Source organism: Cnephaeus nilssonii (assembly GCF_951640355.1).
Source record: "Cnephaeus nilssonii genome assembly, chromosome: 19".
Taxonomy (NCBI): domain Eukaryota; kingdom Metazoa; phylum Chordata; class Mammalia; order Chiroptera; family Vespertilionidae; genus Cnephaeus; species Cnephaeus nilssonii.
Genome location: NC_137090.1, coordinates 11,223,292 through 11,330,152, shown reverse-complemented (window position 1 = coordinate 11,330,152; position 106,861 = coordinate 11,223,292). Strand labels below are relative to the sequence as shown.

General features: G+C 43.0%; 1 protein-coding gene across 4 annotated transcripts; it reads left to right on the top strand.

Annotated features, from left to right (window-relative positions):
- The first annotated feature begins 14,215 nt into the window (after positions 1 to 14,215).
- On the top strand, positions 14,216 to 90,837 carry SPOP (speckle type BTB/POZ protein). 4 transcript variants are annotated; one of them, XM_079798799.1, is made up of 12 exons: positions 14,216 to 14,476; positions 47,807 to 47,914; positions 52,754 to 52,805; positions 68,486 to 68,629; positions 69,452 to 69,573; positions 71,382 to 71,533; positions 71,656 to 71,783; positions 80,505 to 80,682; positions 83,422 to 83,477; positions 83,954 to 84,076; positions 87,896 to 88,038; positions 89,585 to 90,837. In XM_079798799.1, the coding sequence occupies exons 4-12, from the start codon at positions 68,552 to 68,554 to the stop codon at positions 89,727 to 89,729; spliced, it is 1,125 nt and encodes a 374-aa protein (XP_079654925.1). In that variant the 5' UTR covers positions 14,216 to 14,476; positions 47,807 to 47,914; positions 52,754 to 52,805; positions 68,486 to 68,551; the 3' UTR covers positions 89,730 to 90,837. The 4 variants fall into 4 exon arrangements, with proteins under 4 accessions (XP_079654925.1, XP_079654924.1, XP_079654923.1 ...); XM_079798798.1 differs by lacking the exon at positions 47,807 to 47,914 and adding an exon at positions 42,875 to 42,933; XM_079798797.1 differs by lacking the exon at positions 47,807 to 47,914.
- Positions 90,838 to 106,861: the final 16,024 nt, after the last annotated feature.

Here is a 106,861-nt window from a genome sequence, read left to right as displayed (position 1 = left end):
TTAATCTTCCTAAGTAAGAACATTTAAAACTAATATCACCATTATGGCTTAGAAAAGGACATTTTAACTCTTAAAATTATAGCCCTGGCCCATGTGGCTCAGTTCAGTGTCATCCTGTGCACCAAAAGGTTGCTGGTTTGATTCCTGGTCAGGGCACGTACCCAGGTTGTGGGTTTGATCCCCAGTCGGGTTGCATGTAGATCGATGTTTCTCTCCCTCTCCTCTCTAAAATAAAAACATATATGTATTTTTAAATTAGGAAAAGCTACCCATATCAGAATAACAGACCTTTCCTCCAAAGAAACGATGGTTGGAAATCATACCACCATATAGAAAAAAAGATGAATTAATTTTTTAATTGCAGAAAATGTTCACCATAAAGCATCCTAGGGTAATACATGGTTGGGCATTTCATTATGATTGATACAATTAGGTCAATTTGGGTCTGTATTCCACAATTCAGTTCACTGGAACTGGAATGTCCCATAAGCATGCTGACAAAGATGGAAGCAACCTGCAAAGAGGTTTTACATCCTTTAGCACACACTGACAGAGTGAAAACAGCACCCCCTGACCTAGGCCACTCCTGCCTTCCCTCTATAGGGCCAGGAGCAGGCTGTGGGGGCCAAGGGGCTTCCAGGTTAGGGCTGCGAGAGGGAGACTCGGATCCTCTGCTCCAAAATCTACCCCCGCCCCCCCCCCCCCAGCCCCCAGCCGAATGTTCAGGCCATTGTTTTGCTCACCCAGCTGAGAGTATCCAGAACTTATTCTGGAAGGTTTCACCCATTAGTGAAAGCCAATCTGACAGACACAGCCCTCAGACTGGGAACCAGTGGGCTATGCCTGCCATGGCAAGAAGGATGGGAAGGGAAACCAAGAGAGTCTTGGAATGACAGGTTATTTCATTCAGGGCCTTCCACCTGGCTGAGGCCAAGTCCATGAGGGCTGGTGGGCTTTCTGTCCCAATATGCCTGCCCTGTTAGTTCTGGGAGAGGTGGGAGAGGGAGGAGGTTCAAGGCCTTTACCCAGGACAGAAATGGACTCTTTCTTCTGTGTTTCATCATGGTATGTGGGTGGCCTGAGCTATAGAAGCTCCATGTTTCAGCTTAGGTTCTGACGAGCACCATTTCCTCCTCTGGATCTAGAACTGCCACATTCATACCACATCCCTGGAAGGAATGCATCCCTTTTACATGAAGGCTGGGAGCTCCCTGAAATTTCATGTAAAAGTGTGTGTGTATGAGCAATGGCACAAGTGCTCACACATGTTTTGAGCTGAAGGTTCATTTCTCTGTAAAAAAAGAATCCATGGCTCTCTTCAGATTCTCAAATATACAGGGTCCCGTACTAATGGGACTCATTTCATTAAAAGTTATTTCCCAAATAGAGGTGAATAACTGGGCACCACTGCAAAATATACTAGTAAGAAAGCATCATCTCCCGCACTGCTTATATGGAGGGGTGGGGTTGAGGTTGCAGAGGTATCCAACGAGAGGAATGCATCCAATTTCATTTCTGCTTGTCTCCCAGCTCCTACACACATTTTATCTAGGATTGTCAGTGTTAGTGAATAAAAATAAAGGATGCCCAGCTAAATTTAAATTTTAGATAAACACAATTTGTTAGACATACTTACACTACAAATGGTTTGTGCATTATTTGAGACGTACTTATACCAAACGTTTTTGTGTTGTTTATCTGAAAATTCAAATTTAGTCAGCATTCTGTATTTATCTGGCAAGACTGCTTGTGGCATTAGCCATTGTCACATACATTCTCATGGGCCTCTCTTTTCCTAGGAGAAGGAGGCCCTCTAGATACATCACGACTCGCAATTCTGTGCGCAGGGCTTCCAGATGCTGTTTTTCAGGGCCGAGCATAATTTCCCTTTTGGTCCCGGGAGGCGCAAGCCCAGACTTAGTCAGCAGGGGGCACCATTTTCTTAAAATAGATCCCAGTGGAGTGTAGGGGCCTTAGAAAGGTAATGGGGAGCTTAGACTTGAATTCTATTTGCAGCTTCTGTCTTTCTCTGGAGCTCACGTCTCCCCACCCACCACTCTGCCAGAGTTATCTCTGTGAACCAAGAATCGGATCCTGTCACTTCACTCCTTAAATCACTTCCCAGGTTCCCTGGGTACCTTCTTACTGCGGCACCCAAAGTGCTTCAGGATCCCACTGGTGTTTATTTCCTCTGCTCAGCTGCTGCTGCTTCTACCCTTCATGATCCCACCCACCTCACACTTCCGGCACCTCCATTCACATGAACTATTTGCAGTTTCCCTGTGCACTATTTACTATCATGCCTTTGTGCCCACAGTTCTCTCTGCTTGGAATTGCCTTTTCCACCTGGTGCTTCTCGTGACTCCATTCATTCAACACATCTCACAAGTATGCATTGAGACCAACTGTGTACCAGGCTCTGCTGCTCGCTGGGGATACTGTGGAGAAGATCACCTTCCCTTATGCCTCTCACAAGGGGCGGGGGGAAACAACAACTAATTAAATCAATGAAGTATTTGGACCTAATTCAAGGGTTAACTCATCTGACTTCCTGAAGCAGAGATAATGGTTCTCTACTTTGGACCCTTTGATGTCTTTTCATTTTAAGGGCCCCATGTTCTCACACCTGCACAATCATTGCAGGGAACATGAATGGATGAAGAGCCAGTTGAATTAATGGTGAAGAGTGTGGGTGGGAGATGGGATTGTGTAGCCTGTGGCAAACTGAGAATGCCTTTCCCATCTAAAGGGGACACTTTCACATCCTTCTAGTTGTTGCTAGATTTTTTGTGTGTTTTTTAAAATACATTTTTATTGATTTCAGAGAAGAAGGGATAGGGAGAGAGAGATAGAAACATCAATGATGAGAGAGAATCATTGATTGGCTGCCTCCTGCATGCCCTACACTGGGCATCGAGCCCACAACCAGGGCATGTACCCTGACCGTGACCTCTTGGTTCATAGGTCGATGCTCAATCACTGAGCCACGGTGGCCAGGCCCAGATTTGTTATTTCAAAAGAAAATGGAAATACTGGTTTCCACGTGAACTTTTCCAATTTTTAAAAATTCCTTGCCAGCTACACTAAACATGCCTACAGGTCAGATTTGGCCTGTGGCCACCATCATGTAACACTCTATTATTGTCTTGCATCTGATTAGTATATTCATACATACTTTCTCCCCCGAGACTGTGTCTTTAGCTCCTAACACAATGGCTGGCACATGGTAGGTGCCAGTCAAACATCAATACATGTCGGGGGAAGGGCTGAGAGAAGGGAGGAAGGAAGGAGACAAACTGGGAACAACAGTTTCATTGATGGGAGTTTTTATTACAACTGCTTTGGGTGTGGGGCACATGGAACAAGAAAACTCGAAACTATTTCTGAGTGTGCGTGTGTGCCTGAGTGTGAGTCCCCATGTGAGCAGGTGTGACAGCTGAAAATGTGTCTAAGAACCACTAGCTCCTTTCTTGATGGGCTTCCAAGCCATCCCTCCCCATTCTTGGCGGATGAGGGGGTGGAGAAGAATTCAGGCTCTTGGTGGCCTCCTGGCTTCCGTCCAGGGCCTGTAGTCACTGGCACAGAGATCAGAAAGAGCTTATATGGGCTTTTGGCACCAACTGAGACATCCTTGGGGGAAGGTGTCTGGCAGCTGTTGCCACCCACTGCCTACCCGCTAGAGTGCCCACTGCATAGCAAGCAGTTGTGGGGATCAAAGTAAAATGCTTTCTCTTCTCACTGGTCCAAAGTGAGATTGTCGAAATGACCCTTCACCCTGCAGTGGGGATCAAAACTCCCAGATTAAAGGGAAGCTGGGGTGGCTTAGACGGCCCATCACAGCCCCAGACAGAGCAGGGGCTTGGCCTCTGGAGCAGTCTGCTGATTGTTGGTAATAGTATGCTGTCCATTTTTTGTTTGTTCTTTAATTCCTCACCCAAGGACATTTTTTTTTTTTTTGCATTGATTCCAGGAAGAGAGAGAGAAAGAGAGAAAAAAATCAATCTATTGCCTCATGCAGGTATCCTGACCCCCACCCAGGATCGAACCCACAACCTGGGTATGTGTCCTGACTGGAAATTAATTGAACCCGAGACCCTCCAGTGCACGGGATGATGATCTAAACACTGAGCCTCACTGGCCAGGGCTGGCCTTGTGTGTGTGTGTGTGTGTGTGTGTGTGTGTGTGTGTGTGTGTGTGTCAAGAGAGGATGCTGCCTTGAGCACACACAGATAATCCTGTATGTATTCTTGCTACCCCAATGAATATGGACATATCTTTGGAAAATAGACACCTGAGATTTAGAAAGTATACTTTGTCTAATTTTCAGGAGAAGTAACTAGGTTGTTTAGGAATCAGAGCCTGCATCTTGGCTCCGAACTCTCATGTGAGGCCTGGAAAATGCAATTTTCTGAATCGGAGAGGATGGAGGGTATTGGCCAGCTTGAAGTACATTGGAAGCACTCATTAAGCTAGACTATGGAAATTTCTATCCCATGATGCTCTCTCTGGTGGGAGGTATCTTGAAAGCTAACGCTGCCTCCAGCCTCCAGCGTGCCTCTTGCTTCCCACCAGCACTTGGCCAGCCAGAGAAGCTTTGAAGCAAGACTTTCCAGGAAGAGTCTCTCCTATGGGCACTGCTGACTCAGCCCAGACTCCGAGCTCTAAGCCTGGTCCCTGTCCCAGAGTAGCAGGAAGAGGCAGTGGCACATAGCGGGCTGTGACGCGGGCTGTGTGTGTGCTGCTGGGAAAAGGTGCGGGGGCAGAGAGAAATGGGGCATGGACCCTGAATTGTTTAGGCCTTTGCTAAGGGCAAGGGGAGGGAGACTCAATAGTAGCTTGAGCCCTGGCTGATGTAGCTCCATTGGAGCATCAGCCTGAGAACCGAAGGGTCTCAGGTTCATTTCTGGTCAAGGGCACATACCTGGGTTGCAGGTTCCCCTCCCCGGTTGGGGCTAGTGTGGGAGGCAACTGATTGATGTGTCTCTCTCACATCGATGAGTCTCTCCCACATCGATCTCTCTCTCTCTCTCTCTCTCTCTCTCTCTCTCTCTCTCTCTCTCTCCTCTCTCCCCCTCCCTGCTTCCTTCCACTCTCTCTAAAATCAATGGAACGAATGTCCTCCAGTGCGGATTAACAAAAACAAAAACAAACATACACAAAAAAACAAACAGTGGCTTGAATCCAGCACCCTTGGACGAAATCTATCTTTCCTGAATTCCCAGAGGCAGGGATGGTAGCAAATTCAGTACCTTGAATCTGGGAGTGAGAACATTCTTTGATCTAGTCCCTGGCTCTCATTTCTAATCTGCTGCGGGGGGGGGGGGGGGGGGGGGAGGGTAGAGATGACTATCTCTCTGGGGCCTCCATCTGACTCTCCAACCTCCTCTTTCCCCAAAGGACTCCACTCGGATTAAAGGGAATTCATGCTCCCTCTCTTTGCTTTCTCCACAAACTACCTGATTCCTTCCATCTGCACTGCTGCTTCCTGCTTCCCTCCTGCCTTCCCTTCCTTCCTTCTAACCTTCACTGACATTTTCTTTTCTCCACAATTTCTCTCCCCTTCCCTCATCCCCTCCAATTCTGATGGTGAATTCTTTCCCTGGCACAGCCCTCCACTTGTTCGCCAACCCTGCTGGGTTGCTTTCCTCATTTCTGTAGCTTCTGTCCAATTATTTCTTTAGCCAGGCTCATTGGGAGCCCTCTCCTCTGGCTACCCTGCCTCCTTCCTTCCTGCTGCTAGCAATGCTATCACCCAGGATTCAGATCCATTTGGGGAAGGGGGTGGAAAGCTGGTTTGACTAAACTGGGGGATGTTTGGCAATTTGTTCTGCATTCTGCTCTGCCCAGCAGAGTTAAGAGAATCTTAGGGAAGACGACACCATTTCATAGACCATTAAGGGCTGCAGGACCTAGTGTTCACGAAGAACGTGGGATCAAAAGGCGTTTTACAGTCAGCCAGTCCTTAAAAACAAGGGCTCAGTGACGGGAAGGAATGGAGGCCCTTGCCATGGAAAACAAAGCTGTGACTCAAAGGCATCGTGTAGATGCTTCCTCGCTCATCCACGTTCCTGAGTTTAATGTCTTTGGCTTGGGAATTAACTTTGAAACTTTTCCAACAGAGATAAAAATAGAGCTCATAAATGCCATCATAGGCACTTTTCAATAAGGTGGCCTTTTAAGGGAAGACTGGGCTCCCAGCACTGGGTGTGAGTCAAGGAGCCTCTTGAGCCAGCGTCCTCACAGGGTGCTGACCAGGCTGCTGACCAGCCTGTGGCCAAACAGGGGATGCAGGAAGAGGAAGCCGCTGGAGGTTTCTGTGCCTGAAACTCCAGCAACCAAGTTCCTGAAAGGAATGTTTATTTTACTCATTCATCCATTTATTCATCACACAAGCATTTCTCTGAATATTTATTATGTGCCAGGAATGCTGCTTGGTGCTGGAAATACCATAGACAAACAGAAAAAGGAATTCAGGACTCCAAGGAACTCACTGTCTAGTGAAGGACACAGAGAGGGTATCAGGCAACCAAGAATCAGGAGGTATTGCCATGGGAGGAGAAATATGGGGACACATAGCTCAGAGTTAGGGGACACGCACAGCTTCCTGGGGGAACAGATGGATACATCAAAGCCTGGAGAATCAGGAGAGAATTAACCTGGGGGAGGTGGGGGCAGGGGAAGGTATGGAGATGCCTGTTCCGGGAAGAAGTAACAGCATGTGCAAAAATGGAGAACTTGGTTTACTCGAGGAATTGAAAGTAGCTCTGTGTATGACTGGAAACCATATTTTTTAAAATATATATTTTATTGATTTTTTACAGAGAGGAAGGGAGAGGGATAGAGAGTTAGAAACATTGATGAGATAGAAACATTGATCAGCTGCCTCCTGCACACCCCCTACCCCCTACTGGGGATGTGCCCGAAACCAAGGTACATGCCCTTGACAAGAATCGAACCTGGGACCCTTCAGTCCACAGGCCGATGTTCTATCCACTGAGCCAAACCGGTCAGGGCTGACTGGAAACCATATTGCTAAGCAGCGTTGGGAGGGTAAGAGAGCCCCTAGAGACAAAGGCATGGCCACTGGTAAAGAGCCTTTCACTCCTGTTAAGGAGTGTGGACTTCATCTGGAGGGCAATGGGAGCCAGTGAAGGGTTGTATGCAAAGAAGTGACTTGGCCAGATTGGCATTTTAGCTGCAGAGCAGAGAATGAGCTAGAAGGGGGAAGGCAGGTGAGGAGGCTTCTGTGATCCAAGGAAGAATTGAAGACGTGTCAGGAAGATGGAAGGAAGTAGACAGAACTGGGAGATAACTAAAGTATAGAATTGTCTGAACTTGGTGTTGAATTAGAAGTGGGCTTGAGAAGTCAGGAATAATTCCCAGTTCCCAGGCTGGAGCTACTTGGTGAGACAGAGAGCACGGGAGGAGAAACCAGTTTTAGATCTGCTGACTCTTTGTGTCTATGGGATATCGGACTGAAGATATCAGGTTGGTAGTTGGGTGTGTAAATCTAGAGCTCTAGAGAAAGACCTGGCTCAAGATAGATTTGGAATATTCTTCAGCAGATGGATGGCAGTGGAGCTGTGAGCGTGAATGAGCGATCTCGAGGCAAGTGAGGACAGTGCGAAGAGGAGAGGAAATGAACAGAGTCCAAGGAAAGCCGATATTCAAAGGATGGCCAAAGGAAGCAGCCAAAGAGGCAGAAGGAAAACCAGGAGCAATGGTCTTCTGTTGTTGGCCTCCAGCATTCATGTCCCCCTTTTTCTGCCAAGAGCGCTCTGACCTTCCTTTGGGGAATTCACTCCTCCCACATTCTCGATCCTGTGGTTTGGATCCTAGGGGAGAGACGCTGGCTGGTTCTGCCTGACCCTCCTAACTCACTTCCTACAGCCTCCCACTTGTTCTCTATTCCAACCGCATTAATATTCCTTGAGTTTTTAAAAAACCATGCCCTCTGACCTTAGAATCTTTATCTCTCTGGACTGCTTTCTTTCCTCATTCCCCTTCTCTACACCCTTTGTCTATTAACCTTCCCTCAGGGTTCATACCTCTGCTCAAGCCTTTTCTAACATTCCAGATAAGACCAGGACATTCATTCATGCATTCGTTTGTTCGTTTATTCATTCATTCATCTGTACTACTAGTAAGCACCTCTGTCCATGTGTTAGCACTGTGCTGAATGCTGGGACATTATGGAGAACAAAATAGACAAGGTCCCTATGAGGCTGACAAATGAGTAAGGGAGACCAATAATAAACAAGTAAATACTCAAAACAATTACAAATTGTTGTTAGTTTTGTAAAGGAAGTAAACAGAGCACCTTGATAGAAAATAACAGAAGGTCCTCATCTTGGATTGGGTGGATGGTCAGAGAAGGCTCTCTGCAGATGTGAAAATTAAACTGAGATCTGAGAGCAAAGGCAGAACCAGCCATGTGAAGAGCTAGGGAGAGTGTTTCAGGAAAAGGGAACAGTGAATACGAAGGCCGATGGAGGGAAAGAGCTTGATGGGTTCTAGCAGTTCTAGAAATTGATAGATGCCTAGCGCGGCTAAAGTGAAGATGAAGGAAGTGACACAAGACGTGGTTGAGGGTGGGGGCTTGTGTGGGGAGGGGTGTGGGATGGGAATGGGGGGATGAGGACAAATATGTGATACCTTAATCAATAAAGAAATTAAAAAAAAAAGACGTGGTTGAATATGAGAATCTTGTGGGCAGTGGTACAAAGTTTGGATTTTATTCTTGTTACAATGAGAAGACATTCAAAGGTCTTAAGCAGGGGGGGGGGGGGGGCAGCATGATGTGACTTAAGTTTTAGTTAGATTGGCCTGGGTGCTGAGTAAAGAAGAGATTGAGGGTTAAACAAAGAATTAGGAAGACTAATTAGGACCCTCTCATTGTGGTTCAGGCGAAAAAGGATCATGGCTAGAAGTTGGATAGGACTGGGGAGATGGAAAAAGTGGGTGGATTTAAAACTAGAATATATGGGAACACCTAATGGATTAGATATGAGGTATCAGGGGAAAAGAGGAGGCAAGGATGCCTAATTTCTGGCCTGAATGAGTGTAAAGAGAACCAGACTGGCTCGGCTTGATCTGCCCCAGCCCCATTTGACCCCCGTTGGAGACCATGGGACAAATCTACAGTAGCCCAGAGCTTGAGAAGCAAGAATCATTCGAAAACCATTGGGATGGGGAATCTTTATGGTTCCTTCCAGTTTTGAATTTTGTTTTTTATTTGAAACTGAAAACTCTCTGTGAATAGGGATAATATTTCTATTTCTTTTGACTTCTGTAGTTACCTAGGTAGAGCTCTGTATCCAGGGAGCATTCAGTAAGTGCTAGTTGACTGTTCACTTTGGCACCGACCTTCTATAATTGAATTTTAGATTAAATTTCCTTTTTAAAATAGGATTCTAACGTAGAGTAAACTTTCAATTGAAATCAATTCACTTTGATAAAGTAAAGCCATGGCAAAGATAATCCAAACTGTAAAATGTAAAGTAATTTCTATTTGAGTTGAGTCAGAGAAAAAAAAATGTGTTTGTGCTAAACTAATTGTCTACACTTAGGTAAAGGTTATTTTAGGGCAAATGCCAACAGGTGGTGGATCAAACCCACTCAGAACAAGACCAAAAAACCCACTGAAAAGAATTCATAACAGTGAATATAATCTATATTTTTTGTAATATATTCTTTGTTGAAAACAGATATTAATCCACTAAAGATTTATTTTGAAGCAATGACTTCAGGCAATTTTTAGACCTGTTTTAAAGATGAATGAGACAGAGATGGAGCTGTGTTGTCAGTCCAAGACCAAAAATCAAAGAAAAGCTAAATTCAAGCTTAACCATTTTCTCTTCGCTCTTTCCCACTGCTGTTTCTTTGCCCGGCACTCCACTCTTCAGTATCATGTTTCTTAGCCATCTTTCCAGGTTGAAAACTCAGAATGTCATTATCTCTAAGCACACTGATCAAATCCTCAGCTAACTACACCATTCCAAGCCTTTTGTTTTATTAAAGAGGGAAGTAAAGCAACAGAATGCCTTTTATATGCCAAGCACTTTTGGACAAATGTCATGCCGTCTCATGCTGTCCCATGCTGCTTACGACCCTGTAATGAATGTCCCATTTCACAGATGAGAATGGGAGGATTGGCAGTCCAGCATCTGACCCACTTCCTGTTTGGGATGAATCTGCTGCTGTACTTAGTGTCCGTATTACTCCGTGGCCACCGGGGCAGCGAGACCTTTCTTTGTTGCCCAACATGGTGATCAGGTCTGGGCCAACAGGGTTCTGGGTTTGCAACGTGGGGCACAAAGATGGCAGGAAAATTAGACATCCTTTCTAGTGGCAGAAGTTGTGGCCATGAGTCTGGCGGTGGCACTTTGGGGCAGTGCCCAGCAGTTGAAATTCCTGGCCAGAATGTCCTGCTAAAGATTGTTCTTCCTCTACTAGACTTTGGTTTTCAGTCGAATTTCCAAGTCTGACTCTTCAGCTCCTGTCAATTCTGGAAGCCAGAAAGATTTGTTCAGTAAATTCCAGTTTGGGTTGGTATAGCCAGAGTTGGTGCGATTCTTACAACCAGAAACCCTGACTGATCTGTGAGGAAACAGACTCCTCCGTCAAGGAGCTTGTTCAGGAAGCCGGCTAGCAAGAGGCAGTGCTCTGGCTGAGTAGTCCATGTTGTTTCCTTGATTTCATGTTTCGCACAGAGAAAAGGAATGAGCATGGTGCACAGATTAAAGGGGGGCTTGAAGACCAGAAGGTACTTTATGAACACTTACCCTAAAAAAAACCACACACCACATTCAGTAACATATCTATAATTAAGTGGGGTCTACTCTTTACCAGGGACTGTGCTATGTTCAAATAGTATCTCAGTTAATCTTCACAACAATATGATACGTTGGGCATTGTTTTCTCCATTGTTTTGATGGAAAAACGGAGGCTCAGAGACATTTGTCCAAGTTTATATTATAGTAAGTGCCAGTGCTGGGTTTGAACTTATGTCTCCAGATAAGGAGGCTGGATCTCATTCATGAAGCCACACCTGCCTCACTATGAAATTTAATCAATCAATCAATATTTTTCCACTGCTAATTTCTATTAACCCCATGGTGGTCCCAGAACAGCCTCATCAGTGTGTTCTTGTTGTCATGTTTCCTGGTGTGTGGTCTTACACCTGGGTCCCAGGGTGTGTCATCTGTCTTTGTTTCTTTAGACCGGAGACCCCCAGAGCACAGGACCATGCCTCTGCTAAAGATCTTCCTGTATATCCATCTCTAATGTCCACGCGGGGCTCCGCCATGGCAGGCCACTGGGCTGGGCGTTCAGTGACCGGTCAACTGAATAAGTACAGAGAGGAGAGGACTTCATTTTCCAACAGTGCTTACAACCAAAATGGGAGTTTGTACTCATCTTCTGTTCCATCCTGTCTCCACCTCCCCTTTGCCTCCAGCATGCTTTTGCTTACTGGACTGTAAAATGGAGCCAAAGGTCCTGGTTGGCAGAGTAAATATCAGACTTCTCAGGGTCATTTGGGACACAGTCCTTGCCCAGACCTGGCTCCTGATAGCCCATGAACACTTTGTCTTTTGTGTTTTGGAATTAAGAAAACGAGTTCTGCGTGTTTCCTACCATCACAAGGAGCAGTGCATTGAATTGGTGCCATTGTAAGCTTGATTGTTGTTGCATAGATAAAAGCCTCATTAAGTCCCTCCTGAGGAGAGAAGAATCTTATTCTGAGGACAGAGTTTTGAGGGGGGTGGAGGTAAGGGGCTTCTTGCTTGTCATGGTTGCAACAACAAAACAGTAAATGGAGGAAATAATTAAATACCTGCACTCCCCCCCCCCACCCGCCCCTCCCCCCACCCCGAAAAACTCGTCAAGAGGCTGGGTGAGTTTTTAATTAATGCTGCATTTTCAATAAATCCGTATCTGTACGTGGTGCCGATTTTCCCTGGATAAGGAAAGATAATAATGAGAATCCTATTTTTTCAGTCCCACACTAAAGGGATGCCTAGTATATTTAATCATGCTGTAGAAATCCTGGCAGCTTTCTCTGAGCCCAGCCTCTGCTCTAATTACATTTCTAGATTTTAGTAAATTGAAAGAGAAAATGTAGGAACAAAATAATTAAAACCGAAGAGGAAGTGCATATTAAAAAGGAGAAGCTGTTTAAAATTCTTCCACACAGTGCTTCCAAGGACATCCACAGTCATTTAATCAGATCCACACCAAATCAAAGTCCTTTGTACAGAGGCTGGTGGTAGCACATCGCAGGCGGGGGCGGCAGGTCCCCCCAGTAGCATGGGAGCCTCGTCGCACCAGGCTACAGATGGGGATAGGACTCTTAGGTCCTTCCGGATCTCTGGGGATTCAGAACCGGCCTGGACAAGCTGCTGGCAGACTCCCTAGCACCGAGCAGCCCCCTCCCAGGCCCCAGGCAGAATATAACGAAACTGTAATGATTAGCCCAAGTTGGGAGTACATTGTCCTTGGCTCCAAGTTTCCTCTTTTTGCAGCTCCTCCCTCCAAGGAATGAGTCCTCCTTTTCTTTCTTTTCTGCCGCCCTGTGACATCTCAAGTCAAGAACTGAACAGCCTCAGGACTGCAGGAGTCAGTCCCCAAGAGCGGATTCCTGGGCTACCCGTGGGGCGCTGTGAACTTTCACAAGGACCGAAACCCTTGCTGGCTTCAGCTACAGGAATGAATGCTGGTGATGATGTTGAGTGAGATCTCATGGAAAAGTTTCCCAGCACCAGCCTGATAGGTGACAAACGCTCTTTTTGGGTCACGAGGGGCCGGCACGGTCACTACCACACCGTTGTCCAATGGAGGATCTCCACTTCTTGACCAGGGTCACTGAAATCGGGCTGGGCAAGCTCTGGGAGTCCGGCGTGCTGTGTCCATGGCTCCTAGAACCGTGGTCGGCAAACTGCGGCTCGCGAGCCACATGCGGCTCTTTGGCCCCTTGGGTGTGGCTCTGCCACAAAATACCACGGCCTGGGCGAGTCTATGTTGAAGAAGTGGCGTTAGAAGAAGTTTAAGTTTAAAAAATGTGGCTCTCAAAAGAAATTTCAATCGTTGTCCTGTGGATATTTGGCTCTGTTGACTAATGAGTTTGCCGACCACTGTCCTAGAACATGCTCAGCGGTGGGATGACAGGGCCTGCGTGCATTATGGGAAAGTGGACGGCAGCCTGGTGCTGTCAGGGGTTTCTTTCCAAACCATGGTGGCTTTGCTCAGGACACCCGCCACCCGGCGCCAGCACGCATGTGGCAGGAGACGGGGAGCCCAGTCCCCCAGCAGCCGGGCTCCCGGAAGCTGCTCCCGAGGCGGGGCCCACACGCCGTCACCCCAGGATCCACAGGCTCATTTGTTTGTCCTTTTGAGCCCGGAGCCTCCTCAGGCATCTGTGCGTGTCCACATAATGATCTTATCTGAGTATTATGTAAAAGAGACAGTGCCTGCCCTGCATTATTTGGCTTGATTCAGTAAGAATAACTTTTAAAGTTTAAACTAAAGAAAAGAATTGTAGCAATGATGAACATCCCATCACTGACGATAGGACTGTAACCGGGAGATGACTTTTTTTTTTTTCCTTTGCAGGACCAAGACACTCTGAGACTTTTTTCTTTCACCAAACGCAGGAATCATTGATGATCCTGGGGAGCTAGGACATGAGGCCAACTGGGCACCCCGGTGCCCGAGACAGCAAATTGTCACCCAATCAGCTTCCTTTCGGGTAAGCCACTTAGAGGCTCCCCCGCCCTCCCCAAAAGTGGTCCTTCTTATTTTTGTTCCCACCAAATGCTCAAGTTTCAGTTACTTAAAAGCGTCTCTAGCATTGTCCTAAAGTCTGAAAAAAACAGGCTGACAGTTGGTTAGGAAAAAATCAGACAATGCACGTAAAAGCCATTGGTAATTCATAAATTACTTGCAAATCTAAGATGCTGCTGTGAAGTGCCTTTATTGTTACGCTGCCCACCCCGCCCTCCCCTCAGGGCGCCTCTAGCTGGTCCTCGCACCTCGGCGTGGCCCGCGGGGGCCCTGCACGCGACCCCCTTGGAGTTCCCGCCTCTTTCTTCCGAGACTCCCACTTCTCTTCCTACCTCCGGCCGGTGAGACCCCCGGGACGCATGCGCGTAGGGGTAAGTAGGCGGAGCCTGAGGGAGAGGGCGGAGGGACGGGAGAACCCCGGGAGGGGAGTAGAATGGAGAGGCCCCGCGGGGTGGGGCTCGGCGGGTGCGCGCTCGCTGCGTTGACGTGCTGACGCCACGACGCCCCGGCCGGTGTGTGTCCGGGTGTGTGTGTGTGTGTATGTGTGTGTGTGTGTGTGTATGTGTGTGTGAGTGTGCGCGTTCCGAGTGTGTGTGTATTTGTGTATCGGCGGTCCCGCAGGTCCCGGATGTTGCGGACAGTATGAGGCGAGCGCAGGGGGACGGGGACCAGCAGCTGCCGCCGCCGCTCTGAGGTGAGTGGGGGGGAGGAGAGTCGAGGGAGAGGGTTGTCCTGTCGGAGTGGGGGGCGCCTCCCTTAAGAGGTGACTGACCCCTACTCCCCGCCCGCCCCCCACCCCCCTCCCGCCACACATATACTCTTCTCTGCCCCATATCTCACATCCCGGGTTACGTGGCTTGTAAATGCCAGAGCCTCATCAACCGTTCCTTCTCCCAATTCGAAGCATTCAGGAGACACAAACGCGCCCCCTGCCTTCAGCCCCCCCACATAATTTTCCCAGTCCCATCCCCCTTGCCAAATAGAGAGCTGTCGCCTGCGGCGAGATGGGTGACCGCGCATGCGCGAGTGTGAAGGAGCTTGGGGTGCTTGTTCGCTGCCCTCCGGGCGCATGCGCACCACTGTGTTGCAGGGACCTGCGGGATAAAAGAGCCCCTTGACCACGCGCCCGCCTTCTTCCCAGCCAGTGGGCTAGGCTTACTGCCGGATAGCGAGCCTGTTGCTCCTGTCCCAGAGGGAGAATTGACGTTGTTTGAGGGGCTTATTGACAAAGCACTGTTTGCATCCGGGGTTGCCTAAGAGACTCACAGGCTACAGACGCTTCCCAGAGCCAGCGTGCCCCAAGCTGACCCTTCTTTTGAAACTGGCACTACAACTTCTAGTTCTAGCATTACTTTTCTTTACTCCCATGCTGTCCCTTGAACGCAGACATCCCCTAAATTTTGGAGTGAGTAGGTGCCCAAACCCATTCAATTACTATGGCAGGGGATTTTGGAAGGCTTTCTGGGGAGGACTAAGGGTCATAAAAAAGAAAGTAAAGAGGGGGGTTTCCTTTTAGCAAAATTCTTAGTTATCTGCACAGAACTAGTTAAGGTATAGATCAAGAACACACAATACAAGGCTTAGAGTAGTAGTTGTAAATCAAGACATCAATGTTCTCTCATCCCCAGCCCTCTTTATTTGTGTGACCTATTTACCTCTTTCTGTGTAAAAGAAGATCTTCCTTAGCACTTTCGTTTTAGCTGTACATTATTGATGCTCCGTGAACGTCACATGAAAACAACAGCAATCTGAAACTACTGGTGGATGGTATCTTACCCAGTGCAGGTTTTAACTCTTAAGTAACGAGAGTGCAAGTAACAAACAGCAATTTAAAACCAGGAACTTGAAAGTACAGTAATATTTTAGTGATCTAGGCCCTGGGTTTTCAGTTGGCCGATTATCCATGGTCCTTTAATTTCCTCCCGTGTTGCCACTCTTTTGCATACTTTGCTGTTTCTTACCTCTTGTCATCAGAACAGGGTGTGGGAATGATAAACTTAAAAATGGAAGGTGTGCTGAAAAGCACTGAAATGAATAAATTGTTGGGCTTGGGGGAGGGGGGCGTATTTTTTGTGTTTTTCAGTTTGCCAACCATGTCATCTATGTGAATAATTGGGAAAGGGATATATTAGTAAGCCTTATTTTCTGTCCTTTTTCCTTTGCGTCCTTTCTTTGGTATTCTTTGCTCAAGGCTTTCTCGGCTGCCATTTTTAAATGTAGGACCTTATGTTCTTGGGCTTTGAAGTATATATTCTTTTTTCACTTCCTCATTTAACTCAGGCCTTTGCATGGTTCAGCTGTCTTTTGTGCTGTTTTCTGTTGCCATGTGGTTGCAGTGGAACCAAGAGATGGCACAGAGGAAGCATAGGAATTTGGGGGCAGATGTTATCCTGGCCCTGGGAAAGAGGTGGAAACTCATCTTTTCCCCCCCTTATGTAAATATGAGGAGTGCTACATTATTGTGACAACCCCCACTTAGGGTGGGGGTGGTTGGTGTCCATTTGGTACTTTAGTGACTTCTCCTTTTAGAGCTCTTCATCATGGTTAGTTTGGTACTTGAAGATGATTAATGCTGTCTATGTCCAGACTTTGATCAGGTTCTGGGCTAAAATGTTGAAGTGAAACTATTGAGGTAACCAATGTCCATTTCTTTTCTCTGTAGGCTTCTGTCCTTTAGAATGCCTTGTTTTTATCTGGAAACATTTCGTCTGGTTCAATTTGAAGCCTCATTTAAAATTGTTATACGAAGGCATAATATGCTTTTAGGATTAAGATGAGTATCATTAGATAATTCTTACTGGTGCAGAGCCATGTTTAAAAAAATAACTCTTTCAAGTGGGTAACACATGTATATACTTATAAAACAAAATTTAAAAGGTACACAGAGAGAATGAAACATCTTTTTTGTACTATCCTCCTTTCATCCATCTAGTTACCCTCCCCAAAGGAAATAGTTGTAACCTGTATCTTATTTACCCTTTCAGAGATAGTCAGTGCTTTTACAAGCATATACAGCTACATATTCTTTGGTGCTTTTGTTAATTGTTGTTTTATGCACATGGTAAGAAACTATATCCATTATTCTGTACTTTGCTTTTCTCATTTAATATATCTTGGCCATCAGTTAATATAGTACATAGAGTATCTCTTTTTGAAAGCTGGTAGGTATTCCATTGTATAGATGTACCATAATTCATCCAGCTGTTTTTATTGGATACTTAGGTTATTTCCAGAGCTGCAATTCCTTACATGTAGTTTTTATGTACATGGTGTCTTGGGTAAATTCATAGTGGAAGTGCTTTCCATAAAGATTGTATGAATTTATATTCTTGCTAGCAGAGTATGAGTCTGCCTCTTTCCTCACCAACACTTTATTGTCAAATTTTTTTTATCTAGCCTTGGCCATGTGGCTCAGTTGGTTGGAGTGTCGTCCTGTACTTGGAAAGGTTGTGGGTTTGATTCCCTGTCAGGGTACATACCTAGGTTGTGGGTCCAACCCCTGTTGGGGCGCCTGCAGGAAGGCAACCTATTGATGTTTCTCATATCAATATTTCTCTCTCTCTCTCTCAAATCAATAAGCATGTGTTCGGGTGAGGATTTAAAATTGTTTGTAAAAATCTATGTGCAGTCTTTTATTTAAGATTTTAAAGTTAATTATATAGCTTGTTAAGCTTCATTACATCCAGGAGTTGAGGATAAATACTGTCTTTGCTTTGCAGATGCGGGTGGTGGTGGTAGTATATTATTCAACTGAAGAATAATGTCATGGGAATCAAGTCGTATGCCTGGATAACACAGCAAACCATGACAGAGTTAGGAAGACATGTAAAACCTGTATTCTAGTTTCTTTAACTTTTAGATGCCAGTTTTTCTATGTGAAGTTCTATAAGCCCATAAGTGAGGTTTTATAATCTGTTGATAGCTGTGATTCAAAAACAGTTTACACAAGTGAATTGCCATTCTGTTGAGGAATTGAAAATGCTAACTCACTTGAGGTGCTTTTTACTGAGCTCCTATGCAGAATATTGGCACTAGTACTTTTTAAAAGTCTGCTGATTGCAGAATACTTCACTATGAGCTGTGAGGAAATAGAAAAGAATTAAAAGGTCTGTTCCTGAAGGAGCTTACAGTCTTGTTGGAAAACTAAATCTATTGAACATATGAAATAATAAGGGAACATTAATACACTGCGTTTTATGCTGAGAGGACTTTGTAAATAAGGGAGTAAGGGTTTATGAAGAATTTATTTGGGGTGCCTTCCTGGAAGAAGTACATTTTGAGTCCCTACCCCCTGCCTTTTTACACCTGTTTAAGTGAAAAATTTAAACATACAGAAAAATTGAAAGACTAGTACAGTTATCCCCTAGGTTCAACAGTTGTTCACCTTTTGCTGTATTTGCTTTATATATATGCATGTATATATATATATATATATATACACATTGTTATCTTGCAGACATCATAACACCTTAACCCTTTGCACTCGCTTGCTTTTTTCTCTATTCCTTTATTCTACTCGGGATTTAATTTTTTAAATACCCCAGATTTTACAAAGCGCAGCAGTAGAATAAAAAACTGGAGTTTCTTTTCATACAAACTTATTTATTTGGATTTTTTTATATTTCAAATTATTGATACATTCAATAACCATCACACTCGACATCCGAGTGCAAAAGGTTAATACTTTAATACTTTATGTGAGATGCTTCTTAAAATATATTGTTTTACTTAATTGTTCTTATAATACATTGCCAATTGCCACAGTTTAGGCAATTAATGGTAATTTCCTAATACCATCTAATATTCAGTTCATATTCAGATTTTTCCAGTTGTCTTGAAGATGAACCTTTTAGCTACTTGTATTTTTTTTCTTGCAAACATGTCTTTAGTCTCTTCTAAAATCTAGAACAGTTTATATACAGGGTGTCCCCCAAAAATATATACACACTTTAACATACCATCATGTTCAGTTTTGAAAATGAAATGTACTCTGCCTTTATAATTATTCAAAGTATGTATACATTTGTTTGGGACATCCTATAGAAGCCACATGATAAGAATTACTTCATAGGTGTTGCTCTGTACTTCATATTGCATCACAATAAGAGAAGCGTAATGTTGTAATGTCCCACTAGAGTAATGATGCTGAGTTTGTTTGATCATTTTTAAAGATGATAAATACCATCTGTCTCCATTGTAAAGACTTTTTTTTTCTTGGTAATTAGCAAGTAATCTGTAGAGTGGTGACACTTTGGCACCATATTATTATATTTCTCCAGCAACCTTTCATCTAATGATGATGATCCTTGCCAGTTATTTCTTTGGTTGTTGCAAAATGATAATTTTCTAATTCTCATTCCCCCAATATTTTGTAAGTTTCCTTCATCAGTTAGGAATAGTTTATAATTTCTACCAAAAAGTCCAGGTAAATTCTTAATTTTCCCTTTAACATTTTTTTTTTTTAGTAAGGAGATGATATAATAATCACCGCTAATGGTGGCATATTACTTCTTTTTTTTTGCTTTTTGTTTTAGTATTATTATAAACTTACGAATTTTAATTTACTCTATGCTTTACCAAAAATCACTTTTCTTTGATGTTCAAGATGTCCCATATTTGGCCAGTGGGATCCCTTTAAGCTTGGTTTATGAGCACTTCCTTGCATTCTAGTGTAAGAAGTTACTGGCTCACTCTGTATTTTCCTGTCCCAGATGTGGAACCCTTGCATGTGTGTGTGTGTGTGTGTGTGTATGTATATTTCACATTTTCTTTCCCTTTAGTAAATTATGTTGTTCATCTCCCTATGGAGCTTCTGGAACCAAATTCTAAAAAATAAAGATGTCTTTATTTTAATGCACTTAGTGTTTGACTCATTTCAGAGCCACTGGCCTTGCTGGATTCTGGATCTTAGACCTCACAGATTCCTTGTCTTGAATACTCTTTGAAAGACAGGTAGTATCTCCAGCAGAACAGAGCATTGCCTGCTTACACTCCTCCCGCTCCCCCACTCCCTGTGGCCTTTCCCCCCTCCCCACACCTCTCTCCTCCCCCCCCCCCCCCCCCCCCCGCCCTTAATATAAGCCTAGCTGTAGAAGAGACTGGGGAATTTCTTCTCTCATGAGCAGCGTTGCTTTTTTTCTGAGATGAAACGTACACAAAATGAAATTTAGAGGCTGAAATTGTGTTTATAAGCTTTCTGAGAGATGTGGAAGTTTGATTGTTATATAAAAACATCTTTGTGTGTGTGTATGTGTGTGCACAAGTATGTATTTGTCTTTCCTCTCTTTTCTTTGTTTACGTGCATTTCTCCACACAGTTGGAGTGTTATGTATGATTATGCTGTAGTAGCATATTTTTTTCATTATTACTATATTTTCATAATAAAAAAGGAGCGAGACAAATTGTTCTTAATTAGGGTAAATTTTCAGATAGGCCATGAACTATATCTAATATCTAGCTGTCTTAACTCAGGGTCTGGAACAGTGCTGAATCCTATGGATTTCTACTGTGTACTGTAGACTCAGGAGAAATGTTGGTGCATTCACAGTGTTTTCTGGAACTCCATCACACTAATGAAGGTTAATACAAATGAAAGATAGAGTGAACTGCATTCTAAAGCTGGTTTTAAGGGCTGGACTAATTCCTGCCTTAGCAGAAAATGTTTTATTGGACTCTTATGATGTAGTGGTATTTTGAGCAATCTTATTTGAGTAAACTGATTTCAAATTACTCAAATGACAGTAACAGTATTCTGATATTTATCTGAAATTTATTTTTCTTTTCACCATCTTGTCATATTTACTTTCAGACTTTGTAAGGTTATTCTCAACCTGGTTTCATAAGACAATACTGGCCCCATATTAAATTTTGGTTGTGTATTCAGGGAAGCACACCTGTTTCTTGTGTTGGTTTTCAGGCATGGAGAAGCACTCTGAAAGGCTATACTGACACATTTGCTAAGATCCAGTAGCTTCTTTCACTTTCGTTTTCAGTAAGCTCACATTATAGGTAAAAATATTCTAGAGTATAGCCTCTTTAGGAAATGCTTAGGCCTTCATTCCTACAGCTGTGGTCATGTTTTAATAGAGCGGGAGTTGCCTATGTGCTCTGTGTGGCAAAGCTGGTCATGCCACTTTGAGAGAGCTAGATGCAGAACTCAGAGTGGGGATTAAACATTCAGTCATTAGCCCTTATTTAACCATGAAGACCTTTTTTCTTGTCTGTTTCTTTCTAAGAAGCTCTTGTCATTAAATCTTGCTGTGGTACCAGCTACATCAAAGAAGGACTTGCAGTAGTTTTCTGAAAGCCTCTAATTCCTTCTGTCTGTCTATTTATTTGTAAGAAAAAATGTATATGTAATCATTCATCTCCTTGATTTGAGATTTATGTAATTCTTAATTGGTATTTAGGAACAGGTACTACTTTCTGTTTCTGTGATTTTGACTACTTTAGTTAGGTCATATGAGTGGAATCGTGCAGTATTTGCCCGATTGTATGTGGCCTCTTTCACTTAGCATAATGTCCATGTTGTAGCATGTGTTAGAATTTCCTTCCTTTTTAAAGCTGAATAATATTTCATTGTATGTGTATACCACATTTTGTTTATTCATATGTCAATGGACACTTGGGTTGCTTTCACCTTTTGGCTGTTGTGAATAATAAAGGTGTAAACATATCTCTTTGAGACTCTGCTTTCAATTTCTTTCAATTACTCAGAAGTGGAAGTGCTGAATCATATGGTAATTCTCTTTTTTTAAATTTTTTTGAGGAACTGCCATACTGTTTAATGTAGTGGCTGCTCTATTTCACATTCCTACCAATAATACACAAGGATTCCAATTTCTCTACATCCTCCCCAACATGTTATTTTCTGTGTTGTTGTTTTTTAATAGTGGTCATCCTAATGGGTGTGTTTTAATTTTTTTTTTAAATTTCTTTATTGATTAAGGTATTACATATGTGTCCTTATTTCCCCATTACCCCCCACCTCCCATTCATGCCCCCACCCCCCTGTTGTCTGTGTCCATTGATTAGGCTTATATGCATGCATATAAGTCCTTTGGTTGATCTCTCCCCGTTTTAATTTTTTTAAACTTTATTCTTTGAATGAAACTAAACTTTAATCTTTAACAAAGTCAGATTTATTATGTTTTTCTTTTTTTAAGATATATTTTATTGATTTTTTACAGAGAGGAAGGGAGAGGGATAGAGAGGTAGAAACATCGATGAGAGAGAAACATCGGGTCAGCTGCCTCCTGCACATCCCCCACTGGGGATGTGCCCGCAACCAAGGTACATGCCCTTGACTGGAATTGAACCCGGGACCTTTCATTCTGCAGGCCGACACTCTATCCACTGAACCAAACCGGCTAGGACTCTATCCACTGAGCCAAACCGGCTAGGGCTATTATGTTTTTCTTTTGTAGTTTTTTTTTTTGTCTGAATGAAGGACTCCTCCTCTATACTGAGGTAATAGTTACATACCATATTTTCTTCTAAAAGCTATAAAGTTTTGCTTCTCACATTTAGGTCTCTATTCCACCTAGAATTTATTTTGATATTTTGTGTGAAATAGGGATCTAATTTTCCCCCCATAAGAATAAGCCTTGCCCTGACTGGTTTGGCTCAGTGGATAGAGTGTTGGCCTTCGGACTGAGAGGTCCCAGGTTCAATTCTGGTCAAGGGCATATACCTTGGTTGCAGGCATATCCCCAGTAGGAGGTGTGCAGGAGGCAGCTGGTCGATGTTTCTCTCTCATCAATGTTTCTAACTCTCTATCCCTCTCCCTTCCTCTCTGTAAAAAATCAATAAAATAAGTATATTTAAAAAAAATAATAAAATAAAAAAGAATAAGCCTGAAGTTGGAATTTAGTTTTCTTTCCATAAGGATAACCTGCTGCCCCAGCATCATTAATTAAATATTCATGTCTGTCCCTTATCATTTTATGTTTCCATAAAACAGGAGTTTTTGTACCTGTATTCTCTACCCTGTACCATGAGTCTGTTTGCATGTCCTAATTATCATAGCTTTGTAATAATTGTTCCTATTGGGTAGGACAAGTCTCACTAACCTTGTTCTTTTTCTGTTTATCAACCTCCCTGAAAAACCCTGTCAGATTGGTATATTTTAATGAAGCCATATGCTGTCTAAGGTATCATGATATATAGAATGGCTTTCTTCAATAAAGAAAAGAAATCAAGCCTCCCTCATCTAGCAGCTGATCATTAAGTTCGTCTCTTGTTGTGAATGAGCCTACAAATTCCATTTAATTTTTAGGTTTTTTGGGGGGAATGATTTTCATTTGAGGGGATCTGATCTTTCAAATGGAGGAAAAGAAACTTATTTAAAATAGCTCATATAAAAGATTTATCAAAAGGAACTAGCTGTCATAGAATTTAAGGAAAAGCTGAACAACCAGGCTTCAGCAAGGGCTGGAACAAAAACAATTCCGTGGACTTTAGCAGTCTAGTGTTCCACCATAAATAGATTTCAGTATCCGTGAGGCTTAATTCAGATTCCTGAGTGATATCTGATTTGGTCAGTGTAAGGCTTGATTTCCCTTGGGCCAGATATCTTTCCCAGGTTCAACTGTGGTTGAGGATGGGGGAAGGGAGATTTGGTATAAACAGCAATATTGGGAGTGGCTTGAATAAGAGGCAGATTATTTTAGAGCAGTGGTTCTCAATTTTTTTGATCTCAGGACTCTTTATACTCTTAAAATTACTGAGGACCCCAAAGAACTTTTTTTTTGTATAGTGTTGATATTGACCAAATTAGAAATCAAAATGGGAAAACATTTTAAGAAATATTGATTACTTTAAAAAACACACCTATATCATGTTAACATAAATAATATATTTTTATAAAGTAACTTTAAAACAGTTAGTGAGAAGAGTAGCATTTTTTTTACATTTTTGCAAATCTAAATATCCACTTAATAGAAGACAACTAAGTTCTCATATCTACTTATATATTCAATCTGATATAATAGATTGTTTTGGTTAAAGTATATGAAGAAAATATGGCCTCAAAAGATGTAGTTGGACCCTGGCTGGGTGGCTCTGTTGGTTGGAGCGTCATTACATACATCAAAGGGTTGTGGGTTGGATTCCTAGTCAGGGCCCATACCTACATTGCGGGTTTGATCCCCAGTTCGGTAGCTTATGGGAGGCAATGGATCGATGTTTCTCACATCCATATTTTTCTCTCTCTTTCTCTCCCTGCTCTTCCCTCCCTCTCTCCCTGTCCCTCCCCCGCTTCCCCATCCTCTCTCTTTATTAATAAAAATATATATTCGGGTGAGGATTAAAAAAAAAGCCCTGGCCAGTTTTGCTCAATGATTAGAGTGTCAGCCTGTGGATGGAAGGGTAGTGGGTTTGATTCCCAGTCAGGGACAGTACTTCAGTTGCAGGTTGGATCCCCAGCCCTGGCCCTCCCTGGCCCCTGGGGAGCATTCGGGAGGCAACCAATCAATGAGGCTTTCTCTTTCTCTGCCCCGCCTCCCTCCAGCTCCACTCTCTCTAAAAATCAGTGGGAAAAATATCCTTGGGTGAGGGTTAAAAAAAGAATGAAAGAGGTAGTTGGAAAAAGGAGGAGTATTTTTAGACAATTGTGCATATTCTATGGTACTACACCAAATCTTGACAATTGGTAGTTTCTTAAACGTTGTAGTGTGGAATCTGAACTAATATTGATGTTACTGTTACATTAAAATCCATTGGTCTGTCTTGCACTTTGAATGGATCTTTTACCTATACATGATTTTATATTATCATGCATTGGTTGTTTGGGAAATACTGGTCCATTGAGTTAAGCAGATCTTTCAAATGACACATTTTATAGTGCCATATTAAAAAACACGTTAGTTAATATTATCAACCTTCTCATGAGAAGTTATTGGAATCTGTCAAGCAGCTACACGATTTCCAAAATTCTAATTCTTGATTAAAAGTTCTGATTTTACCATTGGCAACAAGTACTGTCAGTTTTTTTTGAAGTGACAGACTTGCTTCATTTTCAAGAAAATGTCTGCTACATAGTCATGTCTGAATAACCACAGTTTGTGCTTTGTTCCAAGTAAAAGTAGTGTCTGTGAAAAAAGCAGTTCAACTTAAAACTCAAATAGAGTCACAAGTGCTTTTCCTTGAGACAACCATTATACTTGAGTATCCTGTAGAAGTGCTTTTTGCATACTCATTTCATCACAGAATTTTTAAAGACCTATACTCAAGGTTTTAGAATTATAAAATAAATAATTTTTATTGCTTCATCAGGAACATTCTTAAGTGAAATAGACTTTTTATTTTTTGTTAAATATATTTTAATTGATTTCAGAGAGGAAGGGAGAGGGAGATAGAAACATCAATGATGAGAATCATTAATGGGCTGCTTCCTGCACCCCCCCTACTGGAGATCGAGCCCGCAGCCTGGGCATGCGCCCCCAACTGGAATCGAACCCAGGACCCTTCAGTCCGCAGGCGACGCTCTATCCACTGAGCCAAACCAGCTAGGGCTGAAATTGACATTTTTTTAAAATTAATTTTTTTCTTTATTGATTAAGGGATTACATATGTGTCCTTATCCCCCCATTGCTCCCCCTCCCCCCCACTTATGCCCTCAGCCCCCTGGTGTCTGTGTCCATTGGTTAGGCTTATATGCATGCATACAAGTCCTTTGGTTGATCTCTCCCTGAAATTGACTTTTTAAAATCATCGATAAGTAGTGGTAAAAGACACATGATTTTAGTACAGTTTGATGCCATTACCTTGATTTATGCTAAGGCATCAGCAGTTTTACTCATTATTGATTTTATACCACCAGTGGAAATGTCAACATAATGAAAAGGCAAGCAATGTCTTAGTATTATGAAAATAGTTTCAACTTCACCGACTCCTTGAAAGGGACCTCCATCCAGGGATATGGGGACTACACTTTAGGAACTACAACCTTATGGTGGGTGTGGGTAGAGAAACAAAAATCTGTTACTTGAGGTATAACAAGTGTTTCATGGTAGAATTCTACTGGGTTAATAGGATGTTACTGAACGTCACTTAACATGATGTATAAATTAATGGGATTTTTAAAAATACCATAAAATGTTGCAGATTTCTTATTGAACAGATATGTTCTTCTAGTAATTATCGTTTTCAGACAGCAGAGTTTAAGGTATTCAGTTTTTCAGCCAGCTGTTCTTTCAAGTATGTGATAATCTTAGGGTAACCATTTTAATATAGCTTATGAAATTTATGTCATCATAGTAGCACATGGCAGCTTAACATTTTTTTAAAGCAGTTGAAATCTGAGCTCCAAAAATTGCATTTGAAAAGATTTTGCCTTTTCAGAAAAGGCATAGGAGGGACGGCCATTCCAGCTTTGTATCTTTTAGACATTATAGAACCCTCCTTCCTAATTTAAATATGTTTTATGACAGAGACGGGAGTAATGATGTTATCTGACTTCATTTCAACAAGAATCTATTAAGTGACTATAAAGAAAAGATTTTGTGAAGGTGGGGAGAGTATGTTCCGAAAAGAGTAGGGGGTTTAAACCAGTATTATATATTTTGGTGTTTAGAAGAGGAAGAGATAATTGAGTTGGGAAAGTTGGGGTGGGAGTCAGGACTGTCTTTGTGAAGGTTGCATTTGAGCTGTGTTTTGAAGGATAGGTATTTTGAAAGCTGGAATTTTATTGGCAGAGACTGGGAGGGAATTCAGGCAGAAGGAATGTCCTGAACAAAAATGTGGAGGTGGGAAATGCAGTGTTTGTTAGTATTGGGTGTGTACCAGAAATAATGAACAGGGTAGAATAGCTGAAGCAAAAGACACATGGAATAATGGGAAATAAGGCAAGAAAGTAAATTGGCCCAGAACATGGAAGGTTTTCTACCAAGATAAGTGATGGAGAGACTTTGAAAGTTTTTGATTGAAAAAAATTACATGATCAGATGTGCTTTCAGAAAATGTGTTGGACCTCATTAATTAATTCATTGACTACTTTTAAAAAATATTTTTATTGATTTCAGAGAGGAAGGGAGAGGGAGAGAGAGAAACATTAATGATAAGAGAGAATCATTGATTGACTGCCTCCTATACACCCCTTACTGGGGATTGGGCCCTCAACCCAGGCATGTGCCCTTGAGTGGAATCGAACCCAGGACCCTTCAGTCCTCAGGCCGATGCTCTATCCACTGAGCAAGACCAGCTAGGGCCATTGATTACTTTTTAAAATAGTTACTCTGTGCCACGTAATCATAAGGAATGCTGTATACATATAATGGTGAACCAAACAGAATATCCTTATTCTCATAGAATTTACAGGCTAGGAAAGGAGCTTCAACAAATAAACATAATTACAAATTACTGTAAATGTTATGAAGGAAAGGAATAAATTAGTATTAGGGGAATAATAGGGAAATTAAATTTAGTTGGGGGAATCTGAGAAGGCCTTGCTGTGGAGTTAAATATTAATTATCTACCTTATGTCAGATGCTATTCTGGGTGCTAGGGATATAGTTAAGGATCAAAACATAAAAATCCCTGCTCTCATGAAGTATATAAACAAGATAAATAAAGTATATGGTATGTTAAAAAGTGGTAAGTCCCAAGGAGAAAAATAAAGCCGGAGAAAGAGAATGTTGGGATGATGATGGGGTTGCAGTTTTAGATACAACAGCCAGGGACCATCTCACTAAATCAGTGTAATATTTGAGTAAATATCTATAGGAGGTGAAGGAGTGAATCAGAACTCCATACAGAGGGCATAGCAAGGGCAAAGGCCATGAGGAATGTCGGTATGTGCCTTGCAAGTTCAAGAGACCAGCAAGGAGGGCCAGTGTGGCTGGAGAAAGTGGTAGAAATTAGGTCAGAAAGGTTAGTGGGAGTCCAGAACCTATAGAGCAATGGTTCTCACCCTTAACTGCATGTTAAAATCACCTGGGGAGCTTTGAAAATTTTTGATGCCTGGGCTGCTCCTCCTATCACTTAAATAAGAATCTGTGCAGCCCCAGCTGGTTTGGCTCAGTGGATAGAGTGTCAGCCTGCAGACTGAAGGGTCCCAGGTTCAATTCTGGGCAGGGGCACATGCCGGGGTTGTGGGCTCGATCCCCAGTGGTGGGCATGCAGGAGGCAGCCAATCAATGATTCTCTCTCATCATTGACATTTCTATGTCTCTCTCCCTCTCCCTTCCTCTCCAAAATCAACAAAAATATATTTAGAAGAAAAAAAAAAGAAAGAATCTGTGCAGGTGGGATTCAGTGGCAGAGGTGATGGAGAAAAGTAGATGGATTTGAAAAGTGTGTTAAAGAAATAATTCATTTAATTATAGATTGAATGTGGGAGTTGAGGGAGAAGAAGGTGTCAAGGATGATTCCCAGGTTTCTGGCTCAAGCAATTGGATGGGTAGAGGTGCCACTTACTAAGATGGGAATGGGGATAGAGGAAAAGAGTAGGTGTGGGATTTGGAGGGAAGATCGGAAATTAGGAGTTCAATTTTAGACATGTTAAATTTCAGATGTGGATGAAGCTGAGTATAAATATGTTAAGTATGATATGAATGGAGCTTGAAGTCAGAACTAGAGTTAATAAATTTATATATTACCTGCTTATTGGTGGTCTTAAAAGTATCTAAATGACACCATATAGGGTAAATTTGATGGGGAAAGAACTGGTTAGCCTATTTCAGTAATTTAAACATGAATTGGTGATAGTGTGAACAAGGATAGTGGCAAAGGGCCTAAAATAGAAAAGGGTAGATTGGAGATTTGAGGACCCGTGGAGCCCATATCTAGTGGCAGTGGACATTAGGAAGTAATGAAAGTTAGCTTTGAGATATCAAGTCTGAATGAATGATCAGTCTGTTAGCAGATATAAAATAGGTAGGAGGAGCTGGTTTTGGAAAAAAGATAGTGTTAGACTTTGCATGTATTGACACTTATGAGAGGCTGGCTAGCAGGCAGGCAGTTGAATCTATTGCACTGGGTTTTGGAAGAGCTAATGAGGTTTGAAACATAGATTTAGGTTTCATTTATATAAAATTTATTCACCACAGGAATGACAAATTTTTGAAAATAACAACGTCCAAAATCTTTATCATGACCTGTTAGATCCTCTGAAATATATATGATCCTTGCCTGTTTCTTGTACAGTGTTTTCTTTGTTCACCATATTAAAGCTGCAATGGATTTCCTTCTGTTCTTCCAGTATACTCAACTAGGTCCTCTTTCTGGGCTTTTGCACTTGGTGTTTTCTCATCTTAACTCTTCCCTTCTTCCCTTCCTCTTGGTAGAAGGAATAGGAGTTCAGAAGGGAAAATTCAGAAGTTGATATCTGGAAAGTAGAGAAAATTCCAAGAGATCCTTGCTAAGGTATGAGTGTGGATGAGTATCTGAAGTGGAATGTCTGTGGGAGCATTGAAGTTGAAATCCTGTCAACACAAAGACACGGTGCCTTAGTGTTAGACTTTGCATGTATTGACACTTAGTTTACCCCAGTACTCAAATCTGTTGACCAGAGATATTAAATCGACCAGTGGTAGTTCCTGTCTACCTTGGTGGCCTGATGATGTGGTGGTGGTGGTTGACCTTTGAAATATGACTTGACTCATTGCCATCTGTTACCACCTTGGAAACCTATTCTGTATAGACTAGAGACTCGGTGCATGACATTCATGCACTTGGGGGATCCCTCAGCCCAGCTTGCGCCCTTTTGCAGTCTGAGAGCCCTCGGGGGATGTCTGACTGACGGCTTAGGGAGCGGGCCTAAGCTGTCAGTCAGACATCCTTAGTGCTGCCACGGAGGTGGGCCACTGCGCTTGCCAGCCATCAGCCCGGCTTCTGGCTGAGCGGCGATCCTCCTGTGGGAGCGCACAGCGTCTGCCCCCTGGTGGTCAGTGCACATCATAGCGACTGGTCGTTCCACCATTCGGTCGATTTGCATATTACCCTTTTATTATATAGGATGAGAAACTTCCTTCAGTGAAAACCATTTGTCAGTTATTTCAGAAACTTCTTGCTTGAAGAAACAGCATGAAAACAGCATGGAAGTTAATTGCATGTATACTTCGATACTTTGTTAGGGACTACTGCTCTTCATGAGCTAGTGTGTCACTTCTTAAGTGGTGGTGATAATAGTAAATGTGAGTAATGCACAATACACACAAATTCTTAAAAAGAGTTGTGTGTAATTTCAAAATCTACAATTTTTTTCAGAATAAAAGATTGTTTTTATTCTGTAATGAAAAAATAGAAGAAAATAAAGAAAAAAAATCCTATATAATAAAAGCCTAATAGGTAAATTGAGGTAACGGCAATGTTTCCCATGACCTGTCGCTATGACGCACACTGACCACCAGGGGCAGATGCTCAATGCAGGAGCTGCTCCCAGCCCGCAGGCCCCAGGCCAGCCAAGGGACCTAACAGAGCAGCCCAGATCGCCAGCCAGGCCTAGGGACCCTACCCTTGCACGAATTTCATGCATCAGGCCTCTAGTTAAAATATAAAAAGCTTTCATGTTACTAAAAAAATAATGTTTTAAAGTAACGATGTAGAATTCTGTTGTATAGATGCATCATATTTTATTTGGCCAGTTCCCTACTAATGAACTTCCTTTTTCTCCAGTTTTGCGTATAAATTATGCTATGATGAACTTCCTTATATATAAGTTCTTATATACTGATCAGGAATTTCTTTGTTAAAGGGTATGCAATGTTCTATGTTTTCCCAACTTTAAGTATTTTTTTAGTTAAAAGGAAATTTAAACAGCATTAAAGGACATTTTAATAAAGGGAAAAAGAAATTTTATTCTTCTATCAGCTGTTTTGTTTTGGTTTTTAAGTACCTATTCCTAGGTCTCATTAGACCTACCAAAAGAAAATTTGGGGCATAGACAAAAACATATACACTGGGCATCCTATGTTAATTATCAGGTAAGGTATTCTAAGTAACATTATTAACTGCCAAGAAAGTAACAAGTACTATAGGAATTCAGAGTGAACTGGGGTGATTAGGAAAAGCTTCAAGGCAATGTGGAACTTGACCTGGATCCCAAAGGGTGATATTCAAATAGGAGGTAGGAAACATTTCTGGCTTTAGGAATGGTATGAACAAATTTGAGGAAGACACATGGAAAAAATAAAAGACACATGGTTGTACATATGAGCTCACAAATAGTAGACCAATGCGAAAGGATGATGGTTGTTATGGTGTAGTGGAGAGAATGTACAGGATTAAAGTGATATCCCAGAGGACCAATTTTATTATTCAGACATTTGAAGTTGTACAGTATGGATCTATAAAATAAAGCAGATATATAGATATGGCCCAGTCTAATTAAACTGAATACATTAAAGTCTCTATTTACACGAAATATAGATGGTTATTTATGTAAGTGAATTATTTAAATAATGAACTTCCTGTAGCCCTTAAAATTTCTCATCACAAGGAAAAAATGGATTTTTTTTATAACTATGTGTGGTAATGGATGTTAACTAAACCTATTGTGGTAATTATTTTGCAATTTACATACATATATCAAATCATATGTTGTACACGTAAAACTAATAAGTGTTATATGTCAGTTATATGAACTTCCCAATACTTAAATATTTATTTTAATTTGTAGTTTGACAGACATGTTGCAACTTTTGTGGATCTCAGTTTTTTCTATAAAATCAAAGGGTATTAGGTGATCACCGAAATACTTTCTGGCACTGAAATTGTTACATAACCTTTAAAGAATACCTTGATTTTATGAAATAAATTGGCCTGTAGTTAGGCTGATACTCACTTCTGGCTCTTTAGGTGCAATAATGCATCTCCACATTTGTGGGAGCAAAAATCCTCAAGTGGATGATTCTCTCATGGCTTCCCAGGTCTAGATTGATTCACCTTTAAAAACTCAGTTCTCATCATTTATTTCTAAGTGACATTTAGAGATTTTTGTTTGAAAGAATTTCATAGCTAAGATTGAGCCTCAAGAGGATGCTGTGAGGTTGAGAGGAATTATATAATAATACTCAGTTTTAAATTATCATCATGTAAATTATCTGTAGGAATTTATCTCATGCTGGCTTCCTTCTTTTGTGTTTAATTCACTCCCATGATGTTTTCAATGTATGACCAAGCTATGTAAATACATTTTATTATTAGTTCAGCCCAGATACAATTTGAATTATGCCATTTTTCACCTCCTTTAGTGTGGATAATTGAGAGCTGACTAGTAGTTTTTGAAACTCGGAGACTTTCTCTTTAAAGTACACAATCATATTCAAAGCTAATTAGTGGCATACTTTAAGTATTTCCCTTGTAACATCATATTCTTTTCACTAAATTGTACTATATTTGACCAAATGTTGCCTTTTAGAGAAAACATTAGGTAAGGTGTCATAGGTGACCAGCTAGCTCTTCTTACAAGCCCTCTCAGGATGCTGTCAACTTGATGAATGTGGTCTTCAAGATTCAGGATCCATTCCATTGCCACCAGAGTTGATTGGTCTTGTGGAAAGGTAGCTAACCAAACTGCAAGGGGCTGACAGATAAACCAGACTATCACTTTATTCATGTACGTTGAGGGATGGTCTTTCCCATGACCAAGAAAACATGTGTCTGCTCAGTCCATTCCCCTCCTAGCACTGTGTATTATTAAAAAACTAATAACAATAGGTAATGTTCACTGAGCACTTACTGCTCTAAGCATTTTACATGTATTTAACTCATTTACTCTTCACAGTAACCTTATGGGGGAGGTATTCTTACATGTATTTTACAGGTAACGAGTTTGAGGCACAAGAGGTTTTTAGTAACTTGCCTGCTATTATGCAATTACTGTGTTGGACTAAGCCAGTGGTCGGCAAACTCATTAGTCAACAGAGCCAAATATCAACAGGACAACGATTGAAATTTCTTTTGAGAGCCAAATTTTTTAAACTTAAACTTCTTCTAACGCCACTTCTTCAAAATAGACTCGCCCAGGCCATGGTATTTTGTGGAAGAGCCACACTCAAGGGGCCAAAGAGCTGCATGTGGCTCGCGAGCCGCAGTTTGCTGACCACGGAACTAAGCAAAAGATCACTTGATAAGCATAGAATCTTAGCAAAAGGAAATCATTTTATCTGGGTCATGATATATACACTTACTCATTTTTTACACATTTATTAAGTATCTACTATTTGCTGGACAATGCCTAGACACCAGGCTTACAAGGTGAATATAACACAGTTAAGTGCTCTCCTGGGACACTCAGTCTGGTAGAAAAGAGAATAATTACAAAAGCAAGAGATTTACACATTGAGAGTGATGCGGAAGCATTTAATTTTACTTGTAGTGATTAGAGTAGATGTTTACAAAGATGAAAAAAAGGCATTCTGGGCAGAGGAAAAACTATATGCAAAGATGCTGAGGTGAAAAAAAACAACAGCTTACTCTGCAGGAATGAAACAAGAAAGTTTTGCATTAATTAAGGTAATACTGCAGTATACTAATGTCCTGAACTGATTAAGCTGGTTGTTGGTTGTGGGGATCAAGAGGAATGGTTTATTGGGATGTATTTCTGAGGTGAAATTGACAAGACATGATGATTGACTAAATTGGGGGGTAGGAAGTGGAGGTGTGGTGGTAGTGAGGGGGCGTGGGGAGTTAAGGCTAACTCTAAGGTTTCTAGTTTGAGTACTTGGTTGAACGGTAGTATTATGGAAGACAAGTTTTGGGGGTGGGGAGAGATGGCTTCCATTTTGGACTTGATGAGTTTGAGAGGCCTTTGAGATAGCCATGAGATGTCTCGTGGTAGGAAGTTAGTCTGTGGTACAGAAGAGAGACGCTTGCACATAGTAACTAATGCCATGGGAGTTAAAGAAATGGGGATGATTGTAGTTATTTGGATTGGCTAGAAGGGAGGAGTTAAAGTAGAGGCCAGTATTCCTCTATTTTCAATAAATCCTTGTTTAAATTTTTAGGTCCTGTTTTATCTGCTTGTACTTGGTAGAAATCTTTTAATGTAAGTTATTTATTTATTTATTTACCTAAAATCCTCACTAGAGGATATTTTTTCCCATTGATTTTTATTTATTTATTTATTTATTTATTTTTAAATTTCTTTATTGATTAAGGTGTCATATATTTGTCCTCATCCCCCCATTCCCATCCCACCCCCCTCCCCATGGATGCCCCAACCCTCTGTTGAACTTAAGCATTGGTTAGGCTCATATGCATGCACACAAGACCTTTGGTTGATCTCTCCCCCCTCCCCCCACCCTCCCCTATCCTCCCTCTGAGGCCCGATAGTCCGATCGATGCCTCCTTGTTTCTGGTTCTGTTCTTGTTCATCAGTCTATGTTGTTCATCATTTCCCCTAGATGAGCGAAATCATGTGTCACTAGAGATATACTTATAAGAATTGAATGTGCGACGAGCAATAATAGTTATGCTGACAGGCAAATGAATCAGTCTGTAGTGAGTTTCTTTCTGGTCCAACAGTTCTTTTGAGACCCAATATCAATGTCCACCAGTTCCTTATGAGTACATGTCGGCACTGACCCCTCAGCTCTGGATGGTGGACAAATGGTGGTAATGCAGGTCCGACTCCCTCTGGTTTGGTCTCGGCCGGATCCAGGGGCACGGCTTCACCCGGATCCAGGGGCCCACGGCCTCACCCAGACCCGGGATCCAGTCTCACTCGGATCTAGGGGCACACAGCCTCGCCCAGACCCAGGATTCAGCTTCATCCGGACCCAGGGGCGCATGGCCTCACCCGGACCCAGGGGCGCGTGGCCTCTCCCAGACCCAGGGTCGCGTGGCCTCACCCGGATCCAGGGGCCCACGGCCTCACCCGGACCAGGGACCCAGGCTCACCCGGATCCAGGGGCCCAAGGCCTCACCCGGACCCGGGGCCAGGCTCACCCGGATCCAGGGGCCCAGGGCCTCGCCCGGACCCGGGGCCAGGCTCACCCGGATCCAGGGGCCCAGGGCCTCGCCCGGACCCGGGGCCCAGGCTCACCCGGATCCAGGGGCCCAGGGCCTCGCCCGGACCCGGGGCCCAGGCTCACCCGGATCCAGGGGCCCAGGGCCTCGCCCGGACCCGGGGCCCAGGCTCACCCGGATCCAGGGGCCCAGGGCCTCGCCCGGACCCGGGACCCAGGCTCACCCGGATCCAGGGGCCCAGGGCCTCGCCCGGACCCAGGGCCAGGCTCACCCGGATCCAGGGGCCCAGGGCCTCCCCCGGACCCGGGACCCAGGCTCACCCGGATCCAGGGGCCCAGGGCCTCCCCCGGACCCGGGGCCAGGCTCACCCGGATCCAGGGGCCCAGGGCCTCGCCCGGACCCGGGGGCCAGGCTCACCCGGATCCAGGGGCCCAGGGCCTCCCCCGGACCCGGGGCCAGGCTCACCCGGATCCAGGGGCCCAGGGCCTCCCCCGGACCCGGGGCCCAGGCTCACCCGGATCCAGGGGCCCAGGGCCTCGCCCGGACCCGGGGCCAGGCTCACCCGGATCCAGGGGCCCAGGGCCTCGCCCGGACCCGGGGCCCAGGCTACCCGGATCCAGGGGCCCAGGGCCTCGCCCGGACCCAGGGCCAGGCTCACCCGGATCCAGGGGCCCAGGGCCTCCCCCGGACCCGGGGCCCAGGCTCACCCGGATCCAGGGGCCCAGGGCCTCCCCCGGACCCGGGGCCAGGCTCACCCGGATCCAGGGGCCCAGGGCCTCCCCCGGACCCGGGGCCAGGCTCACCCGGATCCAGGGGCCCAGGGCCTCCCCCGGACCCGGGGCCCAGGCTCACCCGGATCCAGGGGCTCAGGGCCTCGCCCGGACCCGGGACTCCCATTGATTTTTAGAGAGAGTGAAAAGGAAGGAGGAGAGGAGAGAGAGACACATCAATGTGAGAGAGACACATCGACTGGTAGCCTCCTACACTGGCACTGACCCGGGGCAGAAGCAAACTTGCAGCTGAGGTTATGTGCCCTTGATCGGGAATTGAACCTGAGACCCTTCAGTCTTGGGCCAACATTCTAACCACTGAGCAAACAGGCCAGGGCTTGATGTAAGCCCTGTAGATAACTCTTATTTGTGGTCCTAAAATTAACACAAAAACTTTATTATTATTATTATTATATTTTTAATATATTTTATTGATTTTTTACAGAGAGGAAGGGAGAGGGATAGAGAGCTAGAAACATCGATGAGAGGGAAACTTCGATCAGCTGCCTCCTGCACACCCCCCACGGGGGATGTGCCCGCAACCAAGGTACATGCCCTTGACCGGAATCGAACCTGGGACCCTTCAGTCCGCAGGCCGACGCTCTATCCACTGAGCCAAACCGGTTAGGGCAACTTTTATTATTTTGATTGTGGTGGTGGTTACATGTGAATTTTGTCAAAATTCACACTCTAATTTTATACAAAAGCAATTTTACAGTACATAAAAATTGTTTAAAAAATGCATTCCGAGTTTATCTGGGAGTTTTGTGGGTGCTCTTCTCCTATAGTCTTTTAACATTATGATTAAAACTTTTCATAATGCTAAAACCTCATTTTAAGAAATTCTTCTCAACTTTATCACCAATTCTTTGACCAAGCTTACAAATAAGAGAATGGATGGGCTTAACTTTATTCTCTTTCTACTTGGTAATCACTATTTGAAGACAGAGAGGCAACATAGGATCTGAAGAATCTACAAATTGGATGGTGAGCACTATGTTGATTCTAGTCTTTTTCCCTGCAATAAATTGTGAATGACCTCACTGTAGATATCTACAGTATTTTAAAATTTTCTTTTTAAATAAGTTTTCATCTTCAATTATGGTAGGAATTGAAATAAAGATCATGCTTTCATTATAGAATAAGGAGGATAACTATCATCTTTATTGCCAACATAATATAAAGATACTAGAGGCCCAGCGCGCAAAATTGTGCAAGACCCAGAGTCCCCCTGGCGCTATGGGACCCGGAGCAGAGTCTCGCTGCCGGCGCCGCAGGACCCATCAATGCACCTCCTGGTGATTCCGGTCGTTGGGCGTTATGGCAACAGGCCTTTTATAGTATAGATTTTTAATTAGCTAAATTAACATCAGTTATGAAAGTCAAAGTTTATAGGTGTGCAATATTTATAGAAGTAATTGGGTTAATTATAAATTATTTGGAACTGTCAAGGACATTGGACATTAAGTTTTAGTAGTTTTATGCAGCATTAGAATAAGAAACATCCATTCCTCTGGACTGTGCCTTGACTACTGTGTCTTGTATGGAGTACATGCTCATTAAAAACTCATACCAAAAAACCCCACAAAACTCATACAATGGAAAAAAACCCCAAAGTACTTATTTTTGGAAGTTATTTGCATTACATCATTGGATTGGGTAAACTGTTGTGGCAGGTATGGGCTGTAAACCATAAATATGCATCTTGGTTACCAGACTGTCTACAGCCAATCATGAACCATTATTTTCTTTTATGTCATAGTAGTTTGCCATGTAACATGGGAACCCAACCAAATACTCCTTTAGTTTGTTTTTGACTTCTGTGCTAGCTCAGTGTTAAATTGGATGTTTTTAGATTTGATTTTTGGATTAATTTCAAGTAGTCGTTTATTTTCTCCTTCATCCATTGCCACTTAATACCAATGTCAAGTCCAAGAAACAGATTGTATGTCTTGTAAACAGTGGATGGTACTGAAGGACGGAATTATTTCATTTTAGTCTGAGGCCTGCCTCTTTACGTGATTGGAATATTTGTTTTTCTTTGATGTATAATTTTGTTTGAAAACTCCTAACCTAAAATTTTTATCTACAAATCTGTGGAATTCAGTCTGGTAGACAGGACATTGAACTCCATTCAGTAGAATTTGCTAGTCTTAGACGACTTTTTCTTCAGCTGCAATCAATCAATCTTAAAGGGCCTATTCAAATCATATTCCTACAGGTAAGGGTTTCTTCATTAATATTAGAATTTAGGGACCTCCCACATGACTTTTTGATAATGTCATAGGCTGGACCCTTGCCAAGTAACCCCCCTTTTTTTTTTTTTTTTTGTAAAGTGTATTTCTTTATTGATTTCAGAGAGGAAGGGAGGAGAAGAGAGAGAGAGAGAGAGAGAGAGAGAGAGAGAGAGAGAGAGAGAGAGAGAAACATCAATGATGATAGAATCATCAATCGGCTGCCTCCTGTACGCCCCCTAGGGATCGAGCCCGCAACCCAGGCATGTGCAATTGGCCGGAATCGAACCCAGGATCCTTCAGTCCACAGACCAATGCTCACTGAGCCAAGCCGGCCAGGGCGCCAAGTAACCCTTTTATCTGACTTTGTGTCCCATTTAGTTCAATTCCCCACTCCCTTTCCCAGTTGATGCCTTATTGGAATTATGTGCTCTGAGTACAGTGTTTGGCATTGGGTCCCATTGATCATTTGTGATGTAATCAGAACAAGAGTTGAGAAGACCACTTCATTTTTTTTTTTTTTAAATTTTAAATATATTTTTATTGATTTTAGAGAGGAAGGGAGAGGGAGAAAGATAGAAACATCAGTGATGAAAGAGAATCATTGAATGGCTGCCTCCTGCATGCCCCTACTGGGGATGGAGTCCACAACCCGGGCATGTGCCCTTGACCGGAATTGAACCCGGGACCCTTCAGTCCACAGGCCTACACTCTATCCACTGAGCCAAGGCTAGGGCAAGGCCAATTCATTTTAAAAGAGATGTTTCTGGCCCTGGCCAGTAGCTAAGTTGGTTAGAGCATCATCCCAGTACACCAAGGTTGTGGGTATGATCTCCAGTCAGGGCACATACAAGAGTCAATGAATGCATAAATAAATGGGACAAAAAATCAGTGTTTCTATCCCAATTTCTATCTCTATCTCTATCTCTGACTCTGTCTCTGTCTCCGTCTCCGTCTCCATCTCCATCTCCATCTCCATCTGCATCTCCATCTGCATCTCCATCTGCATCTCCATCTCCATCTCCATCTCTATCTCTATCTCTCTATCTAAAAAAAATCAATAAAAGAGATGCTCCTGGCCCTCAACATAGGACTCTCTGTGGTTGGTTAGTTTTATGTGTCAGTATACATAAGGATTGCCTTGATTCTGAGTGCTTCCTATAGATGCTTAAAATTGTGAGTTTTTTAAATTGATCCTCTGATAATAGAAGAAATTGGGGGCAGTTTTCTTAAGAGAATTAGTGCTGGGTATGGTTGGTTGGTTTACTTGGGTGAGGAGAAGATATAATGTATTAGGAATAATCTCATATTGAGTGTTCCTAAATTGTATTTCCCCACTTTTCTTATAAAATTAGATGAAGCTTTTGCTGGAAACAAACATACTGCATTAAATATACTGCATTTCCCTGATTATAAATTAATTTTTTTTGTCACATTTTAGAGAAAGACCAAAGTATAATTTGGACTCCAAACACAAAAAGTATAATTTGGACTCTCCCTCCAAAACATGATAACATACTACAACTGAAGATATAATAAATACTTATACAATTGACCATTGAACAATGTGGCGTTAGAGGTACTGATCCCCACACAGTCAAAAATCCATATATAAGTTTGACTCCCCAAAAACTTAACTACATTCATCCCTCAGTATCTGTGGGGGATTGGTTTCAGGACCCTCGTGGGTAGAAACCAAAATCTTAGGCTGCTCAAGTTCCTTATATAAAATGGTGTAGAGCAATGGATAGACTTGGCTTTCCGTATCCACAGAATCTGGGGATGTGAAACCTGGGGATACAGAGGGCCAACTGTATAGTTATTGAAAACATTCTGCTTATAAGTAGACCCATGAGATTCAAAGCCATGTTGTGCAAGGGTCAGCTGGAATAGCAAATTATAGGACAGTAAAATGAGAATGTTTGTCTATATTTATTTTATTTTTAGAAACTTAATGTATTCTCCCATACATACACACATACATACTCAAGTTCATACACATACAGAAACATATATTCCTAGAGTTGCCTGACGTTCACATGGTCCTTTGGAAATAGTTACTGTTAAATGAAGATAGTAATTTTCAAAGTGGATAGTGTGAATAACTTAACAGTTACTTAGTACAGCATGCTAGGCATTATTCCAATTGTTAAATAAAAAACATTTTTAAAATATAGCAAGAGTTGCTTCCTATGTGCTTTATTAACACTTTTATGACCTCTGGAATCATGCACTATTCCAATTAATTTTAGGGTAAAGGCTGAATAGGAATCCTTTGCCAGTGATAAAGATAAGGAATTAAGTTGACTTTTTACTGTGCTGATAATCATCTCTGGATAAAAGTGGCCAGGTTATATGTAGAGGAATTTATTCATACATGTTATTAATCCATATCATGATCTAAGACAGAACTGAGTCTCCTTGGAATTATAAAATCTGCAATACAAGTTGCTCACCTACTCTCCTTGTGTTTCCTCTCCACACCCCCAAAATTTATTTTCTATCAATATCTTCTTTTACAAACATCTGAAGGAAACAGCCACACATAAATCTTATACACAGACAAGTACCACATATTATTTCTGGTATATTTTTGACTGGAGTTTTCCCACTTAATTAATGAAAGACTAATTTCTGGCCTTTTTTCTTTTTTTGGGGGGTCTAGTCTCACTGGCTCTTCTGCCTAAAGGTTTGTTTATGTCTCTCTGTCTCTAATCATACTGGATGAAAAGTGTGTATTAAGATGGTAGGTGCTCAAAAGTGTGGGGAATCAGGCACTTATGTGGGGAATATGTGTCATTGGAACAACATTTTGTAGGGCATTTTGGTAATATCTATCAAAATAAACAATGCACAGGTTCTTGGTCTTGCTTGCACTTATATTTAGATATACCTGTTTGCTACATTACTTGCAGTAGGAAAATCCTGAAAACCACACATTAGTGTACACTAAAATTCTTTGCAAACTTTAGAAAAAATAAGGTGTATGTGTGCCTACAAGGGAATATAAGAGAGAGAGAGAGTTAGTTAGTTTGCTGGTACATGCCCCTTTTTTGGTTTTGTGTGGTTTTTGTATGTTTCTGAGAATAGAAAATAGTGGTTATCTTTAGGCTTTGGAAAAGGGATTTGTTGTCTGGATTTGGGTGTCTATAATTTTGAATTATGTATGCTATATGTATTGTTTTTAGTTTTTAAAAAGCATACATGAAGAGAGGCAGGTATAATTTTAACAGTATTTCCAAAGGGACATAAAACTCTAGTTCTGGAAGGGACCTTAGAGATTCTTGGACAGTTTCCCTCAATTTAAAGATGAGAAAACTCAGCCTGGCCAGGTTGCTCAGTTGGTTGGAGCGTCATCCTGTGCACCAAAATGTTTCGGGTTTGATTCCCAGTTAGGGCACATACCTAGGTCGATCCTGTATAGCTGGGGCGTGTACAGGAGGCAGGGGATTGATGTTTCTCTCTGACATCAATGTTTCTCTCTCCCTTCCTCTCTCTCTAAAGATTAATAAATATATATCCTCAGGTGAGGAAAGAAAGGAAGGGAGGAATGGAAGGAAAGCAATAAGGCAAGCTCAGATTTCAGAAAGTATCTACAAAGCTTGTGCTAGAGTTCAGGTCCTGAGGACTACAAAAGCTTAAGAATATATTGATTTATTCTATTCTTAGTCTAACAGTTTATTTAAATGATGTCCTCTTCTTATTGCAAAGAATTGATTTTGGAAGACCCAATAAAATGTTGACCTTTCTAAGTTGGTTTTTTTTTTTTTTTTAACATTTCTTCAAGTCACTATCTTCTCTGGCAATAAAGATAAAGTGGTAGTGGTAACTCTTACCCACATATTGGAACTTTGAAGACTCGATCCCCTAACAGTGAATTTATTTTTGAGTTCTGTAAGTATTTAGTATTTGAAGTGAATTTGTGTTTAGAGTCCAAAGCTTCCCTTTTTTGTTTGAATACCTGACTATTCTAGATTTGTAAAATTGGCTTTACTGAGTTTTTGTTCATCTAATATTCATCTAATTTTTGTGACTTCAAAGTGACTTGCTATTTAAAAGCAAAACTTATTTCCTATCAATATCTTCTGTAAAAGATGGTAGTATATTTTTTAAAGGAGGAAAATTTATATATTGAGAATTTCTCAGTTCTTGGAAATATGAGCAGTTTTTCTTTTAATTATAAGTCTTTTCCTGGCTCTTTAAGGCCAGAAACATTTTCTCTTTATTCAAATCAACTGATTGGAAAGTCATTCTAAAGAAATCTGTAGTAATGAGGCTGGTAGTTCAACATGGGACTGGACATCCAAATTGCATTTAAAGAATATTTTTTATGGTTGATTGACTTTAGGGCTCAAGCAATAGAAACATTAATGTTAAGATTAGTTAGTTGTTGGACTTAGGATAAAAATCTATCTTTGCTTGCCCTGGCTGGTGTGGCTTGGTTGGAGCATTGTCCTATATACCAGAAGGTGGTGGGTTTAATTCCTGGTCAGGGCACATACCCAGGTACAGGTTCGATCCTTGGTCAGGGTGCATATAGCAAGCATCTCACATCGATGTTTTTCTCTTTCTTTCAAATCAATTTTTTTTAAAGTTTAAAAAATTATCTTTGCTTGTGAGTCTACTATTTTATAGGTGGGGAATTTAATCTATAGGCCTTTCTCAAAATGGATACTTTATAATAATAAAAGCATAATATGCTAATTAGACTGCACAGCCTAATGACCTTCTGGACGACTTTCCAGACGAGCTTCTGGACGAAGCCAGGGCTGCGAGGGCCGAGCCCTTTGCATGAATTTCGTGCATTCGGCCTCTAGTTTGATAATAATTTGATTAGGCTGATAAGATGAATCTTTGTTTTTTTGAAGGAAAGGGTTTTTAGGAAATAAAGAGACCTTTTCCCATCTTAAGGATCAGAGTAAATCATGTCTGTGCAGTTTTAATCAGTAAATTTTTGATTGAATTGAAAGGAAGAAAAGGTTATAGAGGGCCAAGAACAAATAGAGTTGCAAATTTGTGTTTGTAACCCTGTGTACTTAGGGATGAATTCAGTTTGTATAACCACTTTACTTCTGTTGGAATTAGTTAGTTTGACAGTTGACTTAATTTGGTTAGGTAAGACTTTAAAGCTAGGTTGGAGGATGTCAGTGTTACATGTGTTTTCTGGTTTGTTTTCAGTATCCTTTCTGATAATGGAGAGAAGAATTTGGTTGGTCCATTTGGACTCTTCAAATTGGGTAACTATTGTGCCTCATCAAGTTCTTTTTTTTTTTTTTTTTACATTTCAAATCATTATTGAACTCAAATGTCCTTAATTACAGTTTGACTATTTTTCACTAATGCGTTACCTTTCATTTACCCACATTGAAATTCTTGAGCCCAGCACCTGCATTTTCAGTGTAACTATAGGGAGATAGTAGAATAGCTGGGGTTTTGGTCTAAGCTCTGCTCTTGGCCTCCTGTGTATACTATATTACATTGGGCAAGCCACTGAGCTGCTTTGGGGTTCATTTTCCTAATCTGTAGAACAAAATCACTTGGGTGTTCATTAAGTCCTTTTATATCTCTAGAATTATTTTACTAATTTCTTTATTCGCCAGATGTTTATGAACACCTTGTATGTGCCAGGCACAACACAGGATGCTCTAGGTGCAAGTCCCTTGCCCTTAAAGAGTATTCAGACTAATAGCAAAGAACTCCCTTCACTTTATTCATATCACTTCAGTCTTTTACTTTTGAAAAATTAAATAGTATTAGCAAGTTTTCTTGATTTTTTTTTAATCACTCAATAAGGCATTTGTTAAAATTGTTGGTATTATTTACATCTCCATCTCCAAAAATGCCCTTATATCTATCTTTATTTTTCTATTTGTAAGCCAATTTCTTATCTTGGAAAACAGGTCCTGGATCCCCAGTCCCATTATGATTAGATGTTTTCTTTAATTGATAGACAGTAAGTCATGCATTATAGAGTAAGGCTTGGTGGTCAGGAAAACTGGTGATTTCTTTAAGGCAAATAAAAAATAATGACAGAGTCTAGAGGCTTGATATTGTTTTTTAAAATAGAAGCATAAATGGATATAATAGAAAATTTTCCAAAAAGATTAACAATGGTTTTGTTTAAAAATTGTTATACCTAAAAGAAAAAGAAAATTTCTGTTGGATGCTAAAAAGAAAAAGATCATTGTGCAGCTTCTGACTTTGAACTGAGTATTATATTTACAGAACCCCCCACTGCCTACATCCTGGTTTTCAACTTTCCAGGACCAGAATGTCAGTATTATAAATGCACTCAGAAGAGATGATCAGGCTCTAGACTGTAAACAGTGTAGCGGATTAATTTACATAAAAATTCACATAAAACAAATTAATAGAAGGTGTGGGTAGAACTGCTACTTTTGACTGTAGTCAGAGTAAACTAGGTGACTTTTGAGCTAAGACCAAAATAACAAGAAGCAAGCAATGTGAGTATCTAGAAGGGTTTTCTAGGCTGAGGGAAAACAATACAAAGACCCTGTGATGGAAACAGGCATGGCTTATTTATAGAAAGAAGGCCAGTGTGTTTGGAGTGAAGATAGTGATGTAGAAGGGTAGGAGGTGAATTTGGTATAGTAGGCCAGCACTTACAGGGTCAGGTAAAGATATTGAATTTTATTCTAAGTGTGGTTAAATGGAAGAGAGACATGATCTGATTTACTTTTTAAAAGTTCATTGTGGCTGCTGTGTGGAGAATAGACTGTGCTATAGAGGAAGCTGGGAGATCAATTAGGAAACAGTTAACACTGGTTCAGGTGAGAGCAAAGGGACAGAAATGGATAAAACTAAAATGGGTAGATGTGTGGAATATATTAGGGAGCAGGACAGCTGAGAGGACTTGCTGATAGATTGGATATGAAAAGATAGGTTTTGGGCCCTGGCTGGGGGCTCAGTTAGTTGGAGCTTTGTCCCATACACCATCCCCGCTTCCTTTCTCTCTTAAAAAAAAAAATCAATAAAAAATCATATCCTCGGATGAGGATTTTAAATAAAAAAGGTTTTGGGTTGAGCAAATGGATAGAAGATGGTGTCACTCAGTATTTTAGTCATGTTAGAGATCTGACATGAGTATAGTTAAATAATGATAGAAATTGTATTTTTAAATTCTGTAATCTTATGGCAAAAGAGAGAGATCTCTAGAGAGAAAAAAAGACACTGGATTCTCAGAAACTCAGACTAGAAAATTACTCTGGCATGTAAGAACCAGTAGACATTTTATTTTTTAAAATTAATGTTGATTAGGGACTAAAACATGGAAAGGCATTCTAAAAGTATGAGGACCTATGATTTGTGCCCAGGGCCCAGTCTTGAAAGCAGATAGGCATGAGCCTATCAACAGTTTGCCCAGGTCTTCATTAATAATGGTGCATAGAATTCATTAGAACAAAGAGCATACTTTTCGACAGAATTGCCACTTGAAAATGAAATTGGAATTGGAAGCTGGGGTGTATGAATGTCTTCGTATCAGATATTTTTCAAATTCTGTATGTTGATAAAGACTATCTGATCTAAGAATCACCTAGTCACATGAATTATAAAGTATTGGATTAGGAGTTGAAAGATTTAAGTTCTGAATTCAAACCCTTTAATAGCTGTGTGACCATGACAGATTGTAACCTCTGAGCTTCTGTTTCCTTATTTGTAAAATACTTGCCCTGCATGCCTCACAGAGCTGTTTAAAATCCCAAATAAGATCATGAATGTCAAAGTACTTTGAAGGGTGTGAAGCGCTGAACACCGCTTGCTTGTGAGAGAATGCTTATATAGCTTAAAGCTTTTAACAAAAAGGACCTTGGACTTTTTTTTTTTTTTTTAAGAAGATCAGGAGGATGTGATGGGAGTGTATGGGTTGTACCTCTACTGTGACTCTTGAGGTTATCTTTCTACTAGGCTATAGTACTCAACTGTATATACCTATTCTAAGTGGCTTTATTATTCTTAACCCAAGTGCCTTGTGCAACAGAGGACTCCAGATACATTTAAATGCTATAAAGATGATAAAATGTGCAAGCAAGTTTGGTTTTGCTCTTCCATTAGGTAGTTAGAACTTTATCCCTCGCCAAAATGTCAAAATGAAAGGCAGGAAAATATGGTTAGTATTTTTTACTTTAGTTTTTCCCCCTTTACTTGACCTTTGGGCTGTGGAGTGGAATTTTGTTTGGTTTACTTGGGAATATCTTTTCCTTAAGAAGTGAAATTTATCCACATGCCAGAGGCTTGCTAGCAGTTGAAGGCAACTGTTGGTCAGCAAGAGAATGGAAGGGGAAAAACAGGTTGGGGTTGAAAAAGTAAAGGAATAGGGAGGAAAAACATATTTGAAAGAAGAGAAAAAGCTTAAATCATTTCAGAAAGTCTCAAGTTTTTTTTAAAATAGGTATTAAAATTTGAGGTGATTAAAGAAGTAGGGATTGGTCCTTAAAGAGGGGCATAAGTAAAATGAGGGAAAGATGGAGGACAAGTCTACAGGAGGTTAGAAGGGAGAACAGAACAGAGGTCCTACAGAGGTTAGAAGGCTAGAAAGTAAAGAAGGCACTTCGTGGAAACACGGTTCCTTGTGAGGATTTACAGCCTCTCGAAGATATGCTGGGATATATGGTAGTATTATTTTTATTTAAAATGTACTTTTTTACTGCAGTGCATGAAGTCAGTCTGTTTACTCTCTCCCTTTTAAAATAACCCTAGTGCTATGTAATTCCCATCAACCAGGAAAAATATTTTACCAACAAAAGCTGGACTTTTCATTATTGAGAAGATAAGGGCTGAATTCGTTGGCTTTTTTTGTTTGATGCTGATTGCAGTATTGTCTGTTTGAAATATTGCTGTGATGTCGATTTTTCAAAGCTTTTCTAATTTACTTTTTCCTCTGAATTCATTGTTTTTGAAAAGTTTTTTCAAAAAACCAAACAAGTAGAGAGATTGTGACAAACACCTTCAGCTGAAGCCCCCCTTTTTTTTTCACTTTCTCAGTTCTTTTTCCCACCCTAGCTCCCCAGAGACAACCTGTTACCATAAATTCCGTGTGCATTCCTCCAGCGCAGTGTGTGTGAAATACATAAATGTGTGTATAAATATATAAATAAATTCTATGGAAGTCATTTTTTCCCCTTTATTCTTGTTTTTCAACATCTATTCATCTGAATATATATAGATCGAGGTCCCTCATTTTAGCTGTTTTATTTTTATTTCACTGTATGACTGTTTCACAGTTTCCCCAAATCCCTTTGATGGATATATAAATTGTTTTCATTTTTTTGCCATTAAAAACAAAACTCTAGTGAACAAAAACCTTATACATATCCCTTATGGTTTTCTCCTCCACTCCCTCCTCCTCCTTCTCCTTCTTTTGGTTGTTATTGCTTTGGTGTTTTGATTCTGTTCTAAGTATTTTTTTATTTGAATTCTTCCACTTGGTCTAGCACTTTGAGGAGAAGGAGGGATCATTTGAGGGAGAGGGAGTAATGAGGAGAATCTTCCACAACTTGGAATGCAAATCTTTTTTACAAATTAAATTTATTGGGTGACATGGTTAATAGGATCATATAGGTTTCAGGTGTGGATTTCTATGTTAGAAGATCTGCATAGGGCCAGAGGCTCTGGAAATTTCTTTTCCTATGGATTCCTTTTGGAATATGATAAATTTGGCAACCCTTGCATGTTAATATTTTGTGATTTTATTGTCTCATATACAATAGCTGTTTTTCATAGATGTCTGTAATTACTCACCGTTTCCCCTTCTCCCCTCTGTTTTCTTTTACTACTTTTTTTAACTCCTACAGTATTCCCTGCCCATTAAATGTAGGCCTAGCTCCAATCCAGTTCATCCAGTTCTTTTCTTTTCTTTTTTTTTTTTTAATATATTTTATTGATTTTTTACAGAGAGGAATAGAGAGTTAGAAACATCGATCAGCTGCCTCTTGCACACCCCCTACTGGGGATGTGCCCGCAACCAAGGTACATGCCCTTGACCGGAATTGAACCTGGGACCCTTGAGTCCGCAGGCCAACGCTCTATCCACTGAGCCAAACCGGTTTCAGCCAGTTCTTTTCTTAAAAAATATATTTTTATTGATTTCAGAGAGGAAGGAAGAGGGAGAGAGAGCCATAGAAACATCCATGAGAAGAGAGAATCATTGATTGGCTGCCTCCTGCATGCCCCCTACTGGAAATTGAGATCGCAACCCAGGTATGTGCCCTTGACTGGAATTGAACCTGGGACCCTTCAGTCTTCAGGCCGACGCTCCACTTATCCAAACCAGCTAGGGCAAGTTCATGCAATTCTTGTGTCACCTTATAAATTCAGCATAATCCAAACATAGTCGATATTTATGAAGAGTTCTTGGAGCGTTCTTAGCCAAATTAAGCATTTAAAAAATATAAAATTTCACCTTAGATTAGAATTATTACAGGTAAATTTTAATCTGGGACCATATGTTTCAATGACCAGTGTTTTTCATTTATAATTTTTTTCTGGAGTCTTTAATCCACTATGCTTTTATTCATTATTGTGAGGCTGAGTATATTTTTAATTTTTATATTCCATATTTCCCCTCCCACTTAAAGGTGGATTCTATTCAGAGCTTTGAGCAGTTGGAATGCTGAAGTGTTACAAATGAAAACTGTTACTCTTCTCTAATAATACAGTCTGCCAGCTGCAAGTATTTGAATAGGAATTCCTTAACTAGTTTGGGCAGCCACCTCATATATGAATGTATATTAATGGTAGAGTCACCTCATGAATATATCAACAATGTTAAGAATTTGAGAAGAATTTATGTGCTACATATTTTTTAAAAAAATTGATAAAACTTAAAATGGAAATCTTAGTAATAAATATAATTGTACAACATGAGATGGCTATGTATTTTTTTTCTAAGATTTATTATGCCTTAAGAGATGGTTCAGGTCACAAGTTATTCTGGTTGGAAAGTAACCTTTGGATCTAGGCTTACTCCGACTTTAACTTGTCACCCCGTAGACTTTCTTTAGTGAATTGTCCTCCTTATGCCATTGTAATCACTAAGTTTGAATGGAGTTCCTTACCTGCACTTTATCACATCAGTCCCACATTTTATGCTGTGTAGAAATGTTCCTATTTTAAATATTTCTTTAGAAAAAAATCATATTCTTGTATGGAATGCTAACACCATGGAGTTTTGTTTTCCCTTCTACTCTGGAAACTCCATAAAAATTTAGTGCCTAACTCAAAAATAATTTTTTTTCTAACTATAGTTTCCTTCTTGGGCTATTTCATCTAGATATACAACAGGAGCCTTTATTGTTTCTGTGTTAGTAAAAATATAATGTAAAGAACTTCTTGAAATTATATTTTATTTGCAAAAATTTTAAAACACCTGTTTTTCTGATTATAAAAGTAAAACATGCTTTTTTTTTTTTTTAAGAACTGAAAAATAACAAAAAGTATAGGTAAAAGAAGCAATCACTCAGTCTTCATGCTGTATCTTATCAGGCAGTTCCCACAGTGATTGTGCCATTGTGTACCTGCACCAGCACTTCAGGGGAGTCCTTGTGTCTCTGGGCTCTCCCAACATTGCTGTTAAAACAGGCACTGCACATTGGTTAGGGGAAATATAATTTCATTTATATCAACTTTATATAAATCTTACCTGTGACTCGTTAATATTAATAAGAACACAAACCTGAAACTTGTTAGTAAAACAAACTTTATTAATTTTGACATAAGAAAGAGGAAACTTTGTTTTTTGGAGTGTATGGAGTTATTGTTTAATCTTTCAAGGATAGAAATCCAAAAGAAAAGGAAATTAATTCAATCATTTATTAAATAAGTATTTATTTCTGGCCTCCCATGTGCCAGGCACTGACGGTGCAGCAGCAAAATAGACAAGAGTCTCCCTTCTTACATTCCAACTACAATAAGGTAGATGACTTTAAGTGCTATAGAAAAAAGTAATGGAGGAGTACCTATTGGGGCTATAGGGGTGGGGATTACATTTTTTAGTGTGTCAGGGTAGGCCTCACAGAGATGGTGACCATTACGGAAAGACCCAATAATGGGGAGGGTGTGTATCAAGAGAATATCTCAGGGAAGAGTCGTAGAGAAAGGCCAAGTACAAACCCTGAGACAGGAACGAGCCTATTCTGTTTGAGGAACGAGAGCAAAGAAGGGCAGTGTGGCTGAAACATAGTGAGCTCAGGAGAATGTAATTGGAGATGAGGCAGGAGAGGTTAATGACATCCAGATTGGGCTGGGCCTTTAAGCCATTGTCAGGATTTTGGCTTTTACTCGGAGTGAGATGGGAAGTCATTGGAGGTTTCATCAGAGGCCACAAACTAAAACGGTAATACCAAAATATACTTGTGTCCTGGCTTGGCTTTTTCAGAAGCTTTTGTTTATTTCTTACAATACTTTGGGTATTCAGTAATGGCTCCTGACGGGTAGTCATACATACATAGATTTAAATGTTTGTGTCTGTATTGAAAATGTTCTTGAAATACAGATCTTAAGTGTTATTGCATATAAACTCAAAGAAAGCAAGTATAGTAAGAAAGCCTGTCTGTAGGTATTAATTTCTGAGTATTCCTACTCTTTTACCCAGTTCTCATCCTAAATTGTCTTGGGGGGGAAGGGTATATTGTGCAAGACATTTATTTACTCTTAGACATTGGAAGAAATAAATAGATATTATTTATAATAAGTATTAAATAAATATATTTAGTAAGTAAATATGTAAATAAAATTTAAACACACACATAGTTGACCCTTAAACAATGCAGGGTTTACGGGCACCAATTCTCCCATGCAGTTGAAAATCCATGTATAACTTTGACTCCCCCCAAATTGAACTAATAGGCTACTGTTGACAGGAAGCCTTACCGATAACCGTCAGTGGATACATATTTTGTATGTTATGTGTGTATATACTGTATTCTTACACTATAGTAAGCAAGAGAAAAAATGTTAAGAAAATCACAGAGGGAAAAAATACTGTAGTATTTTTGAAAAAAAATCTGTTCATAAGTGGACCCAAAAAGCATGTTTTACTTTTATAGTCAGAAACATGCGATTCAAAACTGTGTTGTTCAAGGGTCAACTGTATGTACACTCTTAGATTATTTTAACATATGTTTTGAAGATTTTAATTATGAAACATAACAGAAATACACAAAACATAATTGTATAAAGATTAATTATAAAAAACAAGTACCTATATAACCACCAATAGGACCTAGAAATATATCATTGCTACATCCTGAAGAAGCTTGCTGTGTGCCTCTCCTAGCTTATAAACCACACTTTTGCTCAGAGGTATGACTAGTCTGACATTTATGATAATTATATCCTTACTTTGTGATGTTACTATCTAGGTTTCATTGCAAACCATATAGCTTAATTTTGTCTGCTTTTGAACTTTATATACATGGAATAATACTGTAAGTGTTCTTTTGTGTCTTCTTTCAGACCTAAATAGTATGTTTGTAACTTTCATCCTCCATGTTATTATATAGAACTGTAGTTTAATTTCATTGCATATAGCATCATATTATTTGAATATATGTAGCCATTCTAGGGTTGATGATGTTTTTGGCCGTTATGAATACTACTGCTATGAACTTTTTTTTTTATGTGTGTGCTGATTGAAATGTGCAGGAGGAGTTTCTATGGGCCATATTTGAGAGTGAAATTGCTGGATCTTTAGTTTTATTAGTTAATGAACGGTTTTTCCAAAGTGGTTGTACTAATTTGTCCTACCAGGAGTGTGAGAGTATCCCTGTTCCTCCTAATCCTTACCAGTATTGTCAGACTCTAAATTTTGCTAATCCTTTGGGTCTAAAAATGTTCATTCTAGCAAATTAACTGAGAAACCAAAACCTTAAACTTGAGAGAGAGAGAGAGAGAGAGAGAGAGAGAGAGAGAGAGAGAGAGAGAGAGAACACGCAAAGGACTAAAGGTTTTGACTTTAAGAAACATAGATATTCAGAGCATTTTTATTTAAGTTTGATGATAACTTCTGCCTAAGGAGTAGTTACTCATAAAGTCTATACCCTCAGAAGATCAGGAACCTTGTCTATGTTTTTTGGGGGATGTATGTGTGTTTTGAAACCACTGTATCTCAAATAATGCCTTGCACAGTTAATGTTCAATAAATATTAATTAAATGAATTCAGCCTGACTCTTGCTACTCTTAAATCTTCTGATCATGATTGTCCTATTTTAATATCAGTAGTTTAAAACAATTTTTGGTGAGGGCTCATTCCATTACTGATAATAACCAGATTTGGTTTACCAAAATAAGAGAAATTCATTTGTACCAGTGTAACAGTTAAAGATAATGTTTACATTTTCAGGAAAAGATGCCATTTTTAAGGAATTATCCCCAATATATGCAGTATTTCTTTTCCTGCAAAAGGGAAGATAGCACCAGAATTTTATGCCTACATGAGGCTCCTGAAGCCCTGCACCCGCTCTTATTCCTGTTTCTATTTTGAGTCACTTTGTAGGATACGATAGATTATTAGGTGGTGCAATGGTGGTGGTTTAGCCAAGTTATCTCACCAGTCTTCAACAGGAACCTCAGTGTTACAACTGTTTATCAAAACCATAGGAACCATGGCTTTGTTTAAAATGCATCTTGTTTTGGTGTAATTGACCTACAGAACACTTTTTTTAAAGGGGTATTTTACATAAAAACTTCATAGTAATTCTTTCAATATTTTGTGAGGGAGCTGGCAAAAGTGATCACTCCTCTCATGTTATTGTGGGGCAAGCCACTTATTTCATTTTGCTACATTCATAGGCCAGTTTATTAGAATAATTAGCTTTGGATTTTCCTGACTTTAATTTCTAAGTATTATCTTTTTGAAAGATCACTAAAAAAATAGAGCACTCAGGACTACAGATATAAGAATGGTAATTTGACTTGTAAATCTTAGCAAATGTACACCTGCTTTTGTAAGATTTCCCTATTGCAAAATAGCCAAAGTAAGGACTTGTATGAGATTCAGAATCTAGTTAAGTCTGATTCATCATCTCTATTTCCAACAGAGATTTCCTGTTAGACAAGGCAAATTGGTCTTCCTACTACTGACTTAACTTGGTAAGTTTTCACATAGTTTTATTTTAAATATAATTTAAGATGAGGGAAAACGTGGAATGAAATGCATAGAAATATTTACCATGACTTTAAAAAATGCACATCTCGAGTGCAATCAATCTACTGTTTCATTTCAGTGCAAATGGTATGTAAAGTTGGAAGTCAAAAAAGGTAAGCATATAGGGTGGTATTTAAAAAAAACACACGAGCATTACAAACTGTGAAAGAAACACTTTTATAAGTGCCTTCAAGAGAAGTTTTTTCTAAATATTCATCCCTGGAGTAAACTACGAGTTATTCTTCTGGTGACTGTTATATACAGATAGGATTAGGCTATATAATGATGGTGGAGAGGAGAAAAGATGTTTGGATTTAAATTTTTAATCAACAGTTGATAATGCATGATTTTGAAACCTTAGAGTAAGATTATGTTTCTCCCAAGAAAAGATCTTCAGGGAAATTAGAATTGCAGTTTAGAAAAGGAGGTACCTTAAAGCAATTCATGGGCTTCATTTTACTCTATAAAAGGAGTTTGATGTTGAGCAGATTGCCTATGTTGTATGTACTCTTAGAACCCATCTTTTTGTGGGTAACTTTAAAAAATCTTTCTACCATTCTGGCTAGCATCTTAAAACTTTTACTTTGTGGTATGAGATTCTTGCCTCAAATGCTTAAGTATGTTTTTACAGTGTTTTAGTGGGTAAAACAGGTGTTATTGCTTGTTAATCTAAATTCTGACACAAATCATTGGGAGGCAGGAAATTCTGTCTAACTTTCCCTTGTTTTGTCTGCCTGTGTGGTTTCACTTTTTCCTTGTGTCATGAATTTTGGAATGAACATTTAAAGCTGAGAACTTCCTGCCCATTCTTTGTTCCATTTATTTTAGTTAGAACCTTACCATTTACATAGAAATGGACTTATTTTCATAACTTTAGAAGAAGAGAGAATTTATTTTCTGCCAATATTTGCTAGGCAAGGAGCATGGGTTCATGTAAACAGTCATCAGATTTCTTTAGTTAAGGCCATAGTTAAAGGGAAGATGAAAGCATATGTATACCTCAGTCTTTTATAGTTATAGGGAGGTCTAGATGTCTCTCATAAAGAGGTAGCTCCAGAAAATACTGAATTCTGTTAAAATAATTCTTTTTTAAACTAGATAGTATTACAGTAGTTAATGCTGAAGAAAATTGATTGCCCATGTAGTAAATATACCAAATCCTCTGGAGCATAGTGAGCTTTTTCAGCTTCTAAATTGTATATCTTAAAACGAACTTAGCCTTTCTTCTTTGATATGCATTCTTTGGGCCCTTTCTATAGCCAGATTGTGTTAGCAAGAAATATTTTTAAATGGCTTGGCTAAAGTATAGATGGCCACAGAGAACCACATGTTGAATTTGGCTTCTATAAAGGCTAGAGGAACCTGTGGGTTATGCAACCTCTCCCTACTTGTTTCATAAAATGACTCTTTTGTTTTTGAGGTCCTTGCAGATTGGACACACTTGAATTGTATTAGTGCCAAGCCTTTCATCTGTTTACTATTTGGATTTTATAAGGTTCCTCATAGTTGTAGTGGAAGGGAAAGGGTGAAAAGCCTTTCAAATCTCAAAACAACTTTGGGAATATAATTATATAGAAATAGAATCTTCTTAGCCATAAGGTTTTCTTTCCCTCTCTCACTTCTCCCCCTCCTCTCCTTCCTTTCCCCTTCCCACCCCTTCTTTCTTTTTAATAATTCTGTTCCAGTTCTTGTTTTAGAATAATTTTTCTCAACCTAGAGGAGAAATCTTTGATAACATGTGGGATGTGTTAAAATCTTCATCTTTCCTAACTTTGCTCTTTGTGGCCTTAGAGATTTTCACCCAGGCCATTCCGTTGAATTAACATGTTGTTATAATTTTTGAAAAGATTGGAGTTGCTGATTGTTTAGTTTTGCCTATCCAACTTCATTTCTAAAGGTGTTTTCCTTTGGAACTGAGATCCACTTTGAAGTGAAATAGCCCTGTTATAATCAGATTTGTTTGCTGATTTGGATTCATGTCGTTCTATTTCAGACATCTCCCAAATGATGGATTTTGAAAGTAATGTGTGGAGAAGCTTAATCTGATGAACCCTATCTGCCTTTTTAAAAAAGCAGTTGGAGGAGTTTTTCTTTTTCCTAGCAGGGTTCTAATTAAGAGCAGCACATCACCTGATGGTTTTAAGCCAGGTCTTGTGAAATCTGTGGTGGTTGTAGCCATGGTTTATTCTGCTGTGTCCTCCATCCAAGTGGAGACAGGATTTTTTTCTTCTTTTGTTTTGTAGATATATTTAGCTCAATAGTAATTTGTATTTAAATTAAAAGCAAAAATAAAACTCAAAAAGTCTTTTTAAGGTCTAAGGAGACACAGTTCTACAAGGCTATTGAGTCGCATCTGCCTGTCTCTTTCCAGGAGAGACCTCTGCACATGGAGCAGAGCATGCATTGCATTGCCCCTGGACGTATTTTTGGGGTAGAGAATTAAGCTATTATGTCTATGTCAACAACTCGCACATAATGGATAGTTTTCAGTGGAAGGGAATGATTCCCCAGACCTTAACTTAAATTGGCAATACATTTTTCTGCTCTTTGATTATTTTGCTACCTGGGAAAGTTGCATCCAAAGTGAAAATTATTCCATATTTTAACCTTTGAGCTGGCTGCTAAGGTCTCCTTGGGGACAGGGACACTTTGTAGTTATTTATAACCTTAGAAAAGGGCAGTACGACTGTAAACAGCCAGCACACACTGAGGTTTGGGAGTCGGTGGGAGCATTTGTTGGTTATCTCACTACTTTCTATGAGTTGAAATTCATGTACCTTCTTGTTCATTCTGACTTTGTCTGGATGAGCCTTACTAGCCACGCTAGTCCATAAGACTCTATCTTATAACGCTTAGAGTGAGGAGAAGAAGGAAAAATAACCATTTCAGGTACAAAAGCATATCTAATCCTCACAATCATTTTAGATTCTATGCTTGTCTAAAAGATATCTGTAAACTGGGAAGATCTTAAAGGTATTGACATGCATACATAATACTATGCTTTGTTTCTGAGTTTTCCTTATATACAACAGTTGCAAGAGCAATTCAACTCTTAATTAGATAAATATTTGGCTGTGGCAGAAAGTATGTTCTACATCTTAGTCTGGTATAGGAAAAACTTAGTTATGTATCTAGATATGTTTTAAGGTATGTATTTGTGTGCGTGTGTATGTACATATATTTTTATATATATTTACATAATAAATAAAAATCTTAGATTTTTTTTTAATCAAAGAAGAGTGTAGTTTTGGAATGTATTAATTCTTTAAAATTGGTGTGAGAGCAACTGATAATTTTCTTTGTTTAATGTTCTATTGTTTTAAAAGTATGCCTGGGTTCCTATGCTGTTATTCATTCAGCAACTCCCAAACTTTAACATTTTAACTAGAGCTCGTTAAGGAAAAGCTAGGATTTCAAGACAGTGAGTCCAGTTATTCAACAACAATTTTATTAACAAATATTTATTTACTTTTTAATACATTTCTATTGATTTTAGAGAGAGAGGAAAGGAAACGGAGAAAGAGATAGAAACATTGATGAAAGCGATGATCGGCTGCCTTCTGCACAACTCCCACCCAGGATAGAGCCTGCAACCCAGGCATGTGCCCTGAACGGGAATCGAACCGGGGACCTCTCAGTGCATGGGTTGATGCTCAACCATTGAGCCACACTTGCCAGGAACAAATCTTTATTGAGTGCCTACTATACCATTAGGCACAGGGGGATGCTCTTCTCTCATTGAGCTTAACTTCTAGTGGGGAAGACAATAGACAAGTAAAAAAAATTAAAACGATAATTTCAGATGGTGTTAATAAAGAAGAAAATAAAACAGGGTAATATGAAGAAAGGAATGGACTAGAAGTGGGCTTTAGATCAGATGGTCAGAGAAGACCTCTCTGAGGATATTACATTTGATAGAATATCTAAAAGACAAAAGGGAGCCAGCTATGAAAAGAACCGAGGGAAGAAAGACCTTTTCAGGTAGAGGAAAGAGCCTGATGTGTTCACCAAATCGAATTAATGGCCTGAGTGGCTGGCATGGTGCTTGAGAAGGCTAAGTGTTAGATGAGGTCAGGGAGGTGCAATGAGGCCTTGGCAGTGATGACAGAAGGTACATTTTATTCGGATAGCAGGGGAAGCCACTGAAGAATTCCTGTCTTGTCTCTCATAAGGGTCAGATTTAGAAGCCGTCTCATAACTTAGAAAATTTATTTTTAAATGTTGCTTATTCCTTTAAAATTTTTAACTTATTATTTGAAAAGGTAATATAGTCACATAGTTAAAAATTCAGAAAGTAAAAAAGGGAATACAATGAAAATTCTCCTTCCCAACCAAGTACCCAGTTTCTTTCCTTGAAAGTAACCAATGTCTCTAGCTTTACCTATACTGTATATACCTTTTAAAAATATATGTTAAAACAGATAGCTTTACCCCTTTAAATAGAAAGAGCTTCCTCCTTCCTTTTTTAAATTTTTAAATTTTTTTTGTTAATCCTTACCCGAGGATATTTTTCCATTGACTTTTATTTTAATTTTATTTTTTTAAATAAATCTTTATTTTTCAGATTATTACAATTGTTCCTCTTTTTTTCCCCCCATAGCTCCCCTCCACCTGGTTCCCACCCCACCCTCTACCCTGGTTCCCACCCCTCCCCTCCACCTGGTTCCCACCCACTCCCCACTGTCCTCATCCATAGGTGTACGATTTTTTCCAGTCTCTTCCCGCACCCCCCAGAGAATTGTCAGTTCCACTCCCTTTCTATGCCCCTGATTCTATTCACCAGTTTATTCTGTTCATCAGATTTTTTATTCATTTGATTTTTAGATTCACTTGTTGATAGATATGTATTTGTTGTTTAGATTCACTTGTTGATAGATATGTATCTTTACCTTTTTCTTCTTCCTCTTCTTAAAGAATACCTTTCAGCATTTCATATAATACTGGTTTGTCAGTGATGAACTCCTTTAGCTTTTTCTTGTCTGTGAAGCTCTTTATCTGCCTTTCAATTCTGAATGATAGCTTTGCTGGGTAGAGTAATCTTGGTTGTAGGTTCTTGCTATTCATCACTTTGAATATTTCTTGCCACTCCCATCTGGCCTGCATAGTTTCTGTTGAGAAATCAGCTGACAATCGTATGGGTGCCCCCTTGTAGGTAACTAACTGTTTTTCTCTTGCTGCTTTTAATATTCTCTCTTTGTCTTTTGCTCTTGGCATTTTAATTATGATGTGTCTTGGTGTGGTCTTCTTTGGATTCCTTTTGTTTGGGGTTCTGTGCGCTTCCTGGACTTGTAAGTCTATTTCTTTCACCAGGTGGGGGAAGTTTTCTGTCATTATTCCTTCAAATAGGTTTTCAGTATCTTGCTTCTCTCTTCTTCTGGCACCCCCATAATTCGGATGTTGGTATGCTTGAAGTTGTCCCAGAGGCTCCTTACACTATCTTCATATTTTTGGATTCTTTTTTCTTTTTGCTTTTCCGGTTGGGTGTTTTTTGCTTCTTTGTATTTCAAATCTTTGACTTGATTCTTGCGATCCTCTAGTCTGCTGTTGGATCTCTGTATATTATTTTTTATTTCAGTCAGTGTATGCTTAATTTCTAGTTGGTCCTTTTTCATATCCTCGAGGGTCTCGCTAAATTTATCGGCCTTTTCTAGAAAATTCTTGAAAAACCTTAAAACTGTGGTTTTGAACTCTATATCCAGTCGTTTGCTTTCCTCCATTTCTTTCATTTGTGACCTGTTTCTTTGTCTCAGCATTTTGGCTGCTTCCCTGAGTTGATAGAGTGGTTTTGTGTGCTGGGTGTCCTATAGGGCCCAGTGGCTCAGCCTCCCCAGTTAACTGAGGTGGACACTCTTGGTGCACCCCTGTGTGCACAGTCTTGTTGTAGTTAAGCCTTGATTTGTTGGTATCACTGGGAGGAATTGACCTCCAGGCCAATTGGCTGTGAGGATCAGCTGTGTCTATGCTGGGAGAACTTCTGTGCTGGCGACACCCTTATGAGACAAGACTTGCAAAAGCCTCTGTGCTCAGCTTGGATGGCGCGGAGTCTCAGGGCGGAGCAGACAGCAATGGCTTCCCTTCAGCCCTGCCCTAAGAGGACCCTGGGTCTCAGTGTCCCACGGTAATCGCTGCAAGCACCTCTGAGAGAAAGTCGCCCTCGAGTTTTGCCCGCTGCCAGACAGTCCAGCTTCTCCCCTAATGAGTCTGGGTCCTCAGAGTCTCACCCGGAACTGGAGTTCAGAGCCGTTGGGAGTTTTTGTCTCCCTCCTGATTGAGAAAGCCAGCCGCGTACTCAGTTGCCAGTCCTCTCCACGCCTGTCTCAGTACCTCTGCCTTCTGTAGCTCCTCTGAGTCTCAGTGTGCTTTTCTCTTTCCTTCTGGTTGTAGAATTTCCACTCAGCCAGCCTTCCTGTGGTTCTGGATGATGACCATTTTGTCTTTTAGTTGTAGTTTTGAAATTGTTGTGCGAGGCAGCAGTTTAAGTGTTTACTTATGCCGCCATCTTGGTTTCTCCCACCATTGATTTTTAGAGAGAGTGGAAGGGAAGAGGAGAGACAGAGAGAGAAACATCAATGGGTTGCCTCCTACACACACCCCGACCAGGCCCAGGGATCAAGCTTGAAACCAAGGTATATGCTCTTGAGTGGAATCAAACCCGGACCCTTCAGTCTGAGGGCCAATGCTCTATCCACTGAGCAAAACCAGCTAGGGTCCTCATTCCTTTTTATTAAAAACAGATGCTTATTACATTGCCTATCTGTATCATAATTTAATCTAATCCCCTGTTCATAGACTTTTAGATTGTTTCTATTTTGTGATTACAAATAGTGCTATAGTGAGAAACATTTTATATTTATCATATTTATCATATAGTAGGGTAAATTTCTAGAAGTGGAATTGCTGGATCAAAGAGTATATGCATTTTTTATTCATTCTGATACACATTTCTCTTCATGGAGATTGTAACAATTTATGCTCTAATCAGAAATGTTCTTCTTACCCTGGGCAAGTATTATCAAACATTTTGATCTTTGCCAACTCACTGGGTGAATCAATGTGCAGTTTAATTTGCATTTATATTATTATGAATGAGAGTTGAACATATTTTCACATATTTAAGAACCATTGGTATTTACATTCCTGTAAACTATTGGCTGTTCTTTACCCATTTTTCTTTTAGGCTATTGACTTTTTTCTCATTGATCTTTAGATTCACTTAATACTAAATACCTCTTAAAGATTTCAAAAACAAACATAGTGTTATATGTCAGTTTATATCTCAATTTAAAAAAAAAAGAAGTTAACTTATAAATTTTGTTGTTGTTAATCCTCACTTTAGGATGTTTTTTTCCATTGATTTTTAGATAGAGTGGAAGAGGGAAGGAGGGAGGGGAGAAGGAGAGAGAAAGAAACATCAATATGAGAGAGACACATTGATTGGTTGCCTCCTGAACGTGCCGGACCAAGGCATGGATTGAACCTGCAATCCAGGTATGTGCCCTTGACTGGGAATTGAACCCTTGACCTTTCCATGCACGGGCCAATGCTCTAACCACCGAGCACACCAGCCAGGGATAACTTACAGATTTTATAAAGAACATGGTAAGGGACATAAGAGAAACCAGGTATTTCCTTTGCTGATTGAGGTCTCTCTTTGATGACTCTTAGTTTTATTTTAAGAAGTATCTCTAAATTTTTAAAAAGTGCATTTAGTATTTGGTTATACTAGATTGAACTAAAAAAAGTTTACCTATAATAAATATTCAAAAGTCATTCAAACGTTACAACAGAGAAAGTCAGTATGACCTATAATAATCTGTCCTTGGGGTAATGAGAAGGAAGTTATTACCACCTGGGCTATATATGATTGAAGACACTGTAACAGAAGAGACACAAACCCTCCTTTGAAGTCACATCAGTTTCGCAAAAATGAGTATACCCAAATCTTTCTATAGTTTAGTTTCTTCTCTCTCTCCCCCTCCCTTTCTCTCTCCTTCCCTTAATTGTCAACAATCCTTTTGGCTTCTTCTGTTTGGAAAATGCAAACGTCTCTCAGGTTTAAAATAGTTATGACATTGGGATTTTTCCTTACTTGGAAAAGTACAAGTCTTTAAACCAAAAGAAAAAAAAAAGTGACAGGCTTTTAAAAAGTCCCTAATAAACCATTCTTTGACAAGAAGCTATGTTCCCAGTCATCTAACTTGTGCATGTTTGTGTATTATGTTGAACCACATGAAATTGCCCGTATTTGGCTATTTTCAGCCCACTGAACAATGACATGGATCAATCTACTATATCCACAATCTTATTCCTGTAATCTTAAGGCTGATGGATAGAAGGCTAATGCATAGATATCATGTGTGGATTATGCCTGTTTTAGTTGTTGGTTTAAAAAAAATTCTTTGAATGATTAGATTAGATTGAAGATGGAAGAATGCTTGTAGAGAATAAAAGAAAGATAAAAATAACTGTATAAATTGTCTATGTAACACTTATCAGAGACTCTGCTAGCCTAGCTCTGTGTATACTGCAGGTTAAACTATTGCAACACTTCCGCCTGTTGTATCCTGAAAGAATCCTGGTTATGTAAGAGTTTAGTTCAAATTACTGATTTTTGTCTTCAGAATGAAAGAAATTATAGCCAATCTTTTTCTCCATGTAGAATGAAGATATACTTAATACTGGATGAAAAATTCACTTTCCCAGGGCTGAAACTGGAGAGTGCCAGGCTAGGAGTTTTTGGCTTTGTTTATAACTCATTCAAAAGAACAAATTAATTATTTTCATTACATTGCAAATCTAATATACTCAGCACTGTTCAAAGGGCTCTTTTAGAGATATGTGAAAGAAACAAACAGAAAAGTTAATGGACTTGAATGCAATTGGATAAATGTTTCAGCCATCAAAGTATTTTTGCGGAATGCCTTGTTCCAGGCAAGCTGCTAGGTGGTGAAGGGGATACAAGGAATAGTTGCAAGTTCCTTTTAAGGAACTTAAAGTCTACTAGAGGCCACAGAAGTGTTCCTAAGTGTAAAAGAAGGCAGAAAAGAAGTGCACTGTGTAGGTTCAGTGAAAGTATCTGCATCATAATACCTGCTAGGAAACATTCTGTTAGAGATTGTTATTAGTTGCTATCTGATATTACCTTCATTGGAATTTTGAGCAGTCTTACAGTTGACAGGTATTTTAAGTATATTTCTTGGTCTACTCAGAAGAGGTGTAGCCTCACAGGTCAGGATTTAATAGAGTGAACAGAAAAATAAGTGGTGGTATTTAACAGATATGTTCAGCCTCAGAGTTGTCAACATACTGGGAAGTTTTGCTAAGCTTTGGAGAATAAATTTCTCATTTGAGAACTTGACAGTTTGTCCTAACTTGTTTGAAGCCGGGAACAATATATTTTGGTGCTAGTTGTCTCCTACACAGGTTCTCAAACCATGACCCTCAAATAGACCTCCTCTTTTCTAAAATTGTTTTTCTGCTGGGTATCTGCCGAGGTTGGCGTAAAGTGCTAGAGAGTTCATGTAACACCAGGCTGCTTTGCTGATCAACACTTCGCCCATGGTGCCTGCTATGAGTGAAATTAATTAGACTTGTGCTATCCTAGTCAATTTCCCTCTCAGCAGGTTGTGTGGTTAGAGCTCCTCAGAATCTAAGGCTGATTCTGCAGTTCTTTTAGCTACCAGGTTGGACATTTTTTAAAAATTGGAAGAAAGGTGATATTATTAAAAAGCACACAACAACAATAAAAAACTTGGCTACAAAATGAGTGAGAAGCAAAAAAGAAAAAAAAAATGGCCAAGACTAAAGTAGTATTTTTTTTTCTGGTTGTAATAATGGACTATGTTTCAATAGCAACAATTAAGCCATTAAAATAAACAGGTTTTTAAATTTGTTCTTTTCTTAGACCTAGAGAATTCTTAAGTTATTAATTAGTAAATAAATTTGAAGTATTTTTGTATGTTATGATTGCTCAGGATAGAGCTAAGCCTGCACCCCACACCTCCAGAGCCAAATTTTATGCTCTTAACTAAGATGTAAATTTCACATCTTTTAAGATTTTGAAATTTTATTCTGGCCTCTAATGGCAGTAATGGTAACTGGGATTTGTAAAACTGCTTTATGGTGATTTACTCATTGCTAGACAGACAGTTCTGTGAGAATGTGTTTTCCCTCAAGTGCAAGCCTACTTTGATCATAGGTGATCCAGTATAGCATTTGTTCTCTTTTTTTGATGTTTTCATGGAATCAGGAATTGCACCAGCCAAGGAAGCTCAAATGCCAATGCAGTGCTTAGTTTGTTAGCTTAAGTGAAATAGCACATCATGTTTAAGATTGTTAACTCCATCTCTGATTATATGGGATGCTTTAGTTGTAAATGACTGTAGAATAGTGTTTAAAACCAGTGGGGACTCTGGTCAGACCAATGGTATTACTCTGTGAGGGTAATTACTCCCCCTCCATGATCTTCTATAATAATAAAAGGGTAATATGCTAATTAGACTGGATGTCATTCCAGACGTCCTTCCTGATGAAGCCAGGGCCAGAGGGAAGCCAGCCCAGGTTCCGGGTGCCTGCGGGCAGCCCGAGGGAAGCCAGCCCGGTCCTGAGTGCCTGAGGGCGGCCGGAGGAGGGAAGTAACCCAGGTCCCGGGTGCTGGAGGGAAGCCGGTGCCGGCAGCTGGGGGAAGGAAGGCCTACTCTTGCATGAATTTTTGTGCATTGGGCCTCTAGTTATTACATAAGTGTCAGTGACTATGTATGAGTTGAGTGATTCTTTTTTGTAATTCATTTAAACCTATTTCTCCAAATGTTTTGAGGCAGTTTCCAAAAACACTTAACATAATAGAAAAGAATAATCAGTTGAAGGAATTATAGTAAAGGGAATAACAATGTTAAGTAAATAATAAAGCTATTATAGATTGAGCATTTGAATCTGTATAGACTATAGCATATAGAAAAACCTATAGTTTCAAAAGATAGGTCACAGATTTGTCTCAGGGCTTCTTAATAGCCAAACAAAGAGGACAAAATAATCCTATATAATAAAGAGGTAATATGCAAATTAACCCTCACACCCTCACAAGATGGCTGCCTATGACCAGGCTGGCAGGGGGGTTAGTGAGGGACAACCAAACAACTGAACAAGCAGGCTGCGTGGGGAGACCAGGCCGGCAGGGGGGACTGTGAGGAGCAATCAGGCCGGCAAGGGGGGCAGTTGGGGGCGACCAGGCTGGCGGGGGGGGGGGCAGTTAGGGGCAACCAGGCAGGCAGGCAGGTGAGCGATTGATTAGGAGCCAGCGGTCCCGGATTGGAGAGGGTGCAAGTTGGGCTGAGGGGACCCCCCATGCACAAATTTCGTGTGCTGTGCCTCTAGTAAGATTCATATTGTCTGTCCATAGCTAAAAACAAACCAGTATTTAGGAAAGAAATTTCTTCCTTGGGTATTATTAACCAGATAGTGTGTGATATAATGGAACACATCCTTATTTTATTCCTACAATTAATACAATATATTTTTAAAAATAAAGCAGAACAGTACAAAGAATAATACACACTCAAGTAGTTATCATCCCAAATTTAATAGTCATTTGTATTGTCGTATTTGCCTCAGGTCATCCTTATTTTAAAAGATATATGAGATCAACTTGAAATGTCTTATTTTCCCAGCCTCGTTGTTCTCCCTTGGTCTCCCATCATGACTCTGATGCATAGCTTGTCTTTTTAACTTCTGTGTGCATACACCTGTAGATAATATATCATCTTAAATTTGTATAAATAATGTACTACACATAGATAGCATTACAAAAGTTGTTGTTTTTTTTATTAGCATTGTGTTTGATCTCATCTCCATGGTGCTGTAGAACTAGTTAATTAATTTTAATTCTAAAATATAGTTTTCCATTATATGGAAACTAGAGGCCTAGTGCATGAAATTCATGCATGGGTGGGGTCCCTGGGCCTGGCCAGCAATCAGGGCCGATTGGGGCCAGGCTGATCAGGGCCCGGTCAGAGAGGAGGCGATGGTCGCCAGATGCGCTGCCGCCATTGTCGGTGCCCCACCACCATGTGGTTCCCCCCGTCCCCCCATCCTCCTTCCCTTGCCAACGTGCCACCACTGTGGTGGGTGGGCAGCGGGCCGATTGGGGCCTGCCAGCCGGGGAGAGGGACAGGGCATGGGAGGTTGGCCACCAGCCCCGAGGAGGGAACTGGCCCTCGGCCGCCCTGAGAAAGGGGCTGCGAGGAGGGACCACAGGAGGTTGGCCAGCTAGGGGAGGTTGGCTGTGGGAGCACACTGACCACCAGGGGGAAGCCCCTGCATTGAGCATCTGCCCCCTGGTGGTAAGTGTGCATCATAGCGACCAGTCGTTTCAGACGCTTAGGCATACATACATACATATATACTAGGGGCCTGGTGCACGAAGATTTGTGCACGGAGTGGGGTGGGTCTCTCAGCCCGACCTGCACCCTCTCCAATCTGGAAGCCCTCAGGGGAGCCCTCTCCAATCCAGGAGTTTCTGTCTGTCTTTGCAATCATATGAGCGAATTGTCTTGAGACCCCAACCCAGTTTAGTTTGTTGCTCACAGAATAATAGAGACTTTTTTTTTTCTTTGCTTCATTGGTGGAGATTTCCTGGAAGTTTTAGGATATCTTCCCTTTAATTTTTTCTAGACACTCTGATTTTACTTATGTCTCTCACCTTTGCTTTCCCTCTATCCCCCACCGCAACAGTAACTTGCTCCAGGCTCACTTTGCTCTAGTGTCTAGGAGATCCGTCTGCCACCAGAACTACGACTCCCAGCATTTCTGGTGCTCCCCACACTCTGGGCTTCCGCTTCCGGTCCTGGGGCTGCTACCAGAACTACTACTCCCAGAATTCCTGGTGCTCCCTGTACTCTGGGTTTTCCCTTCCTGCTCGGTCTCTGTCCCATGGCCTCCCGCTCTGCCAAGTCCTCCAAACAGCCAGCTCTCCCTCTCTGCTCTCCGTCTGGTGGCTTGGGGAGCCAAGTACTCCAAGCCACTCCACTCTCCACTGGCTCTCCCGCTCTGCTCTCCACCCGGCGCCTGTGTACGCAAATTAGCCTGCCATCTTTGTCAGGTTAATTTGCATGCTCACTCCGATTGGCTGGTGAGTGTAGCGGAGGTACGGTCAATTTACATGTTTCTCTTATATTTATTTATTTATTTTTATTGTTTGAAGTATTACAAATAGTAGTACATATGTCTCCTTTTTTTCCCCCATTGACCTCCCCCCGGCCTCCCTTACCCCCCAGTACATGCTCTCACCTGCCCCCCCCTCCCCAGTATCTTGTATCCATTGGTTATACTTATATGCATGCGTACAAGTCCTTCGGTTGATCTTTTACAGTGCCCCCCGCAACCTCTCCTGCCTTCCCACTGAAGTTTGACAGTCTGTTCAATGCTTCTTTGCCTCAGTATCTATTTTTTTCCCCATTTCTTTCCTTTAAAAAATCTTGCCTCTGCAGACTAGAAATAAGCATATAATAACAAAAAATGTTTGAGTCCAAATTTCAATGTCCAACAGTTCTTAGTCCCCGTTTCAATGTCAAACAGTTCCTTATGTGTACATGTCAGCAATGATATCTGGATGGTGGGCACATGGTGGCAATGCAGGTCCGACCCTCTCTGGTTTGGTCCTAGGCAACCTGCAGCGACGTACAGCTGCTTACTGCTAGCATGGCAAGGCGTCGTCAGCGTCTTCCATCTCTGGACTGTTTCTCCTCTTGTCTTCGTGGTTGGAGCAGACCTGTCAATTCCTCTCTGTTGCAGGAATCCACATGGTCTTGGAGTTGTTTTCTGAAAATATACAAACATATTCTCGACCAAAAGTTAATAAAGGAATCTTTTCTATATAATTGATTTGGGATCCTTTTTATTTTTGCCCAAGCGATTTCCTGTTTCTTTTTTATTATATAGGAGATATATATATATATATATATATATATATATATCTCAGTTTAGATCTCCTTTGAATGGATTTTCAGTTTGCTTCTAGTTTTTTCATTGTTATAAACAATGCGACATTGAATACCCTAGTCTATGTCTTCTTGTGTCCATGTGCAGTTTCTCTAGGGCAGTGATTCTCAAAATTTGGTACCAGGACCAGCATATCAGGATCATGTGGGAACTTTGTTAGAAATGCAAATTTAGAGGCTCATTCCAAACCTCTGAATCAGAAACTCTGAGGGTGAGGCTCAGTAACCAGTTTACTAGGTGATTCTGACACACACTAAAATTTGAGAACCACTATTCTGGTGCATTATTACAGTTAAAAGTAGAGTTGCTGAGCCTTGGTGTACACATATACTCAACTTCACAAGATATGGCCAAATTCCCATCCAAATATACTTGCCCACCAACAGTGTATGAGAGTTCCCATATCCCTATACACGGTTTGGTTGATATTTTTTTTTTCCTCCTGCAGGTCTTACAGATGTAAAATGTTTTAGAGCGACTTCCTTCCTTCCTTCCTTCCTTCCTTCCTTCCTTCCTTCCTTCCTTCCTTCCTTTCTTTTTTTGTTAATGATATTTTTGTAGGGTAGATGGCCTTTTTCTTAATGATTTTATAGAAATAATTTACATACCAATTCATATATTAATGAAATTATTTCTTTGTCATGCATTGCAAGGAGCTTTTTTTTTCAGTTTGGCTTTGTTTATAATACTTAAAAAATTGTAACCTAATTCACCCATTTTTTGAGTGGCATTGGAGGGGAGAATTTTGAATTGAATTTGATTTACTGCTGGGACACCCTGCTAAGATGTATAGTAGTTATTTGAAATGGTCTGAGGCTTATGACAGAGGTCAAAGTTAGAGAGATTTGGGGAATATTTTTATAAAGGCAGAAATTTGACACTGTTGGGATGGATAAAATTTCCATGAAAGAGAATGTTGGGAAAATTGATAAAATGACTGAGGATTAAACCATGGGGAGCATTAGTGGAGGAAGAATATCCAACAAAAGAATGTTCATAGAACAGAGAAGGCAAGAGCAAGGAGAAGAATCTGGAAAATTGAAGAGTGATGGGGTATAAGTGGGGAGAGATCTCTGCTGCAAAGAAAGTAACCCATGTAAGAAAGGGGTAAATGCTGCCCTTCAAGAGAGCAGCTAGCAATGGGTTGAGGAATAGAAACCTCTTCATTAGTTTGTACTGAAGTATAAGAGAAGATGAGACAGTAGTTAGCGAGGTAACAAGGTCATTTCCCCTCAGGAGTAGAGTATTTGTGTCTCAGGTGAAGGAGCTGGTGGCATAGTGTGTGTGGTGTTCACTGTGCTGTCTCCTCTTCAGGCAGCCTTTCCATAGATGTACTTCATATGCCCATTGAGTAAATTCATTCAGTAAGATAATGTTAAGTATTGTGCAGAGGATTAAAATAGGGTGCTGTAATTGTTATTAGTAGACTATATTAGATTAGGCGATCTTCTCCTAGGTTAACACTTAAGTTTGGGATCGGACTTCTAAGTAGCTATTGGAATAATAAGAGTAGAGAATTTTAGGCAGGAGACAAAGTTTCCAGTCTTTGTCTAGACTAGAAGGTCAAACAGAAATAGTAGGATCATGTGCCATTAATCTAAAACATCCTTTTGCTTCTTGTGTCAACCAGGGTGAAAAGAAAACAGAAATTTTTGTCCTCTGACTTTGGAAATCTTGTTTAACCTTCAAACTGGCGATGTCAAGGGTTCCAAGTCCTCCACCTCCGGCAGAAATGTCGAGTGGCCCTGTAGCTGAGAGCTGGTGCTACACACAGGTAAGTTATGTTTCACCCTGTAAATCTTTGCATATTGGGAGGAGTTGATGGGCGAAAGGAATAAGATTTCTTTCTGCATTGGGTTTTCTGCTTTCTCAGGGATGTAACTGCCAAATAGTAGATAGATAAGATATTTGTCAGCTTTCCATTCCTTGGTTCTCCAAGTGGAATCAATACCCTAGGCCACGGTCTTTCACTGGAGATTAAAAGGGGGGACTCTGAAATTAGATCCACTTACTCCTCCTTGATGGAAATGTGTTCCTGTGTTGGGGAACTCAAAAGGAAACTAGGTTTGAGATTTTCGACCCCAGGTAGTGGCATCAACATCTAATTGTCAAACACTGCTCTGAACAAAGGCTCATTGTAGGTATGGCTTTGACACCTGCTTTCCCACCCCTGTCCATGTTTTTCCTACTTTCCAGTCAGTATTTCTCAGAAGCTGAGGAAAGTTATGAAAGCAGTTGGTCACTGTGAGATTTCTTAAAATGTGGATGAGGGCCCTGCCGGTGTGGCTCATGGGGCACATGCCCAGGTTTCAGGCTCAATCCCCAATGGGGGTGTACAGGAGGCAGCTGATTGATATTTTTCTCTCATCGATGTTTCTATCTCTATTTCTCTCCCTTCCTTTCTCTTTCTTAAAGTCTATAAAAACATGTATTTTAAAAATGTGGGTGAGAGAAAAGCTGAGCCTCCATGCTGGCCAAATAGTGCTATCTTCCTCTGGGATCATGTAGAGGGAAGGAGCGGAAACAATGATCTGATCTTCAGCCTGTTTTTTAGGTCACCCACTTATTTAATTACTTCCTGGTTTTCTATCAACAGATCAAGGTAGTGAAATTCTCCTACATGTGGACCATCAATAACTTTAGCTTTTGCCGGGAGGAAATGGGTGAAGTCATTAAAAGCTCAACCTTTTCATCAGGAGCCAATGATAAACTGAAATGGTGAGGAGGAATACATCTAGCTGTAAAATTTTTTCTAAAAGTTGCCTATTTTGCTTGGTTTTATGGGGAGATTTACTAGAACGTAAGGTCCTTGGAAATAGGGACTTTGTACTTAAAATTCCCCAGTGTCTACGACTGTGCCTGATACACATAGGTGCTTGCTATGTAATTGTTGAATTAATTTAATGAGTATATCAGGAATCTGCAAGTTCAAATGGCTGTAGGGTAATGTAAATGAGTAAAGAGAGCCAGTGTTGTAAAAGATAATCCATATTTGGTGTAAGTGTTGACTATTAGGCAAACCAGCAAGTGTCCTTCTAAAAGGGGCAGTGAGTGGTCACTGAGATCCAGCTGACTATAGCTATATGTGAATAAGGGCTGACTATTGCCATACTTTCTGATTGTTTAAGAAAAGTAAGAAATCTAGATTTTAACATACTGTCTCTTGACTTTTAAATTGCCTATTTTTAAAAAATAAAGATTTATTTGCTTATGTAACGAATGCACAGGGTGTAGGATGGTTTTGAAGCTTAGTTCAATCCAGCATCCCAGTGTTTAGATTAAGGCCCCCATTTCTCTCTGCTCTGTCCTGCTCTCCATGCTGTTGGAGATCTCAAGTCTAATTTCCCTGTGGTTGAAGGAGGACTTGCATTAGTAATGGGCATAACCCACCACCATCCAACAGAAGTCTGAACTTCCTCTGAACTAACTGTGTGGCCAAGAATATATCATGCATATACTGATTGGTTTAGGTCTGGGTTCCACCAATTAATCCCTGTGGCACGGGGGTCAGTCCCATCTAAACCAAGTGTCCTCTTGAGGAGGAGCAGGCAGTTAAGGATGTAATCATGTGCTCACTGCAAAGACCAGAACACATGTCTGTGAACCACCAGTTTTGACTTCTGATAACCCACTGGAAATTAAATAGCTCCCCATTTAGTGTTTGTTGGCTATATACATTAAGCAGTGTACTACTAAGTGTTGAGAGAGAATGCTTATTCATAGGCATCGTATTTAAATCTACATCTTTAACACAATGTATAGTGATATAAGTGGCATATGCCCTCCCTAGAGAGGCATTGGATTGAACCACCTGTTTGTGAGAGGTGTCATAACACTGGCAAGGCCTTAGGGATGCATATGGCCTATCTGGTAGAAGCAGTATCTGAACCACATGCAGCTCAACTGACATTTACAACTTAACTCAGTTGAACCTATTAAATTCTGTCTGAATTTTGTTTTGATTCATTGGTAACAGATTGGCATCTCTGACTATATAGCTTGGAGCTATACCCTGGGAGTTTACTTTTATCTGTGCTCTCTCCGTGCTGCCTCCTTTATTTTAATCTTATAATATTATTGCCAGATTGATAAAGTATCTGTAAAAGATTGGGTTCTATTCACATATTTCTCTCAAATACTTTTTCTTTCCCAAGGTGATATTTAAGGGGTTGTTGACATTTTTTTCATGGTTTCACCACAGTCCCAACAAAATTAGGGGCTGCCTCTCCTGAGATTGAGGATTAGAATAGCCTGACTTTTAAAATACTTTAGTGGGTAAAGTGATTTGGGAGATTATGAGGAAAGAGGCAGAGATGTGTTGTCAGATTCTAGTTGACTCAGGGTGCTCTAAAAAAGTGGCTCCAAAGTAGTCATTCTACTAAATCAGAATTTCCTGGTTATGGGACCTGAGCTTGTTTATATTTTAAACATCTCCCTCTCTTGATTCTGATGTTCTAGTTCTATCACTTCACCAGCCTATAAGCATGGATGTTTTCAACATTTTCCCCCCTGTCTGTTTTGGGCAGGTGTTTGAGAGTAAACCCAAAAGGGTTAGATGAAGAAAGCAAAGATTACCTGTCACTTTACCTATTACTGGTCAGCTGTCCAAAGAGTGAAGTTCGGGCAAAATTCAAATTCTCCATCCTGAATGCCAAGGGAGAAGAAACCAAAGCTATGGGTAAATGTTCTCTTCTTTGTTCGATTCTTTATTTTCACATCCAGAAACTTCATACACTGACAAGTTGTAGATTTGATCTGGTTTTTTGAGTAACCCTAAATATAACTTTTTTTTCACCTCAGAGAGTCAACGGGCATATAGGTTTGTGCAAGGCAAAGACTGGGGATTCAAAAAATTCATCCGTAGAGATTTTCTCTTGGATGAAGCCAACGGGCTTCTCCCTGATGACAAGCTTACCCTCTTCTGTGAGGTGAGTGCTTCCTCCCCACTGTGAGACCAGCAGTTCCCAGGCCTGATCGGGAGTGGCAGATTTAATTGTTTGTATCAGGGATGGAGAATGGGAAGAACCCCCAAGTGGAATGGTGTTGCACAAACGTTATTGATGTGACTGTTGAAAACTGCCATGATTTCAAGGTTGTTGGGCATCTCAGCTTTCCACTTGTTACTGTTCTTAAAAACAAAGATTGTGTTCAATCTTGGTATTTATGATTTTTTAATTGCTTGGGTCAGGATTCTGGCTTTTTCTTTTCGGGGTTTTTCAGATAGCATTTGGAAGGACTGTTACTTCAAGCTGGGGAGAATGGCCAGCAAATATATATGTATATTTGTTCCTTAAACTTTATGGCTTCTCCTTGAGTATGAAGTCCACATATGTTTGACTGTAGATCACTTTTCTTTTCTGCTCTTTGAACTGGATGACTTATCAGGAGTTGAATGTCTCTGGTTTGTCTTGCTAGAGTAATTGTGAAATAGGGAGGTGAGAATCCTCTATTCTAGAGTGAAGGTTATATAAAGCTCTCTAACTCATAATAGCTGAGAGTTATCTGTAGTCTGCTAGGCAAGTCCTTCTCACCAACAACTTAAAAGCCTTTTTTAGGTTTACAAGAGAAGTCTTGAAGTAAAATTCCCAAACTGAGAGTGAGTTGAAAAGTAGTTTCTTTAATGAGTATATACTAAGAAGTCGTTTCATGCTGTTATCAACACATTTATAAATATTCATAAGCTCACTGTGTGATAAATGAATAAAACCTCTAGTCAACTTAGATGGCAGTGTTTCCTATACATTGTATGGTCAAGAAGCCACTTCCTGAGCAGCAGCGCTTGGTGAGAATGACCACTGTATTTTCCTGGGGAGGGTGCAGGCAAGTTCCCTACAGTTGAGTTAATGACACTGTGAGTTAATGACAGTCCCAAAGCATGTCACCACCTGTGCAGCCGGGGAGGGTGTCCCTTAGGAATCTTGCCCTTTTGTAGAAGAGGACTGGCCAGTGGTAGCTGGCTTCTTTTCTGAGTCACAGCTCATTATTTCCACAGAATAGTACCTCGTGGTTAGGAAATTTTGGAAGTATTAAGATACCACACTGAGGGCGAGGCCATGCGCCCCTGGGTCCGGGTGAGGCTGAATCCTGGGTCCGGGCGAGGCCGTGCGCCCCTGGGTCCGGGTGAGGCTGAATCCTGGGTCCGGGCGAGGCCGCGGGCCCCTGGAGCCGGGTGAGCCCTGGGCCCCGGGTCCGGGCAAGGCCGCGGGCCCCTGGAGCCGGGTGAGCCCTGGGCCCCGGGTCCGGGCGAGGCCGCGGGCCCCTGGAGCCGGGTGAGCCCTGGGCCCCGGGTCCGGGCGAGGCCGCGGGCCCCTGGAGCCGGGTGAGCCCTGGGCCCCGGGTCCGGGCGAGGCCGCGGGCCCCTGGAGCCGGGTGAGCCCTGGGCCCCGGGTCCGGGCGAGGCCGCGGGCCCCTGGAGCCGGGTGAGCCCTGGGCCCCGGGTCCGGGCGAGGCCGCGGGCCCCTGGAGCCGGGTGAGCCCTGGGCCCCGGGTCCGGGCGAGGCCGCGGGCCCCTGGAGCCGGGTGAGCCTGGCCCCGGGTCCAGGTGAGGCCGTGGGCCCCTGGATCCGGGTGAAGCAGTGCCCCTGGGTCCAGCCGAGACCAAACCAGAGGGAGTCGGACCTGCATTACCACCATTTGTCCACCATCCAGAGCTGAGGGGTCAGTGCCGACATGTACTCATAGGGAACCGGTGGACATTGATATTGGGTCTCAAAAGAACTGTTGGTCCAGAAAGAAACTCACTACAGACTGATTCATTTGCCTGTCAGCATAACTATTATTGCTCGTCGCACATTCAATTCTTATAAGTATATCTATAGTGACACATGATTTCGCTCATCTAGGGGAAATGATGAACAACATAGACTGATGAACAAGAACAGAACCAGAAACAAGGAGGCATCGATCGGACTATCGGGCCTCAGAGGGAGGATAGGGGAGGGTGGGGGGATGGGGGAGAGATCAACCAAAGGTCTTGTGTGCATGCATATGAGCCTAACCAATGCTTAAGTTCAACAGAGGGTTGGGGCATCCAAGGGGAGGGGTGTGGGATGGGAATGGGGGGATGAGGACAAATATGTGACACCTTAATCAATAAAGAAATTTAAAAAAAAAAAAAAAGATACCACACTGAATATGTAAAATGCAGTTTGTACAATAGCTGCCTTATCTCCTTTTTAATTTCTAAATAAAAGAAGGAAATACTAACATGATGACATCTAGGTAAATACAGAAATGGTTGCAGTTGTTTTTTGTCTGATAAACATTAAATTTGAATTCCATGTAAATCTAACTAGTTACATACTCAGTTGCCCAAGTAAGAAATGAATACAATTAGGTGGTTTTGTATGAAGTTAAATGTTATATGAACAGACCATCAATTTAATCTTCACCTATCTTAAAGACCTAAATTTCAGAAAAATTTAAATATAGTGGAAAATTCTAATTTCTCTTGGAAATGAAAGCCAATCTTAACTGTTCTCTGAAGAAAGATATCTCCTCTAAATATTGCACCTGGTATTTTAGGCAGTGCCATGACCTTTATTGCATTATTTTTAAGTCCACAGTGGCTCCAGTCTTTTCTCATATGCCACCTTCTCCCCCCCCCCGCCCCCAAATCTGCTCCACCTTCTGTATGGACATTGTTAATTTGGAGACCAATTGTCTTGCCCTCACTTGGCAACCTCTCATCCTGTGGTTAAGACTGAGGCGCTCTCTCCCCCTTCGCTTCCCCATATAAAATTCTCTTAGGAGAAATCCTGTGGTTAAGTTTAGATTTGCCTTACTGACTTAGAAGGGAAGTGAGATGACACTTTGGAAGTGAGGAGATGTTGAACAGGGAAACGTCTGCTGGGTTCTGCTGATGCCATCAGTTTCTTACCATCGGACCAGGTATGCCATCTGTTCTTCTCACACTTCTCTGTTGGCCACAGGTGCTGCGTGTTACTTATCATACTTGGGCTTGTGCCTAGTGAGACTCGTTTCTGTTCCAAGGCTCTCTGTGGACTTAGTAGCATTCAGCATTGCAAGACAGTTGCGTGGGGGGGGGGGGGGGTGTTGGATGTGTGGGTTTTAAAAATATATACAGCTAATCTGAGTTCTTAGCGCTTTACAAAGCTAGATTATTCTTCAGTGTAAGTTCAGTGTAAGTCCTATCCCTTTGACCTGTTGCTTCCTTTTATCAATGGGGGGGAAAAATATATATATATATACATACACACACACACACACATACATATACACACAAGTTTATTTTAGTTCATATTCATATTTTATTTATTATTGGGTTAGATAGTATTTTGTTATTATTTAGAGGCTTTTGTGAAGTTGATGCCCTCATACAAATTTAGATTATGAATACTCCACTGTTCCATTCCTCACTCAGTCTTTGGCCCAGACACATGTCTGTCCTGTCATGATGCAATAAGTATAGTTTCATTAATTTTAAAATACTTTTTGATATTCCCAGAGGTTGCAGGAGGGAATTCATCCTAAGGTGCAAGACTAAGAATCACACATTTGTATGTTTGGGCTTTATTTTAGTAATATTACTGTTAATGAATATTTAAACGAAATTAGATTGCAAACTCTGAAAATGCCGAATGGGTGGTCTTGTTTATAATGTGCCACACTGGGTTCACATTCAATTTTCAGTGATGTTTTTGTCTGACTATTAGGATATGTGGCAATTCCTTCCAAGTTGATATTGCTTAGCTAATGTATTTGGAAGCATTTTCAAAGCATTCCTTGAATTGTCTCTTTTCACAATCCTTTGAGCTAGGTTAGTTCTATTATCTTCATTTCATGTTGTTGGGGAGAGAAGCGGTGCCTGGGGAGGTCAGGTAATTTTTTCCTAACATTGTGCAGCAAATTAGTGTCAGCTCTCCATTTTCTATCTCTAGGCTGCTGTGCCATGCTAAGTGGAGCTAAATGCCATTTACCCAGGGAAACATGGGCTTTACCAGGTTTTCTTAACAGAGTATTTATTTTGGTAATGAAACAGAATCATGAAAGCTTTACACTTTTAATAATTTGGACCATGGAAAATCTACTTGAAAATCTACTTTTAGCTTCTGTTGACCCTTCTCTCCATTTCTTATATTGAAAACAAGTAGCTGTTAGCGATAAAGATGCACATATTCCACCCTCATTACATATGCCTTTGATAGGTAGACGATTTCAGTGTTTCTTTGTAATGTTGCAATTAAAGTTGAAATATGAAATACCATAGGAAATATGAAATATCTAGATGCTACTAAACTCTTTTTAAAATATATATATTTTTATTGATTTCAGAGAGGAAAGGAAAGGGGGAGAGAGAGAAACATCAATGATGAGAGAGATGCATTGATCAGCTGCCTCCTGCATGCCCCCCACTGGGGATCAAGCCACAACCCAGACATGTGCCCTGACTGGGAATCGAACTGTGACCTCCTGGTTGATAGGTTGATGCTCAACCACTGAACCACGCAAGCCAGGAGATACTACTTAACTCTTAAAACATTTCTTTCCTTCTCAAATATAGAATATCCTTTCATAACCTGGGAATATGACTTTTGCCAAATTTAAATGTGTGTATCTATAAATATTTCTCTCTTTTCCGAATCCAGTGGGGCTAGAGAGTAGTCCGGTTCCTGAGTAGGGGCAGCTGGGGATTGAGAAAATGAAAGAAAGAGACAGACACAGAGATAGAAGGAAAAAGCTGGGGCCGGGTGGGACAGCTGTCCTCTGATAGAGAGACAGAGACCCAGAGCTGTTTATTTTATAGTCTGATAATAAGATTAACATGTATACAAATGTTCTTGTTTTGGCAACACTTACTGCACATCCCACAGCCCATTAGCTACTTAGGAAGGAATTAGGGAAGGCTACAAGGTCAGGCTTAACAATGCTAGGAGAGCTCTGCCCTCCAGGCTGGGGACTTGTTTGTGGCCCTGCCACAGGTCAGCCCGAGGCTTGACCCTAGAGCCACTCCCTACATGGATCTATTCATTTCTTTCCTTTTTATTAATGAACTAGAGGCCCGGTGCACGAAATTCATGCACAGGGGCGGGTGGGGGCAGTGTCCCTCAGCCCAGCCTACACCCTCTCCAATCTGGGATCCCTCTCACAATCCAGGACTGCTGGCTCCTAATTGCTTGCCTGCCTGCCTTCCTGATTTTCCCTAACCGCTTCTGCCTGCCAGCCTGATCACCCCCTAACCACTCCAATGCCAGCCTGATCGATGTCCAACTGCTCCCCTGCCAGCCTGTTTGCCCCCAACTTCCCTCCTCTGCTGGCCTGGTCACCCCTAACTGCCCTCTGCTGGCTTGATTGCCTCCACCTGCCCTCCCTTGCAGGCCTGGTGTCTCCCAACTGCCCTCTCCTGCTGATCATCTTGTGGTGGCCATCTTGTGTCCACATGAGGGCAGGATCTTTGACCATATGGGGGAAGCTCTCTTGATCTTGTGTGTTGGAGTGATGGTCAATCTGCATATTACTCTTTTATTAGATAGGATTATTTGGATATTTTAGTTGAACTGTGTCAAAATGCCAATATTTGATTGTTTTTGTCCTACAAAAATGGTGATTTAATATGTAATATTATTATCCTATATAATAAAGGGCTAATATGCAAATTGTCCCCTCAACTGGGAGTTTAACTGGGAGTTCGACCAGGGGGGCGGGGCCAGCCGGCCAACAGCCCATAGATCCTCCCCTGGCCGGCCTTGCCCCTGATTGCCCCCCGACCCCAATCAAGGGCGGGGCCAGCCTGCCAACCACCCGTGGCCCCTTCCCCCAGCCAGCCAGGACCCCACCCGTGCACAAATTTGTGGCACCGGGCCTCTAGTAGGTTATAAAATATGATAATGTAGTAAACTACAACCAACCCAGTAGTAACTTGGAATTAACTTGTATGTTTCTCCCCTATTCCTTAAACCTATTGTCTTCCCCCCTCAGGATATACTATTTGATTTATATGTTATCATCCCCTCATTTATTATTTGTAGCCTGAATAATATATTGTTTACATTTGATTGGCTTTGAGCTTTATAAAGTTGGTGTCAGAAAGTATGTAGTCATCTAGGACTTGCTCTTTTTATATTATGTTTCTAAAATTTATATTGTGGATGTAACTGCAGTTCATTCATTTTTACTGCTGTATAATATTTGTGTGAGTATGCAACAGTTTATTTATTCTCTTGTTGATGGGCATTTAGGTTGATGCTAGTCTTTTGGTTAGAAACAGTGCTGCTGCTATAACCGTCTATATGCAGAGTCTTTTCTCCCCCCAATTGTTTTAATGATATAGAAGTTAAAAAATACATTTCCATTGCTTTTATTTTTTATGTTTAAGTAAAATATTCAAGAATTGGCATAATCGTTAGTCTTTTATGAAATTTTATTTTTTAAGAAAAGTAATTGACTTTAAAAGTGAGGCCCTTTTACAGCTTGAAATTTAGAGGGTTATACAGCCTTCCTGAGACATTTTCATGCAGTCATTTGTAAGACGGCATAAATGTCACAGTCACGTCATCTTCGCAGCTGTAATTCTGAATGAGTCTCCATAGTCAACTTTATAGGCATTAAAAAAATCTTTAGTTTTTCTCAAAATGGTTTCATTTTAGCAGCATCATTTGCAGAGGAAAACAATCCCTTTCTAAGTTAAAAGTTTGGGCTCTGAAGACTCATTTGTGAATGCCATTTAAAATTTATTTTTAATTAAGCGTATTTAATGTTGGTAAGAGGTGCCAGACATTCAGAGCTCTGGAGACTCCAGGCATCCATATATCTACAGAACAAGTCTGGCTCAGACAGTAAAGGTACATTCTCCTTCCTGCTGCGTTCCTATTTGTGTCTAGAGAGAGGAATTGTCCCTGCAAGAGGAGTCACAGTTTTGGGTGCCCCACTCATTACCAAGCATGCATCTAACCAGCAGAGGGTCTGTGGTAACCATAGTTTGAAATTCACTTTGTCTCTTGCCAATTCATTTTACTCAGACTAGTAAATTGCCATCAAGTGTTAATGACTTTGGGCTCCTGTGAGCCTGGTTTAATTCAGGCCTAGGACCTAGTGCCAAAAGTATTCTCATTCCCTTCATTGGTCATCCCAAGAGAGTCCTGCCTTTCTCTATGAGGAAGTTGGATTTACTTGGTCTTTTCCTTTTTTTAAAAAAAATTAATCAGCGGTATCTTTAAGCTATAACTGGAAATAGGCATCTTCTACTTTGATATTAATATTATATCAAAGAAATAAGAGTGTTAATATGAGAGAATGGCTGACCCAAATTAGAGATCTTGCACAGGACAAGAGAGAATCTGAGCAGTAGTTTGTGCTGGGTCTCAGGCTATTAAAATAATGTTATAATCTGGCTCTGATAAATGTGCTGCTAATGCTAAGCACATTCATAATTGATTAACTTGGCTGCTTCATTGCTCAAGACTATAACAGCTCGTTTTAAACAAATGAATAAATTTCTTGACCTGGTAATAAATATCTCACTCCTGCACAGAAGGGACTGCGGGTCATTTGGATGGGGCATTAACTTTGCCTTCGGGTTTATGACTGCATTTAAGGGATGACTTCTGTCTTGAAGGTTAAAAGAAATTTGGGTCATTTAGGATGATCCTAAGCTGCCTTTCTCAACTAATTTATCAGAATAGCAAAATGGGGGAGCTGATTCTCAAGGTTTATGAATTCTACTTTGATTTTAACATTTCTAACTTATTACGATGTAGGAGATGAAGTATAGCAGTGATTGCTAGGCGAAAGACTGATCTGCTTCAGTTTGGTAACTTAAATTTATTTTGTAATGTTATATGATTTATAAATTCTTGTATTTGGTATACTAACAAACTTACCTGACTTTCATTGACCTATCTAGAAGTTACCTTGTTTTGTTTTAAATCTAAATTGAACTGTTAATTCAACTGGTTAAAACCTGCTGCTGAAGCCATGTGGCAAGTTGGATCCCTCTTTAAACCTGTTCTCATCATTCCGTTTCAAAGCTATGAGTGCAAGTCTAGCAGAAGCCAGCCATCTTGTATCTCATTGTCACAAATGACTGAGTAAGGGTATAAATGGTGTGGGATACCCATACAATTATCTCTACCAGAAAGATCTTCCAAGCCTAGTCCTGTTCAATAAATTAACGCTTGCAAGGAAGTGCCAATTACTTACCAGGCCCTATGGAAGTTGCATTTTATTTTCATGTTCCAGACCTAACTAAAGTAAGTGAAGTGCTTTTAGGTGTACTAGATTTTTCTCTCTAAAGAGTTTAATTTAAATGGTAGTTTCTGTAGGAGTTCTTTGTATTTAACCTTAAGGCAGAATAAGGTAAATACTTGAGGTTTAACATTTGTTTCTTTTAGTTTTTCCCTCTGATGGTTTTGCCCAGGTTTTCAGGGAAGGGGAGGTGAGGCTTATTAGAAGTTGGAGGAGAAGGAGATTTGTGGGCCTCTCTCCCTATTTTCCTGAGATGGTGTAGACTAAGTATAATTGTGATAGATTGAAAATTACGTGATCCAGAGGATAAAGCCTTGATTTGTGGAGGTGGTTTCAAGAGAATATGACTAACATTAGTATCTGAATGAGGTAAAAATCGTCTCTCTTCCTGCTGGGAAGAAAATTCCTGATAACAAAAGCTTTGGACTGTTTCCTTGTCTTTACAGGTGAGCGTGGTGCAAGATTCCGTCAACATTTCTGGCCAGAATACCATGAATATGGTGAAGGTTCCCGAATGCCGGTTGGCAGATGAGTTAGGAGGACTTTGGGAGAATTCCCGGTTCACAGACTGTTGTTTGTGTGTTGCTGGCCAGGAATTCCAGGCTCACAAAGCTATCTTAGCAGGTTAGTATCTATTCGTGGGAGCGTTTGTTTTAGTGAAACAAGGCAAACCAGTGGCTGCATAATGTCCTTTTGAATAACTTCAGCCTTCTGAACTAGTGAAAAAAATTGCAACTAAATATGTTTTTATATTAGTTGTCATAACCAAAAAGGCAACTCTGCATAAAAATGGTGCTTCTATTCTTCCTCTCTGTAGTGGACTTAGACCACCATTTTCAAGGAATGGATGATGATGTGTATTGAATGCCTTTGCACCTAGAGAACAGATGTCAAAACACTGCTTAGGATCAAGTATTAGCCCCTAGACAGGGACTTAGGATATAACAGAGAGGATTCTGGACTCAGGATAAACTACGTTCTAGTTAAGTCCCCCGCCCTGGAGATCTTAGCCCTCTCTTCCATATAAACATATTAGAAGGATAAGAATATTGCTAGTGACATGGAGGATCAGGTCTTATTCTAATAATAGGCCCTTTGTCTTTGAGACCAGAAAGACTGACACAGAGGGGAACTGATAAGGCAGGGCTGACTTGACCTCACGTGAAAGCATAGCAGTCAGCCACAAACTTCTGTTCAGGCCATAAGACATAGAAGGAAATAGCATGAACCTTCAGCAACAGATTTCTTACCAAGATTCTCAGCTCTATTCTAAAATACACACTTGGCAAAACCTCACTCTGTCTCAATCTATCCATCTTTCTGTTCCCTCTCTGAACTAGATGTTACTGTGTATTGTTAAAGCAAGTCATCAACTCTTAGGTTAGCGCTCCATACTCAGGCCCTCAGCACTGCCAAGAACTCTTCCTACAGTTAGTCAGCTCCCTTTCTTTTTCTCCACAACAGCTACTTCAAAACTTTACTACTCTCCTTTAATCTCCAACTCCTAAAAGAGGACCTCGCTACTTCTTCCAAGAGAAAATTGAGGCCCTGTCCCTTAGCTCTTGCCTCTCACCTTACCTGCATTCTCCGTGGAAGGGGTATTCTTCCTTGTGTCCAGAGCACTGTACTTTCTACTTCTGTTCTGTTTCATATCCCATACTGCCTTCTTCTTCTTACTCTGCCACTTATACCCTTGTTATCTGGTATCTTCACCAACTGTCTTTCTCCTATTGCCTGTTTACCCTCAGTCTATAAACAGGCTCAGGTTTCTCCCTCTAGTTATTCTCTCTCTCTCAGAACTAAATTTCTTAAGTTAGCATATTTACTTTATTTAAAAGGACCTTCCATTTCAACTTCTCTCCTCCCATTATCCTCAGTTTATCTACATGCAATGAAAGCGGTTTTCCAAAGTAATATGGCCAGCTAGTTCTTATATTTGAGGGACTCTCGTTCATATATTAGTTGGCTCCTTTATTCTAGTTTACTTCTGATTCTCTGGCTACCTCTGATGTGTGGCCTCCCTCTTCTTCACGCATCCTTTTAAACGTTGGTGTTCCCTCAGCTCTCTTTTCATTCTGTTTATTCTCCCTGGGTGATTTTATTATCCTCATAACCTCAGCGTCTGTCTAGCCAATGATGACCCTCTAAGCAAATCACTGCTTTGGACCCTTCCCTCTTTATGAAAAGCACCAGCCCTTTAGTCTTCAATTTCTGTAATGTATTTATTTAGTACCTTTTAGTCTGTAGCCCTTCTGAGACAAGAACAAGGAGAATTAATATCCTTTGGAATAGATTAAAACATTGAGGCTCAGAGGGTTTAGTGATTTGCCCAACATTGTATGGTTAAAAAATGGCAGATCTAAAATTAGTTCTTCCTAACATAAACTATAGGTCAAAGTGCCAGTTATTGTTAGCTCAAAGTCCTGTATATATTCCATCTATTCTTCCTCTCTCAGATAGAGATTGGTAGTCTTCACTTTCACCAAATCCCTGATTTGTCGGACAACATGATAAGATTTGAGTTCTTAGCCATTTCATTACTTTCATGGTTGAAATTAAGTTTACTTATTATTTATAGTGTTCATTAGACTAGAATTGGGCATGACTTAGAACACTGTTTCTTAACCTTTTTTCATTATTCCCACCCCTAAGGAAAAAATTAAATTATCCCCAATGAGAGACATTAAATACTAAGGAATAAGATTTTGTTAGGTAGGGTTGAGCTTTTTTTTTTAATCTTTTATTTTATTTTTTATTAGGGTTGAGCTTTGAAGGGCTACAAATGATGTAATCCCTAAGATTTCTTTTTCTTGCCTCTTTGGGAAGTTACCATCTCTGTTGAGAATGCAAGGCTGGAAGGACCAGAAAACCTGACGTAAATGAGCATGCATTTCATCTAGTTAGTGGATGCTGTTGAGCCTTGTTCTGGGCCTCCTTGCTGTGTGGTCCCTGGAAGTGGGGAAAGTAGGTGTCTTTTTTCCAGGCAAAAATGTAGGTATCAAGACATCCTGCTTAGGACCCTAAAGGACCTTCCATTTGAACCCCCAAATCTACCCAGAGAATATCATTGTCATCCAACATATAGATAAATTTGAGTAATTTCCTTAAAACGTGAATGTTTGGAATCTAGCTAATAAATTATTTTGAAAGTAGCAATTTCTTTTTTTAACTATGTATTGTAATTACTAACTTATTGGTATAATATAAAAAGAAATGAATTTTATAATTCTGATATAATTTGAGGCTAAGACCCTTTCCTATACCAGTGCGACAGGAAGGAAAGTGACCTCTTCTACATAACAGAAGAGCCAAGTGATTACAATGTGATAACCACACCTGTCTCTGTTGCCATTCACTTTCTAGCTCGTTCTCCAGTGTTTAGTGCCATGTTTGAACATGAAATGGAGGAGAGCAAAAAGGTATGTATCAGGATAAAAATATGTCTTCTAGCTAGGTGACTAGATTCAGATGAGTTTTCCAATTTGGCAGCAGATTTATTTTCCTAACTATCTTATTGTGTTACTGAAATGGAGTACGAATTCCCTGAAGGGACACTTTGTGAGAGTGGAGAGAGGTGGTCCAGAAGGATTCTAGGTAAAGGAGACTCACTCTCTCCCAGGCAGATCATCCAAAGGGTTTGGGGTGAGGGTATTAGACATGTGTTTCTACTCAAGAAAAGAAAGGTTAAAAAAAGAAAGCTATAGTTGTCTTTGAAAACAAAGGTGGTACATATGAAGGAGAATATTATAATCAAATATGGCAAAGAGCACTTTTCCATTCATGTTAGGTTTTAAATGATACAAGCTTCTCTCCTCACCAGAGCTTAACATCATGAAAATTGTTTAGGGAATTTGTTTTGCTGAAATGTTTCTGACTTCCAGTTTTTCTGGCATAGAATCGGGTTGAAATCAATGATGTGGAGCCTGAAGTTTTTAAGGAAATGATGTGCTTCATTTACACGGGGAAAGCTCCGAACCTGGACAAAATGGCTGATGATTTGCTGGCAGCTGCTGACAAGGTGAGATAGGAATAGAAAAATAATCACAAAACTAGGGGTTTCTGTAACTTCTTGAGTTTCGTGGCAAGGCTTCTATGCTGCATTGGTAAGTAAGATGAGCACCTATCTTAGTTTGGCTGGACAGTCCTGTTTTATACTTGTGCTGCAGCCCAATTATTGATAGCACCCTTTTTATTTTCATCCTGCTTTGAATGGTAAATTATATATGGTCACTCTACCTATGGAAAAGAAGAAGTCTGCTAAATTACCTCTCAGATTTAACCATAGTGATATTTAAGACTGATATTTTGGATTTATAATTTGGCTTTATAATTTACAAAATGTTCTTGGGTTCATTAACTTTTATTTAAACTTTTTCAATAGGAGGATAATCTTTTTCCCAGTGTCCTGGTTAGCATTTTTAACTTTTCCCCTAAGTAGTTTTTGAAATATTCAAAATTATAAGATGATTAATAGCTCTTTGGGAAATGAGAGCTACTACTACAGTAAATGTATACTTTGATTGTAAGATACATTTTGATTTGAGAAATGTTAAAGAGTGAAAATGAAAATGTGGATCTTAGCAAGGAAATGTGATTACCTAAAACAACAGACCAGTGGTTCCCAAAATAAGCTTAGGGTGGGGGGAAAGGTATGTACCTCAGTTGCAGGCTCAATCCCAATGAAACACTGAGTTTAACCAAGTGAAATGCGAGGTTTTGTGTATTGTTGCTATTTTATTGCAGGATTTCTCAGAACCTTTAGTATGTTCATGTTCACTATCATAGCATTTCTCCAATTTAGTTAACTCTGGAATTCTTTTCCTGAAAGATCACCCCTGGATTAGTGTTCCCCAAAGCACACTTTGGGAAACTGACTTTCATTGTATAAATACATGAAAGAGAGCTCAGTGACCTGTCTGTCCTCCAAGCCCTGTGGTCTAAAGAAGCATGACGGGTGTGTGTGTGTGTGTGTGTGTGTGTGTGTGTGTGTGTGATTACTGTTTATCCTGTGGGAGTTTTGCTTGTGTTGGGAAGGGGGGTTGCGGTAAGAATGTCAAAGGACTTAAACTCATCCAATAGTAGATGAGAAAGATGGTTCTCTGCTGGAAGTGTCTCTTCTTTCTGCCAGGATGCTGCAGCGCCCATCTGAGGCTCTGGCTCTGACGTAAGGGCACTAGCGCCTTTTCAGGATTTTGCTCATGGGACTAGTCTCCTTCCACTTTCCTTTGCACCCCTGAGGACAGAGGAAAGTACCTGTATTTACAGTGGAGGCTTTGTCTTTATTGATCAGCATTTTGGAGTGTTAGTAGAGGATAAGGCATGTAAACCCTAATCAATGCTGCAGATGAAAAGGATTGAATAATACTTATCCTGCATATTACCTTTCAAGACTGAATTAGTACAGTTAAGCAATGCGAACATCCCATACCTTTTCAGTCTAGCTTAGCTCTGACCAGAGAAACTTGCTTCCAGTGGAGACAGTAAGGAACTATACATTGTGAGCTCCGAGGAAGTGGAAGGCACACAGCCCAATACCTGCTGCTTTTTTTGTTGTTGTTGCTAATCCTCACCCGGGGATATTTTTTCCATTGATATTTAGAGAGCGTGTAAGGGAGGGGGGGAGACAGAGAGAAGTATCGATGTGTCTCACACCTTGATTGGTTGCCTCCTGCACTCACCCACACCAGGCCAGGGATTGAGCCTGCAACTAAGGTACATGCCCTTGACCGGAATCGAACCTTTGATCCTTAAGTCTGAGTGCCCACACTCTATCCACTGAGCCAAACTGGCTAGCGCCCAATACCTGCTTTTTATAAATACGAATTTTATAGTGATTCTGACTCATCTGCCCTCTAATTTTCAATGAAGCAGTGACTTGGTGCTTATACACAGGCATTTATCTCCCTCTCATCTTCTAGTTCCCATAAGGATGAGTAGTATCGAAAGGCCCACTTTTTAAACAGAAATACTAAGGTTCAGAGTTGTATATTCTTAGAGTCAGAGTTAGACATCTGTGTCCCTGGGTTTTCATTTCTGCTCCTCAACCAGAGAACTTACTGGGAACCTACTATTGTAAGAGCTCAGAGCATAGGGATCAGCCTAAAGTGACATTCTAAGGATGGTATTTTCGGTACAATGTGTTAACTTGGGATTTTAAAAGCTAAAGAAGTTGAATCACAGCAATACTTTCAATTTATGAATGAGAAATAACTGAAGGGTGTGTTTTCAAATTCCATTCAGAATTTCCCATTAGACACTCTTTGCTCCAAGCTTATTCGAAAATATTCTTACCTTTATACCTCCTTGTAAGCTTCAGGAAAACAGAATAAGAAATCTTTCATGGAAGGATCTAAACATCTAGAATTTACCCAAGAGGCTGCAACAGCTTCTTCTGAGCTTTTCCAGTCTCCTGGGGACATGTGTAATTAGACCAAAAACAAAACAAAACACGTTGGCCAGGCCGGGAGACACAATTTCAATCTCTCGGGTAAGTACTGCCATTAGGCAGGTTTTTCAGAAGTATAATTAAGAAAAAAACTTTGTCTCCCAAGGGACAGCAGTGGCTACTTTTGTCTAATTATGCAGTAGGGATCAGAGCTATTCACAGTAAAAGTCCTTTTAAAAGAATGTATTGAGAAAGGATAAGAGGAATATTCTGTGCAGCACTGTGTAAAAACTGAACATTTACCAAACCTTTTCCAGCCTTTTAAAACAAAAACCTAATTTCTTGCTTGTCTAGTGTCATTCCTGTTTTCCATGGAAACTGTTTTCCAGTTACTCAAATGTAAAAATTAAAGCTGCACCAAAACCAATAAAATTCTCTTTTTGCTGCAGGAGATCATAGTGCCAGCAGATATGCCTCCTCACCCAGAATTCATAAAAATAAAATTGGCCAGGTTTGATTGCCATGATTCAGCTTAGAGGAATATTGTGCCATTGAGTTCTTAGGCCCCTTAAGATGGGACCTGTAGGGAGACTGGAGACCCTCAACCAAACCCCTTTCCTGTAAACTGATTAATGACATTTTATTTTGTGCCTCCTTTTATGCCTTCCTCCTCCTTATCCTTGAAGTTCCTTAGTAAGTTCATAATCTCCTATTTGAGAGCAAGGAATACAGTTGCGTCAAAACAAATCAACTAAATGAAATGTGCCCAATATTAACCTAGAGTTCCATTTATAAAACATTTATACCCTTTGCTTGGAGGAATTTTTAGACTGAAACTGGATCCCAGGGTCTTCGTTGCTTTGTTTTTCTACCCTGAGAATCTTAACCTCAGCCCCAAGAAAATAGGACTCCATTTATCCTCTGTTTGAAAGGAGGCTGGGGTTGACCCTCATTCAGGAACAACTAGTGGCAGAGATGCTGGTGGAAGTCACCACAGGGCTCCTTTCCACAGCCCAGTGGCCCAGTCGGGATACCCTGCCATGCCGGTGACTGTGCTTCACTAGTGCGGCTCTGAATGGAAGGATTGCAGACACTGAACATGTCATGTCCCTGGTGACCTGAAGCAGGGTGATCCGTCATTGTACGGGTGGGGAGTGATGGTTTAAGAAACACTTGAATAATATCGGGACAGGGTAAACGTGAGGATGTGGGTCTATTTCATAATTGCCATTTTTCTCCTAGGTATACTGTGGAACTGGACTGGTAGGTGTGCACGTTATTTTAGCTGTCTTCATCTCAGCATTGGGAGTGTGGTTATGTTTTATAATGGCAGTATTAGCCTCCTCACAGTCTGCGCAGTTCTGTTCAGGAATCCGTTACATGAAGGTACAGCTTCAGTAGCGGTCAGCCCAGAGCTATTCCTGCTCTGACAGCAGTGCTTGTGTTTTACAGTATGCCCTGGAGCGCTTAAAGGTCATGTGTGAGGATGCCCTCTGCAGTAACCTCTCTGTGGAGAACGCCGCAGAAATTCTCATCTTGGCTGACCTCCACAGCGCAGATCAATTGAAAACGCAGGCAGTGGATTTCATCAACTAGTGAGTTGGCATCTTCAAAGTTCTTCTTTCAGGGTAGTTGGGATAGCTAGAGAAATGAAAAGACTTTGAATTAGTGAATAAAATAGACGAGAAGCTTCATTAACTTCTAGTAGTAAATATAGTTTTCATCTTTCCCTTCATCTTGACCGTGTGGAAGATGGTTTTGCTTTCATGGGTCTAATTTGATTGCTGAGTGAGGTGTTTTACTTCCTTGTAGTGATCAGATTGATGAAAATGATAATGTGCTGGCCGGGAGAAGCTGTGTTCCCCAAATGATAGCATTTTTACTTCACATTCACTGGCCTGATGAAAGGCATGCAGATCTCTGGGTGAACAGAAGTGTGTTTTTATGAGTTAGTAAAATATATCTAATGGTCCATTGTGGAATGGGGAAAAAAGAAGGGGTCATCAGTAGATGAGGTTGTTAAATACTGTTTTGAGAAAGAAATGTTCATTCCAGTAGATCTGTTCCTTCAACCTTAAATGACAAATGACCTGGCCATATTACTTTCTGAAGTAATTCTCAGTGGGGCATGTTCTACTCCCTTGCCTGAGGGGGAACAGCAGTTGGAGAAAACCCAAAAAAGAGCAGGCTTCATAAAACCCTCACAACAGTTCTCACAACCACCTCAGAGATGGGTCTAAGACAGTGTCGCCAACTGGTGTCCACCAATCACTGGTGGTCCGTGAGGCCCGAAAGGTTGGCGACCGCTGGTCTAAGAGGTGGCCAGGCAAATAGTGAACGTTATTCATCACAGAAAATGCCCCAAATCAGGAAACGATGCCCTCTAAGGCTGTTTGTAAGATTGTTTCGAAGGAGTTACCGATTGAGGAAAAGGAGACCACCAAGTGATGGTCCTAGTGAGGGCTCAGTCTGTGGTGGCCACTTGCCTGGTGCTTTGCAGATTGACCCATTCAAGGAAGTGCGGTTAGTATCCCCTCCTTTTCATTCAGATAGGCCCCAGGCCCTGCTCTGCTCTGTGGTTAGGGCACTAGGAAATGGCAGAGCCCGGTGGAAGCTCCATGCTGTCTCTGGTCTCTTCATTAGCAACATAAAGAGCATTGACAGCCCTGGCAGGTGTGGCTCAGTTGGTTGGAGCATCATCCCATGCACGGAAAGGTTGCAGGTTCGAGCCCCTGTGCAAGTGTATGGGAGGCAACCAATCGTTGATTCTCTCATACACTGATGTTTCTCGCCCCATCCCCCTTCCCCTCTCACTAAAATCAGTAAATCATATCCTGGGGTGAGGATTTTAAAAATGTAAAGAGCTTTGACAGTGTAGAGACTAGCCTGAGGGGCATTTCACCTTGTAGTTAGTAATATAGTAGCTCTAGGTCCTGGTTTTCAGAGTCACAACAGCCACAATCTGGTCAGCGGTCTGCATACCCTCTATCAAGCAGTCTCATGCATATTAAGGGTTTTCTGTCTGAGTGTTTCCTGCATTGACACCCTTTACAGCAAACTGGGAAATTAGGCTGTCCAGGCGGCTGTGTAACCCATCCTTCACTCCCTCGTTTGGTAACCCGTCTCTCCCATTTCTCCTAGTCACGCCTCGGACGTCTTGGAGACCTCGGGGTGGAAGGCAATGGTGGTGTCACATCCCCACTTGGTGGCTGAGGCATACCGCTCTCTGGCTTCGGCACAGTGCCCCTTTCTGGGACCCCCACGCAAGCGCCTGAAGCAGTCCTAAGAGCCTGCCTGTTGTGAGACTCCGTTTATTTTCCAGAAGCAGCAGCCACTGCTGCTGCCATTGACCACCAGGTAGACAGCGCAATCTGTGGAGCTTTGACTCTGCTGTGGGGGAAAGACTGCGTCTCGGCCCCAGACTTTTAAAACAGCACTAAATAAACTTGGGGGGAGTGGGGGGAGGGAAGGGCCGGGGACTCGGGGCTGTTCAACCTAATGAAAACCCTGTTGCTGCGTCACTGTGTTCCCTTTGGCCTGACCGAGTTTGATCCTGTGGGGATTCGGTTAGGCGCTGGCCCTGAGGACATCCCTGCGGTGGTATTGGAGAAACCTGCCTGCATCTGACTGAGCAGAACAAATCGTCAGGTGCCTGGAGCAAAAAGGAAAAAGAAAAAAAAAGGAAGGACAGTTAGTTTTAAGAGAAGGGGGAAGAAAAGGAAACAAGAAAGGATTTTTGCAGAATTTCTCAAAAATCAGTTTGCGGATTCCAGTACTATTTATATTGAGAGAAATTTCAGTCCATCCAACTGTGCTAAAACTTGGATATTTGCGAAAACTTCTCACCACCATACAAGTATCAGAAGAGCTCTCTTGTTGTTAGCACTTACTGTTTGCAAGAACAGAATACATCCTTTTATCCCTTTATGAAAAACGACAAGTGAAGGCGAAAGGGGAAGGAGGTTATTTGATCTGGAAGATGAGTGTTCTGATGTGGTGGCTTTTGCAAAAAATCTTTATTGGTGTTGAAAACTGGAAAAAAATAATTCACCCAGAATTCATACTGTCTTGACAAGAACTATAGCTGTTTTTAGATATTGTGGAAAATGTTTTTTTGGCATTTTTCTCTGATTTTATTTCTCCTTCCTCCCCCCTTTTATAAAAAAAAAACAACACAAACAAAAACACAAAACATAAAAAGAAGAGGAAAGAAAAGGAAATTTTATTATTAACGCTGTGTGAAAAAAATTCCAGCCCCGATTGCTCAGCTGTTCGTACCTGCGCCTGCATAGGAGCCAGTCCTGTTCCTTCCAATTCACTCCTCTTCCTACAGGGGAGAACTTCCAAATGTTAATTTTTTTCTTTTTGAAAATATAAATAATGACTATTTTGTACTGTGTGGTATCTCTGGTCTTTTGTTTCACTCATTTGATTGGTGTTTGGGGTCTGGGTTCCGTAAGGGATTTTGAAGGCCTCGTTTGATCCTGCAGTTTGCAGAGATGTTTGAAAGGTCTGAGCGGTGGGGTTTATTACATCTCCCTAATATCAGGTTCCTTGGTGAGCTACCAGCATCTGCCAGTCTCTTGTCCTTGAGGATCTCACAATCTACATCCTACTGGGGATCAGGCTCCTGCCTCTACCAAGACAGGTAATGGAAGTGGGCTTTCTGCACCCTACACATTCTAAGACCTACTCTCAATGTCCTCCCAGTGAAATATGAAAAGATCAAGGGGACATGAATGTGGACATTAAATAAAGGGAAGTTATTCTCTCTGATTGGTTCTGTCACTGACTTGATGTGATGTCTGAATTCCCAGCGAGCTCACAGGAATGCTCTGGGCTCCTCTTCTGCCTTGGTCATAGCAGTGCAGGTCGGAAGGTGGGATACACTGGGAAATGCATTGGCCATGTGGCCAAGGTATGTGTTATTTGACCTTAGATGGAAACTCGACATATTTCACCTTCCAATTCCCTCCAGTGACTTTAGTCTTTGCAAATATTCTAATTTTCATTTATCTTGCCACCCCTGGAATGGAGTAAATAAGATCTATTATCAGTATAATCAAAGACAGGATTTGCTTATTGGACACCGACCAATCCATTGCACTCTCATTGTCCTTCTAAGCATCACCTCTGTGAGGAACCGCCCAGTTCTCCAAGTTCTGGCTGCTGTCCCTGTGCCTCCGTGGTCCTCACTTCCCAGATCAGCACACAGTTCTGGGGATCAGGGCATACACAGAGTCTCCTGCACCCACATTGTCCCTCGGGTGACTGCATTTGCTCAGCAATTCTCAAGTTTTCAGCGAACCTCCAAGCACAGTATCTCATCGGAACTTCCCAACAGCTTGATGTTCGGTAAGACACGTGATAGCATCTTCCCGTTTTATAGATGAGAGAGGTGGAAGCCCAGAGAAGTCACGTGACACGCTAAGATCACGGAACGGTTGAGTGACCACCCTGAAAAGACTGTCAGTAAGTGTAGGAAGTTTCTTTTCTGAAGTGTTTATGGGCTCTAGGTAAAGCTTCCTTCCTGGGGGAACAGCGAGAGCGAAGCTCTGGGAAGGCGCCTTTGCTGCTTGCTCTCCAGAGGCTCCCGGAAGACAAATCAGACTTGAGATTTGCTTTCTTCCTCACTCAGCGAGCAGTGGGCCTGGGGCTGCTGAGTTCGAGGACTATGTCCTCAGGGAGGGGATGGCATCCTGGCACCAGGCTTCTGGCAGGACGAAGATCCCTTCTAGGATTTTCCAATCTTTATGGAATTTCTAACGTGGACATGACTGAGGGTGCAGAGCTGTTAGGATTTCAGGTCCTGGTGAAGCTACTCGGCGCTTCTCCTGTCATGGTTACATTACTTCTGGACGTGTTTGTTTTTGTTTAAATGACACAGTTGAAGCCATCTGGTTGTGACAACATCAGAGCCCCAGCATACTGTTCGTAACCCTCCCACTGCCACCACCCCTCCCTCAGGCTCCCCCACGTCTGAAATTTAATTCAAGTTAACTCCACAATCTGGGGCATGTGCTGTCACTGCAGAGATGTCCGTGCCAGTGGAACAGTTGGAGATTTCAATTCCACAAGGATATGGCTTATTTATCAAAACAATATTTCAGGCAAGCGGTTTCACAGCACCTTTGGCGTCGCTGTTTCCGGTCCAAATAGAGTTTTCTGGCATCACTTCCCAGCTCCCCTCCTCCCCTGTCGTCAGCGCCCCCGTATCTGGACATGGAGTCAGTGAGCCATCCATGGAGAATCGTTCCCATTCCCTATGTGGAGATTAGACCTCTCTGTTGTCATTGGGCATCTCAAACGCCTTTATGGGTTTTAACAGTTTAGGGAAGAGATGCCTCTTTTCCTTATCGCTGGCACGTCAGTTGGCTTTTAGGCCTTTGAAGAGATTCTTCTTTTAAAAAATATTCCAGCCGGGGACATTGAGATCTTTTCTTAGGACCAAAGATCTCTGGCTTGACCACCACTCTGCGCATTTATTTATAAATCTGGTTTAAGCCTATTATGGATTCTCCATATTGCATGAGCCCTGTGCAGATGAAAGAAAATAGCTTGTATGTTTATGAACAGAACAACAAACAGAGGGGGAGTTGAGCTGCACTTTGAAACTGACTGTTGCTTTGTTCTGGCTCTTCAACTCCTATAAAAGAACAGCTGAATTCCCCCAACATGACTGTATTAGATCCTTCGGTTTATCTTTGTCAAAAGCAAATTCTTAAAAACACACACACAAAAACGCAAATACTGGGCTGGAGCCCAGTATTGTAATCTTTTTTTGTGTGTTTGGGGGGGGGGCGGTTAGAGATACTTTTATAACACCATAACAATCACCCTAGCTGGTTTGGCTCAGTGGATAGAGCATCAGCCTGCAGACTGAAGGGTCCAAGGTTCAATTCCGGTCAAGGGCACATGCCCAGGTTGCAGGCTCTATCCCCGGTAGGGGGCGTGCAGGAGGCAGCCACCGATCAATGGTTCTCATCGATTCTATCTCTCCCTCTCCCTTCCTCTCTGAAATCAATAAAAATATTTAAAAAACAAAAAACCATAACAATAATTTTGGATACAATTTTAATTTTACTCGAATTTCACAAAAGAAAAAAGTTGATAGAATTGCTGAATTCATATAAATATTTCCTCTAGACAAGAGATACTTCCCCTAAAATATCCCTTCAAGATTGAAAAAAAAAAGTAGAAACAGAACATTAAAGGTTGAAGTCATGATTTTTTCCAAGGACATATTTTCATTTTTGTTGACTTCTTGCTATGAAAGAGTTCGCTGGCCCAGCCACACTGGCATGAACACGCAGTTCTGAAAATACTAAAGCCCTGCTGTACCAGTTAGTAACTATCAGCCACTGGGCTCTCCCCAGGGCTCCCTCTCTCCTGGCCGCCCCATCCCATCACCAGCACTAACCCCAACCCCCATCTCCCCTGGGACCCAGAGCTACAGGGGGAAGGGGACTCTGGTCTCCTCTCCCAGGCTAGCCGTCAACACCCAACACTTAACCACTTGGCCCCAAGCAGCTTAGTTTCCATCTGTTTTATATAATGGCCCTCAGGTAAGGCTTTGTTTGCAGAAAGTATTCAGTGTGAAAACCCTTTGAAAACCCCTGCTGAAGGTCAGCCCTCAGCCCTTGCAAATTTGCAGTCTAAAATTTCCAGAATGAAGGTCTTTCTCCCAAACACATTACCTCCTTATGAAGTCAAGTGCACATCTGCATCCTGGTGTAATTACCTTGCATCCTAATGGGCAACAGACACAGGCCTGCAGGTATGGAGATGACCCCTGAGCCGGCTCCAATCCAGATGAGGCAGAAGGTGCTGGAGCCCAGGCTCAAGTGGAGGCGGCAAGAAGGGAGTGAGTGGGCTTTGCTCCTTGCCCAGCCCTGGGCCAGATGCTCATGGGCCAGACCCTCTCCAACCCTATGAGAGGTGTTTCTTTGCTTCCTTCCCTTCCTTCTGGAATTACTGAGCACCTGTCTGTGTCAGGGGCTGGGGTACAAAGGCAAAGCTAGCATCCCCAAGACCTCACAGCCCCGTGAGGGCATCATCAAGAAAACAGCTGTGACTGGGGTGGGTGCAGGATGCAGGGGGAGCCCCAAGTGACTCAGGGAAAGTTCTCCAGTGGAGTTAAAACCAAGCTGGGATTTGAAGGATGAGGAAGGGCATTCGAGGTGGAGGGAACTGCATGTAAGAATGCAGGGAGGCGGGAAACAGCCCACCTGGTCTGGGAACTGTGGGAGGGCGTGGAGCCCAGGTCTAGGAAAGATGCTGGGTGACGTTGGGTCCCAGAACCCACTACGTGGTCCCTCTGCCTCCTTGACCTTTGCTCCTGGCTGCCTGGCCAGGAAGAGGTCCCCGCTTACCTGCACAAAAGGAGGCTTTGAAGCTGGAGAGAGGAAGTGAGGAAGCTGGTGTGTTTTTTGGATTGTTTCTCAGAAATCTCCTCCTCCTCCTCTAACACCATGGCAACCAGGCAGCAGCTGGGGTAGCCCCTGTGAGCTGGACTGTATTGAGGGGGAGGTGGGCCGAGGGTAGGGACCTCTGCCCCCCTCTCTGAGCATCAGTGTTGGCATCTAGAATATGGGCACCACAACCCAATTACTGGCTCCTGTCAACCCAGGTGCTCCAAGAAGCAGAGCCCCAGGCTGGACTCATTAGCAGGAAGGCCCGGGAGGTAAGGGCAGGGCTGGGGAATACCCTGCATCATCCCGCAGCTGGGGCTGGGGGCTGGGGGCTGGGCAAGGGGAGGAGTCCCTGAGCCACGATGCCTGCCCTTCCCACCAAGCAGCCTGCCCTGGTGTGCCCACTGCCCTGTCACTGCCCAGGAGCCCCCGGGGAGCGGGAGACCGGGCCGAGGCACAGACACAGGGATTAATCTCCCTGTGAGCCCCCACAGCGAGAGGTCTAGGGGGTCTCCTGTGCCGGGGCACAGGGCTCAGCTGTTCCCAGAACCCGGTCAAAGCCCCAAAAGGTGGGGCAAGGAGGGGTCTATTTCCTGAGGCTGCTGCTCCCAGGACTACAGACTGCCCGAGACAAACAGGAACGTGTGCTCTCCCCGCTCTGGGCCCAGAATCTGAGGTCAGGGTGTCTGGACTGTGGTCCCTCGAAGGGCTCCAGGGAGGGTCCTTCCTGCCTCTTCAGCTTCTGGGGGCTCCTGGCCACATCCCTTCAGTCTTCACTGGGGGCTGGGGGCTCCTCCAGTGTGGCCCCTCCTCGTGTGACTACTCGTGCTTGAACATGTGGCCCCACTCCCTTGTTCAAGTGCCCTCTTCTGGTTGATCACAGCCCCCTTGAGACCTTGCATGGTCTCTATTTCCGGGGTGCCCCCTCCCTGGTTGGCTGTCTGCTCCTGCCTCACACCTGTCAACAGTCCCTTTTCCAAAGTCCTTCCAGAAAACAGTTTGTGCGTGCCATCTCTTTCCTCCTGGGGCTGTGGCAGCTGGGATTGAAAAGGAGACAGGAGAGCAGCGGCCCGTCCAGAGTCCATGCAGGAGGCCCAGAGGGGCCTGTGCCGTCCCTGGAAGGCCCTTCTGAAGGGTAACCAGGTCCAATCTTATTTTTACAGCTAATTATCTTTTTAATCAGCCTGGACCCAGTGTGTTCCTTTATCCCATGACTTCTCGCTGAACTCTGCCCTACATCATTTAGATTCATTTCTGATGGTTTGCTGACTAATCTAACATTCCGGTGAGTGTGGCTGGACTGCTCTTTGTGTGTGTGATGCCCAAGGTGGATGTGTTTTTTCCCCTTTTAATTTCAGAGGTGACTGCGGCACGTTGGGGCCTTTGACCCAATAGGCTGACACCTCGTGCAGACAGTGAGCAAGAAAGCCAAAGCAGGACGGTCAGTGTTTTGGATAATGAGCTGGGGCGCACCAGAAGCTTTGACCTCCAGATGAGAGTGGAGACTGGAATGTTGTTGACTGATGGGATCTTTGTGCCACCAAGCCATTAGCGAGATGATCCCTCCCCTCTGTAAACCGCGTGATGCCGGAGTGGGAACTGGCCTGGGGAACACTGTTTGGTTCTGATTCCTGCAACTCTACGGAAAAAAGAAGCTTAGATTTGAGGGGATCCAATCCATGCAACAGAAATGCTTAACGAGTGGAAGGGGATCAACTCGAGGGGAGAAACTTTATGAAGATATAAAAGGCATAACTCAAGGATGGGAATGTAGCAGAGCTCACCGGAGTTTTGAACACTGTGGGCATGTCTTCATCCCGGCCGCATAGCTTGGGCAGGTGATCATGCAATGCCCTCAAGGTCACTCAACCTGGCTGTAAGCCAAGAAGCAACAAAAGGCAAAGGAATAGTTTTGGGGCACGGGCCCAAGGACCAAAGAGAAAGCGAAAAATCCAAGAGTTTGCCTGGCAGCAAAGGGGACATACCTGCTCCTTTTGCTCAGGTGAAGTGGGGAGAGTTCCGACCCCCTCAAGACCCTTAAAGGTGAGCTCTTAACAAATGTAAGGGGAAAAAGAGGCCCCACACACAGTTCACCTTCCTTTCACGTCTGAGAAAACAGACATCCAGAAAAGTGAGATGACACACTCAAGGTCACAGAAATGGAAACTCGGGCCACGGGTTCTGCAAACAAGAAGGTGCCAAACATGGGGCGAGGCTGGGGCTGAGGTGGAGGGTAGGATTTCTGCTCTAACTCAGTCCAGTGGAAGAGGCAGGGGGACGGCACCGAGCCAGGGCGGGGTCCTAGCATTGAGGACATGGCCGTAAGGAGGTCAGTGGTTGCCTTAGAGCAGTTTCTGGCCAATGATGGAGGCAGAAGCCAAGGCTGAGGAGAAGGTAAGCAAACAGACCGAGTATAACTCCTGTTTCCCGACGTCGGGCCGGGAGCGAGGAAGGGAATCTCTGTCGCCCACTCTTAAGAACTTATGTCTCAATTTAGTCAACACATTTATTTTTGTCTAGAAGTCATGGCATACAGGTTGTTCCATGAAGTTACAGACGCTTTCATAACTGGTATTTGTAATAAAAGTCATGTTTACAGGATAATTATAGCTTTAAATCGAGAGAGAAAACAAGCACCTTCAACCCTAACACAATTTTGAGAATGGTTTCCTGAAGACAGACGCGTGTTCCTCTGCTTCTTCAGCCCTAGCCATCTTCCAAGTAAACGTTTGCTCCGTGCTTACGATAAACCCCTTACACCCTCTTTTCCTGGGCCAGTGGCTTGGTTCAGGGGGGTGCGGTAAAGGTATAACATTCCTTTTCCCAGTTTGGTACCAAGCCCTGATTGGTGACATTTGTCAGTTCCCATGACCCATTTCCAACTTCCAAGGTGACATTTCTGGGCACGGTGTTGGAAAGGGGTCGCCATTATCTCATGTTCCCACCAGGCAGATAAATAGATGTACAGAACCCCAAGAGCACAGATAATAGTAGAGTGTAAAATAATTAGGAAGAGATGAATTTTGAGTATTGCCTCTGCTGTTCATTGTATGTTAATGCAATGTGGTGTTTAACGGGCCACTCCAGGACGAGCTCTCGGAATTCCTGAAAATGTAACAGTTGGCTCTAGAGAGCCGGTGTGAACCAGCTCCGACACGCCGCTCACGGACGTGGCGTCAGGTGTGTCCTCCGACATCTGTGCGCCTCGTCGTTTTCTGTCGCCCCTCAACACTTGAAAACGCACGTGCCCCGTTGCATGCCTTCTTAGGATCTGTAGATAAATCGACATTGATACATGGACCAATAGTCATATTACACAGATTGAATCTCTCCAGTGAAACGTTTTCCTATCTCTTTACCAGTATGGGAAGGACGTATTTTATTGAAACACTGATGAGAAACGGGCATATCCCCCGGTACATTACCCAGTATAATCCTCAGTCGTTGCAGGGGGTTGTGGTCTCCGTAGCGCAGCCTCCTGCCCCCGTTCCCTCTGTACAAAATGTAAAGAGGAAGACAAAGCCAGATCCGGGCATGTGAGAGTGGTCAGCATACGAGTGGGTGACCCCTGGGGTCTTCTCCGCCCACCAACGTTTTAACTACTGTGCCTTGGTTTGGCCTTTTAAGAATGACCTTTTAGAACTTCTTGTTTCCTTTGCTGGTACTTCCTTTACACGTTTGACCTACGATGTGCCAGGGAATGTGCTAGTTTCTATGGCTAACCGGTGAGTAAAACTGCCCCCTGCCCTCATGGGAGCTTAGCATCTAATGGGGAGAGAGTGTCCCCGAAAGACATACGGTGCAGCCATGCCGAGGGCATGGGGCACGGTGAGAGCCTGGGAGAGGGGAATTCATCGCGTCGGGGAGATCCAGAAAGGCTTCCCAAAGAGAGCAGCTTTTGAAAGTGAGACCTGAAGGATGAGGAGCTGTCAGCGCCGTGATGTTGGAGAGGCATGTTCCTCGCAGGAGAAGTCGCATACATTAAGGCCTGAGTCAGGGGGGAGCCCGGAGCAGAGCACAGCGAGGCCTGAGAGCAAGTTAGAAGCCAGCCCGGCAGGACCTGCCTGGGTCCTAGTTAGACCTGATGGGTCTTGTACTAAGAACAGCGGGAAATGGTTGAGTTTTAAGCAAGAGGGGGTGACAAGAATTTCATTTTAATAAGATCTTTAGCTAGAATACATAAAAGTCGATGTTGGGAGCAGGAATGGAGGAAGGCAAGAGATAATGCAGCTTGAACGAGGGAGGGGGGCAGAGATGGAAACGCATAGGTATATCTGAGAGATTTAGGGGGCAAATGTGGCAGAACTTGATGATGGATTGGAGAGAGTAAGGATGAAGAGCTGACTAGGATGGATTCACCAAAACAGAGACCAATGGGAATATAAACAGGCTTGAGGGAGATTAGAGCATTAGTTTTATTTCACCTTTTAAAAATATATATTTTTATTGATTTCAGAGAGGAAGGAAGAGAGAGAAACATCAATGATGAGAGAGATCATTGATCGGCTGCCTCCTGCACGCCCCACAATGGGATTAAGCCCGCAACCCGGGCATGTACCCTTGACTGGAATCGAACCGGGGACCCTTCAGTCCGCAGGCTGACGCTCTATCCACTGATCCCAACCGGCCAGGGCAAGGAATTCTTACATTTCAAGGCCAGTAAAGGAAGATAAGCCACAAAGGAGGAGAAGTGGCCGAAGATCAGAAGAAAACATATAAGTGAAGAGAACCGATACAGAATTGTTCAAAGTATCAAATGGGGTAGAATTAAAAAAAAGAATTTTAAAAAGCCCTTTGGAGCTAGCATATGAAAGCCACTGGTGACTTTAGCCAGAGCCATTTCAGGGAAGGGACCCCTGTTGGGATGAGATGGGGAGTGAGTGGGCGGTGAGGAAGAAGGCAGGGAGTCCGGCAAGTCTTTGAAGTGTGGCTGTGAAGGGAGGGACCAAGTTGGGGCAGTAACTGGAGGAGGGAAATGCGTAGAGGGAAGTGTTTTATTGTTTTATTTTAGAATGAAAGTGGTGTGAGCACGTCTCAAGCTGGTAGGAAGGGCCAGCCCAGGTTCACAGCATCTGGAGTCCAGGAGCCTGGCTCGGACCTCCCGCCACATTCATGATCCTGACCAAAGTACTTAACTTGCCTGTGTAAGCCTTAGTTTTCTCATCTGCAAAATGGGCTTTACAGAGTTCTGGGAAATTCATGAGGAAGTGCATGTCAAGCGCTCAGCGCAGGGTCTGCCATTGAACAAGGGCTCCAGGAAGGTAAACTGATGGGAATGTTATTGCTATTATTTCGTTCTCCTCGGTCCTCACCTAAGCCATATGTAATCTCCTGAGTCCATTTCCTTTTAGGATTTCTTGGAATGGAATCTAAACACGGCGAGGAGGCACTGAATGGGCCCCCTGGGGCGTGTGGGAATCCTGGAGCGGGATGACCCGGTGGAGAAGGCATCCTGGGAGCTGTGAGGGGGAGGCCACAGAAGTCTGGGGAAAGTGCCAGCCTGCGCCCAATCCCTCCGACACCCAGAATAGCTCTTTCATCCTTCATTTCTGACCATCGCGGTCATCGTTAGCGGCTCCGAAGGCTCGGAGCGCTTGACCCCAGGCAGGCAGAGGGAGGTGAGAGGCAGGGCAGCAGCACTGGCCGGCGGGAACGTCGGGCCTGGGGAGCGGATGGAAGTCACTTGGGGCCCGGGAGCCCGGTTCCTGGGGCTGTTGCTGCCTCCAGGGGGCCAGGAAAGATGGGAGACGCCTCCCTGCTCAAGCAAGGACCTCTTTTCTTCTCCAGCTTCTTTTCCCTTCCTTCCTCTTCCGCCCCTGATCTTCCCTCCTGCTGGGGCACGGAAGCTTCCGTGTATTCCTCTCCTGTTTTCCTAGACGTTTCCCTCCCCCACCTCCAGTCCTGCTCACTAGAGTGACATCTTGAGCCTGATCCTGCTGCATTAGAAAAAAAAAAAAAAAAAAAAAAAAAAAAAAGCGCCTACCACGGGCCCTCCGGTGCTGATCTCCGCTGAGATGTGGCAGATGGCAGAGCCTGACTGAGCAGCAGCGGCCCCTCCTCTCCCAGGCCCGGGAGCTGCCAACACTTAGAAATGGGGCCTCTACATACCTTTCCACTCTCTCTCCCTCTCCTACCCCGGTTTCTCCAGACCAGCTTCCTTCTCGTCCATTGCAGATGCCGCCCGCCCGGCACGGTTTAGCTGCTCTGACCTGTGAGTGTCTTCCCTTGCCCCGCCCTCGTGAAAGGCACCCGCGAATGCAGTTGGATTCAGAGTCCATCCGGGAGTCCAGGTTCCCCGGCCGGGCCTTCTGTGCACCCCACGCACTCGGGAAGAAATGGGTCACGCACGGCCCCAGGGACTCCCTCTCGGGTACAGTCCAAGCGGGGCGCTTTTCACACTCCCAGGTCCCCGGGGTGCCAGCGAGGGCCCGCAGGCCATCCAGGCTGAGGAGACACTGCCCTGTCGGTGGAGGTGACCTGAGGACGGGCAGGGGGAGAGATCAGGCGTGTGGGCTGGGGCGAAGGGCCCGGACTGGGGGGTGCGCGGGGCTGGCTGCTCTGGGCGCTGAACTCTGTGCTTCTACACGGAGACCCTTGGCCACCTGCGCTCTCTGATCGTCCTGTGATGTTCACGGGTGGAGGTCCCGGGGGCACTGTACACGCGCCCCCAGGGTGCACGGGGGCTTCCGGGGTGCAGAAGGGAGAGTCTGGGCCCAGCAGCAACCACGGGCCCAGCTTCCTGGCCAGAATCAAGGGAAACACAGCAAACGCCTTTCTGTAGGCGTCATCTTCTGTAGGCAGGACAGACTCCAGCCTTCCCCGTGGGGTTCCCCGGCGCATTCTTCCTGCAGCAAGGACGGAGTGCCCGGGGCCAGTGTCCTGGAGTGCCCGGGGCCAGCGTCCCTGCTGCCCGGCCCGGGCACGGCAGGAGCCGGGCCGCACTCAGCGCTCCCTCCCGCGCCGCCTCGGTGCCCAACGCAGTTCCAGCTGCTCACGCGGCCCCACTCACCACGGCCCTCTGGCAGGCAAGATGGTCCTCACTTTACAGACGGGGAAACTGGGACACAAAGGTGTCAGCCACTTGCCCAAGGTCAACCTGGCTCCGGAACCCGTGCTCTCAGCCGCTGCGCTCACCGCCCGCCCGCCTCTCCCCTCCCAGGAGGCCCGGCATGCTGGGAGCCCGGGAAGGGGGGGGGGGGGGGGCTGATGGCACTGGCCCCACACTGACGTGATGCCACGTTCGCAGGCCGGTTCCCCCCTCACAGTCACCCGGGAGCAGGTGCGGGGAGCACGGCCATCCAAGACCCAGGGGCGAGGTGACTAGTTGAGATCCCATAACAACGAAGACTCCCTGAAACGCATCCCAGCTGGGCGTGGTCTTGCTTTGACCCCAAGGCGGGGAGCCCAGGCTCCTTGGGACTGAGCAGGCCCCTCGTCCCCAGGTGGGGCCACCCCGCCAGCCATCAGCGCCACGTGGGGCCAGGTGTGACGGGAAGAGCAGCTGCTGGGTGAGGAGCCAGGGGCCCCGGCTTTTCCTGTGACTCCCAGTGCCCCCCCCCCACTGTGCCCCAGGAGCTAACCGGGGTCTCTTCTGGCCCGAGGACCGGCATGTGGGGGTGCGAACGGTGCAGCCGCCTGTCCCCCTGTTGTCACCTCGTCTCCCAAGCTGGCAGAGTGGAGGCTGTGCTCACACCCCAGCACAACCCCAACAAGGCCTATGGGGGGGATTCAGGATGCCGGGCCCAGGTAGCTCACTAGCTGCGCCTCAGAGGAAGGGCCTCCTGCCCCTGGGGAGCCTCCAGGCCCCCTGGACTGGGGCACGTGGCCGCTGCCCTCACGCGCCTCCCATCTGAGGGGCAGACAGCTCTGTGTCCAGCTTCTGGTTAGTCAGGGGGGCGGGGGACACTCCACATCTCCTACTGTCCCCGAGTTGGCAGGTCCATGGCACTCCGGACGCAATCTGAGTCAGAGATAGCAGGAGGCTCTTTAGAGGGGCCGTGGGTGTTAGGGGACCACGCAGGAAACAAGAGGGGTGCAGAGCTGCAGCCCGACGCTGGCAGAGAGGATGGGGTGGGAAGCGGGGAGCAAAACGGCTGGAGTCTGGGGGAGGGGGGCGTGTTCAACAGAGCAAACCACGGAGCCTCCCGGCTTCACCTTTCGAAGGAGAACCTTTGGGTTGGGCGTGACGGGGCCTCCGGACTCCTCCTCTTCCCCCTGAGTTTCTCCTTCCTCTGGGGGCGTCCTCCTTCCACTCCGGCCACTGACGTCACTCGGGCCCCAGCAGAACATGTCCCGTTAGGCAACGGCTCACCTGTGAACCGAAACCCCTTCCCCGGGGGCCCTGGCACCCGGAGGCCAGCTGGAACTCAGAGGCTTTATTAGACGATCGCTGTTGGATGGAGAGCACTGAGAGAACAGAGGGGATTAACGTGTGACGTCCGCAGGCCTACAGGGCCCAGCCCGGAGCGTCTGCGTTTCAGAAGCTGCCCCTGCTCAGCCTTGGCGACCTCTGAGCTGGCCTGGCTCCTTCCTTCTGCCCTCCGAGGGAGGGGGAGCCCGTCGAAGCCCAGCACAAAGAGGGGAGGGGGTGTCCTTCCTAACCCCCAAGAAGCGACATGGCCCCTCAAAAGCCCACCTAGTCATTCCCTTTCCTCCCCGCTCTCCGGTGGATGCCACCTTGAGGACGGTCCCCGTGTGCGGGGCCTGGCTTTCCTCTGCTGGGTGCAGAGACCCCCTGTTTCTTAAGCCGCGACAATTCGGGAGGAAGCAGACCCACGCCTGCTCCCACGCAGGGTCCTACCCGGGCCAGGGTCTCGGGAGAGCTCGGATCCGTGCTTAACCAGCTGTGCTGGTCTCCGTGCAAACACAAAACCAACACTGGCAGCTTCGGGCTCAAGAGCCAAGAGCCTGGCCCTCTGCTCCCAAAGGCCTGGTTTGCCCCACTCCCCCGCCTGGCTGTCGACCAAGCCCGAAGCACGGGCCGCGCTGGCTGATGCGTGCAGCCTGTGCCCCCCGACCCCGGGTGCCCCCACCCATGAGAGGGCAGCTGGCACTCCGCCCTGTCAACCGTTCCCCTCCCGCCACAGGCCCCCTTCTGCATCGGACTTCCAAGGCTGTGTTGTCGCAGGTAATTAAAGGGTTTTAATTAAATTAGGATCCCATCTGGCTGGGATCAGTCAGGCCCTTAACGAGGATTGTGTGTCAGCAACATCAGAACGTGGATGGGGACACAGACGTGTGGGGGCTGAACGGGGGTGAAGAATCCCTCTGAGCCCCGGGGCGGCGCCCTGCCAGGCAGCAGCCAGTTGTTCCGCCTCCCAGAATGGAGGCCGAGGGCCTTGATGGCGGGGAGAGGGCGGAGACCAGCGCTTTCCCTTGTTTGTTCTTGTCTGTGAGTCTACAAAACCTCCGAGATGTGGCAAGAGATGTGAGCACGATCTCAATTCTACAAGCGAGGAAACGGGGGTCCACAGGGGTGGGGTGCGCAAACACATCCATCCAATCAGGTGGAACGAGACTTAAGTGCTAGATGGAGAGCCCATAAGATAGAAACTTGGTAGGAATAAGACAGAAATTTGAGTTTTCTCTAGCGGAGAAGTCTGCAGGTAGGCAGCCGAGGGCTGGCCTGATATTTCTATCCCACAACGTTGTCAGGGAACAAGGCGTTGCCAGTCATTTCTAGGCGGTGGTTTTTGTCCTTGTGGCCCAAGACGGCAGCTGGAGCTCCAGCGCTCACACACACATTCCAGGCCGCAGGAGGGAAGATGGAACAAAGAAGAAGGGCCACAGTGTCTTACGGTTTCTGGAAGTTGCCAAATAACCCTTTGGCTATGTTACTGCTCATATCTTAGCCCCATGGCCACCTCTTGGTGCAAGGGAGGCAGAGAGATGTGTTTATTTCAGGCAGCACGTGCCCAGCTGAAAACGGAGGATCTCGTTCCCATGGAGAAAGGGGGAATGGAGACTAGGGAACAGTGAGCGGTCTCTGCCACACGCATTAAGGAGCAGAACCAGGTCTCCCACCTCTGGCCCGAGCCCTTTCCCCTCCCCGCCCGGAGCAAGGCTGCAGTTAACCTCCACTCACCTCCAAAGACAAAGAGGAGGAAGCAGCATTTGTTAAGCAGCTCATTTAATCTTCCCAACAATGCTTCGAGGGAGGGAGGTGCTAGCTTTTCACATGGGGGGGGGGGGGGGTCTGGGAGGTTCTATCGTTTGTCCAAACCCCACCCCCCCATAAACTACAGACCCAGGGGTGGGACCCAGATAGATCTTCCCATGCACTCAGGCTGCCAGCTCACGGGAACTGCCAGCTTGTCCCTTGGGACCATCCGGCGGGGTGGCCCTGAGACCATGAGACCATCTGGCAGGGTGGCCCTGAGACCATGAGACCATCCGGCGGGGTGGCCCTGAGACCATGAGACCATCCGGCGGGGTGGCCCTGAGACCATGAGACCATCCGGCGGGGTGGCCCTGAGACCATGAGACCATCCGGCGGGGTGGCCCTGAGACCATGAGACCATCCGGCGGGGTGGCCCTGAGACCATGAGCTGGGAGACTCGGCCGGGCGTCCTTCGCTTGGATTGTTATCAGGTCAGCCTTTGACCTTGGCAGGCCAGCAGGAAACAGGGTCCCCTGTGGGACCAGAAGCCAGCCCCCCACTGCTGAGTGCCCGGTCTCCTCTGGCATCTGTGCCTCTGTGGAGAGCGGCTACAGCGTTTGGACAGGTTCAAGCCTCGGACTAACGAGAGGGCACGGTCCTCTCGTAACAAAGCCACGTGCAGGTCCCAGCTTGGAGGGCAAAGCCCTCCCAGCACAATGATAGCCAAAGGTTATAGTTTGACCTTATGGTCCGAACCTGTGGTCCCAGGTGGCTAAGTGATGTGGGCTGTGGGAGGTGCAGCAAGTGCTGCCAAAACAAAGCTTGATAGAGTTCAGGTGCATGTAATTGAGTGGATTCAGACCCGAGAGAACATCTTGACCACCTCTTGACCACGCCCTTACTTTGCCTCGTGGAATCTGGCTATAAAATAAAGACTCGGCTTGCAGGCTGTGGCGCTCTCTCCATCAGAGAGCAGCGTCCCACCTCGCCCCAGCTTTATTCCCTTGTCTGTCTTCTTTAATCCTTCACTGCCCGCCCCTCAGGTTCACCCCCCACGGTGCTGAGCTCGGCACATGCCTCAGTGACAGGAAGGCTGCTTCACAAGCGTGTCAAACTCGCATCCCGCAGGCCGCATGCCTCGCTTATTTGGCCCGTGTTAGCCTTTGAGTTTGACATGCTTGATCTAGGACTCTGGCAGGTGCCGCCGCCACCTGATCTTGCCTCTGCCCTGTGGGCTGGTGGTGCCTCCCCTCGCCCGTCCCCAACCCCCGGTTCTCCCCGCAGTACCACAGACTCGGAGTCCTAAGAAGTAACGTCTCTCTCTCCCACTCCCAGCCATGACATTGGATCCCTTTCCAACACAGAGCAACTGGTTCTGTGTCCCCCACAGCCCCCTACACATATCACTCGATAATCCAGGCCCCTGGTTACCCACGACCTTCGGCTGCCTCTTACCCGCCCCCCCCCCACACACACACACCCTCCTCTGAGCTTCCCTACCCACCCACTGCCTCGTGCATCTCTGAGCAATGGGCCTTGCCAAAGAGTACCACATGCAAGGTCACTGGCATTCCTGCCAAGGAGGGGGCAGGGGGGGTGACTCAGTTCCCGCTTGCTCATCCCAGGAAAGGAGGAAGAGGGGGGAGGGAAGGGGGGGAGGAGGGACATTCGCTTTTGCCTGCAGCTTCTCAGGAGGAAGACAGCATGCTGCTGGGTGACCTGATGTATATTCCCTCCAATTAGCTTCCCGGACTGCTGGGGAGATTCACCCCGTTAGAGATCGGAATGCTGAGGCCCGAGCGGCACCGGTGCCAAGTCCGGAGGGCAGAGACGCTCCCAGGTGCTCCGATGCCCGGAAAAGAACAAGAACTGGCACCCTGCAGTTCCTGCCCGCAGAGAAACTCCGTT

Coding starts and splice junctions, on each gene's coding strand:
- SPOP (XM_079798800.1), top strand. CDS start 68,552: ATGTCAAGGGTTCCAAGTCCTCCACCTCCGGCAGAAATGTCGAGTGGC. Junction 83,478..83,953: donor AAATGGAGGAGAGCAAAAAG/GTATGTATCAGG, acceptor TTTCTGGCATAG/AATCGGGTTGAAATCAATGA. Junction 88,039..89,584: donor GCAGTGGATTTCATCAACTA/GTGAGTTGGCAT, acceptor CATTTCTCCTAG/TCACGCCTCGGACGTCTTGG.